Raw genomic sequence first — 144179 nt, forward strand, 5'->3', positions numbered from 1 at the left:
TCTATAATTTGGAGAATTTGTTCAAACAATCCAATAGTGCTAAGGATTAATAGATTATTTTAATAATTGGGAAAAATAGGTAACACTACATTTTTCTAATTCTGATCAACCTTGTTTAATTTTTCATTTTCTTCTAAGTTACCGATTCGGATGCGGATTCCGAAGCGGATTCCGGAAGCGGATATGGGATGCGGGGATTTTTTTTTTTTTTGGATGCGGATGCGGGAGGAAACGTATATATATATATATAATATTATAATATTAACATATGCAACGAAATGGAATAAAGATACAAAAACAAATCATTTGATAAAGCATAATATGACTATGAATCTATGATACTTAACAGTTAATTGAACCCTTAAACAAAATTCAAGATATTTCAAAATTCATATGATATTCATATATCAATATCAATATGTGTTTGTCCAACATTAGCGTTTAGTCTTGACTCTTAAACAATAAGTTCAAATAGGTCATGTTCAAGATTCCAACAAAATAAAATTTAAAAACATGGTAAATGATTGAAGTCTGAAGATTCAATCAATCAGAGTCTGGCTCTGAATCATAGGGATTTGCAAGAAAATCCACATTCTCATTGTCATCTCCAACTGCTGAAAGATCATTTGAACCAAGCATGGTTCCACTTATGCTAGATGCACCACGTGCCACACTAACATCATCACCGTCTCCAACTGTAACAAGATCATGAAGTGTTGCATCCAAATCTGCACACTCAGGGGCTACATCCCAAAGCTTTGTTGCCCCTTCCTTGTAATGATCATTCTTACGTGACAAAAGACGCAAGTTGGTGTGGACAAAGACCAAGTCCTCAGCTTTCTTGGAGCCTAACCGGTTGCGCTTCACCGAATGGATAAAGGAGTATGTACTCCAATTCCTTTCAGCAACAGAAGAACTAGCAACCTATATAGTTGTCACAAAACATACAAATGAAAAGCAAATTAATTTTATAGAATGTGTGAAACACTAAATTCTACAATGCAAGTGTAAACATAAAATTTTAAAACAAATTTACAAAACAAAATAAAAAACTTACTTGTGATAGGACTTTGATTGCAAGAGGTTGAAGATGCTTGAAAGGTTGACCATACATGTACCACCATGTGATAGCTCCCATTCTATTTTGGTCCTTTAGTGCAAATGGAGAATGCTTTAACCCCGAAGCAAACAACCCAAATTCTTCCCTCACTTTTTCATGCATTTCTTCTAGTGGGAAGAGTCTTGAAAGGGCTTTGTGGCACCCCTCAGCAACCTCCTCATCCGCAAATGGTGCAACTCTATTCGGCATACCAGCTATCTCCTCACTATAGTACCTAGGAGATAAGGCATATGCAAGGAGGTGCAATGGGGTAGTCATCTTATTCCAACGATGGTTGATAATTGCTTGCACTTGTTTGCATAAGGCTTCACATTGTGTGGGGTCACTCTCATGTGCTTGTATAGAATGTTTTACCTTCTCAACCATGGTGTCCATGCCATCATACACATCCCCTAAGCAAAGTGTATCTGTATCAGCAAAACGGAGCATAGTCATGATGGGCTCGGTGAAATCCAATACATATGCCACACGAGCCCACCAACTCTCATTCAAGATCAAATTCCTGATCCTTTGTCCTCTTTCTGAATTTGAGATCTTCCATACACCCCATTGATGACCGATGACCATTTGACTTAATTCATCTTTTACCTTGAGGAGTCGTCTCATAACGATTGTATGAGATGCAAAACGAGTCTCAGCAACCTAAGCAAGTTAACAATATGTCAATTGACAATATAATTATAAATTTTAATTTCTAACTAAATTACAAAACCATGAAACTTAGTAATTTAAAAAAATTAATTTACCTTCAGCAACTCCAATTTGGAGTATGTTCTAAAAATGGATTGTGACATGTGGTGGTTGGTCACAAACATCTGTATGTCCTCCCCCTCTTCATATATTTTCTTCACCCAATCTACTTCAGTGCCAATCCTCTGCATGATCAAGTTAAGGGAGTGAACAGTGCATGGAGTCCAAAAAATATGGTCATACCGACTCTCAACTAAAGCACCTGCACCCCTGCAATTTTTGGCATTGTCAGTGACCACCTGTACCACATTCTCACTACCCACCATCTCAATGGCCTCAATGAGAATTCTAGAAATGAATTCCGAATCCTTCACTTGCCCTTCACAATCAATGGCCTTCAAAAACATTGCCCCTTTGGGGGAAATTGCAATCACATTAATCAGTGGCCGGTTTCTTGTATCCTTCCAACCATCTGACACAATAGTTAGACTCGAAGTTTTCCAAGATTTTTTGATTGGTTGAAGGTCTCTCTCTATATGTGCCCTCTCTTGTTGCAATAAAGTTGTACGCACCTTTTCATAGCCTGGGCTTGTGTAGTCAGCTGGTGATTCTTTGATTGCTGCCACCATTTCCTTCCAATATGGTGATCTCACCAAGTTGAAAGAAAGCCCATTCGCATAGAGGCAACGTGCAATAGCTTCATCAGCGCGGTCTCTTGCCCCCATTTTAAATGCGGTGTCCAATGGGCCTCTTTTACGGGTTGAAATTTCCACTTCTTCCTCATCCTCTTCTGGCACAGGTACCTGCAAGAATGGGTGTTGGGAGGATGCCATTGGTTCAGTGGGTGTCTTTGGCTTGCTCTTTGAGGAAGGACCTTGATAGTAGCTTTTTTTTGATCTATTGATCAATGCATCAGCAGCTTCTTGTTCTCTTACAAATGAAAGTATTTCCGCGCTAGTCATCCCAGTACCATTTTTGCCTTTGCACATTCCAAATCCTTTGCCAGCAGGGCCCATAAAATGAAGCTTCACTCGAGAATATGAGCTATTGAAAGGTTTTCCTTTGTTACTTTGACAATAATTGCACTTCCAATAGTATGAGCCACCTCCTGAAACCTATGATATCCGTGTTGTATGTCTCCACAAAGGAGAACCTACATCAATTTTGAAATTATCAGTCCCTTCCCCTCCTTGGCCCCCCACTGAACTTTGACTAGCACTACCACCGGTATCCATTCTTGTCTAGTTTTTTGCAACCTATTTTATAAGAAAATAAAGAAATTTTAATTAGTTCCTAACAACAATGAACATCAATGATCATGCATACAAGTGGAAAGAAGTGAGAAAAACTACTAAAATAGATACCCGAAGTTGCTTCTACATATCTTTCAAAAAAAAAAATTTGAAAAAAAACTTTAAAAAAATCTTCAAGAACTTAAAAAAATCATCAAAAACTCAAAAAAATTCATCTAAATACTCAAGAAAAGGATTGATCACTTACCTTGAATGGTTTAAACTTCTTTGAGAAAGCTATCTCTCCCTCTTCGATCAATCCTCTTCGAAAATGCTGAACTTAGCTTCACAATGAAGGAGTGGCTGTAGGTGCAAACAAAACTCTAAAATGACTCTTGTGAATGCTTCTATGTTGTCTTCTAGGGTCGTTTTAGGGTTTTATTGTGAAAAAATGCTTTTAGTCACATGTTTTTTCATTGTTTTAAGTTAAAATATACTTTATTTAATTAGTTTTCCGCCTAACTCCCGCGGATGCGTCCGGATGCTCCCGGATTCCCTGCGGATGCTGCCCGGAAGCCACCCGCAGGCATCCGGATGCGGGTGGAAGCTAAGTATCAGCTTCCACCCGCATCAGGATGCCTGCGGGTGGCTTCCGGGCAGCACCCACAGCGCATCCGGAGGCTTCCCGCATCCGTTCGTATCAGATGCGGAAGCCAGGGAGCAGGGCCACGAATCGGTATCAGAGATTTTCTTTGGTGAAAGACTAAATAAAAAATTGCATCCAAGGATGTGCGAGTAAAATACCTCTAGCTGGAACCAATAAAGTGAAAAACATGAAGTCAATCAAAGAAGCTAACGGAAACAATAGACTTCCCAAGCTAAATCCTTTCATGTTTGTGTTTGTGTTTATATATAACATGGACTGTTTAGATGACATAGTCCAGGTCATCTGTGCATTACATAAAAAGTTGAGAAATGAAGGAAGACTCAAGAATCTCGATAAGGAAAACAAAACATCCAAATACTAGTGTAGAGATAAGATTTGGGTATTCGGTAATGGTAGTATAAAATTAAAATATCTGACTAAACAAATGAATAAGCAAGAGTCCACTGTCTACTGCAGTCACTCCTATCCTAGACTTCCAAAGATATGCCTATTCTAGTTAGAGGGTATTATGAATCACTAAAATGTTTTAGAACTTTGTTCAAGTGCTGCAAATACATTTCAATGCAAGTGCTACATTCATATTCCATCTTATTGCTCGAGTCAGCCCAAACAGATTGCTAGTAACATGAAGTACATGTTAAAAGTTCTTTTAGCCTAAATGTAGTGTCAAGAGAAGCTTCAATACAGACGTATACAGTAAGAAACTCTGAGCTTTCAATGCAAAAAAAAACCACGAAATCATCAGAAAATGCATTAAAGCTAGCAACCAACAATGTTAAAACTACATAAAACCAACAGCTACACCACAGGACTAACAACACACAGGCAACGTATAAAGTGGGGCAGGAACAAATGGTATAGGATAGACTGCCCAATCAAAGTGTCAGACAGCTTGAAACCACAGAGCTCTCTAACACTAACAGCAGTCCTTCCCATTGAATAGCTGAATCAGATTTTCTTTATGAAGTAAAGATTTCATAGGGCTTCCTTAAAAGTTTAAAACCCTCCGCCAGAATGATACCTTGAGCATCACCTTGTTCCTCCACCACAATGGGAGTCGTCCATTCAACCAAATTCCTCTCAACCAGTATATCAAGCATCTTAGAACCTATTTGATTTACCATGCCAACTTATGACAGGTCCTCGCATGGTGTCACACTCTATGGCAGTTATGGCAGACAAAAGACATGTTCATATTCAATTGGCTCAGGCCGGTTTCCAAAACCTGGCTCTTGAAAGCAGAACAAAATGTGTGCTATCATCAGAACTCCACATTACAGCAGAGGGGTTAGTAAGAATCATGATTAACCATTTAATCTTATAAGGAGCAACAAAATATGTCCTAATGTACAATGTACATCAAAGGGGTTACAAGTACTGCATGATACAACAGAAGTACCAAAGAAAGGAACTCTATAGATTCTCTTCAGAATGAAGCTGTATAAATTGCAATTTGACATTTTCAACATCTACAAACATTTTTCCTACTCTATGCATCTGAAGCAATGCCATTTCTAATGTGTATAAGTAAAGAACTAACATTCCAATTGAGACTGATAATCCTACCAAATATTTCATGTCAAAACTATTCTATGACAGGACTCAATTAGTATGTTTACAAAGTGATAAATAGCTATGAGTTAACTGGTCGACCATTTAATTTTGGAAAAGGGTCTTGCTTGCTGAGAACCACTACTTTACTCTTGTGAGAGAAATAGCCTTTCATCAAATTCTTGTGAATCAGTATAGCCATTATACATTCAACCTGCAAAGTAAAATGTATGAATTATAATAAATACAGAAGGGTCAACAGTACATAAAAAAATGAAGTTCAAGAGAAAACCTCTTCAACATCCATGTCGATTTCTAGCCATTTTAAGGCTTTAACAATGATATCCATTTTCACTTGGTGCGCCTTGCTTGGATCTTTCTGCTTTTGAATGATGTATCTGTGAACTTTTATGCTTGTTAGACACCACTTTCCAGAGCATAATGAATAAGAAACATTATAATGCCTTTTGAAATTAGTGACAAAAACTCACATTTTTTTAATCAACCTCTGATAGACTTGCAATTCCAACTTCTCTAGAACAAGATATACTCCTGAACGCAAGAACCTACAAAAATCATACTTGTCTTACAGTTATATAGGCATTACTAAAAGCTTATGGCTAACCATTCTCAGATCATTGTTTATGGAGACATAAAACTAACACGAAATCCAGATAAAGGCATCAATCACTGAACTATCTGTAGGGATATAAATATGATTACTGAATGCTTACTGGTCCTCATGATCCTGAAGTGCATGTCGAAGCAGTCTTAGATCGCCTGTGTGCAAAGCTTGCACAACATCGATATACTACATTCAAAGAACACAAATAAGATAAAGAAAGTCATTTTAAGAAGATAAGTTCCAATTGAGCCGCAAGTCAGATATTGCAATGCCTATTACAACCAAATATAATATCCATTTCACTTTGTCCATGTATAATGCACTCACTTCAAAAGTTAGTTATTAGAAGGAAATAAATTCTAAGTACTACATAAACTCGAAAAAGCATTTACAGAGAGAACACCAAGCTACCACAATCACACCTCAATATAAGCTGAGGGAAGAAAACAGTTTCCATTTGTCAGTGAAGAAAAATAAAGAAATAAGAACATTATAAGGTGACTGGTAATATCCAAGGTAACAGGCATACACCAAGTCTTTAGCCATACACTTGACACTTTGCATTGCTTTCATGAGGTGTTGATGGCCATGGCCATCTCTTTGGTAGTCAAACAGTATGTCTCAGCATTTGAAGTTCATTATTTCTAATTTATCCGGAACTACACATCTTTTGAAGGCTCTTTTGTTTAAAGCCCTTTGTTCATCAGATTTGATTTGAGTTCAATCGTTATAATTTTCTGCAGTAGATACCAATATCCTTGATTCCTTCCAGGATCAGGTATAAGGTTATTATACATATTCCTTTTTATTTAATGGGCTCTTTTGATCTTTTATCCTGATTTAAACATCTTGTAACTATCTTAAGACTCAATAGATCTGTAAATCGTACACCAGAATCAGTTATATCATGTGCCACAGTTCCCTCAAACTATTTATTCTCACATAATTATTACTAATTTTTGCAGTACATCAACTGATTTTGATCAACTCTGAAGTTCCTTGATTTCATTCTTCACATGCTGTTGTTCTAAAATTAACTTTTCATTTATGATTGAACAATTAACATTTTTATATAATATATACTTCCTAACAGATACACAATTATAATCCTAAGTTACTGGTACAGGACAGGTATGGAACCCTTTTTGCCCCTGGGTACATTAGCTTGGGTGTGTCCGTAGACACATGCACACAAACACACACACACAATATGCAAAAAATTTAAACAAATATACAGAATTGTAAAACTAAATACATATGATAGTATGATACTTCATCATTGATCAATATCAATTGCCAATTGAGAGTTCAAATTTTCAATATTATTTCATATGCCATACTATATATTGTATATAATATATATGTTTGGGGTCATGATTCAAATTAAAATCAATTAAAAATTGACAATAAAAAATAATGATTTTCTTTTATTTTCATCAATCATCAAAAGGATCTATATTGAAATCATCATCATTTGCTTCAAGTTCAGCATGAATTGATCCCAAAGCAATGCCACTTCCACTACATGGATTGCGTATAAGTTTCTCATCACCACCACCCATGGTGACTCTAGAAAGATCCTCGATAGCGGCATCCAAATTGGTACACTCAGGAATCATCAAAAGCATCCAGATTGAAAGCATCATCATTTGCTTCAAGTTCAGCATGAATTGATCCCAAAGCAATGCCACTTCCATTACGTGGATTGCATATAATTTTCTCATCATCACCACCCATGGTGACTCTAGAAAGATCCTCGATAGCTGCATCCAAATTGGTACACTAAGGGATTACATCCCAATGCTTCGTCGACACATCCTTGTAGTGGTATTCCTTATGTGATAGAAGATACAAATTGGAATGAACATAAATGAAGACTTCTACTTTTTAGCAGCCAATTGGTTACACTTCACTAAGTAGATAAAGGAAGACGTACTCGAATTCCATTCAAAAGAACTTGCAACCTTTCAAAATTGGAGAGAAAACCACCAAAACTTAAACATAAAAAATAAAATTAAGAATATTTAGTATGAAAGTCTACAATACAAACTGTTAAAAGTAAAGAAACTTACTTGCAATAGAATCTAGATTAAAAGAGGTTGGAGGAAAAAAGAATCTTGACCATGGAGGTGCCACCATGTACGAACATCCATTTTGAATTGGTCTTTAATAGCACAAGGGCTGTGATCTTTTCCTAAGATGAAAATACCAAACTCTCTCCTAATTCTTCACCACTTCCAGATCAAAGAAGAGTCTAGCAAATGCCAACATGAACCTAGTAGCAATCTCACTATCTCTATATGGTGGAGTTCTCCTTGGAAAGGCAAGTATTGTAGAGTTATAGTACTTGGGAGCTAATGCATATGCAAGTATGTGCAATGGGATGTTCATCTAGATCTGGCGATGAAGAATGGTTTTTCCACCTTTATGAAAAATATTTCCTTGGCATTGAATTCTTTTTGTGCTATTAGGACTTCTATTTTGTCCTAGTGCCCATGCCATCATAGACTTCTCCCAAACATATTATATCCACATAAGAAAAATTGATCATACTCATGATATGCTCAGTAAAATTTAAGGCATTTCCACACAAGCTCACCAATCACTGTCTAGGATCAATGATTGAGCTCATTGTCATTTTTGGGCCCTCTCTAATTTGACTACTTCCAAATACTCCATTGCTTACTAATAATCATGATACCCCATGCTTCTCGCACCTTCAAAAGTTGTCTTAAACAATTGTATGTGATGTAAATCAGGTCCCAACAACCTAGGATCATATTTAAAAACACATTAAAAATATCATACGCATGTTAAACATGGAATAAATAAATTAAATAAATAAACTAAATTTATAGGTAGTCCTGAAAATGCCTTGTGATAGATGGTGGTTAGCCACAAACATTTGGATCTCCTCAACCTCTTGTTATATTTCTTTCACCTATTCTACTTGAGTGTCAACTGCATTTATTACCAAGTTAAGTGAATATTAATAAATTAAATTTAGCTTCAACAACTCCAACCTCAAGAAAGTCCTGAAAATGCCTTGTGACATATAGTGGGTTGTCACAAACATTTGGATCTCCTTACCCTCTTGGTATATTGGACAACATTTTTCTGATCCACCATCTCTATGAACTCAATGAGGATTTTGGAAATGAACTTTACATCTTTGATTTTCCCCTCACAATCAAGCACACTCAAAAACATTGCCCTTTGGGGGGGCAGCGCAATAACATTAGTTAATGGATGGTTTTTGCAATCTTTCCATCCATCAAAAACAATAGAAACTCACAATTCTACCCAAAAATCTCTAATTGGTTTGAGTGAATTCTCTACAAATTCTTCTCTTTTCTCAATAAGGTAGTTTGAACCTTTTCATTCATAGGACTTGGTTTACCAATAGCTACACTATTGATTGCCATTATTTCCCACAAATGTGGTGATCTCACTAAGTTAAAAGGAAGACCATTAGCATAGATGCAACATGCATTTTTTCCCTCTAAATATCTCTTGCTTCCATTTTAATTGTCTTGCCCAATAGGCCACTTTTGCATGAAAGATTAGGATTTCCTACTGCAACTTACATATAGGATATCTCCAAGAAAGAATGTTGGAAGGCCATTACTAGTTGACAATCTATAGGTAGAGTCATTGTTTTTTCTTTGCGGAAGGATGAGATCTTAGTCTTGCTCTTTCTGTTGAGAAGTTGTTGGAGATATTTTGGCATTCATCATTGATGTCAAAATCAATGATTTGATTGGGATGGTTGTGCTCTGGATGGATACAATATGTTATGGTGATGAAGTGGATGATTATCCTTGCCCTAGTAATGGCAATATATCGTTTTGAGACATCCACAGAGGATAGCTAGTGCAAAATAATAAAGATTATATGGTCGACAATGGTCGTTGTGTTTACTACTTACTTTGGGTATCTTTTCTATCCGAACATTCATGGACTATGATAGAAGTTTTTAGTATGTTACCCCTTTTTTAGATTTAGACAGATACTATTAGGTATTACCCTTCAGTTGGTGATGAATTTGATGGTGATAAAGATTTGGTCTTGGTTGTGGCATTCCCATCAGCTCCAAACTTATATCATATATTTCAAAGTTTTTTGTCTTTTGGTAATTGCACTATGGGGCGTGCTTATGTATGACCTATCTATGTGTCTCGTGGTACGAAGATTCTTATTGTTTAAGTCTTGTGCTAGAGTGTTGTATTGAACAGGCCAAATATCTAGTGGGGTAGGGGGAGGGGGAGGGGGGGGCATGAAATAGTTATTCCCACACAACTTCTCTCCTTAGGTTAACACTTAAACAATTGCAACGATGACTTAAGAGTTGTCAGTTCAGCCCATCAAACACCCATAGTAAATATAAGCATCAAAGGTACAAAAACATTAAAACAAATATCAAATTTACGTTGAAAAACCACGAAGAAGCTAATTCTCATGAAATGAAAAAAAAAACTTGTTAAGGTGACACCAAAAAGGTGATTTGTACAAAGGCTCACTATTGATATGTGTTACCCGTGTTTTGAACTTGGTTCACTTGATTTTTCATGGTCTTCGGAAAAGAGTTCTCTAGAAGGTCTTGAACCTTGAACTTGAACCAATTGGTTCAAGGTTCAAACGTTCAAAGTTGTCCTTGTCTCATGTCAGGAGGTTTTCTTACTTTTTATCTTATGTCGAACCCGAACCTTGAACTTCTGAACCAATTGGTTCAAGGTTCATCCTATGTACTAGTATATCCCCGCATGAAATGTTTTCTTTGCTAGCGGACTTCGATGCTTTTGCTTGAAGTTGAACTTCAAACTCCTTAACAGGTCAGTTCAAGTTCAAAGTTAATTTTAATGGGGTTGATCTAAGTCATTTTTGAGTTTGTTTCTAGCAAGCACTATGTCCCAATATTTTCTTGGTGGATCGAATTTGAATCTTGAACCGATTATATCATGGTTCGAGAATTCGAAGTTCATAAGCTAAAAAGTTGGCCGCCCATACACACGTGGTTGTACAGAGGTACTTAACCTTTCCAAAAAGAATGAAAAGATAGACATTAAATGGCAATTGGTAAAGATGACGGGGGGAAAATTTAGTACAGTGTGGAAGTAAAGCTACTTATTAATGAATGTGACACCCTGTCATATCTGTACTTTCACCTATCATTTAGTGAGGTTGTCCTCCAGGTCTGTGCTTTCATAAAATCCCTTTTCTGGTTATTCTACCATGATTACATGAGGTAATCACTCTATATTTTTCTAGAGCTAAGAGGAGGTGACGAGTTAGTGTTTTCATCAAGAGATATTTGTGCATTTCAATGTGGTGAATCTGATTTTCTTTCCAAAACTCCTATTTTTATTTTATTTTCTAGTAAAACAAGCTTGTCTGGTTTCTTTTATGAACTTTTCTTGATTGAATATGAGTTTGAAAATTTGCAATTATCCCATAGCCACTTCTCACCCCAAATTGCCAAAAGAAAAGTAACCCACACCCTTAACAAGTTTTCCACCAGAGTTAGGAAACACCACGCTTGTAGATTTGGAAATTGAAAGGTTTGTATCAAGATTTGAAAAAGCCAAACTAGGGTCTAGGGCTGAAAGGGTGTCTGTAAGTGGGTTGATACGAGCCGCAAGGTTCCTTGAAGTCATTCTTTGTCTCGAGTTGGTCCTTGAATGAAGGGTAAAGTTTGATGCCACAGAAAATCAGTCCTAGTATATGTGAGCCGGATCATAGTCATGGGTGCCCTGAGAATCCCATCTAAGAAAGTATATGAAGACCAGACCATTAGTTTGTCTTACTCCCAATTCACCACAAGTGCCAAGGACTTCAACAACATCATTGCCAAGAACCGGTTGTTAAACCCAGAAAAGGGTGGTTCTCGTTTGCCCCGGCCCTTGACCCAAGAGCATATGATTCCAAAAATTAGGGATGTCATCCTTTTACTGAACAGAATAAAGAGGAATCAGCATGCCTTCCTTTGAAAAAATTAGATGTATTTCTTTATTCAAACCATTCTAAATAAAGGTAAGCACATTGACTAGGCAGAAATAATAGCAAACAGATTATGAAGAACTTTCACAAGTGTCTGGAACTGCAGGTTTCTATGTCATATATTATGCCCTCCTCAGAAAAAGAGGAACCCTGAAGATTTCATAAGGGTGCACGATACTTTCCTAGTCAAATTGGTTTTCGAGCTACAAGGGAAAGAGAATAGAAGATTGTTGAAAGAAGCAGCTTAGTTGATCACAATCTATGGCAGTTTCTTTATCCAATTCCCTAAATTTACATATTTGAGGACTGGTGGGTACCGGGTTAAGCCTTTGAAACTACCAAGATACTGCCTAGACTGATATGTGCTAATTAAAGTATGTCGACAAGTCACGGATGTAGATAAAAATTGCAAAGCTAGGAGAGGCTCCGAATACATTTTCCTTATGGAGTTGGGTCATTATCATTGTAAAAGTATTCAAGATGCTTTCAAGTTGGAGTTTGAAATACAAACTATGAACTTGAAGCCCTATTTGGCTTGGCCCCACTATGATAGTAAGGGCTTTGCACAATCTCAGTTTGAATTGGTTCCCCCCTTCGCCTATGAACCTCAAATAAAAGATTATTGGGCTGAATGTGAAGATGACTTCGAGGTAAGGAAAAGGTGACAAATTGAGGAATTCAAGCTGCAGATGGACACTACAAGTGTTGAAGAAGAGCAGAAGGAGGAGGTGGTTGACCCAAAATTTACTGAAGAAGTCAACACTTTCCCTATACCTAAATTGGTCTAGGGCAAACAAGAAGAGGATGACCTTTACGCCAGAACCCTCCCTATTATTGACAGGATTGAAATGACTTGAAGAAAAGAGAAAGTCAAGATTGGGACAAGCAGAACAGGGCCCTCAGATACGTTTGACTAGTTCTAGCCCTGCATTACCTCCTCATATTAATAAAGTTGTCCCATGTCCTTCTACAGGTGAGCAAGAGCCTGAACCTCCTGTTCAAAAGCTAGTTCAAGTTCAACCTTTGCCTAGGGTTACCTATTCGCACAGCCAAAAAAGGAAGGCACAGGAATCCATCATAGTTGACTTAGACAAAGAGAAAGACAAGGGTGAACCAGTAGTAGAATCCACAACTGAAAGTATTCCAGAAGCCATGGACCAAGGGAACGGGTAGGCGATTGATGTTGCTAACACTTTGAGTTTGTTAGGCATTGGAAACCCTTCAGATTTGCAGACACCTCAGCCCAAAAGAAGTTCCTTTGCACCCAATTGGATTCATTTCTCCGCCAATAAAAAGAGAAGCATAGTTTTGATGACTGTCCCATTCCACGACATGGTAAGCAAGTGTTTAGGTAAAACACCCAGTAGAAAAAAGCCCAAGGTTGAAGCTAGCTTGGAGCTGGATGAGAAAACAAGGCATTGGGTTGCTGATGTTTACAAACCCATTGGTGAAAAAAGTCGTGATGAGATCATGCCGCAAGATTACATCGTTGAGAGGACCGAACTTGGACCTATGACCAGAGTTGCGAACATGAAGATTTGGTATACAAGCAATCAAAAGATTGCAAGCAGGATTTGGAAGGACTAGAAGGAAAAGAGAGAATTGAAACAATCCATGAAGTTGATGGCTAAGTACATTCATGTTCTCTAAAATCCCAATGCCCTAGTTCTGTCAGATGCCATCGTTGTAGTTGATGTCACATCCCCTGCAAATCAGAAATTCTTGGACTAGATGAAAAGAGACAGGTCAGTTGCTCGAGTATTTAACGATTGGGTAGATGCAATGATGTCTCATGGAGTTGATTAAATATCTAATGCCATAGAGACCAAAAAACAAGCAAACAACATAATGGCCAAATCGGAAGCAGAGCTCAATGCATGGGAAGAAGAGAGTGAAGTGGGAAGAATATATCATATACATTAGCGAAGACCAGACATACGGCGTGGTCAAGTTTATGGTGTAAATGCCTAATGCTAGTGTAGATGTTGATCTCCTGTTCGTGGCTAGAGCTAACCGAGTGGAGAAATGCAGTAATCGAGTAGATCCTAGAGGAATGCTTTGAGCTTTGGAAAAAGATAGTGTCTCAAAGAAATCCTAAACAATGACATCAAATGCATTGATGTCAGAATTATGGAGAACAAAGATCGGCCAAATAGAGAAACCCAAGTAGTAACTACCTTTTAGGATAAATGAAGATTATGAAGGAAATCAACAACATTTCATTAAAAGATTTCACTACTGTTGCACGACCGATTCCATGATGATTCTCTGTGAAGATGACCTAGAAGTGCAGGAAAGAAAGATGGACCATATTCACAGGGTGATGAATATTTGGAAGCTGAGGCTGGAGCATTTGGGCGTACCACAGCAGAAAGCGTTGATTGGGCACATGGTAGCACACAAAGAGTGGAAAGAAGTTGGTAGAGGACTTCCTAGGGCCTAGGATCAAAATGGTGGTCCATCTATCCCAACTGGAAATTAGATAGGACTTAGGGGCTATTAGCCAATGGCACGCTTCCTTTTTAGTTAGTTGCTTTAAAAATTATGTTTAAACATGTTGGTTTATCAGCTCCACTGGGAGTTAGGTTTAAAAACTGAATCTAGAAGCCTTATGTGGCTATATTACTATGTTTTTATGAATTTAAGAGGCTTGGCTCTTTTAACACTCATTATACAATTATCCCTGAAACTATTTTTGGTGATAACATCTTGCTATGTTGTCTGATGTTTAATGATAAATGTGACAAATCAGTTGGTTTCTCATTTTAGATTGTTATTCATCTGTGATCTTATGGTTATCAATGGTATTGGGATTTTGATTTGATAAGGAATGGAATTTTGCGCTATAAAATCTGTTTTTATTGTTGAATAGCAAATGGTATATGTTCTTTTTTATGTCCAGTTAGCCTGATCTCTTTTATATAAATGTTCTTGACAATAAGTCGTGTGGCTTATTTAAAGACAATCAATTCATTTTGCACATTGTTACATCTTTATGCAAGGAAGTTTTGAAATGCCTTAAGTTCTTTCTGGTTAAAAGAGCATGTTTAAAATCACTCTTTTAAAATAAAGATTGCTTGCCAAATCATTTTAGAAAGGAGTTGTTCCTTCAAACATAGAGAGTTCCCAGAGACAAGGGACTCAATTGTTTGCGATTCATTTTTCGTGTTGAAAAACACAGTCAAACTAGATATTTCATATCTAAAAAGAGGCTCACTAGTTTCACAGGGGCTTACTAGCGGAAGATATGAAAATTGCCACTAAGATCAATGACTGCTCTACAAGAACATAGATCCCCTTCGCACAAATTTGTAGTCACTGCGCATATAATCCACACAAGCCTCACATACAATAGACTTAAAATTGTCTAACGCACACAAACAATGAGCTACTAGTGCCCTACTTATACTGCATGATGAGATGCACCAGGTCAGCCAAAACATTTGAAATATGTTGCACTTGAACATTCCCACAGAGGTAAGGAATAAAATGAGGACCACCTCGACCAATACAAAACACCATGCTTCAGGCCAACACACAACACTTCCTCCAAAGCACTAAGTTCTAATGAATATATTAAGCATATTACAACTGCATAGCTGGGACCGAAACTATATGCACATCCACATTGGATCGAACTAAAACATAAAATCTACTACGATGTAGATTACACACCAAACCCAATCGATGAATGCACCAATTGATACAGAAACTATCGATACACAACAACTGATACAACAAGCTGATTACACAACTAATACACCCAATTGACAACCATTGATCACAACATTGGAATAGCATCAACCTCACATTCTAACATGTTGAACTTTATTGAATATCTCAAGATTGTTTTTTGTATTCTAAGTAAACTTGTTTTGCTAGGCCAACTTATTTGTATTATTCCATGGATATGTATATATGTAGAACATCTTTTTGGATCCAAATATGAGCATGTGTAGATGCGTGCATGGTGGCAAAGTATGCGAGCAAAATAAGAGGTGCCAAGGATGATACTCAAGGCAGAGGAAGGGTAGTGACAATATGTACAAGCTAACTATAGTTCAAATGAAGATCAAAAAACATTATAACAAACAGTGAAACTTCTTTCTTTTAAAAAAAAAAAATCAAATTTAAAGAAAAACTTGAAACCGTTTGTTAAAAGACTAGAGAAAAGGATCAAATGCGTTAGATGATTAAATATCGTTTGTGCAGGCTGTCTTCCCGCCTCTGGCACTTGATTGATCAAGTTCGAAAAACACTATCTGCCCTTCAAAATGCCAAATGAGAAAAGGAGGGAGTAAATAGACAAAATGAGTTTTGTCCTGAGTAAAATGATGCCTTTATGGTTGGATAAGAGTTTTAAGCAATATAAAGATAAAAATATTGTTTGTCATAGAGTGTTTTATCATTATGCTTTTTTTTAAATGTCTTGGGCATTTTTTACCCAGTTCCATCTCGGATTTGTCGAAGCGAAATGACAAACCCTGCAACGCAGTTGTAATTGGTTTAGTTTGTAATTATTGTAGACATACAATCATTTGTATAGATGTGTCAATTTCTAGCCTGATGTAAGTTATTTGACCTGTTAAGAGTGATTATAGAATCTTTGTCTCCCATGTTCTTGGATGTTGTAAATGCTCGATAAACTTAGTAGCAGACTGTTGTCTATTTCAGACTTCTGATATGTTTTTTCTTTGACAGGTATAGATCAGCAATCTCAAAGCTATGAAGATATTCAAACTTGAACTGTAATTTCTGGAAATTATATTTTACCGAATGCAGAGATAGTATGATTTATAGTTTTCAAATGTACTTTCTCTTGCATTCTCCAGCGGATATATATAGAACTAAGGGGGAATAGACATGCTAGTTCAATCACATTTGTTCCAAGAGGCTCATTAATAACTAGTTGTTAACTATAACACAAGTTCTATTTAGTGTTTAGTTTGGATTAATAAAATCAGATCGATTATGAGTATAATCAATACTAGATCGAATTGCCAGAGATAATCAACAGCCGCATAGTTGTGTAAGGGGTGATCAGTTAGGTCGCAGATGGAAGAACTGTCGGATTTGATCTTACTGTTTCCAGGCTGACCGACACTATCACCTTTAACACTCCCTCTTAGCTAGGGAAGACAACAAGGTATGAATAGTTTAGATATCACCTAGAGATATCAAGGAATATACAAAATATCAAGTCAGCACGACACTCGTATATCCTAGTTATGGTATGTGCACTGACACCACTTTGCATGATGTCTACCATAACATGTCATGGTATGTCCATGGACTATACGTCACATAGTGTCCACCATGATCATCTTATTAAGCCAGAATTGATCTACAAGGGATAGCAAGTCAGCATGATATCAAGCAATTTGCCTAAGAGATATAACTATCAAGTCAGCATGATAGTAGACATTGTAAAGTCATCACCTTACAATGTTAAATACAAGTGTACATTATCAGAAAGATTGTCACCTTTCAGTAATATACATAGGTGAGGTCCATAAAGTCATAAAGTCATACATATGACAAAAGAGTTTACACATTAAACATATTTTTTTTAAATATATTAGTAAAAAAGAACAATTTTGAAATTTAGTCTCAATTACTTTACATTTCAACCATGCCAAGTTTCTTCCTGAGGTGCTCCACCTTAACTCTAGAGAGAGGCTTGGTGAGGATATCCATTGCTTGATCATTTGTACAAATATATTCTAACTAAATTGCTTTCCTTTCAACCATATCCCTCAAGTAGTGATAAGCGATTTCTATATGCTTGGATCGATCACTGAAAACAAGATTAACTAAGAGCTTGATGCAACTATGATTGTCACAATGAATAGCAGTAGGTCTGAAACATCCCTGATGGATCTCTGCTGCAAATCTGCTGTAGATTTATTTTATTTTTGTTTTTTTACTGTTTATTAATGTTTTCTTGTAGAACTAGACGGAAATGCAGAAGAGTTTGTTTGTTTTTGTGTTTTTGATGATTATTCCACATAGAAATGAGAAGTAACAAATGGCAAGAAAAGAGTCTGAAAATAAATAACAATATGCAGTAAAGTTAGAGTTGATACAAATCGTACCAGGCAGATCTTTGAATTAAAGAGCCAAATAAAAAATCCAGTACATTTCCTCTAACAATGATGCCACAACTGGCTGATGAAAACGGGCTGATAAGATGCAAGATTCTGCTGCTGAATAACCGATTTTTCTATGTATCCAAGTGCTACAAATGACATAGTACGGCTGCAAGAAATGGCAGTGTACGGCTACTAGAATTCACCTTCCATACGCCAAAGAACATGCCCAACAAAACAAACTGTAGGCCCAAGCTGAAGTGGCATCTACCTTCCTCCTGAATATTGTTGAAACTACTGACAAACCAATACCCAATGCTGCTGAGGGTTACGTCCCAACCACCAATTACCCTGGGGTTTGCGTCCCAGAATGCAAATTGCTCAAGTAGAGCAAATCTGAAAAGAAGTGTTTGAAAAATATGCATAATCATGAGAAATGGCACCCATCTCCTTATAACCCCTTGCAAAGCAATTCGAACCCTAAAGTGACCCCCAATTGGCGTTGGCTATAAAAATGAATTAAATCTTATTTTAAACTGACCATGTCACTAGAAAATGACCTTTTCCACCATAGTAATAAATCCGCTCACCGAATTGCCCTAAGAACAAAGAGGAAGATTTAGAGAATTTCAAGACCTTTCCAACGAGCTATCATAACATGGGATACGCATCCAGATGAGGCCAAAATTCCCTTATTACTCCAAAATGGCTATTAACTTAGCCTTATTTAAATATTAAACGCTAACTTAGGAAATATTAAAAATATAACCCAAATAGCCATAAACTGCCCAACTGACATCACAAACCATAAAATCATCCTGTCACCTGTCTGTGACTGAAGTCGGAAATCAAGGATCCACTGGCAGTTTCATACCTAAAATCTAGGGATGCTCCTAAAATTTAGAAAACAAGCCCTATCCCTCTAAAACTGAACCCAAAGGGTCATCTCATGGAAACCCAGCCCTGGGCATGATCATACCTCCTAAAAAGTAGGAATGAACCCCATAAATGTAGGAACTGCCTCCTAAAAACAAGGAACGTCACCCAACTGATCAATACCCACCAGAAAACTAAGTCCCCAACACTGAATAACCATACTGGGTCTCTATCCAACCCTGTCAGCCTACAAGACCCCATAATAAGCTGACTCACATGTCTCTGTTAGACTGAGCTAGAGTGGAGACATGACAAGGTCTTAAGGACTTTCAAAACAGTCCCACAATCAATTTTTGAAGCCATACTGCTTCTCTAGCTCCCATGGCAGCTGCAATGTATCTGTCTTTAGTAGAACTTTGTGCTACACAAGACTGTATCCTACTTATCCAAGAGATCATGGCTGATCCCAAACTAAAACAGCATCCACACGTGCTCTTACGATCAATCACACTTCCGGCCCAATCTGAATTTGAGTATCCATGTAATTCTAGATCAACATTCTTATATTTGAGTGCATATCCAATAGTACCTTGTAGGTACCTCAAAATGCGTTTAGTAGCAACAAGGTGTATTTCACGTGGTTCACACATAAATTGACTCAAGACATTCACTACATAGCAAATGTCAGGTCGTGTATTAACCAAGTACATTAGGGATCTACTGATTTGTCTATATAGAGTAGAATCTGCAAAATTGGATTCAGCTGCTTCTTCGTTCAATTTACGTAGGTTTGTTTCCATGGGTGTGGACATAGGCCTACAATTCAGCATTCCAAACCTTTTCAAGATATCTATAGTATATTTTCCTTTATTTAGTAGGATACCATCAAGTTTTTGTCAAACTTCCAATCCCAAAAAGTAGTTAGTAGACCTAGATCCTCCATATCAAATTCTGAAGCCAAGTCCTTGCATTGAGCAATTAGGTGATCTTCTCCTGTGATCAGCAAGTCATCAACATATAGAATTAATATCAACATGTCACCTTTAACAGCTTTAAAGTAGAGATTTGGATCAATTTCATTCTCAAAGAAACCTATTCTTGTAAGGTATTTATCAATTCTCTCGTACAAGGCTCTAGGAGTTTGTTTAAGCCCATACAGGGCTTTCTTCAATTTGCATACATGGGATGCTACATCATAAATCACAAATCCATCGAGTTGTTCTAGGTAAAATTCCTCTTCGATAGTCCCATTGAGAAATGTTGTCTTTACATCCATTTGGTATACCGTCCAACCTTTTGCTACAGCAATGGTTAAAACTGCTCTAATAGATGTATATCTGGCAACTAGTGCAAATGTCTCCTCATAATCAATTCCCTCCTTTTGTGAGAAACCTCTTGCAACAAAATGCACCTTATATTTCTCTAACTATCGTCTGCAACATGTTTAATTTTGAAGAGCCATTTAGAGGAGACAATAGATTTCCCTTTTGGTCTAGGTACTATTTCCCACACATAATTTTTTAGAATGGACTCATACTCTTCTATCATTGTGTCTTTCCATACTTGTTATTTAAGAGCTTCAATTGCATTAGTAGGTTCTGAATTTATTATCCCATTCGTGCTACATAGTTTGACAAAATATTAGCCCTCTTACTCTCTCTAAAAGTGCCTTTAGGTGCATGAAATTTTTTTTCTTCCTCAACAACCTTTCTAGCCCCAAGTGGTTGATTCCTTTTGTTGACATTATGAATTTGCTCCCTCTAAATTTCAAGATTAGTATGGTTTTCAAGAGGGTTTTTCTTCGCGTTGCTCCCTCTAAGTCTCAGAAGTTGGTTCTTCCTCCATGTTCTCAGGTGAGTCCTGACCTTCTAACTGATCAAAGTATTTTGATCATTTGAAAGCAATGTCTTCTTTGAAGTTGACGTCTTTGCTTAACTCTACTTGGCCTTGAATAGGTAGATATATCCTATAGCATTTAGAAGTTTCATTTTAACCCACAAGAATCCCTTTTCTTCCAAAAGGTTCTAGTTTTGTCCTTTTCTCTTTAGGTACGTGTATGTATATTGCACACCCAAATATCCTAAGATGGCTTATATCAGGTTTTATGCCGGCAAAGGCCTCTTCTGGTGTTTTATATCAAGATGTGAGTGAGGACATCTATTTTGTACATAGACAACTGTTCTTGATGCTTCTACCCAAAACAAAGTATCAAGGTTTTGACCATACATCATTGACTTTGCAGCTTCCACAATGGTTTTGTTTTTCCTCTCAGCTACCCTATTTTCTTGAGGATTATAGGTTACAGTAAACTCCCTCTTAATCCCAAGATTAATACCAGATTCTTTAAAGATTTCTCAAGTGAATTCTTTCCCATTGTCAGTTCTCAAGGTTTAATTTTCTTTTCAAATGAGTTTTCGGTTAGGTCTTTGGATTATTTAAATTTCTTAAGGATCTCTTCTAACTCTTTGCATTTTAGGGAGTAGATCCAGGTCTTTCTAGAGAAATCCACAAAGATTAGATAGTATAGAGATCCTCCCATCAATGGGGTTGACATAGGTCAACATAAGTTTGAGAGGACTAATCCCAATGCATTTTCAGTTTTGCTTAAACTATTTTGGAAAGATCCTTTAGTGTTCTTCCCTAAAGCACACCCCTTACATGTTCCATTATGAGTTGCATTTAGTATGAGAATTCTTGTCACTAATTTTTTTTAGATGTTAGAGCTCGGAAATGTATATGCCCTACTCTTTTGTGCCAGATTTCATTGGAGTCATGGGTTTCATGAATGAGTGTTTTGACTCAGTGCAGAGTTTGTATAGGTATCCATGTCTTACATCTATTGTTTTAGCCTTCTTAAACGTCTAATTCTTTGGCCATGCCAAGAATTTTCCATTCATGAAAGTGACTTTATATCTATTATCTTCTAGGGCAAATATAGATACTAGGTTTCTTTTAATTCCTGGTACAAATAATGCATCTTGTAGTTGTATAGTGATGCCAAAATCTAATTTGATGTTACAAGTCTCTACTCCTTTTACAAGATGAGCAAAGTCATCTCCAATGGTTACTTCTTCCTCAATTTCTTCAACCATCGTATCTAGATCTTCTCGGAATCCAATTATGTGTCTAGAAGACCCACTATCAATCACCCAAGTATTGACTTTGTTTGATACATGATTTGATAGTGTTGAATAGAATAGGAACTTCTCAGAATCTTCTATATTTTCTTTCCCGACTTTAACATAGGATGCTTGTTTCTTAAGTTTGTCAAGGCATTTCGCAACATAATATCCATATGCATCACATCTAAAACATTGGACTTGTGAAGCATCTCTCCTTTCCTTGCCCTTTCCATGAAAATTTTTCTTCCTTTTGAAGTTCTTCTTCTTTCCTTTCTTTTGATGTTCAGCATTTAGAACATCAAGGTCGTCATTTATGGATTTTTGTTTGATTCCTTTTGGCAACTGCCTTGCTTCTTCTTGTAAACAGTCAGATTTTAGGCAATCTAACTTTAGAAGTTTTGACCTTGCACTTATGCCTTGCTTGAATGATTCCCATGAGTTTGGTAACCCACTTAGAGCTATAATAGATAATTCTTTGCTATCTACCTCATGCCCATTGTTTGATAATTGATCCCTCAATTCTATTATTCTGATTCAATAGGCAGTCACGAATTCTCCTTTATTCATACTTATGTGATTCAACTGTGTTTTGAGTGTAAGGGTTTTGCCTGTATTATTTATCTTGAAGGTGCTCTTTAGAGATTTCAACATACGGTATGCAATTGTCTATTTTGCCAAAACAGGTACTATGTGTCTCTCACGAAATCCACTATCGATTTCATACCTTTCTTATTATTTTCAATCCTTGGGATTTTCAAGCTCATCCGCAGGTTTTGACCTTTTATCTTTCACATATGAGTCTACTTTGCGCTCATCATTTTGCCTGTATTATTTATCTCGAAGGTGCTCTTTAGAGATTTCAACATAAGGTATGAGGTTGTCTATTTTGCCAAAATGGGTACTATGTGTCTCTCACAGAATCCACTACAAATTTCATAGCTTTCTTATTATTTTCAATCCATTGGGATTTTTCAGGCTCATCCCCAGGTTTTGACCTTTCTTTCACATATGAATCTACTTTGTGCTCATCCAATGTCATCATGATCAAAGTAACAAGAATCGGAATCGGATTGAAATCGGCAAGGCCGAATCAAATCGTGAATTGGCCATGAATCGGAATCGAATCGGCCATGAATCGGAAAATTTAAAAAACCCTTGAAATTTAGTGAGTAACTTATTTCATAAACCCTTTATCGCTGATTCGATTCACCGATTCACAAAAAATCGTTTGGCTTGAATCGAATCGCCGTGATTCTTGGAACTATGATCATGATTCTTAACTTCCATGCTATGAAGTTGTTGGCTCCCTCAAGGCAATCTTCCAACCTGATTGGATTTGTCATTTTGAATGAAAGAAGTGGAGCAGAACTCTATCAGCATAAGTATTCAGATTTCTTAAGTTTACCTCTGATCTTCTGACCTAGGCTCTGATACCGTGTAAATGTTCAGTAAACTTAGTAGCAGACTGTTGTTTATTTCAGACTTCTGATATGTTTCTTCTTTGACAGGTATAGATCAGCAATTTCAAAGCTATGAATATATTCGCACTTGAATGATAATCTGTGGAAATGGCATTTTACCTTCAATGGATATTGAATGCAGAGATAGTATGATTTGTAGTTTTTAATGGTACTTTCTCTTGAATTCTCCATCGGATATATATAGCACTAAGGGCAAATAAACATGCTGGTTCAATCACATTAGTTCCAAGAGGCACATTAATAACTAATTGTTAACTATAACACAAGTCCTATTTAGTTTTTAGTTTAAATTAATAAAAACAGATCGATCATGAGTATACTCAATACTAGATCGAATTGTAAGAGGTAATCAACAGCCACATACTTGTGTAAGGGGTGATCAGTCAGGTTGCAGATGGAAGAACTGTCAGATTTGATCATATTGTTTCCTGGCTGACCGGCGCTATCACCTTTAACACAAGTATGCGGCTGTTGATTATCTCTTGCAATTCGATCTAGTATTGATTATACTCATGATCGATCTAATTTTATTAATTCAAACTAAAAACTAAATAGGACTTATGTGTTATAGTTAACGGATGTCATTCTTATAGGTTTATATATTATTCTTGGCAGAAGTATTCGCACATTTTCACCAAATTTTCAATATCAAAACAAACCCAAGTTTATCCTACTCCCTAATAGCCCAATGTCTGCAAGATGAATGCATACAGAAACTAGATGTGGACAATAAACACTAATGCAACTCACTAGCAGCAAGCCATCCAATTTGCAATCAATGTCAAAATTAAGCTCTTCAGTTTTATAATATCTATTTTGTTTATTTAGCTTGTTTTAGAATGGTTACCAAACAAAACAATAAAGCATGTATCAACAAAGCATTTGATACCAATAGCACATGTACAAAAGTTTGGTGAGGGAAACCATATATTTAATTGATTACCAAAACAACAAGTACATCACTCATGTTCCAATGTTCTTAAATAGAAGACAGTTGTTTATGAAGACCAACCAACACATCCCCTCGCTACCTAACTACCCAACCCCAATACTAATTATCTTTAATTACATCAAAGTATTAAAGTATTATTGCATCCTATATTTATCTCCCCCCAAAAAAAAAATCGTCTTCTAGATGATTATCCAGCAAGAAACCCAAAAGAAAACTATACTTCAAGAAGTAGAGTGAAAGGACATCCCTAGATTGGATGCCAGTTCGTGAATACATCGTCTATCGCGCTCCGTAGCCATTTGCTTAGCTCAAATGAAAGTTTTGTCATTCCTGTTCCTAATCGGTCCAAGTACTCCTCTTGAGTTTCCATTCAATCTTCTATCTTCATCTCCAATTGGAGTTGGGGAAAGGGGGAGGTATCATTTCAAATTTTCCCACCAATTTGTCTAATTCTGCCAATACTATATCTTATCTTGTGCTACTTTCGCTCTTGTACTTGTTCCCTCCATGTGCTTCCCACCCTGCTCTTCCTTCTGGCTTGTAGATTGAACCAATAGGGAAATTGACTGAGTCACCTCTATGCCTTCAGGTGTCTCCAGTCTAATGCTATGTGCAACCTTCCTGTGGCATCGGAGATCTATCATCTTAGTGTGAGGCAACTAATTTAGAGCAACAAAGTTCACTGGAATTAAAATTTGTTTCGTGTCCCATTGAGGGGGTAGCTGTCCACTTGGTTCTTTTGTACCTGCCTCCTTGCATCCCCTCCTCTTTGTCCTTTAGCAGCACCTTCACTATATGGACTCTGTTCGCAACATCCATAATACCCTCTGTACCAAGATCCTCCGTACCAGCATTCTTTGTCCCAACATTCTTTGTACCAACATCCTTTGTACAGGTATTCTCTATACCAACATTATCTGTACCAACATCCTCCCTACAAACTTCTCCAATATGGCCAACCGTACACAGCTGCCCTATCATCTGTACGGATACGTGTACTGTTGCACAAAGTCCTAGTCTTTGACCCATCTTCCCTCTGTTATATGAGAATTCTCCCTGTGATACTCGTATGCCAAGTTGCCCTCCTATTGTTGGTCGTATGACAGTCCTTTGTAGTCGAATGTGCCTTCGTACTACAATTCCCTTGTGTACTCCTAATCTTCGTATTCGTACTCCAAAGTTGCATACAATGTTCCTTGGTGTGTGATTTTACGTTGCCTGTACCATTGTTTTATTCCTCCATCTATATAAGGGGCCAAAGTTAGGGTTGCATTTTGATTTTATTAATTTCTCTTTAGTCCTTCCTTTTATCTTCCCCTGCTTTACCTTCTCTATTATTTTCTCTTTTATTTGTCTTTTTTCTTTTATGTCTATGGAATAAATAGTAAAAGACTTGTCCCCTTCCAATTCCTCCAGCTTAGCCTCCTCATACTCTATTCTTTTATCCTTATGCAATGTATGTGCTAGGGTATCATTAATTGAGGGCGAGCCTTCTATGTGCTCCTTGTAACACCTTGGATAACCTTCGTCAGGTTCCATCTCTTGAATTTGCAACATATTGCACTCTAGTTGCAACACTTTATAATCCCCCATTTGCCAGTGAATCAAGCCATTGAGGGAACATGTCTTATCTTCTAAACATTCTTCTAGTCAAAGAATGTCTTCTTCATCTCCCTCAATTCCATTTCCATCCGCTCCCTCGACTTCTAAATTGGATGCGAGTTCTTGATTTACAAATTGAATCCTTAAGTCAATTGTGTATTTCTAACTATGCACTTCAATAGAAAGGGTATCTTTCTTCTAGTTGTGATTTGCCTTTGCTGAGACTAACCATCCTCTTCCCAGTACAGTGTCGTACCCCTTCTCCATGACAATCACTAGAAAATCCAAGAAGAACTATTGTGTCCCAATCACCACATTTGTCCCACTAAGGTCCCAATGGGCTTGATCCCATGTTAATTTGCTCCTACCAACTAGAAAGTGGGTGGCGAAAGGGTTGGCATTCTAAGAGCCTTCCAAGTTTCTTCAGGGAGGACATCAACACCCAAGCCTCCATCTATAATAGTATTGGTCAATTTGCACCCCATAATCTCCATCTCTACCATCGTGTGTGTCCTTCTCATCCGTATGGTAAATACACAGTCACTGTCCGTCCCTGCTTTTAGTTCCTCCTTCAACAGTTCCTCCTTGGTACTGTTTCTATGTGCTATTGCCACCCTAAACTGCGATAGGGTCTCCAATAGATCTCTGACCTTTACTTGTACAGTGGTCTCCAGGAACTTGCTTCACGATGTTAGTTTCCAGGATGGACTTGTTGGAGGAAGATTTAGTACTTACCTTCCTTATTCATGAGATCTTGGATCTCCCTCCTGGCGTCATCCAACCTCTCCTTTTTTGTACCTACATTTGGATATGTGAACCTTCTAGCTTGCATCCAGCTGATGGCCAATACTTCCTCCCTTGGTTTTGCCACCTCCAACATGTTCACACTTTTCTGTTTGGAACAATTGGCATCCTCATGATTACCCGATCCGCACCATTTGCATAGCATTCCTCCACTCTGACAGTCACAGGCAAAGTATCCACATTCATTACATCGCCTACATTGTATCATGGGTTGTCCCCTAGAGTTGTACTAGATTCAGCCCCTATGTGTGTTGGGCGTGTTGTTATTATTGTTGTTATTACTTCCCCTGATGTTATTCCATTATTCCCTAGGTGATGCTTCCATGTTTGTATTTTGTGGAGAAGGTGGTGTGAATTGTTCCCCTTGTGTAAAAAATACCTGAGCATTTCATGCCTTCAAATTATAGAGGTAGTCTTTAAACAAATGCCCCAATACCTAACAAATGTCACAGAATGCCTTCCTACAGCATGCGTTTTTTGTGTCCTTCCTTTTCATAGTTCGTGCACCATAAGTCTTTTCCTTCTCTTTTCTTCTCCTTGCTCCCTATTATTTCTTTCATCATCCTCGTTTTTTTTCTCAGTGCTTGGATCGTTTGACTCGTCTCCACTTTCTTCTGAACTTTCGCTTCTACTTCCATACCTCCTCGCTTTAGAGGTTTTGTTTTTGCTTTCTACATCCATCGCTCAAGTGCATGCATCAGCAAATGATGATGGTGGTACTATTTTCATTTTTCTTCGTAGGGATGGGGTTAACCCTTCAATAAATCATCTTTAATCTGTCTGCTGGCTTATTGTCTAGTTTCCCGATCAATTCCTTCATCCTACTATTCGCTCATACAAATTCATTTTTTGGTTGTCTTGTATTGTAGATTTTTGTTACTATCTCATCATCATCGCATAAGAGTTTGAATTCTTCCTCAAAGGATGTACAAAGATCCTTCCATCTCACTTTCTTCCTGGCCTCCAAATCTATGTACTAGCTAATGGCGATGCCCCTTAGGGTGGCGAAAAATGCCTTTAACCATTCATCTGCATCGTTCTCTCCATTTGCCTACCATATGGTTAGGCATGTTTCACAATGTCATGTTGGATCCTCTGAGCCTTCTCCTATGAATCTAGGAAGTTTTGACTTATCCATGGCCATCCTGGTTCTCCCACTCTTCCCTTTGTTGTTTCCTCTTGTCGGGACAGTGTTCCTTCCTAACAAGATTATTCCTTGAGTACTAGTTCCTACTGGAATAGTGTTCCCACCTGCTAGGACAATTTTCCCTCCTGTCAAGACAATTTCTCTGACTGCCACGACAATTTTCCCTGCTACTGGGATAGTTTCCCCTCCTAACATAACAGTTTCCCCCATTGATGGGACAGTTTCCCTCCTGACGAAACAGTTTTACCTCCAGTCGAGGCAATTTCCCATCCTTACGAGACAATGTTCCCTCCTATCGGGACAGTGCTCCCTACTGTTCGGACAATTTCCCCTCTTGACTAGATAGTTTCCCCTCCTAACAGGACAGTTTCCCTCCTATCGAGACAATGTTCCCTCCAGTTAGGATTGCTTCTTGTGTGCCTACTTCTCCTTCTCCTTGTAGTTCTTCCTCTGTCACCAAGCTACCACTAGGTCTCGTGTCACTTGATCTCCCCTTGTTATTTCTTCCTCTTCCCCGTCACTGTTTGTTACTTGAACTTCAAGAAGGAATGGTCTGCCGATTACTCCATCTCGTTTGTCATATGACCACCAGGCTTGAACTTAGGTATCGACACCAAAATGTAGAATGGTTACCAAACAGAACAATAAAGCATGTATCACAAAGCATTTGATACCAATAGCACACATACCAAAGTTGGCAAGGGAAATTATATAATTTATTGATTACCAAAACAAGTACATCATTCATGTTCCAATGTTCTTAAATAGAAGAGAGTTGGTTAGGAAGACGAACCAATACATCCCCTCGCTATCTAACTACCCAGCCTCAATACTAATTATCTTTAATTACATCGAAGTATTAAAGTATTATTACGCCCTACACTTGTTTGAAGTCTCCTTAATGGCAAAATATGGTGGATGTCATTACTATTTGTGGGGAAGGATTGAAAACCTCTAATAATTATGTAATAAACGGCTCCAAGTTGACTCAACATGTGGCGGCCCTTTAAGGCCAAACTTGAGATGCAATGTGAGTTGCAAAAGGGGAAGGGATGCTCCATCATCACTGAGGGCCCGTTTGTTTGCTGGAATACAAGCAGAATAGTCATTGAAAATTAGAATATCGAGTTGTGTTCTTCATTTGGTGCGCATAATGGGAATGGGGAAAAGGAATACGTATTCCCATTTTAGCCCCAAAATGAGCATAGATTCATTCCCAAAAATACTTGTTATTGGAATGGAGAATAGGAATGTGAAGGGTTCCATGCACAAATCACTCTCTTTGGCCTTCAATGAGGCCATGACAGACATGCATTGCAAAAGAGATATTATCCAAAACACTCTCGCTCTTTGAACTCATGACCACAATCTTCCTAATTAAAGCCCTTTGAAGCATTATTAGCACAGAAGAGATTAGACCCGTGACGTATCAGACAAAACTAATGGAAACACTATGCCTCTATTGCCCAGGGTCGATTCTCACCCATAAAAACCCTCCCAATAGGTATACAAATCCACACACAGCCAATTCTCACGCACAAATTTCCCTCACAAACACCTTTACCTCAAAGATCTATGTCTCCAATGCAAAATTTTGCCAAAATTCCTTCATCACCCGAAATGTTTCCCCTATCGGAGTTTTTCTCTCAAAATCACGATCAAAAATCCAGCGAGCAATTGTTGTAAAGGCCAACCTCATAGGCAAGAACCCTAAATGATTCAAATCCGATTACATTGCAGTCGGTCTCGCTCACTAGTTCACCGCAATCAACAAAAGCTCCACGATTTTTGCGTGGTCAACTCTAATGTCAAACACTCTTGCACTTCTGCAGAATTGGTGATAGACAAAGCAAGTTTGGCACTGCACCAGAGGGGAAATCAGCAGGGGGAGTCCCATGTCGTTGATGGCAGAGGCGTGAGTGTCCGACCACATTATCTACCTCACCTTTGCTTGCTCAAATTTGAACTTAGCATCCATTGCTTGTGATTGTTGGCATGAAAGTTTGAGTCGGGGAATTTGATGCCCTGTTTTTGTTGCAGCTCTTTCAGCTTTCCCAATTAAATTTTAGCTGAACCAAATAGGATTAGGATTGCCATTTTTCATTCCCATTCCCATTCTCATTTTCCATTCTAATTTTCTATTCCTATGCTTGTAACCAAACGAGCCATATGGTTGGATGGATAAGAGATACAAGACATTGCTGAATTTCCTTATTTCTTCCTCACGAGGTTGACCTTGAGATTCATTGATTTGGTGACTAGGATCTCTAACAACTACTTTACAAAATAACATTGGTATTACAAACAAAAATATGTTGAATTCCTCTAGAAGGATTTTGACAAATAAAATGTCCAAGATGCGTTTGTAGAATGTTGCAACAAACTATGTTACCGCATATAGACTAATCACAGCTAGAACTAGAAGCCATTCCTAACTTTAGAGTCTTAGACTCTTTGTGTTGCACATTGCTTTGACCTCATATTGGAGGATATTGGCGAAATTCCAAAAGATTAGAGCATGTGTGGAGCATAATAAAATCTTTTATGAACACATACAAGTTGAGACTAAAACCCCTGCATTCATATATCAAGGTATTTGGACATAAACCTCAATATCTTTCCTTTGAGCAAATCCACATCAGAGTTTGTAATTGAGCTAACATTCTTCAACATTTGTCAATTTCCAGCTAGGCAATTTTTTGCAAGTAAATCCTAAGAATGCCATTGCTAGTTTCTGAGTCCGGTGGACATCTTAACATCCATATTGATCAAAATCATCCTCTAGAAGTGTGCACAGCTACGATATGGAGTATTTCCACAACTTCTTCGCTAGAATAGGCATAGATCGTAAACATCGGTTATTTGTGGCAGATCTACATACTCCAGATCCCAAATGGAGTCCCAACGTCACCTGTAACAGCCACATGGCCACCCAGAATAAATTGTGGACAGACTGTAGACAACAAATAAGGTCACAACAGTCATAGAAGGAGGTTTATACCTTGAACATAAGCTTTCAAAGTTTCAGGAGCAGAATTACAGTTCAGTAAAGTTGATTGAAGCATACAGATGACCTGGCATTTGTTGTATATCCAGATCTGATCACAGGGAGCATTCAATCAGGGAATGGGTGACAAGTTGAAGCTGATCACAAGCCTACCAGCATCCTAAGTTGAACGATAACTTTCAATCCAAGGCACTTCCCCTTATCTGCAGATAGAACTGAGCATTACCACATGCAATCATCACTTAAGAGGGTTTGATGATTGATACTTTGATACACTCATCACAGTAGCCCTCCACAAGTGGCCAATACTTATTCAATTATTTGGTGTAATAATAATTAATTTTATCAAATTAATTGTACAATATTTGTCTACAGTTTATTATTAATAATTATACTTTATCATTCATTTATTGATTAATCTTGTCTTTTTTTATTGTACTATTATCAACTTTATTCCAGGGAAGGGGTCTTCACATGAAAATAGATGTATATGATATGGCTTATTAGTTATTGCATTTTAAATATTTGTGAACTATCAGATATCTTGATCAATGGTGAAGTATCCTACTATTAAATGATTTAATTTTGTAAATTTCTTGCATTTCTAAGTTGCTTCACACATACACAGAGATATATATCCAAATGCATCAGCATCCCCCAAAAAAAATTCACGCATCCACGCACCTGATTCTCACATCCACATCCATATTCGTACCTGAATTGGGAAATTAGGTTTAAATTGGTAGATATCTCCCAAAGTATACTGTAGGTCTCATGCATTATAGTGCTACATTAGATTGAGCATGCTTAAGTATTGAGCTTTTACTAGCTTTTCTGACAAATCTAAGTAGAAGTGCATGTGGACTTAAGTTGTGTTTAGTCTATCCAGCACTAATAATAGGATAAGACATGAGTTAGAAGGATTTGCTTTACCATTGAGTACTCTGTGGAGAAACTCCAAAAATGATTCCACCTTATTTGGTTAAGCAATATAGAGAACGTCCATTGTTGGAGTGCTTGTGAGTATAACATGATTTGTGAATGAAATTCATCAACTGACACTATTTTTTGGGAATTCAAGTCCAATATTCAACATGTTTTGCATTTTTTTTCAGTGAATAGTGTAAGAATACACAACTAAGTCCTTTCAAATTCTGTTATGTTTGAAGCAACATGCATCAAAATAAAGCCTAGTTCGGAGTTGCATGAGGTATTAAAATGAATTTCCAACATAGATATATAGCTTTATTTTATTTTTTAACTTGTCTAGATGGGTAGATTCTGTTAATGTTTTGAACCAGAACATTATAACTGCAATATTCAGAACCTTTAATATCAAAGCACAAGAAAATCAGACACAAATTTACCCTGGGAAAACCCTACTACTCAAGGGAAAAACCCAGCCACACCCAAAATATACCCTTTACTGAGTTTTTCAAAACAATATAATAATCTCTTGGTTATGCTGAAGACTTTTACCAATCAGTCGATAAGCTTTATGATGAATTCACAATAAGACAATTTCTATATGAGTATCTCTCTGATACATCTACAACATTAAGACTTACAAATGCAACATCATTATGTCAATCAAAAACAAATTGCACATACAATGGAAATCTTCTACACTCCATACACTCAGTGAGAATACATCAAAATACAATTGCCAGCAAAACTGGAAATTCTGTTCAGGTATAATGAATGAATCTTGTTCCAGAACTAAAACAACACCAAAACCTAAAGCTCACGTGTCTTACACGGCAAACCTGATAATAAGAGCAGATACTCCTTGGTGCTCAAAAGAGTAATAATAATTATTCTTATTTTTTTACTGATTCTCCAATCAACAACACAGCCAAGTGACAAAAATGCCACACGCAGAAGGCCAAGAGTCTACCATTACATGACCACTGGCAGTATCCACATCATACTGAATGGACAATACAACTGACAGCATCTCCACGGTAAGGAATGGACAATAGAAACGCCAAGAGATCACAATGATGTCTCATTGTGTATTCATCAGTTACAAAACAGACAATAGGAATGTAATAAATATGAGAACCGTTGCCAGTCAGACAGAATCCCAACAGCCATAGCTGTAGACACCGCACGATGCCAATACAGACTACGTTTGATGCCATAAAGCCAGTCCAGCAAATACAAGGAGGAAACCCGGAGGCATATGAGAGTCCAGCATAGCAGATACACTCCAAAATGAATGTTGATCAGTACAGATATGAAGGAGCTCTCTCACAGCTACCATAAACATTAACAGATTCTTCTCAAACTAAAGGATCATAGTGTCAATCACAAAAAGCAGTAGTCTTTTTGGCAAGAGTGCTACATTTCTTATCCACTATATGAAGAATTAAAAGCAATCTACCCCATGGATGTCCTGGTGATCGTTGGATGGACATGAAATTTCCTCTTGCCATCCTTGGCATTTGGGCCCCAACAAGGACATAACCACAAAAAGGGATGGTATTTGTGGAGACCACATCCTTAAGAGAACTAGAGAAACATCCAAGCATCCCTTAACGGTCCTCGTGCTACTTTTCCATCCACTATATGAAGAATTAAAAAAAAAATAAAGCCCATTGATGTCCTAGTGATTGTTGGATGGAAATGAAATGTCCTCTGGCCATCCTTGGCATTTGGGCAATAACAAGGACTTAGCCTCACAAAGAGATGAGCTGTCTCTTTTGTGGGGACACCATCCTTGGAGAGCTAGGGAACATCCAGGTGTTCCTTAAAAGTCCTAAAGAAATTAGGGCATCCCAATGCTTTAAGGAAATTACTTGAATTTCATTTTTTTTAAATAAACAAAATTACTTACTCTTTGATATTCATTTTGTGAAGAAATGCTAAAATGCAGGCAAGGGTATTGCAGGTTAGAAGCAAGCAATAAATTACCATTAAAAAGTCATTAATGAAAATTGTGGACATGCTAAATGGAAAGAAATTTGCAATCTCATCTTATTGGTGGTCAAAGATTTAGAGACTTGTTCTAGGTAGAGGTTATTTCAACATTAAACTACTATAATGCAATGCTGCCCACAAGTGTCAATAACACAATTCTTATGGAGGTTAATTCAAAGTCAAAATACTCTATCATATGAGGCTTCGCAAAGTGTCAATATGACATTCCTATCCTATGCTTTTCAGATTAAATACATTGAACAAATGAAACTTTTTTTGTTAAGCATTGTATTCGATGTGTCTACAAGATAAACTACACCAAGCAAGATAAAGTCAGTAACATGATCATAATTAAATCTGTTTCAAACAGACATTGTGGGCACCTGTTTAGGAAATATTTTTAAATGTTCAAATTTTTCATGTTCTTTTCTGTCTGTCTAAGTTGTTTTTGAGTGCTTATTAATTTCTATCTTAAAAATTCAAATACTGATTGTCTACTACTTTAATAGCCACATTTCCAGTCCCAAAGGGCCAAAATAGAAAGGGATTCACATCCCTGAAACTCGAGGAAATGCTTTTAAAATGTCTTAAGTCCTTAACCAATTAAAGATATTCACAAAATTCATTAACAAATTCTTGAACAATCTCCTCCAAATAACAAGACAAAAACTCTAGCAATCCACAAATATTAAGAAACTAGTCATTTATAAATGTGAAAGCTCCATCATAACTAGATCATTTTTTTGCAAAAGTAAAAAAAATATTATAAATCAAGGTGACCAAGGTTGTGTTGTTCAAAAAAATGCTGCTCCCTATTGGTTTCCAAAACCGCAGATTCGAAATCCAAGAGCCTGCCACTTCTCCAATAGGATTTCCGCAATCAATTCTGGCAACAAACAAGAATCACCTTGATTCCCCTACACTTCAGGCTCCACTACACCTTGGCGGGTAGACCTTCTACTCGAACCTAATCACTGGGTTCAGAGCTCTTCTATAGTGAATTTAAGTTTTGGAGTTCTCTGGTTAGCACAATCCTCGAACTCAATCAATATGAATTTGAATGCTGAGCACTTAAATTGAATGTTTTGTGTAAGGTTGTCAATAATGGATTTGATGCTTGTAAGAAGGAAGATATAGATTTTTTGACTTCAATAATAAAAAGACTAGTGCCTCTGCTCATTCGGTGAAGATTTTCACGTACAACTTTAGTGAAGATTTTCACATACAACTTTATAATGTTCTACACACTTATACTGCCCACAATTAAATAATCCAGATGCGACAGATCAAATATATATGCAATCTTAAATTAGTCTAGATTGAACTTTAAATCCTCTTGTAGGGAGACAAATTGGACATAGATACGAAAACAATTAAATATTTCACAATATTTGTGATGATCGAGTTTAAGATGCTAAATGACCATGTCCATTTATCTGACATTTAAATTGTATACAGAATTCAAAAAATGATTATAAAGGACGAATCGACTACAATTTAAATCTCCATGCCATTTGAATAAAAACAAAAGACCTTTTATTTTATTATTAAAATAAAATAATTGAACTCATTTTATAAAGCCATATTAAAGCTCCTTATTCCTCCTTACAATATAAATATATTACATTGGTATCTCTCCTTTAAATGTCTTTGGAATATGAATGTTTGGATATATATTCTTCTTTTTTGTAATTGCCTACATATGTGGATGAAGGATTAAAAGAATAGCCTCTCAACTGATGTGTCCCTTTACAATAGAAAATAATTATCTAATTCTAATATTTGGAATCGATTAAAATGTAAACTAAACACAAATATTATTTGACTATCGTATTAACATAGTATCATCAGGGAGGCTCGGGAATAGTCTTCCTCATCATCGTCTTTGAACATATTTTGCAAGGTAATCTTTAAGAAAGCCCTTCCAAAAAAAGATATAAAATATTGGCGAATTTTCATAATTTTGAAAAAAAAAAAATTCTATTCACGAATCTTTCAAATTTTTTATTTTAAATATTATTTACATTGGCGATTATTTTGGAATCATAATTTCCGTATAGAAAATATTGGTGAATCTCAATAATATAGAAATTTCATTAATCACCATAGAATATTACAAAGTAAAATTGATTACTTTTTAACGGATCATTACATTATATTTTAAATAAATAGTGGAAACTAAATATTGGTGATATATCCCTTAAGTAACTAATAATTATGATGATTATTGGTGAATTAATTTTAATTTCTCCAATAATATATAATATTTAGGTGAATCAAATCTAATCATATATCAAAAATTATAGTGAATCCCATCGGCCTGCTCAGGGTGATGAACAGGTTTGTCTGCAAGTGAACTGCTCTCAAAAAGGAGTGCTCGGTGATCTGCCACAGGTAGGGAAGAATGCTGTGCAACTTCCACAAAATGGACAAGGAGTCACTGTGTTGGCAAGTTGGCTGAGTTAAGTTGGTAGATGTTGTCATTAATGGCAACATTATGACAAGGTAAGGCCGCTGAAGGTAAATGTTAAGATTGATATTCAATAATGAAGAAAATTGTTTGAGTACGACTCAGGAAAACTATGGCATCACTATGTTGGCAAGTTGGCTGGGGTAAATTGGTAGATGTTGTCATTAATGGCAACATTATGACAAGGTAAGGCCGCTGAAAGTAAATGTTAAGTTTGATATTCAATAATGAAGAAAATTGTCTAAGTACCAATCAGGAAAACTATGTTCAGGAGGATAGTTTGTTTCGGCAAGCTTCACAAGAAGTAGGTACAGAGCTACAATTTTGAAGGATGATATTATGGATAGTACAAATGGTGTGTCTAAGGCCGCTGAAGTTAGTTTTATCATTTGCATAAGTTTTGGAAAGAAATCCTAAGGACAATTTGACATCACAGAAACAAAGCATATCATGTAGAGTGGTCAAATTGATCAAGGAATCGATTTGACTTGTCAAATCAAGAGCTTGAAAAGGTAGGAACAACATCTTCAATGTTAACCCTCAGCTAGTAGAATGTAATATTTAATTTTGAAACGTGTGATAAAATACAAGGCTGACTGAAAAAAGAAAACAGTATAAAGGGAGATATATTTGTTTAGCAAAGTTGCCAGTCGTAATGGTATGTTTTGATTGTGATATGTGCACTTCATTTATGTTGGTTACATGTTTTGATGGTCAGAGCAGAGCAGAGATTTATATGCATGATTGGATGCAAGGAACAACACAGGACTAATTAGATATTTGGGATATCAGTTGTTAGTTAACAAGATATGGTGTTGTTAGTTTCTTTATGGTTTACTTATTATTGCTTTTCAGTTTAATCATTTATGCAAGTTTAAGGTTAAAATCTGATATCCATAGTTGGGCAAAAAGGTGTGGAATACTGATTCACCCCCAAGTATTCCCTATTTCTAACAATTGGTGTCAAAGCTTAGTTGCTCAGAAGGAGTCTAACAGCTTGAGGGAAATCACTATGAATACAACTCACTTGCAAAAGAACCTTGAAGTAGCTCTTGAAGAATTGGATCAGGCCAATGATGAAAGGAACAAATTAAAGTACAAATTGAAGGTCAAGCTAGAGATGCGCAAGATTTCATTCAAAATATGGGAGATCAGATTGAGAACTTAAGGAAGAAACTATTCGATTAGATCAAGGGTTGTGAATCAGCTACCAAGATTAAGAAAAAGAATGAGATGCGGAGGCATGAACTTGAGATCACAGTACTAAAGATGAGTTCGATGTCAGATGAACAAAATGCAGAGACAGACTTAAGAACTGAGAATGCAGATCTGAGATCACAACTTACCAAGGTAACATCTGAACTTGAGAGTACTAAATTAAAGTTTGCTTAACTTGATAAGTAAAATTGTATAGTAAAAGGAGAACTTGTACAAACCAAACAACATCTTGAGAAGTTGTATAGAAGCACAAAGAAACTTGGTGAGCAAATTATGGCACAAAAGCCTAAATGAGATATGACATGGATTGGGTACATTAAAGGAGAATCATCAAAAGAATCGGAGATCACAAAGGAGCATGGAATTGAGCAAGAACCTAATCAACCATCAGATCAGATCAACCAAACAACAAATCAGTTTGAACAACCTAGAAACTAGAGAAGACGATTTGATGGAAGATGCCTTGCATGCAACAAATTTGGACACGTGGAAAGATATTGCAGATGTAACCTAAATGCTAAACCCTTTACTAGTTACTGCTACAATTGCTTTCTTTATGGACATAAATCACATGAATGCAAAGATAATGCAGATGTAACCTAAATGCTAAACCCTTTACTAGTTATTGTTACAATTGCTTTCTTTATGGACATAAATCACATGAATGCAAGAAGCCTAATTAGAGATCAAATATGAGAATGAATGAAAGGATTAAAATAATAACCAGTAGACCTTTGGGAATGAACACTGTTATCAACAATGGGATTATGTGCTATAAATGCAACAATTTTGGACATACTGCAAGGGATTGCAGATTACAAATCAATAAGCTTGGACCAAGGTGTAGGAATGGGTTATTTCATTGCAAAAACTTAGGTCATACAGCAAAGCTTTGCATATTTAATGGATTCAATAACATGAGGACACCTAATGTAAGAAGGAACGTGAATAATAGAAGAGAAATGAGAATATGAACAGAACACAGGTAGCATTGATAAGACATTTGTGAAGGAAGGTTCTTCAACGAAGATGCAAGTATGGAAGGAAAAGTCAAAGGAAGTCACAGAGAGTAAGGTGGAAGTGGTGCCTAGCACTAAACCTTCTACATCATCATGAATTGACCTCTTTTGGTCTAATAAGGGAACTCTTACTAGTAAATATCCAGACCCCTGAATGATCAAATTATATGACTTATAGAAGCTAAATCTAAGTTTGCAGAAGCTATTACGGAGATATGGAAGGTCGCTAGAGATTTCATGAAATCTGTAAGTAGTATCAGCTTTTTCGTTACTTCACTAAATGCATTTAATGAAGATTCGTTTTGGAAGAGATTTAAGGAAAGAAATCAATTGTTCTACTCACCATTAGAGCAAAGAGAGAGTGCAAGGAGGCAGCAGAGAGATTTACAGGAGAATTGGAGCATTTGGAAGCAAATTGATTGATGCCCTAAACGTGTAACAATTGAAGGTATTTACTGTTTCCACGAGATAGTTTTAAGCTTTGAATTTGAGTTGTTTGGAAGATCAATTGTCATGGCAACCCCACAAGTATGGAGTGTGAATGAAAGACCTAGGTACCAGTTTAAGAAACATCCGTTTATTTAAATGGGAGATGATCTTGCGGATGCTTTCTTACAAACCCCTGAAGGCATTGTGCACATAGAGGACATTAGAGCATACATACATTGCAAAGTTGAGTCAAGCGGATAGGGACATCTATTTAGACCTAGACAAACTGTATCATCAAGAAAAATCATTCAAACCAAGATTTGAACACCTAGAAGAGTTTAATATTCTGCAATTCATATTTTATGAAGAATTTGATGATTAGTATAGTGTTTAGTAGAATACATGATGACATGTTCTGGGTGGGAGATCAACCAGTTGTGATCACTAATGAGTTAATTCATAAGGTAACTGGACTAGGCAACACTAGATCTATTCTTATAGCTGGAAAACTTGTAAAGAAAGAAGTAGAAAAGAACACAGAAGCTAAATGGGATGGGAGAGGAATGAAATATTCAGACATTAGGCAAACTGATCTAAGCCTTATCAGTAAAATTCTTGGATATAAAATGAACTACAGTTCAAGAAGTAATTCAGTATCAGCAGGATTCATTAACACAACCTATAAGATGGTTAATGAGAGAGAGAAAATCAATGTCTGTGAGATCTTAAGACAACAATTACTTGAGAAAATCAAGAGGATCAAGCATGATAAATTCTAGCCCTTTAGATTTGGATCATTGGTTAAGTACTCATTCTTCCACATTTTGCATAAATTTCCGAATATGCCACATTCAGCGTGGATTACTGGCAAGTGCACAAAGGAACTGATAACTGATTACTACAACATCCAAACCAAGTCAATATTACATCAGATATCTTTGGAAGGATTAAGGGATTTCAAAATGAGATGAAACAGAGGGTTAGAAAACCAAGATCAGTTGTTGATAGTATAAGGAAACTATTTGCTTCATGGTAGAATCTGAATACATTTGTATGGAGGTAGTGGAACCTAGAAAGATATTTATCCACCAGTTAAATCAACAAGTGAAGTTACAATAACCAAAAAGGACAAGAAGGCAGAAAGCTAAGGCACATGGCCCAAGTTTTAAGAAGACCAAGTTTACAGTCAAGAGGAAGAGCACAAAGGATCAGAGAAAAGAAGAAGAGGCCGCAGAACCAGAAGTCAAAGAACAAATTGAAGAACAATCAAATGTGCAAGAGATGGACTTGTCAACAGAGAAAAAGAAATGGAAGCCAGACCTAGAGAATATCATAGAGAGGATTGAGCATGATGGAAATCTTGATCACGTACAGAAATTTTATTTAAGGTACAATGAAGATCAACAAAGGTTAATTGTGAATTCCATTATTACTTACTTATTGAAGTTCAAGAAGAATGTAGTAGAATTACAAGGTAGCATTCCTAATCATCTAATTGCTAAGTTGGAAGAAAGAAGACTAAGAGCAATTGAAGAGGATAAGAAACTGAGAGAGGACTCAGTTGGAAAAATGCGTACATTAATAAGTTATGAAGCTATGAACAATATTTTAGAGAATGTGAGACAATTGTTAAGAACCAAAATGAGGACAATCAAACTAATGATGGGACATTATGAAGAAGTTCAAGCAAAGACAAAAAGTGCATTGCACGAAGTATGAAAGGACCCTAATGCATTGAAGTCAAAGAAGAAATCAATGGGATTCACTATTAATGAACCTAAGGTACTAAGAAGCAATGATAAAGAAGTTGAACAGTTTGTAAGCACTGTTAAGCAGTTTGTAAGCAGTGTTAAGCAACCTGATATCTATATTGATGGTGTACCAGTAACCTTCGATGCTACTCCAGAAGATGATCAGATTTTGGACCAAGGTAACATGGACGATGTTGGCAATTTAGGAGAAATTGGCAACATTATGTCAGAAGAAGTGTGGCAGAAGCAATTAATGACAGTGAGCAAGATAAGGGCAAAGTAGATGAAGATATTAATCAGACAATAGAGCAAGAGGATAAAGATGAAGATGATCAGGTAGAACACCAAGCAAAGCAACAAGAGGACACTGGGCAAGATGATTAGATAATGGAACCAGATCAGAATGAGCAGATAGAACAGAACATTCAATCAGAGAAGGATGCAGCTATGGACACAATGTCATCTATGGAAAATGAAGAGGGATCTTCACTTCCCACAGTAGTTGACTCTACTATGAGAGTAGGGAAGGACACCTTGACTGAACAGAGGACAAAGATAGCAATTCAAGAAACAATTCAGATTCCTGCAGTTGTACAGACCCCTACAGTGGATCAAAGGATAGTTGATAAATGGAAGAATATTGCCACTACATCTACACCCACAGTACATTGTTGGCAAGTTCCAATCTAACAGAAGATATCACCAAGCTGATAAAAGAAGACAAGGATGTGGATAATTTTATGCAACTTTTACTATTTGCTCATGCTAAAGCAAAAGAGAAATCGGGACAACAGACAGCAAAGCACAAATTACTACTTCAAAAGGCACTGGAAAGATTAAAAAAAGTTTTACCACCGCCTATTCAGTTACAAGGAACAAACATGGCAGAGAACTTGGAGAGAGTCGTTACAGAATTTGATGATCAGTTTGCTACACTTGAAGAAGCAACAATGTTGAAAGCTCAAACAGATATAAAGCAAAGCTATTTCATCAGGTATGTGACAATATAAGGAATGATATACAAGTTATAGACATTGGTATTAAAGATATCAGAGGATGTATAGTAGAAGCAAAAATGACATATATTGCTTGCACAAGAGCACATCAATTTACTAAGGATGTCACAGATTGTATTAAGGATGATTAGGCAAAACTTGAGCAGATTGCAGGTTTTTACATCCCAAATTTTGCCTAATTTTAAAAATGTTCTTATAGCGCTTGAGATTTCATGTGACATCAGTTGACTGGTAAAATTAGTTGAATAATATGATCCTGTGAAATGGAAATATGGTAATTCATTATAATTTCATGTGAAGATGACATGTTAGTTAATCGTTATGATATTATTATGATCATTTGTTATCTTGAAATTATGAAAAAATTGGTTACGTGTTATAAATTCATGGAAAGTGAAATGGTATTTTACTTTTATATATTTTTCATTTCTGCAGTTAATCCAGTTATTTCCTTTCCCTTAAATTGTTAATTTAGTTATTTTCTTTCCACTTAGATAAAAGCAGTCAATTTTGTTATAGCCATTGAACTCTTTTAGTTGATTGTGTAGTAATTATATCTATTTCGTTTCAAATGTAAGTGAAAAATAAGGTAAATTGTTGTAATTTATCAATGTTTCTAGTAGTTAGGAAAATGGTATGTTACAGCAGGAGAGCTTGGGCAAAATGATCCGAGTATCATTGATATGGATAAGAGAGTGAGCAAAACCTTTGACAATCTAAGACATTTTGGAGAGAGATAGGAGCAGAATACTAGCAAGATTTAATTTGTTTAGAAACAACTTGACACCCGAGATTGACTTGCTACAAAAACAGTTGATTACTCTATTGGATGCTAAGAAATCATATGAAAATTTTACGCCAATGGACTTTAATGGAACAGAAGTAGCTGCATATGGAATATGTACAGTCATACATGTTGGAGAATTTGTGAAGAAGACTTGGGATGTGGAGTTTGAGACTCTAAAGAGGGACTTTGAAGATTGCATCAGACTTCTACCTTGAACAGCAAAGTTTGGAAATAAAATTTTGACTTGTATCTACAATTTTGCCTCGCCTTTGTCCTTGATGTCAAAGTGGGAGAGAAGACAATGAAAAATAAAATGTTCTTGGGAGTAAAGGCAATTGAAAGATACAAGGTAAATATATAGAATAGCAATAATATACTAAGGGGGCGCACACGTACAGTATATAATTAAAGTCAAAGAGGGAGTATAGACTCAGAGCGTGGTATGTACAGATATAAGGATCCACATATTTTATTTGGCCAAATTTATAAAGTTTTAGAATTTTAAAGAATAACTCTTATACTTAGCCACTTTTTCACAATGTTTTCATCAACGCTAAAGGGGTAGATTGTTGGCAAGTTGGTAGAGGTAAGTTGGTAGATGTCATTAATGGCAACATTATGACAAGGTAAGGCCGCTTAAGGTAAATGTTAATTTTGATATTCAATAATGAAGAAAATTGTCTAAGTACCAATCAGGAAAACTATGTACAAGATGACAATTTGTATTTGTGACTTCATTAGAAGTAGGTTTACAGCTACAATTTTGAAGGATGATATTATGGACAATATAGATGGTGTGTCTAAGGTTGTTGAAGTTAGTCGTATCATTTGCATAAGTTTTAGAAAGAAGTCTTAAGGACAATTTGAAATAGCATATGGTACAGAATGGTCAAATTGGTCAAGAAATTGATTTGATTTGTCAAATCAAGAACTTGACAAGGTAGGGATGACATCCCAGATGTTAACCCTCAGCTAGCAAAACCTAATATCAATTTTGGAAATGTGTGATAAACTACAAGGTTGACTGAACAAAGAAAATGGTATAAAGAGAGATCTTTTTGTTGAGCGAAGTTGCCAATTGTAATGTTATGCTATGATTGTGGTATGTGCACTTCATTTATGTTGGTTAGATGCTATTTTGATGGTTAGAGAAGAGTAGAGACTTATATGCATTATTGGATGCAAGGAACAACAAAGGATTGATCATATATTTGGGATATCAGCAAAGTCAAGTTTTGGTATTTCTCTATGTTGATGTTTCTTGGATCTGCTGCAAATGTAATAGCATTGCCTGTAATAAGGTATATGTTTTCCATATGCAACATCCTCTCATTTATATTGAGCATGGGCGAATGAATAGACATGTCTATTCAATAAATAGATAATTAATAATACAAACTTATATATATATATATATATATATATATATATATATATATATATATATATATATATATATATATATCTCAAATAATAAGCTTATATCTCACATAATATTATATCTCATATATAATTATATGAATAACCATAGAGTTATCCGACAGAAGCTACCAAACATTAACACTCTCTCTTAGCAAGGGAGGATAAACACAAAACAAATATTACACCATTGGTAATATAAGGATATCTCAAAAGTTTTCCACAATTTAATATCGCATACGCTATTAAGAGTATTGATGTCTAGAATATCAACATATGATATTCATCAATTACTCAAACTTAGGGTAAGATATCACATTTGATATCAAGAGTATTGGTCTCCCAAAATATCAACATTCAATATTCACCAAGTACTCAAATAAGGTTTGATATCACATTTGATATCAAGAGTATTGGCCTCCCAAAATATCAATGATATTCACCACTTACTCAAAACATTTAGATATCACATTTGATATCAAGAGTATTGGCCTCCCAGAATATCAATGATATTCACCACGTACTCAAAATGTTTAGATATCACATTTGATATCAAGAGTATTGGCCTCCCAGAATATCAATGATATTCACCAAGTACTCTAAGAGTAATGGCCTCCCAGAATGTTGAGATACAAGACATTCACCATTTACTCAATTTATTTTATCTCATAATACAAGTTTATTGTAAGATCGTCACCTTACAACAACTTGTCCAAATACAAGTGATGATCATTTGGAAGTTATCACTTCCTCGTGATGTACATAGGGGATAGGCCCATATAAAAGTCACATGGTCATAGTCCTCTTGACCATGACAACTTATAGATCATTATAGAAACCATCTCAGCATGGTTTACTCCCTCTTAAGCAATAAAATCGGGTTCACTGAAGGTTAACCAAATAGCATCCTCAATCTTCTCCCTCTGATTCTTAATCTCCCTCTTTTTCCTACAATACCATTCTCAGAAGAAAAGATCAAAGCACATAGTTTTTATAGCATGTATGAAATAAAAAAATAAGAGAGAATACAAGGATAAATAATGATAATGATATTAACATATAATATCATCTTTATTCTCAAAACAATATTATTATCCTATCCTTATTATTTAAAATAGCATTCTTATTTATATTCAGTATTACTAAGAAATTTATTCTATTTTACATTCCTAATAATCATATTAGGAATTTTTCCCATAATAATATTGTCATGAATATTAGTATAACTTTATAAACATGTCAGCATACTTACCTTTTATGTACATATAGTTGGGTCCCACAATTTTGTTTTATACCAATTATTTCGAATAGCTTCATCATGTAGTATATCTATGGACACTTATCCTTATTTTGCTATTTTCACATTTGCTAAGGTATCGTAATAATGTTTTCAACAAATTTGGTCGCAAATGCCCCTTTCTAAGTAGATCAAATTTATTTTGACACTACGGTTCTCATAACATACTGTGGATATGTTGTAACATGAGCCGCATTGCATGAGACCACAATTCTCCCCGCACAATGATTTCTTGGTGAGAAATAGTGAGTCTTTGAATCAAGGGTCATCCAACAACATTCGCTCACTTCAATGAGTCGCTCAGCACATTCAATACCCTTGTGAGCATGGCTTTTCCAAACAATCAATGCATTAAATACTCCCAGCCGTCCTTCTCCACAATACTCGCCTCCCTCTAATACTAACTTATTTGTCTTTTCTTTTCGCTGCAAGAGAAAATTGATGCCACTTTCGGCACACGTCCCATGCCAACAAAGTTCTGACATCAGAGTTGGTATACCATACGTGTATTTTGTTGCATGTACAGTTCGCATTCATTAAGTCCTTTCTTTGTGCTGATGGCAATATGATTTGGCTGACATTTTTCACACAAGTTGGAACAACCGAATGCTATATTGACCTAAACAGTGGATTTAGCGAATCACTGATATCATCAAATATGGATTTATATTTGATTAATAGGCACGTCAACTGCACAAATATCAACTCCCACTTTTAATGCTTGACGGTGGCCCAGACATCAAGAGCATCTTACTATTATCTTCATACACAATTTATGCGCTTCGTTCCTATTTCAATGTTAGCTTCAATTTGCACTACACACAACTGTGCAGAACTAATGAGAGCTTACAGTTTTGATAGAAAATGCACAGGTGCTGAGAGAAACGCACATCACAACCCTTCCTTGTTTTCACAATTAAATCTCTCAGAAAAATCCCTAAGACCAATCTGCTCTGATACCGTGTTGATGTTTCTTGGATCTGCTGCAAATGTAATGGCATTGCCTGTAATAAGGTATATGTTTTCCATATGCAACATCCTCTCATTTATATTGAACATGGGTGAATGAATAAACATGTCTATTCAATAAATAGATAATTAATAATACAAACTTAATTATGTTATATATATATATATCAAATAATAAGCTTATATCTCACATAATATTATATCTCATATATAATTATATGAATAACCATAGAGTTATCCAACAGAAGCTACCAAACATTAACACTCTATACTACCTGTAAAGTTGTATATTGTTGTGAAAGCAGTGAGCTCCCCATTTTATAATACAACTTCTAATATGGTTGAGAACTCTAACAAGGACAAATATATTATATGTATGTAATAGACTCCTAACAGGGTCAACACCTTTCACAAGGTACTTTTGATTAGTGGATAATTTTGTGAGTACCATCCCCACCAAGGTTTTCCCTTGGCCAGAATTCCCCTAGTTAACAAAATATGGTGTTGTGAGTTTCTTTATGGTTTACTTGCTATTGCTTTTCAGTTTAATCATTTACGCAAGTTTAAGTTAATATCTGATATCCAGATTTGGGCAAAAAGTTGTGGAATATTGATTCACCCTCCCTCCCCCCTCTTAGTATTCCCTGTTCTAACACACTATTGGTGCTAGAGCATGCCTAGAGCCTCATTCCTCCACTCAGTATGCACAGAGGCTTCTGAAAGCCATCAAAAGTGGTTGTTTTAAGATGACCATTGATGTTGAGCGGGGTAAGACGTCTTTGTCCACAAAGGGGGAGCAGAATGCCTTGGTGGATTGTGGTTCTACTTATCTTGGGCAGGGGATGTCACCATTCACAGTCGTGAAGAATGGGGATGCTGCCCTTGGAAATGGGTGTGGGAAAGGACACGTGCATGCTGAAACTGGTATGGATCTTCAGCCACAAGGATGTGGTTTGGTAGGTGGCATGAAGGCTGTTGGTTCAGAGCTAATTGGAGTGGGATGTGCCCGTGGGGGTGATGGGGTTTCAAATTTGAACGGACAATGCATGTAGAGGGAAGGAATGGTAGAGTTAAGCACACCCCAAATGCACATTGCAATGGACTTGGTGGATGATGTGGCGGAGGAAGTGAAACATAATGCTGAAGTTTTTTCTGGACTGGATCTGATTGAACACTTTAGGTTTTTGGCGGAGGAAGTGAAACATAATGCTGAAGTTTTTTCTGGACTGGATCTGATTGAACACTTTAGGTTTTTGTAGTCAAGTCTGTAAGAGCTCCATAAATGGATTTCAGAGAACTGGGAGAAATGGGAGCCTGTTCTGGAGGGATATGTTGAGATTTATCTATGTATTTGGGGTTTCTTCATTGTGGTCTTTGAAAATAGTCAGGACAGAACGAAGATTTTAGGTGATAGCATCTGGATTGGGAGAATAAGTATCTGCCAATGTTGAAGCCATGGCACCCTGATTTCTGTCCAGCAAGTCAAACTTTTGACATGATTCCAAGATGGGTAAGACTTATGAAATTGCCTTTATATTACTGGTTTGATTCAAGATTTCAAGTTATAGGAAACTTTTGCATGGTTGATGAAGGGTCCTCAACCCTCTTGCACTCTACCTATGCAAGAGAAATATCTTGGTGGAAATGGATATTTCTAAAGGTCTCCCTGCAGAAATATCACTTAACACTTTGAATGGATGTTAGACACAGCCTTTGGACTATGAAGGGGTTCCTTTCAAATGCAGGAAGTGTTTTCAAATGGGGAATTCAGCGGCCAAGTGTTCTAAACAAAGAATGGCTAAGGCAGGTTCATGGTGGAAGGATCCCTCAATACATCGTTATATGGTGGAAAAGAAAAGGAATGGCATTAAAGTTATTCACAAGTTGTGAATGGTGAGGCATCGCAACAAAAATGCAGGATAGGTGTCAGGATGTTACTCTTGTTATGACTAGTGTTGAGACTGGCAAGGCAAATTCAGATAAGATGCAGACTTTTAAGGAGGTTGCTTCCATGCCAGAAGGAAGAGAAAAGAAAAGCCCTATAGGGTCCTAATATAAGGAGAATGAACCTTCAGTTGAAAATCGAAATCGACAGGACAATAGCAGTTTGGAAGCTGGGAATAAATATGAGGAAAATCGAATGGCAAGGCAAGATGAGGTAGCTAAGGTGGAAGATGGCTGGGAAACTATGAAAAAGCAAAAAGAAAATACCTCCTCTGCTCTCCCAAGAAGGGAGGAGATCGGAACAAATCTTGACGGTTATTATCGCATTCGTGTATTTCGATGCTTCCTAGTATGGACCTGTTAATGGGTCTCTTGGAGTTTGCCTTTCTTTGGGGGAGGTAGCTCTCCTGGATGCAGCCATCCCTGGATCAGGTCAGGTTCTAATCTGATCAAATTAATAGAAGATAAACTTCTACCAAGGGAAAAAAAAACCAAAAGTATATCCATACAACAGAACGCATAAAACATATAGAACATTGCCTTGTTAGTGAGAATAATAATGTAGATTGGTGTAGTAAATTCAAGAACAATAACATCAACATTGACACATGTATTTAGAAGAAAAAAACACAATTTCCTATTGAAATTCATATTAAGAATGACTGACCTCATGGAGCTTATATTTCTGGAGAAGCCATTCTTTAGGTAATATACCAAGTGAAAGCTTAACAGGAACAAGGTACTTAAGAATCATCCTGTTTACAACAAATGGATATGAATTAGTAACAACAGTTTCATAAAATAGTATAATGTGTAAATTGAAGATATTTTATAGCTTGTTACATGCAAATAAAGCAATCAGGAAATTTCCTGAGAGTAAGAATTTTTAGTATGGATAAAGAGTTCTACTCAATGTTTTTCTACACATTTTCTCCAAGCAATATTCATTTTGTTTAGAATGGCACTTGCAGACTATATCCTATTCTAAATTGGAACAACCTACATGAGCTGGCACACCTGAATCAAACCTTATGTTTGCTTTTTTCTGAGGATCGCAATGCACTAGTGCATAAACAAGTTTTTGATCTGCCTGTTAGGCAAGGAAAACAATACAACACAATTATTAAACATTTGAGTAAATTATACATTTGAAATACTGATGGTAGAAAGGAAGAAAAGATCTTACAAGGGAAAAGCATCCAATTATTCTAATTGACAATGACAAAAGCACTAAATTAGAAAAAACTCATATCTCATCCATACAATTATGCTAATTGTAACCTTGATTTGGAAAAGATTTGTGGAGTCTACAAATGATATATTTATTTCTATGTTGAGTTCATCTTTATAAAGGACTAGCATTTCAACCTTGATAAAATTTATATATGATTAGATCCACCCTGGGTTTTAGAAACCTTGAAGCAATACAAAATGAACAGTATTATATGCATGTACCATCTTAAAATGGACGTGCTCATCTTTTAAAACCTTTTAGCACCCGTTTCATAGTGCCTTCTTGGACCATGGATGGACCTGTGCTCGAAAGCCTCTTTCTCCTGTTTTCTTCAACCTTTTTTATGAATCTTTTTGCATTCCTCCTAAACTTTTTGAGGCCTTCGCCTTCCCTTCTCTAGGAACAGGTCAACCTCTTCCCCAGTGATTGCAGGCCTCAAGGCCTAAAAGGTCTCGGTAGTCCAAATTGTTAACTCACACTTTCCAGTCGGCTTGTATTATTTTGTCGCCCGAAAACTAGTATATGAGGAGACTTGGAGACTTCATTTTGCAACCATAAGTGATCCTACATTTTCATGATAGCTACACTCAAGCTTTGTATTCAAGCATCTCAAGGAAAGCTTTTGAGTTTTCATCAAGCATTGAAGAATTCTTTGTGAGCATTTCCTCTTCAAGATCTAGAGTATCATTGGTCATCAACGAAGGGGATCTACATTAAGGCATTCATCATCTTCTTCATTAATGCACATTTACATCCATGCCTCCATGATGTGGTTATGGTAGATCCATTGCAACTTGTGGAGATATACTACATTTACATACCGAATTCAACATCTACAACATACAAGGCAAAATCCTTGTCGATAAGGGTTTTTACAAGCAATGTGAATACTTACATTTATCTTGTTTCAGTTACAGACATTTACATTTCTCAATTTAAGGTTGATTCCTCGATCTAGCGATTGACCAACGCAAGCCCTCATCCACCCAACAACAAAAACCTTTGTTTTATGTGTGCAAGAGCAAGATAGCAAAATTGTGATTATAGATCTGGAAATAACTCTCTGATAGCTTTCTGATGAATCTAGGTCGACCTTGTTACAGTGCCCCAAGAACACGACATTGTTCCGAAACAATTACCACCAAGTCGACCTGTTCCTTTCTCCTTAACCAAAAATTCAGTTTCTGGGTTTTCTTGAAAATTTCATTTTGTTCAAGGATCTATAGTCAGATTTTTAGTTACAAATCTGTATCGACACTTTTTAAAGCTAAAACACAACTTCCTATATGCATTTCAAGGTGAGTCTCATGTCTTTCATTTCCATTCATAAATTGTGCATAATTTGTATTTTAATTGGGTTGTATACACTTTACATCTAGATCTACATTTTTTAATCAATTAATTCAATTTTGCATACACATTATCACACACAGACCAAAGAGAGCATTTCCCTATATTGCATTCCTCTTCACAATTCAAATTCAATATTGGCATCCCTTTCCTTTTCGACCTTGCTAATCTAATTTGGATTCAAAAGGGCATCATTTTTTAAAAGTCTCCCTTTCCCTACACATACATTTTGGAGGCCTAGATCACATTAAAGCGTCTCCATTTCACCACCAAACATTTTGGTGTACCCGGCCTGTCCACCTTTCTTTTTGGAGTTAGATTGTTTGTTTTAGGTGTTTACCTTCTTTTGGTGAATCTTTGCATTCTTTTCTTTTTGATCTTAAGAGTTAGATTTAGCTTTATTTTGTGTGTGGTTCGATCTCTCTTTTTTGATATTTCTTATTTTTGTGTGGTTTGATCTCGTTAGAGTTTCCTTTTGTGATCTCCGGTTTTATGAGCTTAATTATACTAAGTCCAACCTTGCATTCCTGTTAGAAGAAGTCGTAGATTCATGGGCTCCTTTGATCATGATTCCTCTTTTCCCACTAGGACTCGTGATGACACTAATATCTTTCTTCAAGATCTCAATTCTTTAATGGAGCATAACTCTTCTCACTCATCCCATGATGAAGATGAAGCCTTAAGAGTTCCTCCTTCGAAAGTAGATAAGCTCTCATGAGTTTGATAAATTGGAATCTTGGTTTGTGCAAGAACATCAAAATCCCTAGTGTTGTTGCTATTGAGGCTATTAAAAAGCTTGCTAATTTGGATGATAATATCATTTTTATCTTGCTTGGTATATCTCACATTATAAATACTCATACTAAGCCTTTGACAGAATGTGATCGAGAGTTAGGATACACTCCTTCCACAACCGATGAACCTTCTATTCTGATTTCCACTACTCTTTCTAGCATTCCTACCTATCCTCCACTGCTTATGATGACTTCTACACAAGTCTCCACCCCCCTAAGTGTTGGTCTTCCTAACCGTTCACTTCTCGTGAGTGTTCCTCCTACTTCCATACCTTCTTCTTTACCTTCATATAATGTGGTTCCTTTTACATACTCTAGTCCTTTACCCATTCCTTCTAATCCTCCATCGACATCTTTGCATCTTCCTTCTGCTTCCTACAATTTTCCTTGGATATCCTTTGTGTTGTTATACAACAACATGTTGAGGTACCTTGTCTTGAGACTTAAAATGGTATGGGCAAGACCGTAATTCATGTTAAGGCTTTCCAAACTTTATGTAGTGATTTTTCTTACGACTATAGGCTTATGACTAAGTTGTTCTCGCACACTTTTAGGGATAGAGCCTTGCAATGGTATTGCTATCTACCTCCTCATTCTATTGATTCTTTTCAAATGCTTGCTAATGCTTTTATTCAACAATTTCAAAATAACATTGGTCCACAAGTTTCTTTGACTAATTTAATGCATTGCAAACAAACTGTTAAAGAGAAAGTTGCTGATTTTATTGGTAGATTTAAACACTTATATGCTCAAATATATTATCCTATGCCTAATGATGGTATTCAACATATCTTTATTTCTAATTTACCAGAAAGATATTAGAGATAAGATTCTCCTTACTAAGTATACCTCCTTTTCTCATCTTTGCACAATGCTCCACCATTACTAGTTACAAGTGAGTCAACTTGAGAGCTCTACTCCAGCGGCTCCTGTTTCTAGTGATAGGAGTGATATCATTAGTCATTCAAACAAGTTTTCTAAACGTAACAACTTCATCAAAATCAAGTCAACCAACACAGTTGTTGATCAAAAGGCTACTACATCTAAAGGTGCAACTACTTTTTCCTCTGTGTATCATCCTTAATGTAAGTACACTCAATTATCTGAGCCTTTACCCGAGGTGATGACCAAATTGATTCATGTTGGAATTCTTAAGCTTCTTCCTATATGTCGTATTGACACTAGCAAACCAATGCCTAAGTCATTTAATTCAAATATGTTTTGCCAACACCATCATCAATCAGGTCATGATACTCAAAGGTGTTATGCTTTGAAGAATGTTATTCAAGACCATATTGATTCTATTGCTATATCTATTGATGTTGAGGTTAATAATACAAATATATATGTTGCACCTCCTAACCAAAATTTGTAAATTTACACTAATCCTTTCCCTTCACATTCAACAAATGTAATTGATCAAGCTTATTCTTCTAACATTAGTTATGATGATAAGATAGAAGAAGCTAATCATGTGGTTAATCATGCTGAGTCTCAACCTCAACCTCCAATTTCTTCTTCACCTAATCCTAAACAAGCACTACCTATTACCTTTAGTCAGCTTGATATGTTTAAGGCACCTAATGGTCCTCTTTACATTACTGCTAGGGTCACTCATATTCCTTCTCATGGTGTTTAAGTGATCCTTCTTCCAACGCGAATGTGATCACTGAAGAGCACCTTTATAATGAATAATTGCAAGAAGATACCTACGATACATCTCCTGTGTGGATTCAAACTTACAATGGTTTCCTTTATTGTCCTCAAGGTTCTATCACTCTTCTTGTCACTCTTTCCAATAAGGCTGTTTATACTAACATTGTTGTCATTCCTACTTCGATCAGTTTCAAGTTAAGCTCGGTATTCCATGGCTTTCTTCCATGCAAATTGTAGCTTCTCCCATTCATAAGTGCATTAAATTCCACAATAATGGAGAAATTGTCATTGTTAACCATTCCGTTTATAAACCTTTTTGCCCTCGAGATTGTGCTGAGATTGATTTTTATTGGTCATCTCTTCCTGAAAAACCACATACTTGTCCTAATCATCTTTATTGCTCCTATCAATGATATAAGGTAGACAAGATTCTTGAGCTTAGCCTTCCTAAGGGTGATCCTCCTGTACCTATCTTACCTACCTTGTCTATCCCTTCAACCACTTCTGAATCTATTTTACCTTCTCCATCTATTCTTTCAACTACTATTCTTGAACCAATAGTCGTTCCCTCTTCGGAACCTACGGTAGGATCCTAATACCTCTAGTTTATCTCGCAAAACCATTCGTAACCAACATGCTCGTCAGCGTCACAAGAATCGTCAAGCTAAAGCTAAGGCTAAAATTCGTTCTCTTGTTTCTCAACCCATGTCTTCCTCTCAACCTTTGCTTTCCTTTGACCAAACTATGCGTGAGTCGTTGGAAGAAGCTAATCAAGGTAACAACATGCAAATGGATAAACATGATTATTTTGTTTGTATTTTTAGATTCTAATTATCTTGGTATAAAGAGACCCCTGATGATGAAAATGCTAGTTGTCATGATGAATATATTGATATGGATTATGATTTGCCTAACATGCTTTCTACATTGCTTACAATCACTTCTAGTGATGAGCCTAGTGAATCCCACAAGATTCCTTTCTTGGATCTGGCTGTGATTCCTACCATGTTGGATGTCATTCCTCTCGCGAGTCGCCATCCTTCCCCTAGCATTTCAAACTGAGATGGTGGGGTGGGGGCATGCAGAATGCTTGAAGTGGACTTCCTTTAGCATGGTAGTCTTTGTGTTTTCATGTTGTGCTTTTTGTTGTACATTTTTTTTAGATTGCTTTAGACGATCCTTGTTGCTTTGTTAGTGCAAGAGGAAAAAGTAATTGAACCTAGCATATATATTCTTCTATTTGCATCTCTCTTCTTCTATATGTTGTCATATGATGTGTTGTACACATTTATTGTTTGTAACATTGATCTTGTATGGTCTTCTTTGTTTCTTATGATATGGTAGCATCGATTCTTTTGGTCTCCATGTTATTGGCCCAAAAAGACTCTTCTTTGTAACTCTTACATGTCTTTGCCTCCATTGTGTTGTAGTTCTACTTCCTTTAGGGAGTAATGGTATTTCATATAATATAATATTACATATTATCATACTGACCCCAAAGTTGGTAGATCCCTTCATGTTCTCTCTTTTTGTTATGTGCTCATTTTCCTTGATATGTTCTTCCTCTTGGGGGCATCTCATAGTGGAAACATTCTTACTGGATGCATGCATGCTTCCGTTAAAGCCATTAGTCTCATTAAGGTGTTTGTAGTAACTTTAACATGGGGGCATGCACTCCGGTCATCTTTTGATCATGGGGTAGCATATACGGATTATGAGTGTGGCTTGGAGTACTTTAGCCATGTACGCTTGGTATGATTTTTGGGTTATCCTCAAATATATTCATTGTTGCTTCATCTCTTCTCTCTCTCCTTTTGAGCACTATCATTTTCCTTGAACTATTGACAGTTCCTAGGGGCTTGGTTTCTTTGGATCTCTCTAAACTATAAATAGTTTGGGAGGCCCAATACATGTTTTCAATCCTTCTTTGGATTACTAATAGTTTGGGAAGCCTAATCTTGTTTTGATCCCTTAAGGACACATACATACTTATGCCTCGGTCATTTTTCGATTCTTCTTTTTGGAATATGGAGTTCCCTTAAAGTTGGATCCTTCGATGGATGTAGATGACCAAAAAAAGATTTAACTCCAGTTTTCTTGCTGGTAGGTTGAGTTGCTGGATAGCTTTGACTCGTTCAAGATCAATCTTAATGCCTTCTTGAGACACACTGTGACCTAGCAACTTGCCCTCTGTAACATAGAAGACAGACTTCTTGGGTTAAGGGAAATGCCATGTTCCCTACATCTCTTCAACACTTTCTCCAAGTCCTTCAAATGATCTCTTCTCTTGGAGAATATTGTCAAAACATCCAAGTATATAACAATGATTTTGTCCTTTAAATCTGCAAAGGATGTATTCATGGCTCTTTGAAAAGTAGCTCTAGCATAATTAGGCCGAAGGGCATTCTGTTGTAAGAAATATTCCCCATGAAGTGGTGAACGTTGTCGTAAACTGATAATTTGGATCTACTTCAATCTGGTTCAAGCTTAAGAAACAATCCAACATAGACATCATTTTAGATACTGCCACTGTCTACAGTAAGTGATCCATGTTGGGGAGAGCATAGTTGTCTTTGAGAGATGCTTGATTTAGATTTCCAAAATCCACACAAATTCTAATCTCCCCACTCTTCTTCCTAACAGGGACAACATTAGCTATCCATGTTGAATGATGTATAAGATAAGTGATCCTAGCTTCTAACATTTTATGAATTTCTCTGAAGATGGCGTCTGAGATTATTGGTTTGTAGTTGCGTTGCTTTTGGCTAAAAGGAACCCCATTAGGCTTAAGGGTAATCTTGTGCTTAAACTCATCATTCCTAAAAGTTTTCAGATCTTCATAACCCCATGCCAAAACATCTTGATATTCAGAAAGCAACACTTTAGCTCTAGTTCTTTCTTTAGTTGAACAACTACTACCAATGTTGATCATTTTAGGCTTAAGTTCAGTGCCTACATTCATTCCCTCATAATCATCTGAGGTTCCATCTTTCTAACCTCTTTATCTTCTGATATAAACACTGTGTCTATTAAACAATTTTTTCTAAAGATATTGGGTGTTTAGGCATTTTGTTACCTTTTATTTGCTCTACACCTAGCTCCAAATCTTTCTTGTTATCAAGAGTGAAATCTTGGTAGGGGCTTTCAATTCCCTCAAAATAATGGTCAGTGAAAGGCTTGACTCTTTCAAGAAAGCACTGGATCTGCTTATCATCATTAAAGACTTGCCATGATTCAACATTATCAGGAACATTAGGTCTAAAGAGGACTTGAACTTTGTATTCTTTGTCTTTTAATTTTGGATGATGTAACGAAAGGGATGAAGAGGCGGCTAACATATCATCCCTTACATTTTGCTCCCTTGGAACAACTTGTATAGAGAAGGCATCAAGGTCTTCTATCTCATCCTAGACTTTGTTCCTATAATTCCAAAGCCTTGGGGTTTTTCACCGTATATTGATTCGGACTTGCTTCATTATGAGTTCTGCACCACCTAGGACTATTAGAATTTTCACTCCTCTTTGCTTTGCAGCAGTGATGCCTAAAAGCAAAGCTTCATATTCAACAGTGTTGTTTGTGTTCTTGAACAACAGCTTGTAGGTTGCACCACACCTGCTCCTAATTCGGCAGTTGCACAGTTGCCATCAAACTCTAATGTCCAAATTCTTTGATCATCGAGAGGGTCTAACTCTTCTTCTAAAGTACCGAAATTAGCAAACATCATGTAGTTCCCACACTCCATGTCTTGATATAAGATCTGAACTTTAGGATCATCAAATTTCATTACAGTAAATTTAGTTCAAGTTTGATTTTTTTTTTGCCAATAGGGATAATAGCATGAGACCAATCTAGTTTAATTTCACCTCCCATATCCCTACAAAAACTCCTACTTAGTAGCATGCCATAACTGGCAGGGATGTCAGCCACAAGGATGGTCAATTTCATTCCTTTTGTTGGGTGTGCAGCTAAGGCTACTTGGGCATCCTTTACTTGACCTATTAAGGGAACTTGTTTTGCATCAATAAAATAACAATGCCCAAAGGTCTTAGTTAAGGGCAAGCCTAAAGCACGAGCAACAGTAGAGAGCATGACATTGTCTGATGCACTTGAGTCAATTATGCAATTGCTCAGTTTATGACCATTATTATACAAGGACACATAGAAGGGATCAAGTTTTTGGCCAAGGGAGGTAGCTAGGACTGAAGATTCTTCTTCATTGAATAGCAAAGGCAAGACTGGTTCTTCATCAGGAGGGGGACATGTACTGATACTAGGCTTATTATTACTAATAGCGGCATTGACATTTGAATGAGCCCTATTACTAGTTTCTACTTTGCAACAGTCGACTAGCTTTTGCAACTCAACAGGATTAGATTTTAAGTACTCTAGAGGAGAAACTTGAATACGAGCATCTTTACAATATTGAATACTATCGAATGAGGGATCAAGCTTACCACTTGGTTCTATTATTTATTGTTCTCTCATTGAAGTAGAGGGGGTAGAGGCACTAGCCATGACTAGTGAAGTAGGAGGAGCGTTGTTTCGAACAAGGACTGAGCTTGTCGGAGCTTTGTTCTTTTGGCTTCTTTTGTTACTGTCATTTGTACTACATCCAAGGTGGCGAAACAACCACCTCCTTTTTCCGAATCTAATACACACTACAAGTGAAATGTTCCAGAGTCGCCAAGGGGAATAGAATCATCTTCACTTTTGAGATATTCCACTGTTAACTCATTACTTGCATTCATCTACTTATATCTATTCATTTCAGGGCAAGAGTCACCATCATGATTTGCTCTCAAGTGGAATATGTGCATGCTCTGCTTCTTAGGAGTTGCCTCAATGGTAAACTTTTGTTGAGCAGGTTTTAATTGTAAGGACTTTCCTTCATGTTGACTTCTGGATATATCTTGATAAGATTGCTGAAATGGAGGAACTGGCTTACCCATTTGCCTTTTCATGGCAATCATCTCATTTGACAATTTTTGAAGTATTGCTTCTGTATTGTTGGTAGTGCTAGTAGTAGTGTCTGTGGAAGTTCCATTCTGAATCTCTCTTCCATTTCCTGACTTCTATTAAATCATCTTCTAATTCTACAGCCAAAGTCTAGGCAGCTTGGAGATTTGCCACATGCGCTCTTCTGATTTGAAAAATAATATCTGGAGGCATAGAACTAATGAAGAACATCTTTTGATTATTTGCAATTGGTCTACTTGTAGCAGGAATTCTATTAAGTAATTTGTTGAACTTTGCAACAAAATCCCTCATGGGAATACTTGGTTCCTTCTTGATCTGAGTGAGTTGGGACAGCAATGTATTCTCATCTTCTGTGCTTTTGTAGCAGGCTTCCAATCAATTCCGCATATCATCCCAAGTCATGATGCATCCAACAAGAAGATGTTGGAACCAATCGGCCGCATTTTCAACTAGTGTTTCAACACACATTCTTACAGCTATAGGGAAAACAACACTACAGGCTGCAAAGAAAGCAGCAATATGTTCCTCTACAAAAACCTTCCCATCGCCATAAAACTCGGGGGAATTCTTCTGGGAGGCTCTTGGTAGATCATTGTTAGCGGCAAGGCGCAAAGGACCAATAGCATTACCCCAAGGTACTGCCATTGATGCAGGTAGAATAACTGGGATTGGTTGGAAAGTGACATGAGCTGGAGCTACAACTCTATGTAAGGTGAGAGTGTTACACAATAACGAAGTTTGTGTTTGAAAAATAGGTGGGGAAGAGGACTTACTACATCTCTAGGAAGCAGGACAGGGTGGTGGAAACAAAGCCCCATGGATACCTTCTAGCACTAGGTCTCTTGAGCAAGCTCTCCCTCTTCTCAGGGGGTCTTCTAATATGGTAAAATCAGCTTTCCTGAGCTCTTTGAACACTAGATAGACTTGACCATGATCACGAACACTCCTGCTTTACTTGGGATCTAGGATGAACTAACTTATCCATGGATAGGTGCTTTTAGGATTGCCTCAACCTTCTCTGATGAAGTGTGCCTCCCCAATACTCAACATTGGCTTCTTCTCATTCTAGTACAAAACTGACTCTTCAGTACTCCTTTATGGATTTTCTGTTTTTCCAAGCAAGTGTATTCAATTGGTTGATTATGTCTTCTTGTTCGTCTTGGAATCCAAGGTTGGGCTAAATAACCGAAATTTGGCCTTCATGAGGAAGCAGCATTTTTCCACATGGGTCAAAAGATATGACTGAAACAAATGCATGAGTGCCAAGTTCAGAGTTATCAATGAAGTCACAACAGACTTACTAAGAATACCTATGCAACGAATGACAGGCACTAAAAATTGTTATCTCTCTTGTAACTTCAAATACTGGGGAAGATAACAAGAGAGACCCCTTTGGATTATAAATTAGAGATATTTTTTACATTTGTTTCCCCAGTGCAGTTGCCAAAAATTGTTGATTAATAGTTTATCTTCCTTGGATTTTGGTTTATACCCTAACTCTTAATGTGCCCAATGTAGTGAAAGACAAAGTTGTTAGCAACAAAATGGGACAATGTAGGTGTTCTATCAAGGTCCCCTGAATTGAAAGGTACAGTTTCCTTATATGCAAAGATTTGCAACGAATATTATTACGAGTAGATCAGCAAGTTTAGGGGTATGCTCTTGACCAAAGAGCAAAAGAGGTATAACCAAATTGCCCAACACTTCAAACAATCCAGGCGGATTTCAATTCACAACTTCCATAGCTATGGATGCATATGAGTCATTTTTTAAGTTCCTCCAACATCTAAAATGCAAGTCTATTCTATCTATTGAATGCAAGATGCAAAAATATAAGACTACCTACTAATGCATACTACATAAGAAGAGAAAATATGATTAACTAAACAATACCCAGATTGCCCAAGCTACTGAGATTTCACAACCATTTGCTTCCTACTCAAAACTTTACATTAACCAAATCTCAACCTTCTCACACAACAATGAAAATGCACATGAAACTAGCTTGCATAGAACAAAGAAAATGAGGGAATATTGTGAATAATGGTAATAAGTCATACAACCACTGAAAAGAAAGCAACAAAACCTAGTTTATCTTCAATCCCGTAGCTTTAATTAACAACACATTTCATTCCCAAGACCGTGCAAGAATCAAAATTTAGACGCAAAGTCTCACACAGTAGTCCCAGCTACAAGGGTTTGCCCACATAATAATTTGTCAATCTTATTTACTTCTCAAAAAGTTACATTTATAGGCCCTTTAGAATTGGCCAGTTACATTTCACGATTACCATAGAGCATCTTTGAACAAATGTATTCTAAAAATAGGATTGACTGGTCAGTCATCCATTACAAAGTCTCAGCCTATGAGGAGAATGCCAAATATGGCTACAATATAAGAAAGTGAGAGAGAGAGAGAGAGAGAGAGAGAGAGAGGTGACACTTGTCACATCTTGCAGGGAGAATGTAACACTTTTGGCAGAGCATCAATTTTTCTTTGGAGTTATGGATTTAGCTCTGTAGGCCTTCATTGCATCAGTTACGACCTTCAGCTCCATGACACTTGGAATGAGGATATTGTCAACTATGATCATCCAATAGTCATGCATTTCTGTCAGTTTTCAACTATGGAGATCCTTAATTGGAGCTTCTCCGCTACATGCTTCAGAACACAATCCACTATTGTGAGTTCTAGAATCTTTGCCACTTGGAAGTTTTCCTAGTCAGTAGCTTCTTCAATGAATGCCAGAAACTTAGTTTCATTCGTTCAAATATCTACCAACTACCCATTGTTGGTGATATAAGATTCAGTGTGCAAAACCTTTAAGTATTCAAATATCTTATCCATTACTTTCTTCACTAAATCATACACACATTTTAGTTCATGCTCAGACTTCACTGAGCTCTCAATTTTGAATTCCAACGATTGCTTCCAATGAAGCAATGGCTCTTGGCCTGATTTAAGTATTCCATGGGTCACAGCAACATTTTTCGTCATGTCAATCACCTCTTGTAATAGGGCCAATGCTCTGTTAGGCTCTCTGATACTTTCTTCATTGAAGTCTGGTGATTTGACACTGCTTCTCTCAATTTATCTGTGTCTAGCACCAGATTTCTAAGGTTCTCAATGAGAGGGGGACCTTAGGCCTTTAATTCATCTATCCAAGCACGACCAACTTGACCAAATTGCCTCTCTTACTGTAGCTTGAGCAATAAATTCTTGTTCTCCTCTGCAGTTGGGTCAAATGTTCTTGTAGAGGTGTTTCCAAGTGTAGCTCTGATGTAATCCATTAATTCTCTATTTGAGGCTTTCAGTACCTCTTTCTCTAACCTTAGCTCCTCCAATTTATCTTTAGTCTTTACATTTGTTAATTTCCAAATGTTGAACATAGAATCATGCACTGGAATGCCCATGTCAACCATTCTGATCTGAAAATCATTAGGAGTCAACTCATGAAATTTTCCCTCCTTTTGAGGTTTTGCAATCTCCACTAGCATGTGACCAGTAGAAAAATCTGTTACCAGTGCTACTAGAGTCTTCTGCTTCTTCGCCTTCTTTGACACTGGTTGAGATTGAGTTGCCTGTACAATGAGGTCTTTAGATGGAGCACCTTCCTCACATCTCCTCTCCTTTCTATCAATGGTCTCTTCCAACCAAGACATCGTTGAAAGGACATTGAGTGTTGATTGCAGGGCTGTTGGATCAAAGAGCTTCCTTGCAATGGGGTGTGTCACCTTGCTCTAGCAAGCAAATCGAAAGGCAGTTGCTTTAGTAACAGAGAGGGCTAGAGTATCACCTTGTTGAGATGTTTCCTACTCTTGACCATCCAAAGGGTTATTATCACCATCAAGGTTGATGACTAGCACAAGGGAGGTGTCCTTGACTATTGATTTCTCCTTCTCCTTTTCTTTATCTTTCTCTGCCTCTTTATCTCCAACTTTTCCAATATCGAGCAGAGATCCTCCACAAGTTGGATTGACTTGTACATTCTTCTTAGGAGGTTGGTCTCCCCCTCCACCAACAGATTGTGTTGGTCCAACTGATGTTGATGTAGCAGTAGTGGAAGTAGCAATTGATGATTGAGTTGTTTTGGATGCTACTCCACTAGCAGAACTTGCAGCTCAAGTTCTCTTTCTTCTCGCTCTAGTCCACTCTACCCATTTGTCTATCCTCTTGATGATATCACTCATGAGGACCTCCATTGTATCAATATAATAGGACCATCAAGCGGAATTGACACTATAGGAGTCTCTTTGATTTGCTCATAAGTTGAGAGCCTCATATAAGATCCATCATCCATGAGATCACTAACATCAACAGGGTCATTTTAAAACTTTATCTCATCAAGTGTCAACCTAGACCAATACCTCTCTCTAGTTTGGTACTCATTATGACATCCGGCCCAATAATCTTGAATATCTGGAACATGCCTATAAGCATAACCAAGCTTAAGATGATCTTTGACAAAGCTAACACGATCATATTGGGGTCTTATAGCTTTGTAATCAATCAACTTAATTCTGTTCTCAAAAGTTTTGACCAAATTTCGGGCATCAGACTTTGAGGCACGAGAATAAGGTTCTACCACAATTGGAAATGGAATCTCAGCTATCTTCTTCAGAATAGAACATAAGGTGTTTGTTGTCACAAATGTTTGCACCCTAGTCCAAAGTTTTTACCTAAGGACAACCTTGTGAAACATGGAAACAACCTCCAAGTTGTGGGACTTGAACAATGAGGCTGAGTCTCCGGAGAAGGTCGGCTTCCTTTACTATCAAGATGCACCTATACTACACTTGAAGAGAACGAAAGGGGAATGCATAAAAGCAAACTACCTAATCTATTCTAAGTAGGTGATGCACCAAAATAGGGTGTTCAAACCAATCTCTGTCCATACATGCACAGTACAATTATCATAACATCCCAAAGATATACGGATTTAGACTTGTTTTGATCCAATAGCCACATGCGGAGCAGACAACCATATGAGTGACACAAGGGAGAAAAGATTCACTTCTTATTATTCATAGGCCAAAAGAGATACAGAGATTTAGGTTGTAGAGGAAAATAAAGCTTGCACAGTAATCGATGGCTGGAAGAGATAAGACAAGTGTCATATAATTTAGAGGCAAGAAAGGGAATTTACAATAGTATGCCAAAGCAATACCAGAGAAACAGAGAACTGACCCTAAGAAAGATTACAAAATCTGCTTTTATAGTGCAAGGATAACTTAGATAGCTTCCACTCCAAGATAAAACTCAACAACTGCATTCAAATTTGCAGAGAATAATTACTACAAAAATTGGAAAAGATCTGATCACAACGCAAATCCAGACGCAAGAAGATCACTTATCCACCAAATAATCTTTGAGAGGATAGGAATGGCGGCCATTAATCTTCTAAGTAGATGTATCAACAGATGGCGATGGAGTGTTCTTTTGCATTTATCAAACCTGGGGAACGATGAAAGTGGTTGCAAGAGATTGAAAAGATCAGATCTATCATCAATGAGTTGCTTCCTTTATCATCAATTTGCCAAATCAGATAAAGGTCAACCATATTCAATTGTCACTCTATACCCTTCCTGCTACCTAATTGGTTGGGAACTCCTCTTTTCCCAACTTGGCGGGTGAAGCTCCTTATATATTTTTGGTCAACACTGAAACTCACGATCCTACGCTCGTCAACGGTGTTCAAAACCCTTCATGTCACCTTTTGTTCATAGCCCTAACTTCTACGATCTTATGATCGCCTATACCTCGTACATCAAGCTCATCCTTCATTCTCTTTACGATCCTTCAACAAGACCTACAATCTCACGACAGCACAATAACACCCCTAGCGTAAGGTTGCAGTACCATTATTCTCCCCTTGCGATGTCACGAGCACGACTGACTTGACATTCGCGATCTTACGATCATTGTCCATCATAACATCGGCATTCATAGCAATAACCCTTACAATCCTACTATCGCAGTTTAACTATCTTTTGTCGTGACCTCGAGGGGCATCCTTTCTTGTACTTGCGACTTTATGATAGAGGAATATCGTAAGATCAAAACGCCCGACATCCATCCGAAACTGGCATTCACCCCATTTTTACCCTATGATCTTACGATTCTAAGATCATATGACCAACCTTCCCCTTCAAAGCATTGGCAACTCAAGAAGTCAACCTCGCAATCCTTCGACTGTTGACTTTTGTGGCGTCGAAACACATATCCCCTTGGCTTGCAATCCTACAAGATCTCCGATATCACAACCCGACCACTTGACCAACATGGGCCTCGTAGCATCTTATCACTGCTTGATTCGCCTGACGATCCTCTAATACATGAGTTATCGTAAGATCGGGACCATACCATTCTATCGCAGCTCCAGGACTTGAAATATAACATGAACTTGAATCTTGTGACCGTTGGGTGGGTTTAAATATTTCAAATCAATCCTTGGAGGGAGGGCACCCTTGGCCAACAATGTTCACTTCCAATATTTGTCTACATAACTCAACAAGGACTACCTTATCTTTGGGATATCTGGGGAGTCTCTTCGGGAAGCCATCGAATGCACCAATCCTCAAGTAGGAGACAGATGGAAATTGAATGAAGCAGCATCCCAACTGGCTGACTGTTGATATAGCTTCTGGTGAAAACCTCCGCTAAGGGCACCCTTGCAATTCCCAGCATAGCCTCATTGTGAAGGCATCATTGACCCTTACATATTCTTCAAAACTCTTCTGCAATTGTAGGTGAGGGTAGAATTCATATACCTTGGTGTTCATATACAGGGCACACCAGACCATAGATGATGCGTCACTAAGGCATACATTAAATATAATGAAATAAAGAACTGTTTAAACGCCCTCGCTGAATTTAGCCAAGAGGCGAGCTCTTCACATATAATTTGAGCCCAATCAACTTATAATCCTTCAACACAGATGGCCTTAACCAAGTAGAAGTGGTGCTCGATGAAATCCAGGATCTCTTCTTTACCCTTTAGTCTCAGCAATAGAGCCAAGATATCCATGATTTCCTTCTTTAGATTGGTTCCAAAGAGAGTCCTCGGCATTTTGCTCTTTTTCCCTTGAGGAGTCCAAAACCAATTTTTTTGCATATCTTCTTCCCTCAGAGTTTTTTTCTCATTAAACATTGATACAAATGATGAAAAAACAATGTCACAATACTCTTCCTTCACTGGAATCCGGAAGCCAAACTGCATCAACTCCTTGTTCACAGAATGCAAAATAGATTGATCGGGCAACAAAATCTACTTCGTCTCTGGATTATATCTATCAATGCATTACTTCACCAACTCTGGTGCTTGCACAGCCATGGGGAAACTAGCAACTTCAACCAATCCGCTTTCCTTCAATTTTTGTGTGATTGGATGGATGGATCGGGTGTTTAGTCTTCTATGCAGATCACCTAGGTCGAAAAACTTGAAAGAAGTATCAAAAAGGTTCTTTAACTCTCCAATCCAAGCAGCTAATCATACCCAGCAATTTTGATTGTCATTCGCTTATAATTTCACACAAAGAAGGAAATTACTTAAATTAAATAGTCGTTGTGAAATAAGGAACTTCGTTTGGCAGAAATTCGATCATATAGATTCGGAAATTCAAACGTTGAGGCCACACGAACGAAATTACTCATTACCAACAGTTATAACAATCAAATTTGCAGTAAATTAGGCAGATTAACGGCTCTTTAAATCATTTTACTTCTACCCATATGATAGCCCATAATTCCAACTAACACAAAGCTTACTTTAATCTCCTACAGTAACGAGATCATTTCCTTTCCGAAACCTTTTAACTTAGGCTTACTGAAAGCTACCCTTTTAACTTCGAAATCCGGCACAAGGGCTTGCGCTATAATTCTTTAAGTGCAGGGAAGGAGGCATTATCTTGTTTTTTTGTAAGCTTGACCTTACCTTTTATTTCCTTTGAATCAGGAGCGCATCATGAGAACTACTTCTTCAGTGCCTTGAGTACTTTATCGCTTCCTTTTCCACATAAGGCTTTTCTTCTTTGTTTTATCACTCAACTTGAAGAAGCCTCAAAATGAACTTTCTGCCTCAAGCAATTGGACGATCATTTCCTTGTATCGGGTTCGCACTCAACAAATTACTCCATCAAAAGCATCTTTCTCGCATTTCCACAGAATCTCTTCACATCCGGCTTCAGCTTTCTTCATCTTTTATATCCACAGGGATAGAAGCTTCATGCTTTCCTTTTAAACAGAAAGCGCCATCAAAACATATTTTTCGAGGAAATAAACAACTAGAAATATCTCCCATTGATTTGGTCGCTTTTCCTCTATATTTCTCAACTTTACTTCGGAAATATACTTGAAGACCTTCACTTCCAAAGGGGAAGCATACAAATAGATGGAACTTTGCTTCTTTGCACAGAATCGGATCCTGACTTCGGATTTTTACTCTGAGAGTTCCATAGCTTTAGATCTTTGTTCTTCTAATCTTCTCATCATGAATCAACTTCAACTACACCTGGAGATGTCGGAATTGCTTTGTTCCTCGGGATCTTACCTGACGAAGCCCGCCAACGACGGAAATCCAACAGCAAGGGCCGGAATCCGGAAGAAATGCCTTGCTAGAGATAGGAACATATTGCAGAACCAAAGAAGACTTTCTTCTCATCAGGAAGATGCTCAGACAAAAACCCACCCAAACCAGATCACTTAAGACCTTGATGCAAAGAAAAAGTGAGAATCCCACATAGAGGTGTAGGGGAAGCGGAGCAAGGAAAATCCGGAAAGAACACATAAGGCTAGTGTAGTAAACTCTGCTGGAATTGGAAATAAAAAGTTGTCTAGGGGCCAATCAAAATTTCGTCAAACAATCGTTACGCATACATGTCTTCAAGCAATATTATTGTTGGATCATCAAATAACTCTTTATTTTTCAAATAACACCAATATATATCGACTAAAGTTTCAGAATTCAGTTCTAAACTTTCATTTGAATTTTAAACACCAATCCAAATAACCATTGTTTCAGACTTATCACTACCTATAGATATTTTCAGTATTGAATAAATCATTGGCATACAAGAGCCTGGCCGCAAATAAGTTTCAGTCACATTAAATATTTAAACACCAAAAATGCAATGGCAGATCAAAAACCTGATACTCTGCAGATGGTCGGATTTATTGAATCTCAGTGAACACTGTTGTAGGAACTCGCACACCAGTTGAGGACGATTGTAGTCACACTGATCTCCACGTACTGTCACGACCCGTCAAGAAGACTGACCACGGCTGTTAAACAGTTTGTTTGCTGCTGAGGACGTTATTACTGACGTCTGACTTTAGGGGATCATCGTGCCACTAAAGGAGTCGCCCGTGCATCATCTTCGTTTCAGTGTAAGCACCAGATACTGGTCTATGGCAGTGGCATTATCTTCTCCTTCATACCCGTAGGATCTCTGAAAATATGTAACCCGCAAACTCTCTGTAATTACTGATGTGTATTCTTTCCATCTACGACAGCTAAGACACCACGTCCTGCACTCATTCTTCATTCACACATCTGAGGGTAAGTTCAACTTCACAGTCAGCTAGTAGGAAACCAACTTGCCTGTCCAGAGTTTATCTCCCTTTTTCAAGGTCGATTCTATGAGTTGTTGGGGGCTACATCCCACCACGCTACTGCCTTAGAGATTTCATCCTTTGGCAAATCTAGTCACAAGTACCATTCAGGATTAATATTGTCAAATATTCATTGTCTTTTTCCCAAGACTGAGCCTCCTTTGTATAACCTTGAAGTGAGGGAAAGAGTGTTGGAATAAGAGGTGTGGGATAAAACTCCAAATTTGTCCTCTAGTCACTTAAGTCACTTTATAAAGTAAATGAATTTTAAAACATAAAGTAACTTTATTAAAGCACCTTTAATACATTAAGTGACGACTTAAGATAAATCTCCCTTGTGACTAGCAAGCATCCTGACAGGTGACGCCGTTAATCTATCCAGATGTGGAGATAGATTAACCTAGCCCCATAGAACTAGCGCGGGGGAGGGGACATGACAGCAAGCCTTAGGGATGTTTAATGAGAAGAGAGCCACCTAGGGGCTATCTAGACAAGGACACAAACATTAATACCTTGAAAACACACCAAGCTAGAAGCTTAAGAGGGATGGACTGAAAGTCTAGCAACAAGACGGAAATAGAAGCTACCTAATAAACTAAACTAACTAAGATGATCATTAAAGTAACATTGGAATATTCTAATATGTATTGTGTATGCTTTGCGTCTTCATAAATTCATGTGTATACTTTGCATATGCTTTGTGCCTTTATATGTCTATGCTTCATATTTACAAATGTACACTCCATTTTTGGTTCTGCTTTTGGTTGATAAAAGAATGACTAGAGTAAACCCAAAAGATATATTAGCAAATGTTGGTCAAACTAAACCAATTGTGATGTCATTACAAAGATGGCATTAATCCTTTGCTCTAAAAGATGAGAGAAAACTAGTTTTAAAATTACAAACCTTTCAAATTCTCAAAGTATTTATTAATATTAGAGTTGTGCAGCAAAAGCCACTCACATTGAAAGATTTATGTAAAAATTGGCTTTGCTTGAGGAAAAGCAATTTTGGGACGGGCGGACTAAAGCATCCCTTACTAATATAGTATTTAAAAATAAATAAGTAATAATATTATATTATATAATTACAAGTTAATACATAACGAAGGGTTGTGACTCCCTCAACATAAGATATAAAAGGGGCTAGGGTTAATTCGAAAGGTGGTATGGAAGAAATAAGGAAAAAGAGAGCACAAGAATAAAAGGATTAATGGAAGAAGAAAGGGATGTAAAGAAAATAAGGAAGTGACTCTTTCAAATGGCAGCAATGTTGAAAGGGTCGTAACTTTGCCAAGTCATGTAATTATAAAGAGTTGTGACTTTCAAATGGCAGCAATGTTGAAAGGGTTGTAACTTTGCCATGTCATGTAATTATAAAGAGTTGTGACTCTTTCAAAGGTGGACAATTCTGAATGGTTGTGCCTCTTTCACAAAGTAGACATGTGGAAGAGTTATGACTTTCAAATAGTGGCAATTGTGAAAAGTTGTCACCATTGCAAAGGAGCATACCTAATAAAAAGGTGTGACTCGCTCCCCCCACCCCACACACCAATATTGTAAGATAAAAAGGGGAAGGTTTCCTTTAAGGACATCCAAAAGAGATCAATTTGGGGAATAATACATTATTCTCAATGGAAATAATGAAAATGGCGACTCAATACTAATGAAAAGTGGTGACCTTTCCACCATTGAAGTATAAAAGAGATTCATTCCAAGGATTGAAAAATACAAATTGTGTTGTGAATCACGGGATAAACAATTTGTACTTAATTAGCAATCAGTACACATTAAAGGGTAAATCAAACTATAAAGTGTGAGCATATTATCCAATGATCTAAAAACATATAACAGTATATCGTGCCAAGATTCAATCATACAAGCATCAAATATCATCAAAGGAACTCAATACACTCATAATATTATATCAATCACGCAATTGCACCCCTCAGCAAATCATTGTATCTACAAACACTATCTTCAAAATAAAAAAGCAAGTCAACCAAGCACCAAGCTATTCACATGATTGTTCATATGCAAATTCATAGATCAAGATCACATCATATAACTAATCATAGATAATAGAGAATGTTGATATATTCCCAATAGAATATGAGAAGTCTCAAATGACTGCAAATCATCTTGCAATAGAGAAGCTTGTGTTGATTTATCAAGATTGCTGCAAATATATTAACATTGCCTCCTCAATATATATTTTCCAAGGGTGGCAATCTCTATTTTATATTGTGAATGAGACGTGGAGAGACATGTCCAACATGTCTATTCATTATTATTATTAAATTAATATAACAATTGATTACTTAACTATATATATATATATATATATATATATATATCTTCAGTTTGGTCTCATGGGTTTATCGAACTGAAGCTACTAAACATTAACACTCCCTCTTAGCTAGGGAGGATAAACACTAGATAAATATACACCATTGGAAATATTAGGAACGGCAAATTTTTAGGATAAGTATTGGCCTCCATAATATCAACATATGATATTTACCAAATACTTTGAGTAATGGCCTGCAAAATATCAACACATGATATTCACCAAATACCTATCATATATCTATACAAACAACTCGTGGACCATCAAGTGAATGACATCTACCACTTAGTCGTTCATTTAGAAGATATAATTGATCATGATTTGTTTCAACATTTACATAAAATGTATATCATGATTTAAGTTATTGTAAGATCATCACCTTCCAATAACTTATGCAAATACAAGTGATAGTCATTTGGAAGTTGTCACTTCCTCGTGATGTACACAGGGGGCAAGCCCATACATGCATGAAATCAAAAGTTCACATGAAGTCGCCACATGTGGTGTTGTCATGACATCCATCATGAATTGTATCAGAGAATAAGGTTTTCATCTCAAAATTATCTCTCATAAAGAAGAATGTATTACAAGGGATTACACTTGAAACTTTTTCTTCACAAAGAAACACTAACCTTTTGATCTGTATGTCAAGGTTACTTCTAATAAAAATGTCCAAACTCCCTCTGAATATCAATCTTCTCAACTCATCATCCAAAGTTTCTTTTAATGAAGTGTCAGACTCCCTCTGAATATCAATCTTCTCAACTTCTCAACCAATGTTTCCTTTAATGAAGTGTCAGACTCCCTCCAAATCTGATATCAATCTCCCTTTTCCTACAAGAACATATTCGAAGGAAAAGAAAAGATCACAGTAAATAGCTCTTATAATACATATAGAACCACAAATTGGTGGCATCTATGGGATACCATTTTTACTTAATCCGCAATTCTCATGAGACATGGCTAGAACTGTATTTTATACATTTGATTCATCCAACATTTACAAAGGTCTTGTTTGTTCATCGACAATGCTTGAATCATTTTAAAAATTTAGTTTGTATTACAAAGAGATGTCTTTTCTCTCCTTATAAACTCTTGCTCATCTTCATCCGACGATAATTGTCAGACCATGTGATATGCTCCTTTCACCCTACGTTCTTGTCCAAGCCGAGTTGCTATCATCCCCTCGATCCTTCAAGTCACACTAAAATTGCAAACAATACAATTTCTACCATGATACAAAGACTTCCTCGTTCACTTGCCAATGGTCTTTCGGCTAAACACAAAAATCGTAAATCCTTGCTTGAAACACTCTGACACATATCATTTGAAAGAAGTATTACAAAAATATTTGAAACTCGATGCAGAAAACATGGTTCTTCCGCAAACAAAGATAATTGTTTGATTACATCGTTGTTTTTGTCTACATTTGATTTTGTAAATACTATGATATACAAAGGCATATGTGTCTATCAATCAAACCGGCATAATATTGATGATCTCCTTAGTGGTCAACTTGTCTTTGCATGTGTCCAAATCAAAATGAATAACTAAAGAGATTTTATGACGCCTAATAATAGATAATAGAAAATGACTATATTGGTAGGGACGCCCATTGGTTATCTACTTTTCAAATAATTAATTCACTTGTTTGGTTAATCTATTCTAATAATATTGCTTAGTGAGTCTATTGTAAATAACAATGAAATATCATAATATTGGAAGACAACATGCATGCTCTAGAATATATTATAGAAAAATATAGTTATCAATCATATGATGTAGTATATAATATTATGACTTATGATATACAATTAATATTAAATACATTATTACCAATCATGCTAAGAAAAAATATCAAAACTATTATAAACCTACCACTATACAAAATAAAGAAATATGGATTAATGACTCCTAAACACATTAAGCTGACAAATCAGCTTGAACTAAGGGAAGCGTTACTTGACATAGTCAACACCACATATAAATGTGGAGAAAACGGGTAGGAAAAAGCATGGGGAGATAAGGAGAATAACACTAATGGCTTGAAGGTGACCACGAGAGGCATAAGAAAGTTAAAATGAATGAAACGGATTTAATGCTAAGATCTCATGTGTCACCGCATGATGACAGGAACCCACGTGGCGCAGTCAAACTATTTCTAACTGTTGACGAAATAATTTACAAAAGGGAAATTGGGATGGGGGAATCCCTTTTGTCTGACCCACAGTGAGCATATACTCAGAATGCACAGAGGTAGAAATAAACCCTCCTAAACTTGCCTTTAAGGGCCTCACATGGCATTGGGTAAATATTGAAAACAAAAGGAGTATGCCTTTAGCATATACTCTTGAAACAATAAGTCATGTACCTAACAAGAACATTGTGCACTATATTTATAATTGAATATCACCATCACTTTATAAAATAGGGTTTATATATCCTTGATTATATAGAAGGGTCTAAACATTAGCGGCAGTAGAGTACGGATTGGTGGCAGTCAAACCACATATATATAAGTATATTTGCTAATAACACCAAGGACTTATTATAAGAGGGACCCGCCAAAACTTAAGGTGTGTAATATATCCACCTACGAAACTTTAACTCTTTCCATTATATGTAGGAATGTAATTATATGTTTATTATATTTCCCTCCATGACATGTAATTAGAAATGTAAATTAACTATATGTTTATATTAAATAGAGATGCAAAATTGTAAATTTAATAATATTAAGAACTCATGGTTGAATTCCATATGACTATGGTGTTGGTCGCATGGTGGATAGGGAGTGTGCATTGGGGGATGAGTAAATCGGTCACATTGGGGCAAGGAATCCCAATACGGATAAATATCTGAGGGAGCCCCAAGTTGAGCGTGTCCAAACTCGAGCAACAGTAAATCTATTGTCCCTCATAGATTCTAATACATAGAGAATATGGATAAAACCTAGAATTGTTAATAGTATTAAATGTTATTACTTATAAGATGATTAATATAATTAAGAATTTCACTCTAAGATTTTTAGAATTATTCTAGGTTCATTATTTTAAACCCACTTAATAGGAGGGATCATCACAAGAGAGTGAAGAGACATATGTGTCTTACTTAAATGCTTGTAGCCTAACTTCTGCACTTATGGACTCCTTCATGTTACTAGCTATAGGACTTTTGACGAATTTCTGCAGGGTATATCCAGCCCTCAAGAGAATCATCTCTTCAACATAATATATTTTCTATCTACTATGGACTTTATTTTGATTTGCTCTACTTATTCGAGTGTTTCGAAATCTAAGGTACTGATAGTATCAAAGTCCTTTTTTTATAATTGTATTCTCTATTTTATATGCAATGATATGTCTAATATGAAGTTTCTCCCAAATCTGATGGTGTAACACTCCAAACCTAGATTCATATCTTCATTACTATATTATCTTACATTTGCAGTCTAGCTCAGATACGGTGTTAATTATCAGGATTGCTGCAAATGTATTAACATTGCCTCTTCAGTATATATTTTCCAAGAGCAACGATCTCTATTTTATGTTGTGAATGAGACATGGAGCGACATGTCCCTTCATGGGACATGTCTATTCATTATTAATATTTAATTAATATAAATATTGATTATTTAACTATATATATACCACATATATATTATAATATACTAATATAGATATCTTCAGTTTAGCCTCATGGATTTATCCAATTGAAGCTACCTAACATTAACAACTTCAAGTGTGAGAGAAGGGTGGAGAGAAGGTTCATAAGTAGGTTGACCTAGAAGGACAATTGCGGCCTAGGAAAAAGAGGGCAGCTAAAAGAGTCAACCCCTTACAACCTTCACCCAAGTTGACAAGATGGCAATAGAGAATCAATACAGATACTACCTAAAAACCCAACTTGCAAGCAAAAGGACATACAGTAACAGACTCAAGCCCTCAGGGGATAGTGAGGAGGTCCTCCTAGTAGGACCGTTCTAGCCTCAAACAAGACTAGCTAATTCAAATCCCCCTCTCACATACTTTGGCTGATTCCACAATGTGGTAACTATTTCTAGGGAGATGAGAAATGACTGAGGAAAGCAGATAAAAGCTGCCAAGAAGGGGGTTGTGGTCTACATCCTTATTAGGTTTGGTTTTAAAGTGGCTTCATGTAGATCCATCATATCTCTATCCCAATATGTTTTCTAATATAGTTTGAATAAATGATTAAATATATGGATGTATATGTTTTTCTTTGTGTTTTTTTCCTAGATCTAAATCCAAAATCATAATATTGAGGAAAGCTTTGTATAGTGAGCCAAAACCCTTACCCTAATCTGTTACAATTGTGATTCTAGGAAAATTCTAGACCAAATTAGAAAGGGACACCACAAATAGTATTAGAGCAAGCTCCTGCCATCCTGCAAGGTAAAAGATGAACAAAGGAATCACTCTAGTCAATAAAAAGGAATCTAACAATCTGTGTATGCTTTGTGGTGTATACTTTGTGTATGCTTTGTGTCTTCATACATTTGTGTTTATCATATTGTAGTGATTTTAATAAAAATATTGTAAGCTTACTTACAGGTTTAGAAAATATTAATTTGTTAAAAAATAGATTATATAAATATATATATATATATGTAAACTTTTTTGATAATTTTTATTATTATTTTATAATAAAAACATCAAATATCATTATTAACATTAATTGTTGGATTGAGTTGACTTTTCTATAGCTAGTGGACTTATAGAAGCATTAATAATCATTTGTATATATATCTCCAATATAATTTTAAATTTATCATATAAAGTGCAGATACATTTTTTGTATTTTCCTATCATAATCTTTATGATAGGAAAATATCATAAAAAAATCAAATATCATTATTAACATTAATTGTTGGATTGAGTTGACTTTTCTATAGCTAGTGGACTTATAGAAGCATTAATAATCATTTGTATATATATCTCCAATATAATTTTAAATATCATTATTAATATTAATTGTTGGATTGAGTTGACTTTTCTATAGCTAGTGGACTTATAGAAGCATTAATAATCATTTGTATATATATCTCCGATATAATTTTAAATTTATCATGTGAAGTGCAGATACATTTTTTGTATTTTCCTATTATAATATCTATTTGTGTTGTTTGATGTACATTAGAGTGAAACTAATCAATTTTCTAAGTTTCCTAAGAGATATAATAGACGGACTATTAGTTAAGCTAGAAAAACATAGGCAATTAAGTCGTTGGAAGAAAATCCAAAACTCGGAGTTTATTTTTGTTATTAAAAAGTGTTTAAAGGCATATCAAATTTATGATATATATAATTGTTCAGTTGAATATTGGAAGTCTTCAAGACTTTGTGTATGCTTTGTGTCTTTAACATTAATGTGTATCCCTCATATTCTTAAGTCTACACTCCATGTACGGTTCTACTTTTGGTTGATGTAAAATAAGAGAATAACTAGAGTGAGCCCAAATGATATATTGGCAAACATTGGCAATCCAAATCAGTTATGATACCATATCAAAGATGGCATTGCTCCTTTTCTTTAGAATAGGAGAGAAAACATGTTTTAAAATTACAAACCTTTCAAATTCTCAATGCATTGGTTAATATAAGCATTGTGCAATCAAAGCGGATCACTTTGAAAGATTTATATAAATATTGACATCACTTGACGACTAGCAATTTTGGGAAGGGTCGACTGTAATGTCCCCTTTCTAACGAATAAGCTAATTACAAATAAAGAGATAAATAATAAATAATATTATATTATATAATTACAAATTAATAAGCTAATTAAAGGTCAAGAGATACATAATGAAGAGTTGTAACTCCCTCAGCATAAGCCATAAGAGGGAGAAGAGTTCATCCGAAAGGGGTCATGGAGGAAGGAAGAAAGATGAGAGCATGGGAATTTAAGAAGAAAGGAACGTCAAAAAAATAAGGAAGTGACTCTTGCAAAAGGCAGAAATGATGAAGGGTTGTAACTCTATCAAATGATTGTAATTGTGAAGGGTTGTGACTCTTTCAAAGGGCAGAAAAAGTTGAGGGGTTGTGACTAATTCGAAGGGTGGTAATTGTGAAAGGTTGCCACCATTGAAAGGGCGAGAAGAGGTGAGACTCCCCCCACATTGGAAGGTATAAAGGGGAAAAGATTTCATTAGAGGACATACAAGAGAGATCAATTTGGGGAAGAATATATTACTCTCAAAGGGAACAATGAAATGGTGACTCGGTCCTTATGAAAGGTGTTGACTTTGCCACAAATAAAGTATAAAAGAGGATTCATTCCAAAGATAGGAAGGGATACATTGTGTTTATAATCAAGCACTCAATCGGCAATCATTAGTCATTGAAGGGTTGACCAGAGTATAAGTATTAGCAAATAATCCAACAATTTAGAAACATATAAAAGTACATCGCATTAGCATACAACACAATGTAGATTATCCTATAAGCGTCAAATATCAATGAAGGAACTAATAGATTCAGTAGATTATGTCAATCAAGCAATCACACCACTCAATAGATCATTGTATCTACATACACTATCTTCAGAAATACAAAAACAAGTCAACCAAGCAATAAGTGATTCAAAAGATTGTTCATATACAGATTGGTAGGTAGTGATTACATCATATAAGTATTCATAAATAATAGAGAATACGAAGATACTCATAATATATTATGAGAAATCTCAATTGACTACAAACCACCTTACAAGAAATAGGGTTGAGGTACAAGAGAATATTGGTGAGTAGGCTCGTAAGTAGGTCATCCTAGAAACCATCATTGCAGCCTAGGATAAAGAGGGCACTTACAAGGTCAGGTAACCCCTTACAACCTCTACACGACTCCACAAAATGGCAATAGAGAATAAATGTACATACTATCTGAAGCCCACCTTGCAAGGGAAAGGGCTTGAGGCGTAAGACTAAGGTCGTGAGGGGCTAGTGAGGAGGTTATCCTAATAGGACCCTTTCAACCTCTGACTTATTCCAAAAGGTGGCAAGTGCTTGTAGGGAGATGACATATGATTGGGGAAAGTAGATACAAGCCACCAAGCAAGGGGGTTGTATAAATCCCTCTTGCGTTTGGTTTAGAAATGGCTTTGGGTGGACCCATCATGTCTCAATCCCAATATGTTTTTTCATACAGTTTGACTATATATATATATATATGGATTTACAAGATTGTATATGTTTTTCTTCATGTTTTTTTTGCAGGATCTGGATCCAAGATCATAATATTGAGGAAAGCTTTATTTGGTGAGCCAAAACCCTAACCTTGATTCTTTGCAATTGTGATTTTACGAAAAATACTAGGGCAAGTTGGGAAGGGGACCACACTTGTCTACTCAACTTTTCATTTTCAATAAGAGTCATCATATTGGGTTTCTTGTTAGGCAAACTAGCTCCTAGTATCAAGTCCATCTGATAAGTTATGCTTCTTTATAGTGGCAAACCTTTAGGTACATTGCCAAACTATGTATTGGAATTCACCAACAAATTTGATATCTCTATAGGTACACCTTCTCCTTTGCTGATCTTAGAAATCAAAGCAAACCCCATATCGATAGTGCTTCATTCAATCAAAATATAATAAAAAATCTCTCAGTAGCAAACAAAGTCTAGCATCACTACATACTCGTTTCTCTACTACTCTCATAGGTTTCAGCTTATGCCTCACCCATTGCCAACGAGTAAAGTTAGCATGCTAAACATAGATAACATACCTATTACATTACTATGGCCTTTCCAATAACAAGTAGCAATATCCACAAGAATATGTCACACAACAATTCATCATAGTTATCTCGTATCTTAAACTTTGATAAGTAGGAGATAATTTCCACAGCAAGTCAAATTGTGATATTGCTACCAGGATTTAACTATGTGATTTTGAGTCAAACTCATTGACCCATGTTTCATGAGTAGTAATTCAACATGAATCCATCTCTCATGAGAATAAATGGAACACTTAGCACTCATTGGATCTAGGTCATGCTAACAGGGGTAAAACACTGAGAGGTCACCCATCCCAGTACTACTCCAGCCTGAGCGCGCTTAACTACGGAGTTTCCTCCATGGTTAAACCCAAAGCTTGCGACCCCATTTGCAAAACCTTCACCAAGTGTTGTGCCTTATGAACCATTTATTGGGAAGCCCTTTAAGCTCATCAATTGATAAGTAGGAGATAATTTCCACAGCAAGTCAAATTGTGAAAGGGGCTTTCTAATGAATGGTTCATCACAACTCAACTTGTTGTGAAAATTATCTCCTACATATCAATTGATGAGCTTAAGGGGCTTTCTAATGAATGGTTCATGCACAACAATTGGTGAAGGTTTTGCAAATGGGGTCGCAAGCTTTGGGTTTAACCATGGAGGAAACTCTGTAGTTAAGCGCGCTCACGTTGGAGTAGTACTAGGATGGGTGACTTCCTAGGAAGTCTCGGTGCTTCACCCCTGTGAGCATCACCTAGATCCAATAAGTGCTAAGTGTTCCATTTATTCTCATGAGATATGGATTCATGTTGAATCACTACTCATGAAACATGGGTCAATGAGTTTGACTCAAAATCACACAGTTAAATCCTGATAGCAATATCACAATCTGACTTGCTGTGGAAATTATCTCCTATTTATCAATTGATGAGCTTAAGGGGCTTTCTAATGAACGGTTCATAAGGCACAACACTTGGTGAAGGTTTTGCAAATGGGGTTGCAAGCTTTGGGTTTAACCATGGAGGAAACTCCATAGTTAAGCACACTCAAGCTGGAGTAGTACTGGGATGGGTGACCTCCCGATAAGTCCCAGTGCTTCACCCATGTGAGCATCACCTAGATCCAATGAGTGCTAAGTGTTCCATTTATTCTTATGAGAGATGGATTCATGTTGAATCACTACTCATGAAACATGGGTCAATGAGTTTGACTCAAAATCACACAGTTAAATCCTGATAATAATATCACAATCTTAAACTTTATCAAACATTGTTATTAACCAAAGATTTATGATCTTGTTGTGACCAAGCAATCATACATGTAAATGTCATATTATTTTTAAAATCAACTTTGTTGCCATTTATTATCAATATTTCCAGTACCAATAATAGCATTACAACACTTACCATCTAATTTACAATCTGTTCTGAGTAAACTCTTCATTTACCTCCTGACTTCCACTATATAATTTAATTCACATGAGCATACTTGTCTTGAGAATAAAGAGATTGCCTTTACATAGGAACCAAGCAATTTATAATCAGTCATTTCTAAGTTCTAGCACTATAAGCACCAATGCAAGAAATCACAATCTGAAAGTTTAAAGATCACACTATCAACCAAGAGAATGGGTGAAAGATTTACAATATTGACTCAATCATTCAGCTCAGCTGTGTATGATTAATAAGAACAATTTGAAATAGAAATTGGAGTTCAAAAAGGTTACACTGATTCATTGATACTTCAGTAGTTCATAATTATTACTAATTGTACTCTTAAAGCATGATTTCCAAAAAATAGTAAACTTCTATGAAATTCAAGCACTTGACTTACTCATATATCCATTTGTACACAACATGATTATCAAGGATTCTAAAGCAAAAGATAATCTCAGCAAAATGCAGAAAAGAAAATTCTGATAAAACTTTTAAAACTTCATACTACATACAACAGAAAAATTGTCGTTGAACACCTCTAAGCGGCCCGTGTAGTACATATATGTAACCTGAAACAAAGTAAAATGCAACATCAGTAAAACACAAACTTACATTCTTGTTTTATGGTTGTATGGTTCGCAAATCCCAAATGTATTATGTATATAAGTTCTGTGCACAAACTCTGGATAAAAATATATCATCCCCCAACTAAAGAAATAAGATATTTGCTTATGTCCACTAATAACCGATGAAAATTTAGTGGATTGTAATTATTGCCATGAAAAAAGAAAACAACAGATCAATACAATATGAATGAATGATAACCAGATCAATAAATGCAGTGGCTAATGGAGATTAAAATGTTTAAATGATTTTTGAAACTATTCCAATATAGCCAATATGAATGAGGGTGGTCACTGCAGTAAAGTCATAAATGATATAATAGCTATCATTGGCACATAAGACAATGGAATTGACAAAGAAAGCACCTTAATACCCACGAAGAGAGACAAGGAATGGCTTAGTACAATCCAAATGAACACAGCCATTAAATAAATACAGCAGCTAAGGCAACCAATGAAGTTTAAAGTTTTTTAATTATGACCAATTAGAGAGAAAGCGTTGACTACACTGAAGTCACTAATAATAATAACATATCAGTTACCAAAGCATGAAACAACTGAATCAGAAGAAAAAATTGTACCTTTTCTATAAAGATGAACTTTCTTAAATGATCTTCACTGCTGAAACACTAGATAGGCTCTTGGTGGCAGAGCATCTTTTAGAACAGGTCTTCTAAAGGAAGAAAGAAAATTGAAGGCAACAAATTCAGCTCATTTACTGAGAGCTTCAACCCAAGGAATACTTCTTTTTAGTTTGACAATAAATGATTTAAATACAGCCCCTGTTAGCTCTAGTTATTGACAATAAAGTTGAAAAAAAATTGTTTGCATTTCCAAAGAAAAATCACATAAGTAGATCAATGGGATTTGAGATACTTGTAGTTTCATAAAAAATCTGGCATGATAAAAATATCACTAGGTTTTAAAAAATTAATAAAACAGTAAAACATTGAAAATTTTGATACATTGCCAGAGGATTTACACCCACAGAGGGTACTGCTATAAATAGCAATGTAAGGTAAGACCTCTCAAGGAAGCAAGAAGTTAACAAAGACTCAAAGCTAGATACCAGGCTATAAACAGTGTTGTCGTGCATATAACATCAGCATGAGGTCAACCCAAATTGTATATGCAAACTGTTAATATGTTGAAATTTCTGTACCCTGAATTGCAAGCAAAGCAAATTAGATAGCTCTCTCACTATTTATCATAAAAGAACCTTTGTTGCCTTAATGAGTGTGAGAGAACTTAGGTGTGAGAGAAACTTTGATGCAGCACACAAGACACACAGATAAGAGGAAAATATCAGCCCCATAGCTGGGGTTCTAGATGAAAAATATTGTGCCCTTGTCCATGAACAGAAAACAGGTGTTACCTTCGAGTTTGTTTATCTTGCATATTGAAAGCTATCTGTTTAGAGATCTAAGGTTTACCTATTCTCACAAGTGAGCTTCCTCTTCCAATATGAAGAAAGGTTTTACCTTACATGCTATTTCATTTAATGTCGGTGTAACCTGGGTGTGCACACCCAGATCAAAAACCCTAAGCACCCGGTGCACATATGCACAAGAGTAGCCCCGCTGGCCAAAAAATGCACCACCACACCTCGGCCGCACCGGTCGAGCACCCGAGTGGTTCGCGGGTGTGGGGCTGCTCCCAGGGTGCTCACAGGGTGCGGCCGGCTGAATGGCCCAAAAAGTTTTTAAAAATGATATTTTTTTCTTTTCTTTTTTAATTTGTTTTTTATGCATGCTTAGAGAGCACTTGGGATGATTCCATTCTCATTATTTTGTCATTTTGTTGATTGTACTCACTTTGATATGGCTACGATACATTATTTCAGTTCACTATTCCATGCTACTCAACTCATTGTCATCATGAGCATCTTTATAATATATCATATATATGATATTCATATTTGAACAATGAATTTTGAATCTTGCATCTTGAACTAAGTTAATTTGTTAAATGGTCATTGGTAATGGTTATGAAGTTTCAAATTTCAAGTTTTGTGAATCGCATTTCAATTTTCTCTATTCAACTATATTTGGTATGTTATTTAATATATTGAAGTATCATTTCATAATTAGCATTTTCAGTCATATATATTATATATAAACTATGGAACCACCTTCCCCCCCGCCCCCCCCCCCCGCCATCCCCAAATTGAGGCCCTCTTTTTCCTGCACCCAAAACTCATCCAAACATCCCCTCGCGCCCTCGCTCCGGGGTAACATTGTTTTACGTTGTCCTAAAAGGGACAAATAATAACGCTAACAATATCAATGCAGAAGCAAATTGGTCTCATAATACCAACACCGTCAACATTGAAAAGGACAAGGAGGCAACCCTCTTGAAGGGTTGAAATGCTAAACATGGGTATCTCTCAACAAGAAGTTGAATCATTGAAGGACTTGAGTCTGTGAGAACATAAAAAAGAGCATGGAAATGTTCAAGACAAAATAATAGGGTGCAACAAAGTTGAATTGGACAATTGAACAAGCAATATCCATTCGAAATGGATCATATAGTGAAACATAATACAGCAAGTACTCTCAATGCATCTCGATCAAGACAACCTAAACCTAGGCCATTTGACTCAAAAAGCATTATGGGTTCATCAATTGTCTTGACTATGTGCATCTTTGGAGATACATGCTAAAATTATATCTAAAAGAACCTGTTGTACATCATAAAAATGAAATATATCCTTTGCAAACACTGAAATAAGAAGAAACTTTAGATTGAGAGATCGGCAAAAAGTTAAAACTAGTGTATGTTAAGTACCATTATTGGGAATCAATTGCATAGAGGCATATTCCTCATTTGACTAAGTGGAAGCTTTAGGTAGAAAGGCATACCAAGAAGCTATACCACCAGTATATATGTCATTCTTCAGAATTGCAATGCGATGTCCCTCGCAAAGATTGGACTAAGAGGAAGAAGTTTTGGATTCAAAGATGAATGCTGAACTTCTAAAAGTGTCAAATAACATTATTGGGAATTGACTGCTTGTTCAACCAAGTAAAACAGAATCACCTTTTTAGAGGAACTAAATCATAGAAAACACAACCCTAGAGATATTGCAGATCACAACCTAACATTTACAAATATTCTATGAAAGAGAAACATCAATGGAACTTCCTTGCATTGCATAGATAATAAGAAAAAAGCTAATTAGCTGAACGGTTTCCATGATAAATACTGCCTGCCAATGGTATCCTTTGAGCCTAATATTTTTAGGCATTTAGCACATAATGTTTAGAGATGAATATATGTAGATTTAGGAGTGTTAAACTTGCCAAAAATTTGTGAGGATGCCAAAAATTGGTACCCTTTATCACACCTCTAAAAAACATGTCATTTAAACATGCTTTTGCTTGACTTTCAAGTCTTCATGATGCAGACACCAGGCTCAAATCAACACAACATAGGCAAATTTCACAGAAATGGGCTCAAAACCTCCTCATAACCGAACAACAACCACAGTAGACAATCTCCCTTCTGACACTTCAATACTTCAGCTATACACGAAGAACTCCTGATTTAATCACCAACCAACACTCCATCTCTACAAGTTCAAAGTTTCTTCACCATGATTGAATGCCTCTATAAGGCCACGGGACAACTTCAATGACAAAGTGACTAGGGATAACTTTAGGAAACCCCTTTTTGTAAAAAACTAAAGAAACTTTGGCAAATCCAACATTATTTCATGGGGGGGGAATTTATTTTCTATTGGCAAATTTATTTTCCAAAGTAGGAAAAAATTTAAACGTATTGCAGATTTTTTTCCAATCCTATTGAATTTCTATAAAATGTTGGCAAATCTTTCATTATTGATAAAAATCAAAGCTAATAAGCCATAGGTGCATAAGTACACATACCTAGAAACTATTATTCTATTATTATTATATGTAGCCTAATTAATTATCGGACTTGAAGGTTAAATGAGCCAAAGGTAATATTATATCATATAACATATAAATACCCTATTCTTATAACCATTGGATGATCCTTAATCAATAGCCCAAATTCCATTTCGGGCAAATTTTTTGAAGCACACCAAGTTTTAGAGAAAGCTCCCAAAATAAAGACATGTGTCTACAATATCTATTTCAGGACAAAGTGAGAAAGGATATAAAGTTCCAAGGAAACTCTCCAGAATAGACACATGTCATATATATGCACTTAAACTCTAACCTAACTTAAATTTATACCACATAATGGCAAATATGACTATCAATAAAGGCAGGCCTTGGAAATTGTAGGCAAAAATATTTAATGTACCGTGTGAAAAGATTAAATTCTATTGGCGAAAACATCAGTAAAATTAAAATAATTTTGTTTCATTATTGGCAATTGGTCGAATCATGGGACCCAATTTTCATAAAGTGTGGGTGATACGACCAACTCAAAAGTGCAATTTTTTTTTGCCAAATCCGAGGTCCCTGGTGAGTGAGATTCGCCAATTGGCAAATATTTGCCACTAAAATTATCCCTGAAAGTGACCTTGCAGTATTGAACTTCTGACTCATCACAAAGATGAAAGCAAGAGAGTTCATGCTAAATCAGATCATTACCCGATCCCATATTCAATTTGTATAAAAACAAGTTCTTGTCACAATAGGCACTATGCCCAAGTAGGCTACAAACACCTATTTTGCTTCAGTACTTCAAAAGCTGAAACAAATCATTTAGACATCTCAGGCCAAGACAATATAACATGAATGGACAAACAAAACCCTCCAATACTTCTGGTCATTCCAACAGCTATGCTGACCATTCCATTAGGCCTAGAATCTAGTTGCCCTGCAAAGAGACAAATTTGAATATACATCCAAGACAGATCTCCACAATGAGACTAGATTTCCAGATACCTTTTGGAAGATTGACAACATATCAAATTTATGACTAGGGTTGTTTTGGAGCAAAGTCGCTTGCTCTTACATTGCTTGCTCTTATTCCTCGTTGATCTACCCTCAATATGTTCTACAGCATAAAGATCACTAATGGTCTTGGCCCACCGCTTAGACTTGAGACTAGAAAAAAAAAAGCATCCATTGTAGGAGGAACAACATCTACTGGGATCGCTAAATGTGGATCCTGAATGTCCTGAAGAAATGCAAGTGGGGTGAACCGTCTGGAAGTCGAACATCTAATTATGTGGCCTTTAGAGTGTGATCCTCTTTACTCGAAACAAAATTAGAACATTCCTCATTTTTCATCAAACACCACATCTCGACTAAGTATGAGACAATCAATTGCAACATCAACCAACCAAAAAGCCTTATGTGTATCATTGTACCTTGAGAATAATTTCAAAGTCTTGGAATCCAATTTGGTGCACCTGGCATCTAGAATCCAAACATAATTCGTAGAGCCCAAAACCTTCAAATGACTGATTTTGGGCTTTCATCCATACTAAGTTTCCTCTATGATCATCTTCTTAATGGTTTGCGTGGGAAACCGATTCAAAAGATAAACTACAATATAGATTGGTTCCACCCAAAACTTCTTTGGAACGTTTTTATATCCCAACATAGATCGAGCCATCTCAATGATTGGACGGTTCCCACAATCAACAACACCATTCTACTGAGGAATGTAAGGTGTGGTAAGTTGATGCTTAATGCTTAATGAAGTATATATTTTAACATGAGATGATTATTCTAATGAAAAGTTATTGTGATAAGATGGGCATGAAGGCCAAGGTTACATAAATGGAAAAACATGGATTCACTAACCTTTGTTTTTTAGGTGATCTGTGAAGGATGAGTTACTCATTAATGAGTACCATATGCCAGACACATAGATATGAGTGATTTAAATTATATGATCAAGTTATGATCTAGAACATGCTAGTTGAGGAATTGCAAACTTTGAATACTTATCTTACTCTTAATTATTGAACACTGAAAATTCTCTTATGAAGATATCAATATGAGAATTGAACAAACAATATGCTGAATGTCTACATGAGTAAGACAGGAATATGAAAGAAAATATCCTAAAACATGATCAACTCAAGTGATGCTGATATGACCACAAGTACGGTAAACTAAACTCAGGAGAGTGTGTGTTTCATTTTTTATTTTATGATATCATGTAGGCGTTTTTCTAGAAGCATTGAGGTAAAGGAATAATAGACCTTGAATTTTGATCATGACTTAGATTTGATTCAATTTTGAAAAGAAATGATATCATGATGCTATATATACATCTTGTGTTTGGAATATTCTTTGTGTCTAAAAATTGCAAGGATCATCGAGGATGATGAAACACAAAGGGGAATGGTATGTTACATTTCAATTTTTGGCCCAATTTTAAATGCTCCTTTATAATGTTCATTACAATTTCAAGTTCATCGAGGACAATGAAACACAAGGGCAATGATATGTTACATCCAAAATTTTGACCCAATTTAAAATGTTCATATAGCCGTTGTGGTATCATGTGAAGTCAGCTGACAGTTGAAATTTGTTATAATCATGCGAAATGGTAAGATGGTTAACCGTTATAATTTCATATGAAGATGACATGCTAGTTAATTGTTATGATGCTATTATATTGTTATCTTGAAATCTTAGAAAATAGGTTATTAATCATGGGAAGTGGGATGGTGGTTTGGCATTATAGTGGTTTATGAATAATAAATTGTTATGGTAAATTATTATTATATTGAGGAATATAATATAATCATGGAGATTTCCCTTACAGGAGCACGTCGAAGGGGGGAAGCATTACCAGAAAGGAATTGGGCATGGAGGGGTACCACCATCACTGAACAAATAGGTACAAGCCCTAAACCACCAAGGCTAAGGATAACGACTAGGCAAGCAAGAGTGTACGTTGGATGACCATGAGCTAACTTGTTAAATCACATAACTTTTAATACTAAAAGAGATTATTGAGCATAAATTGGAAATTGAACGAGTTTGTACCTTTGTAATTGTGTGGTTGGTTGAAGCCTTCTAATGTATAATCATGTCTTATCATATCGACATCATGATACCTACATATCTATACATGTGTATGTATGCATACATAAACCAACTTTATATATGTAAGGACATATATGCATACTTGATATTTGGCATATACGTAAAAAATTTATGGTTGGGGTTTACACATGTAGACATATATGCATACATACATATATAGGTATCTATAGATACCATGATACTAAATACTAAGACAACATTATTTCTTTCACCTTGGTTGTCGCCTAATATTATTTCATGCGTGACAACCTTTCATAGTCTATTTTATTTTCCATCGAGCTTTACAATTTGAGATGGCCATTTTAAAATATTGGTGTTAATGACTTATTGTTTACATTTGTAACTCTCACCGCCACCCTCTTCTTGTAATTAACATACATATAACTTTTCTTTATTATTCTCCTCGCTGCCTAGGAAGGAGGCCTCTTCCTCTCGAAATTGTGTAGGCACAAACTGTCGGCAACATGGATTACCTTCTATTTTTGCACTGCTATTTCTCAGAACTATAGCCGAAGTTCTTACATCTGCTAGATATGAATTCTCACTACATTCTGAGTTCGTATAGACATGAGTAGAGTCATTGGAAGGTGATGCTTGTCGTGCACTTTGGATTGACAAAACACGCCAGCAAGTTGTATGAACCAACTCCAGGCGGAACACAGTCCAAGTCATGTTTTGCATTTCATGTTTAAATCTTTATGTGGACTTGAATTATGTGCATATAAATTTGAAGCCATTTCATGGCTCGAGCATTACAAGCAGCCACCCGATGGGTGAGTAAGTGAATAAGGCTTCTTTTCTTAAAGCTTTGATATTGAATCAGAATGCCAATTTGATGGCAAGCATTAATTCATATCCGACTGATATCCACAGGAGGGTACATTCATCAATTTGAATAATAAATTACAATTGTTTGTTGGTGATTTCCACTTAGAAATTAATCGCATAATGATATATGTTTTTGCTTAGTCAAATCTGTGAAATAAACTTTATATAAGGACATCTACTCTTTAGTCCATGAATTAAGGACAATAAGCATAAGAAGATGCAAGTAAAGTATACTTCATAATTCTGTGATGAGTCTGAAAGGGACATAAGAAATTGACTATGACTATAATTCCGAAAGAACACTTATTAAGCATACACCCAAGAAATTCATCCAGGAGGGCCGTCTTGGTTGAGATGAAGGGTGAGTTGAAAATCTTTGAACCATAGAATTATTTCCTACATGAAAAGAAATGAACCATTATTAATAATAATTGTAAACTCAAAAGAAAAGAGATATTAATCAACAAGAGTCAGCTCATGGTAGTCCAATATTCAAATCCTTTTGCTTATTCGAGCAATGGGAATGATACCCTAGTACCAGGATGCTCAGTGGCTGGTTAAGTTTTTTCATGTCTACTTCCGAGTAGGGAGGGCCTTTCTCATTAGAGATTGTGTGGGGATAAGTTATAGTTCAAGGTTGGGTGGTTAAGCCCCTAACAATATTTCCCCTCTCCACAAGATGTCAAAACATGCATCAGACAAAGACAAGTTAAGCATGCAAACATTTATTGGTAATAGAAAATTTACTATTGTGATGTTTATTCAAGTAAGAAGATATGATGGATTAATTTATATCGTTGAATTCAGTTATTTCCTTTAATGAAAGCAATCTTTCTCATCAATGTAATTGGTAAACAGTTAGATTGGTTGATCTTCCAACTGAACATGGAATATATTTATTTGCAAGAGATAGGTTTATTTGATGGATTGTTGTTTCAGTCTTTTATTTATAAGAATATTGATTATAGCATATCTTCTAATCTTATGTTATTGCCACAGCTAGCAATAGAAAGAAAAGGAAACATACAATGGTATTTGACACCCTAAATGATACAGTGGTATCTAATGCCCTAAAAGATACAGTGGTAATTGATGCCCTAAATGATACAGTAGTATCTAATGCCCTAAAAGATACAGTGGTAATTGATGTCCTAAATGATCCAATGGTAGTTGATGCCCTAAACGATACAGTAGTATTTGATGCCCTAAATGATACAATGGTATTTGAAGCCCTAGATGATCCAATGGCAATTGATGCCCTAATTGATATAGTGATATTTGACGATCCTAAGTGGTATTTGAGGACTAACCTGGGTTTTGCAGAAGTAACCCTAGATTGATTTCGGTTTCGAATTCCAAGGTATGTAGATTTTAAATTCCTTGGTAAATTCAATTGTTAGTTATGAAATTTTTGTTTAACTGATTATAACCGTTAATCTCATTCGCATGAATGTAACTGATATATTTGTCTTTCTATGAAAATGAAGTAATAATTGTATTTGTTTGATATGTTAGTTGTTAGTTAAGACCTAGGAAAAGTGGTTGTTACATTGGAGAAATCAAATAAACAAAATTTTCAACCATTCTTTAACTGAAGAGTGACTGCCTACCAACCTGACTCTTTTTCCACTAAGACCTTAAACTTTTGAATCATGTTGAACACCTCTAATCAATATTGAAGGAAATACACCCACAATTTCCTACTAAAATCATCTATGAATAACAAAAAATACCTAAATCCAGTAGCTAATGGAGTATTCATGGGTCCATTAATATCAGTATGAACCAACTACATGACCAACTACAAGACCTTGCATGCCCCCCAAGCATCACCATCTAAAAACGAAGTTCAATGTTGCTTCCCAACTTGACAAGCTCCCCGTACTCCGTGATTTTGCGTCTAAATCTCAAGTAATCCAACAACCAAACTCTCTCAAGCCAACTAAGAAAGATAGTGAATATACAGGTGTCCATACCACTAATGCCAAAGATTGTTAATGGAAGTACTTCTGGCTGCCATGGCCTGCTCTTGAGAATCACCTATATCAATGAGTCTATAAAGACCATGATATTCAAGACTTACTGCAATTGTAGTGTGAGTCTCCCCATCAACAATGTTACACTTGTACGAACTAACACTGACATTTAGCTCTAGAGAATGAAGCATAATCTAATATAATGATAGTCGATAAAGCTTCATAATGGGATAGGGTAGACATTGAAAAAGATCAAGTCTCTCTCACCAAGTGAAATCTGAACGTTGATTTCTCGCCTCCAAAGATTACTAAATCTACGAAAGGGGTGAACTCTATGAACCAATCTTGATGATGTGTGAAATTTCAAGAAGTGATAGAATCAATGTACCAGGGCAGATTATTTCTCGTGATTGGATGGGCAGCCATGAATGCATAGGAGGCAAACTCTTGATCAGTATGCATAGCTGCTTGGGCCTTTTGCTGAGACCCTCCCTATGTACATTGCATAGTTGTCGTTTCTTGCAATCTATCTTCGTATGACCAAACTTATGACAATAATTGCATTGAACAATCTTTTTATATGAAGATGTTGAGGTTTTCATGGTGCTTTTTATAAGGAGGACTAAGGTTTGCCTTTATTCTTGTCTAAGGCTTGGGCTGTGAAGGCCACCTATTTAGAATGAACTAACACTGCTTCTATTTATAATACTGCAAAAGCTTGTTGCAGAGATCAGGAAACCTCAGATCAACACTAGTAGAAGTGATATTGAGCATCTTTATGAAATGCTTGTAAGATCGAGGCAAGCTTTTCAACATGATCACTACTATATCTTCTTCCATCTTGCGGCCAATAGCCTCCAATTGGTCACGGATATCCTTGATTTTCATAAGATGTGCCTGCAGAGACATCTTCTCAGCCATCATGAAAGAAGATAGGATTTTCTTGAGAAAGAAAGCTCGTCTCTTGTTAGAAGTCTCATGAAGATCCTTGAAGAGTTCCTAGATCTCTTAAGCTATTTTACCAAAAGGCACTTGAGGGAGTTAATCATCAATAAAGAAAAGTTTCAAAAGCATCAAGGCTTCCGGACTACACTCATCAAATTTGTCTTGATCTGCTCCAGCTTGTGTAGGACATGTTTTTATATCCAAAACAATCTTCTCAACGCACCAATATTCATATTTCACCCATCATCCACTACTTCTAGATGTTGTAGTTGCAGTCATTGAACCTTCGATCACCCTCCACAATAATGTTGGTCAAAGATGCCATCATAGGCACCAATATTCTTCAGAAAGAAAGCTTAGCTCTTGTCAAAAGTCTCATGAAGATCCTTCAAGAGTTCCCAGATCTCTTTAGCTATTTTACCAAAAGGCACCTGAGGGAGCTGATCATTAATAACAAGCATCAACACTTCCTGATTATGCTCATCAAATTTGTCTTGATCTGCTCTAGCTTGTGTAGTATGTGTTCCTATACATAGAACTATTTTCTCAAGGCACCAATATTCAAATATTATCATCATCCACTACTTCCAAGTGTTTTAGTTGCAGCCATTGAACCTCCGATTGCCCTGCAACATAATGCTGGTCAAAGGCATCATCATAGATACTAAGGTTGCTAGTCAACCCTATTAAGGCAAGAAAACAAGGCAAAAGCCTCATTTGGCCTGCACAAATCCCAAAAATCAAGATGCAAAAGCAACTGTATGAAACGAAACCCTAGGGCACTATTTATTGAAAATCAATCAAAGCCTAGATACTAAAGCTTGAAGATGCCCCAAAAAAAGCTACACAAACCCTAAGCGAGTTTAAACAAAACTCAAGTCAGCAGAAACCCTAGGTCAAGCAGAGGTGGGTGACGAAGCATGAATGTCTGCTAAATACAGAGTCGTCACAGTTTTCTGCATGCCAAGACTAAACAGACAAAAAATGCAAGCAGCATAAAACCCTTCCGCACAAATTGTAGAAAAAACAGGCACAAGAGCTGAAACTGCAGAAAACAAAAAAACATGAAATAAATTGCGTCAGATGCAAAAAATGGGCTGTAGGTAAAAGCTTGGCCGTGAAATATAAAAACTGTGAAAAAAAATCAGTTGATGAGTTGTCATGCATTGGAAAAATGTGAAGATAGAACAGATCATGCAAGCTTAAACAACGCAAAATGGTAGAAATCGCATGGACAGAAATCAATGAAGAAAATGCCACTCATACGCGAATCTAACCCCAGGAATTTCTTATAACCAGACGCAGAATCTTCATGGAACAAGATCAATGATTTTCACTACAAAAAAAGCATCTAGAAGAAAATATGCTTTGATACTATAGAACAGAGATTGCTTACTTGAATTAATGAAATCAACAGGTACATAGCAATTTACAAGAGCTCCAAACTGATGGTAAAGTCTTCTAAAAATGGAAGACTCAAACAAAATAATAAATAGAACACCTAAATGACAATTAATGAAAGATTCTACAGAGCTAATTAAATATAGCAAAAAGATACTAAATATTAAAAGAATATAAAATATTCTAATTATAATGGTGCGCAATGGGCTGCATTACTCATTCCAATGTCATGTCAGTCGTTCTTTCACAATCAACACTCAATAGCAAGATACACTAGTTCGATGCTACTGTAATATGCACCCTACTTTTTTGTCATTTTTTAATAAACAATATTCTACTACAGCCAAATGCGGGTTAACAAACTCACACACTTACTGACCAAACTGCCTTTCAGAGGGTTATGCAATAGCAAATATGATTAAAACATCAAAATAAGCAATATAATCCAATACCCAGATGAGTTAGTCACAATATTTTCACTGAACTATTAAACTCATAGGGTACAAAACAAGTGTCAGGTGTGATCCAATTTATGACACATGTATATAGGCTGTTTTGCACCCAGAATTACTTAAACGGCAGGAATATTTGAAATAAATACATTCAAGCAAGCTTTCCTATCATTCATTAAATAAATAAACACTTTACCCACATAGCAGGAAGCTGATTTTTGCTACAGGTCTGAAAATTGCTGTGGAGCAGCAAACTCGAGACTATTAAATATGATCACAATTCCTCAAAGACTCACTTCTCCACCCCGAAAACCCTAGCCACATGCTTGACCAACCTGAACACCTCATAACTCTAAGTACTTGGCCTCCTAGGCTCCCACATCCCTTCTAGTTTGTATGGCCAGCTAAGGGAAGTGTACAGCCAGCAAAAGAGGTGAAGGAAACTGATTTAAATGCTCTCAAATCTAGTAACTCTGACCTTGCAAATCTACACCAGAAGAAATCCTTCAATGCCCTCCAAACACACCAAACAAAAAGGAATTTCTTATCAAATAAGCTTCTGTGTAGTTCCTAAATGAACCAGGAACCACCAGCAATCAGCTAGGAAAAATCTTTCACTTCTGCAGCTGATGCCCTCTATGAGGGTTTCCATCCTCAAAAAGCCCTTGGATGAACAAAGTTCAAACCATAACCTGGTATCAAATCTGAAGCCTACTTGCAAATGAGCTCCACAAAGGCCGTTATCTTTCCTCTCTAAAACCCCAGGCCCACCTTGGGGAAATAAAACATATACTCCATTTTTTTAAATCCCTTAGGTTCCAAGGGGGTTGAGTTTAATTGGTTAAAACACTAGGTTTTCATTTTGGAAGCCCAAATTCAATTCCGCATGGGGACATCTAAAGTGGAATTCTCAGTTTTGACTCCTAGTCTTCCTAAGTTGGCTTCTAATATGGAGGTGGTTTCTAAATAAGGCATATTTCTTAAGGTTGATCTTCCATAAGTTATTTCTATTGTGTTTTCTTGCAAGAAGCTTGCATTGCTCCAATAGTGATGCTCTTATGAGCAAGAAATGTGTAGTCAAAATTCAATTCCAAAAAGAAACCTCATGCCTCCTATTGTGGACTCCTCCTTTAAAGTACCACATTAACGTAAATTTATAACATCACCTTATGTCTCTTGGGTTTACCCCACAATGTAATAGTGAAAAAATGGCATTGTTAATTGTGTCACAAAGGTTGTTTACAGTCCCAAGATTATAAATACCCAAATTTTGCCCTACGTAATAATTTTTAATTGAAAAAAAATAGGGTAAGAGATACCTTTCTCTTTGATCGAGACCTTCCCAAAAAGTTAAGAGTTATTTATAGTCTTAATTCATAAAATAGATCTCTTTAATCAAAAAATAAATATACTAGAAGTATAGATCTAATTGTTATTTGTAATGTCCCCACTTTAGCAGTCGACCAAGTGTCTGTGTGTTAGCCTAGTTCTACATGGTCCTAAGGGCTAACAAAGGGTATAAAGGGATCTTAGAGTGTTTTGGCCTAGTCATCTCCAGTTTGGGCCAAAATGGAGTTGATTTACTTAGTCTCAAGCATACTTACTATTTTTAGTAAGTCAGCAGGACACAGGGGAGGCTAGTTTTGGTGATTGAATTTGATACTACTCGGCAAGAGCTTTCCAACGAGCTATCACTCGGGCTATTCGGAGTCCAATAGCTAATATATTTTTATGCCTTAAGTATTATTAACGTGACAGTTAATATCGATGAATCATGAAGAATAATAGCGATGACGAAAGAATAATAGCGATGACGAAGAAAGCCCTACTCTACCCTACCCTACCCTACTATTACAGGGAAGGGAAGGGAAGGGAAGGGAAGGGCCAAGAAAAGGATAGTTAGTGCCCCCCCACCTCTCTTTGTAAAATATTAAAGTGTTACTTCAATATTAAATTTTATGGGAATGTGTGCAAATCAAAAAGGGGCGCCTAAGGGAGACATAAGTGATTATTTTAATATGTTTTATATTGCACATCTTTTATCCCACATTGCTTATGTGAGTTGAATCGACCCTTGGAGAAAGAATAAGAGGGAGCATTAGTGGCTTCATTTGACAAATTGAATATGAGAAGAAAATCGATGTGAGTTGCAGATCCGTTCTTGGCATTAGAGGATATCTATCCTCTTTTGTTACATTCTAGATGTCATTCCCTTGGGGTTTGGCCTTTGGAATTCATTGCTATCAGCTTCATTAACAGGCAGATTGGGGGCATTTCCCGCTACAAGCGAATTAGGTGTTTGCTCATATCATTCCCGCTTCTTGTCCAATGCTTATGTCATTCTGAAGGGATGATTTTATGAGGGTCTTGGACTGATTAAAGGCAGATTTTACTGTAGCAACACTGTAGCACAGTACTATTCACATTACTATAGCATGACATTATTCACATTACTGTAGTGTGACACTATTCACGTCACTGTAGCACAACACTATTCATGTTATTGTAGTAGCAAGATGGGAAGTCATTACTGGAACATTATGTTATAATGCTGGAATAATTAGTGAGTGGAAAAGTTTGCTATGTATTTGATGTTATTAGTTTGAAAATTAATATTATTTCAGCAGTATTTCAATCTGCAGTTTGCATTGTTATAAATTCCTTCTTGTTCATGTTATGTGGTTCATATCTATGCAAAGAGATAAAAACAAACAAACATTTTATTTCTGGAGTTATAAAAAGTGTTTAACATTCAACATAAAAATTAGGAGTTGGATGCAAATTATTTGACTAAATTCCTATCAGCAGTTGGTTCAGTTTTTGGGCATTTCTAGGGTGCCCATTACATTATTTTTATGAGGATCGCTGCAAATATACTCAACACTACCTGATTGGTTATGTGTTTTCCAAATGCAACAATCACTTACATTTATATTGAGTAGAAGCCACAAATAGACATGTCCCTTCTTGGGACATGTCTATTCATTAATCAGATAATTAATATAATAATAAATTTAATCATATATATACACACACACACACACACACACACACATACATATATAAATATAACAATAACCTTGTATCTCAAATATAAAGAACACATATATAATAGGTTTATTTGACTGAAGCTATACGCTTCAACACTCCCTCTTAGCTTAGAACGATAACCACATAAGAATAAATATTACTTCAACGTAATATTACAAATAACAATTTTGAGGATATCTGATATGATATCTCAGAAGATTTCCACCATTTGATATTGCATTCAATATCAAGAGTATTGGTCTCCCAAAATACCAAATTCACCAAGTACTCAAAATAAGGTTTGATATCAAATCTAATATCAAGAGTATTGGCCTCCAAGAATATCAATGATATTCACCAAATACTTAAAATAAGGTTTGATATCAAGAGTATTGACCTCCCACAATATCAATAATATTCACCAAATACTCTTTGAGTAATGGCCTCCCAAAATGTTGAGATGCAAGACATTCACCATGTCTTCAAATTGTTTGATCTCATAATACAAGTTATTGTAAGATCGTCACCTTACAATAACTTCTGCAAATACAAGTGACATATTTGGAAGTCGTCACTTCCTAATGATGTACACAGGGGGTAGGCCCATTAAAATCACATAGTCACGAGGTATATTCATGAATCACATTCCTCTTGACTACTATAATTTATTTGATCACTAGAGAATCCATCTCAACATGGTTTACTCCTAAACCAATATCATCAAAAACACTAAAGGTTGACTTAATCATAGCCTATATTTGCTCCCCTCATTCAAGGTTGCCTTTAATAAAATGTTAGTCTCCCTCTTTTTCCTATAAGAATATTCTCAAAAATGATCAAGGCACAACATAGCTCTTATAGTACATATTGACATTAAAGAATAATAAGAGAGACTAACATTTCACTCAAGAATAATAAATAATTTTGCATAATGATATAAGATCATTCCAAACTAATATAGATAAATATCTATGCTTTGAATATATAAGCATATATTGCATCTTATATGTATTTACAATAATCTATGTATATTCGTTTATATTTACTTTTAATCAAAATATGATAATCATAATAACAAACTAACAATTACCTACCTTAGTACTCGGGTCCGTTTCATACTCATGACTTACTTACCTTTAATTGACTTGGTGCTTCGGTGGCACTCATGTCGCCCTCTTTGGAAGTGTATGTTTTGTAGCAAATAAGTTAGTCGATATGTGTTAACTTCAGATATACTTCTACCCATTATACACTAATTGCCAATATATTAACTACAAATACATGTGATCGCTGTCTCTACGTGGTCAATGTTTCCTTTTTGGTAGAGTGATAAGATTCAATGTATGAGGACATGTCTTTTCCATTTATTTTTCTTTACAAACATACATCTTCATTCCTTCATTGCATTCCAATGAACCACTGACATGAGTGACGTTTGCACAATTTCATTCTACACAATGTGGTGGCTTATTGCCCAAACTTGGTGTTTGTGCCTGATCCAGCATGTAATGGCTTTGTTGAAGATCACGGAAAGGTAGTGGATGAATAACTTTATATATTACTTATCTCGCTTACCACATACTCTTGATTTGTCCCTGTTGTCCTTGTCGATTCGTAGGTCAAGGGAAAGGCCCATTTTTCTTATAGTTTTGCATATTTCTAATTTGACCACCAAGGAATTTATCAATCCTACATGGCATTATTTTTCCACAACCAAGGCAAAGAAAGATTTTTGCCCATTTCATGCTGCCCTCTTTATGCAATAACCGTCAAGTTTCTTTGATGGTTGACCCTTTTTATTCCTTACCTGGTTTCTTTGCTTTGTGAACATGATCGGTCAACTCAAGATACCACATACATGTTCAGCCAAAACCAGCGCATAGTTCCACATCGTTTGTTAATGGGCCTTTGATTTTGTTTAGGCATCACACACAAGAAAAATGCATAGTCAAATTATCCATGTTCATGATGCATTGGTTTAAACTTTAATTTGAATAGGCCTGTGCCCACATATATCTCTTCAAATGCAAGACCACTTTTGGAAAGAAGGAAAGCATGATCACACAAATGGATGCCAGCCCATTGGACTCAATGGATGTGTTCGTTGATGACCATTGGTAATGCACAACACTAGATTTTATATCTGAATTGATGAATATCTAGACCAAAACTCAATTGGTGATTAGGTCTTTCTTGTTGTCGTTGAACCTCCTTTCACATATGTTGATATTGATAGTCATAGATTGATGCCACCATATTCTTATTGCCTCTACTTTAAAATCACTGCTCACTTCATTTCATTTCAGTTTGATTGCATATTTCTTGTTGAGTTTATATTTGGAGCCCAACTCTGATACCATGTTATTTTTATGAGGATCATTGCAAATGTACTCAACACTGCCTTATTGGGTATGTGTTTTCCAAATGCAACTATCACTTACATTTATATTGAGTAGAAGCCATGAATAGACATGTCCCTTCATGGGACATGTCTTTTCGTTAACCAGATAATTAATATAATAATAAATTTAATCATATATAACAATAACCTTATATCTCAAATATCAAGAACACATATATAATAGGTTTATCCAACTAAAGCTATAAGCTTCAACACTAATCACATGATTGCTTAAATCAGTTTAGGAAGGCTAAACCATAGAAGATTGCAGCTTGTTTCTTACATCAACTATTTAGGTCGGGTGGTTACCATTTATTGAGTTATACATAGCTCCTTGATACATTTCTACCTCATCATATCAACTGGTCATGACAACAAGGTGTGGGATCCAGGTGTTGACCGTATGTATCTATGGCATTATGAGGGTTTTGTTGTGGTTCTACACACTTTGAGACTGGATGCAATTATGATCATAACTATGCAGCCTACAGATGCAGCAATACTTCATATATTAACATGGGATCGAAGGATTTGGTTGATGGATGGGTTGCAATTTGAGACCTTGCTTCGCAGTGTGGCAAGATTTGTTTTCCGATTGGGGTACAAAGCTACATGTAGATTCGTATGGGATCCTAGTACTGATTGCTTGAGGACAAGCAATCTCGAGGGGGGAAGATTTGTAATGTCCTCTTTTTGAGACATTAGAAGATTTAAAGACATATTCATATAATATTATAATTGACTATGAGAGTGTGAATTAATATTAAAAAGGGCCAGTTTAATATTATAAGCAAGCTAAAGGTGACAAGGAGGGATAAGACGAAAAGACAGGAAAGGAGTCGAAGAGTCACAGCTTTGGGGATTAAAAAGGAGAGAAACTCATTCATTGGGATATGCTTGGTTTATGATTCAGATTACAATTTATCTCTTACGAAAGTTATTCGGAAAGCTTCAGGTTCCATCCAGCAAGAGGACGAAACTCTCGTGCCAGGAGGCAATGGATAAAAACCCATTGTGAGTGGAGACATCACTCAGGTGTCTCACATGTGCTTACAGGTTATTTTCTTAGCATTCCAATCCGATTGTAAAACTGTGTTTAAGATTGGACCTTTGAATGCAAGTTATTGTATTGCTGTTGTATAATGCAATAACCTATTTTAAAGTATTTTAAGAGGATCTACTCGTTATATTGTTGATTTTATAATGCATCTTCTTCTGTTTTAAGTTCTGAATTTTATTTTGAGGAAAACTCAGGTCTATATCCATTGGGGATATTTCAAGATCACAATTTAAATATTGGAGCACATGCATTAAGAAAAAGCACAGCATTGAGGAAATCACCATACAATAGAGATCCCAGCATTTAAGGTGCTGCCACACTAAAACAAGAAAAGATCACAGCAACCGAGTAATGTTCACATCCACCACCGGGTTTTCCCTAGTCTTTGAGTCACCAGTGATGTGTTTACAGCTGTTGGTTATTTAAAAGATCACTTTCGTATTATTGCAGATTTTGGTACTTACTGATCATAGCTCAGAGAATTCAGATCTATTATTATGTGTAATTAATAAACATTTGATGGTCTTATCCAAAGTATCCATTGGCTTGAGGAAGTTTATATTCACTATTTGAAGTGCTGTATCTGGTTGACAAAAGTTGCAAATTATCCTACATTGCTGATCAGCATTAATCTTGACATCTCTTGCTGCCCTAGGGTTTGATATCTATTGGTGTTCTAAGATTTCATACTGTTGTTCATTCAAAAATCAGGGATCATACTACCGTTCTAGGGTTTTGTAGTTCTTCATACAAAACCAGTAAGCACATTAGTGTAACTTGGTCATCTACATGCTATATTTGTTGTGTTGTAGTTTACCGTTTATATTGGCATTGTGAGGGCTTGAATTTGAAATTGCATATTTAATTTAGAAGGGTTTTGAAAAACTGTATTAATTTTGACAAGCTAAGGGTTTGGCGTCTACATGCAGCATTTGATTATTGTTTCAGCTTGTACATGTTTAAAAAAATCACCTATTTCCCAAAGTTGTCCAATTGGAATCATGACAGGTTCTCAGCAGAAGCTGAATCTGTCAGAACAGAAGAACTGCTGATTTTTTATACAGTGCATGACTTGGTAATGCAATTCTAAACAATTATCAAAAAAAAAATCAACTATAATTTTTGCATTCCAGATATTCATCACATACACTACAAATAATAAATCTACTCAGGATCCACAAAGCATTAGATGAATGTTTTTCCGTTGAACCTTATCTCTAGTGGGAAACTCCTCAAAGTCAAAAACACGTGCTGTTTCAATGCTCCTAATGACACTTCTGCAAAGATGGACAGTACCCAGCTGCACAAGTGAAGTCCAGACATCAAGACTTACATCACATTATGAGTATGTAAGGAGATTTAAGAAATAGGAAAACAACTTCATCATCATTCTGAAGGGAATGAATTGCTTAATTTTAATTCTTCTCTTTTTTAAGGAAACATGTATAAGTTAACCTCATAATATCAAAGCAAAACTAAGCCATGGAGTTACCTTAAAGTATACTTTAAAAAGTTGACAAGTTACATAAAGTGCTCCAAGTCTTTTAGGCCCTTTACCCTGTAATTCAAATATGTGAAAATTATCAAACGATCGCTCAAAACATTTCCCTAATGCAACCTCATACTATTAATTTATTCTAAGATATTGCGTCACGTTACTAATTCCTTTAAACAAGAAAGATAGTAATGATATCACCAACAGCATTAAGCTCCTTCTGATGCTATGGACAAACTCCTTACTAGAATTTCTCAGCATATTGAGTTCACATCAAGGTTAATTACATGACATTATAACAAAGATAGGTATGCCTAACCCCAATATGGATTGGAAAAGTTTGGTAAACTTCTGGGCTTGGTCATGAAGTCAAAACTTAGTGATTCAAAAAACTCTAAGAAAATAAACCCCTCCCCTTTGAAATTCAACAAAATGATCTTACACAGAAAATTGCTATCTAGCTTGACTGAGGCATAAACTTCAAAGATTTATTTCCACCTGGCCCAAAGGCACGGCATATTTAAATTTGATGGACCAAAGAATCACATGATCTAGCAGTAGGGTACATTGGAAATCTTTTAACAAAAAACCTAAGACTTGAGCTTGCCCACCACAGAGAAAGACACAAAATTTCAGCTCTAACCAATAACAGCTCCTCTGGATTAAAAAGCCTTACCTCCCTTTATCTGACAGAGAATTGTCCTTGCCAAAATTATCTCTAAACCTTGCTTTCCACAAGCAATGTAAAAGAACTTCAAAGTACGAATGTCTCCAAAAGGAGGTCCCCTTGAAAGAAGGGAAGCTTTGACTAGAAAGCTAAGCTCAACTTGGAACCAGGATCAATAAACCAAGGTCAAAGGCTTTGGCTGGTAAACATCTCCAAAAGTAATTTTTCATCTTTACTTAAGAGCAGACACATAGAATCTTTAATATCAACTTTTTCCAACCTTCCCTTGACAGACAGTCCTTGATGGCATTAAACATTCCCATTATTTGTTTCTCAACAAAGATCTCAATTTGTAACTATCCTGGGACCATTTGTACCACCACACTTATGGCTCCCGTGGAGCAGATAAAGCTTGCATCTAAGTCATAATGATGCCATGTACTTTATGTTGTGTAATCAACAAAGTACAGCTCTACTATAATGCTCAATATGTTGTACAAATTGTGTATTTCCATTATAAAAGATAACATATAACCTGAGGATTGAATAACCTTTAATGACTCCTGGCTAGTCAACAACTTAAATGTGAAAGCAGAGAATGGAAAATCAAATATTTAGAATCAAAATGACACTAGACATGATCCAGAAGGGATGAAGCAATCCAAATGTAATTAGTCCGGCCTTATCAAAATATCTGATACTGCTTACTATGCACCACAGGACTGCTATTTGTGTTTACATTTTCAATGTGAATTGTCTTTCACAGTCATTCTGTTCCCGTCATTACAAAGTTAAGCTTTTTATTTGTCTCTAAGTTTATGAATATCAGAATATGTGATAACTTGAGGGAGTTGCCCATGCTACCTGTTTCTTGTCGTGTATATATTTTTGTATATATCAATCACCCCTCCGCACAATATTATAATTCAAAATTCTAATCAGAACTCTATGGGAACAGGAATATCTGCCAACTAAACGTAATTTCAAGAAAATATCAATTGATCACTCCAACCAAATTCAAGATGTAATTGATGTATTTCAATTGCTGGAATGTCACTACATCACAATATATAACTACTCTAATTGTGCATTAGGACACAATCTAACACTTCAAACTGAAAAACTTGCAAACTGCCAAGACAACTGTTGAATAACTTATATTGTTAGAAAAGATGCACAACAGAATAGTCAATCCTAAGACATATAAGAACAATAAAGCATACCACAAGTGATCCAAAAACCTTCATCAAGAAAGACCCAGCTCCTTTTAGTTTGTCAGGGTTTTTTCCATTAGCTGACATTTCTCTGTCTGCCTGTAATAAGGGATATTTGTGGTATCAAACTAAGCAAAATATTTAGACATAAAGAAAAGCACTGGACTCTCACCATTTCTGCAAGTGTCCGCATTTCATATACAATTGTGTAGAGAGCATCCACTGCCCATGCAGTTTCCCAATTACGAAATTCCTGTAGAAATGCACTGCATTCTGTTGTTAAGGGTAAAAAAATTTACGTGTGATATCATGTATGAGGTATCAAAAGTTCAAAACAGATTTGACAATATCCAAACATTATAAAGGATACTTTGCAGACTTTTCTAAAGCATAATAAGCATCTATATAGTGCTTATACTGGAAACTTTGCATACACCTCATGTGCTGCTGAAGCATGTCACCAAGCTGTGCATATTTCTCAACTTGCTTAACCAGTCTGCTTGCATCCTGCACACAAAGAAATGACAAGATGTTGTTTCAACTCTGATATTATCACATAAGAAACTTCAAAAGGGCAGTTCTTATCTCATCAAAATATATATATATATATATATATATATTCATGGTTCCAAAAAGGGTGTAAAAAGAGTCCTTTTTTAACAGAAAAATAAAATTGTAAAAGATCCAGCTCAACAACCAAAAGGTTTTAACAGGGCCTAGAAGAGCATGATAGAGGCCACAGTTTTAGGTTGTTAGCTGTCCATGACAGGGCTGAATAGGTGGATAAAATATGTGATGTCCCCATCCAATCCAAACAAGCAAACAATGATTTGTATATACATATCTGCAAAGTTGCAATATGCCACAATCCATATTAAACATGGAAACACTGATCATAGGAAGCAATCACATCTAAGAGCCGTACTTCATGTAACATGGTGAAATAGCAGAGATTAATAGCAAAGTAAAGAACAGCAACCAAGTGAAGGCAATAATTGTAATTATTTGTAAAAGTGGCAATATCACATATGCTGTAACGTCCCCATCTTTTTAGCATCCCAATGGAGTTCTTAGCCTTTACACTCTTCGAAGGCTAAGTGCAGAAATAAGGAGAAATTAATTAAATTGATTTCTTATAAAGTCATTAAATAAATTAAAATTAAAAGGTGACTTCATATTAAATTAATTTAATTTTCTAGAAGCACAACTAATTATTGTATTGGAAAAGGGGGGAGCTTCTAGAGAGTGCATGTTCTAGAAGTACAACTAATTATTGCTTTGGAAAGGGGGAAGCTTCTAGAGAGTGCAATTAAATAATATTTTATTTCCTTCTAGAAGGGGGAAGGAAAAGAATAAATAGGGAGGGCAGCCTCATTGTTGAGCATCGAATGTGTTGCCATCTACTCTTCTGGATAGCTTGTGGAGCCAAGGGTTTCTACAATTGTTATATTGATCTTTGGGAACAAACACTACCATTGATTAGCATAACTGAGGTGGTGAAATATCTTCCGAAGGGTTGCGACTGTTGGAGAAGACAAACCAGTCTTTTCATTGTGCCAAATTTGTGGCCTAGGGCCAGCTTTGTGGAGTAAGGAATAAGTTGGAATTTGCTACAGTAATTTGCTATAGGAAAATTCATGTTTTTGGAGCAATTCCAAGTTTTTATCTACTACATTTTGCATTTGAGAGTAGATATTTAGGGCATTAGTAGGGTTTGTAAAATCTATTGTAATCTGATTTATATCAGAATTTGTTCCCTAATGCCTTATTCATGTAGATGCATATTTTCCTATTTGTAATTAGTGTTATTCAAAAACAATTGTATCTTCATTGTTAGTTGTTTGGTGTGTTCTTTGGAAGCTATTTATTAAAGTTTGGCATTTAGAAAGCAGTCAGAATTTACATATGCAATAAATCTCGTGCTCTCAAAGTGTTTGACAAAATGTCAAACAACTGAAGTATAAAAGAATTTGGTGTTTGAAGAAGTTATAACCAGTTGGGGTTATTACATATGCAGCATTGTGTATTCAGTAATGCAGCAAACTGTGATGTTTAGTATCAAAGTGAATGTCCATAATGCAGCAATCTGTTTTAGATAAACAAAACAATAATGGTGCAATTTTTGAGAACTACTTACTGTATGATAAAAGGGAGCAATTTGTTAACAACAAATAGCAGCAATTAGCAACAAGACGAGCTTATTAACAAAGGCTGCTATTTCCCAATAGGTGTGAGTTCATCTCATATGGAAAGGTGTGAATCTATTGCTCTGTGTTTATAAACAAACAAGCATTAAAATAAAAGCAGCAATATATGGAGGGGTGTGATTTGTTCGTTTGGAGTTCAGTTTTTGAAAACATCGAAAAGTGATGACCCTAAGGTAATCGCTTCTGTTGAAAGAGGCGTGTCTTTTAAAGAAATATATATTTTGGAAGATATAAAGGAAGATGGAGGGTAGGAGGGGTATATGTGGAAGATTTTATTCTAATAACTAGGTCCAACTTAGACGCTCGGGTTGAGCAGCAGACTTATTAGTCATGGACAATTTTGAGAAATTGTTAAACAAAGACAATAGTACAAAAACATCACTTAAGCAAAAAGCACTACATTTCGGAGACAAAGATACAGAATAGCCATTATTGGAGTCAAAATTAGATCATCGCATATATCAGATTAACTAGATAAAGAACTGCAATATATTATATCCATTGCAGATTGCTACAATAATAATAACACTAGTTTCAGTATTCCGATTGCAAAGGTAGCTTACCAAACTAAATTTTTTAACCGTTTCCGCCATATTCAATCTATCATTCACAATATAATTCCAAACAAAAAGGCGCCTAAATCGATGGGGTGATTTTCCACATATATGTAGCTCGAATTGCATTAAATGTATTTCGATAATAGTTTTTGCTGAAAAAGAACAGAAAAGATGACTTGCCAATTAAAAAGATAATAATAGTAATTCTTTGAAATGAAGGTCAAATATTCCTTACCTTGACAACTTGAAGTGCAGCGGCAACTGCGGCACAATAGGGTGAATTGGAAGAAACAGCGAGGAGTGGCTTCAATGCAGAAGCATTCTGAGAAGCGATGGCTTCAGTAAATTCATTCACGTAATCTGAAAGCGTTCTGTGAGCTTCCCCCATGGACATGTAAGCAGCCATTGCTACTCTTTTTTACAGCAATCTCCTCCTTTACAAACCAATTCACCTGTTTCCTCAACAGCAATCGATTTCCCTCTAACTAGGGCTGTGTTTTTGTTGTTTTGCGGACGAACCGAAATTGTGTGGGCGTTGCAGGTAACTACTATTTTCGTTTCTTCTATGTCTAATTAGCTTCTATGTAGTTTTAAAGTTTAGATACCTACTTATATTTTTATTCATATTGTTGTATTTGCCTTAGGTTCATATTATTAGTTCCTGCCAAGGCAGGATACTATAGCATTCATTGAAATGCAACTGTTCCATTTAATTGTCTAATGAGATTTGAGTATTTTTTGATAACTTTTTAGATCTTTAAAGTTTTAATATATATTGAAGTTTTTAGAATTATAGAAAAAACATTTATCTTGAATATGATTGGTTGCTTTTTGCTACAGTAGTGTTTTTGGCTCACTTTAGGAACTTTATACATTCCAATGTGGAAAAAAAGATAAGTAATAAATAAAGTTGAAAAAGCACCATAAATATCTTGTACTTGTTCTAAGGACAATAATAAATAAATTTTTAAAAGTATAATAAATATTTTGTACTCATTTGAGAACAATAACAATCTTGAAATTTATTTATTTATTTATTTTTCTACACACAATATTGTTGAAGTATTTTTATTTCAATTTAAAACAAAATTGGCACATGGTGACAAAAATTGTACCACAAGATAGATCAATGTAATTATCCAAACAAAATAAACCTACCTCTACATTATTTTTCAAAAACTATTATTTGTCTTGCTCATCATTAATTGCTTAATACAAAGTAGACATTCTCTTGGTCACATATGATTTAAATGTATTTCTATATTTTTCTTTTACCACAACAAATTCAATATACATTATGTATCAATGACATTTCATTTTTTTAATTTTGTATTAGCTTATTAGTCAATGTTGTATTTGCATATACAAGTATAATATAATTTTTTTTTTAACTCAAATTATTTTACGAACTAACTGTATGACTAATGCAATAACAAATTATACATTGGCAGGAACTAGACGCTATGCGTCCTTGTTGTCATCAAGTGATTAATTTTTAACATCTCAACCAATTAGATCTAATTATTTTTCTTTCTTTGATTTTTGAATTGTTTATATATGAATTTTTTAGTATCTAAATTTCTTTAAAATATTTTAATTGAACTCGATTGGCTCTTATATTGGGAGTCTTATAAGAACGATTTTTTGGAAGCACTAATCAGAATTTTAGCATTCACTTTAAAAAATAACATTGTATGGAAATAAATAGTTTTGGGTTTATAAATATTAATTTTTTCACCAGTCACTCTAGTGTTTGATTATATTAAATTTTAAATACTTTAATTTGTGAAAGATGACAATTAACTAATGTATATATTAAAATATAGTGTTTGTGAAAAAGGGTATAATAATAAATAAAAGGTCAAAAAAATATAAATAATATAAATAATTATATTTTTCTTAAAATATTTTGTTATTAGACTAAAATCTAGTACAATCTTATGATTATCTAGGGCCAAAATCTCTACATCTTAATACTATTTATTTTATAAATGTTTAGTTATCTATAGTCAAAAAAATATTAATGTATTAATATACCAATATACTAAAATACAATTCACTAGTTATAATAGTATATTACATTTATGTGAAATTTATATTTTTTATATTAAATTTTTATCTAAAATATATATCAAATATTAATCAATTAGTAATAAAATAATATTTAATATTATCATTTTTTTACTTCAATATTCTAATTAATTAAAACTATTATAATCTATGGCAAATACAAGCCACTACATGGTACTTGTTATTATTTATATTTATATTGTCAATTTTTCAATTTAAATGATACTCACTGAATTTTTCAAAAACTTTTTTTATTCTATATAGTTTTAATATATTTTGTAATTTTATCTTTAATTGATGGAAGTGTGCTTTTCTCCATTTTCTAAACTTTATATCTTCATATTTATTATTATGAATTTTGACATAAATATTTATTGTGATCTTACTTTGATATTATCTTTATTTCTAGATCTATGTAGACGACACAATTGTCAAATCATGGTTGCATCAATAATTGAAAGGATAATTTTTCATTATTTATGGTGATTTTGTAATCTATAGACAATCTACAATTTAGAACATTCATCATTGAAATTATTATTATTTTTTGTTCTATAGTATTTCAATAATTCTATAAATAAAGTTCAAAAAAAATATTTTATTTAACATATTAAGTGAATGTTCATAAAGATATGTTATTTTGTTGAATTTATTTTTTCAAATATTTTAAACTTCAAATTATACGTATAATTCATATTTCAATATATGAAGATTACCAATGAATTAAGAACAAAAACAATTTTCATTTCTTTTAATTTCTTTCAAATCTTTGATTTCTCTTAAGAAATTTACATCGTAGTTAGGCTCTTTTAATTTCTTTGATTTCTTTTAATTGACATTTGCTTTGACAATACTTTAACACTTTGACACTATGCATCCTTGTTTTTAAACTAGCATTTGCTCTAACAGGAAGTGTAATGGTTACGGTGATGTGTGTGTGTGTGTGTGTGTGTGTGTGTGTGTGTGTGTGTGTGTGTGTGTGTGTGTACATATATATGTATATATACATATATATGTACATATACATATCTATATTTACATATATATGTACATATACATATTTATATATGTATATATACATATATATGTATGTACATGTACATATCTATATATGTACATATGTACATATACATATATATACATATACATATGTACATATACATATACATATGTATATGTATATACATATATACATATTATATATGTATATACATATATACATATTATATATGTATATACATATATACATATTATATATGTATATATACATATACATATATGTAGATATGTATATATACATATACATATGTACATATACATATATGTATATATATGTACATGTACATATATATGTATATACATATACATATATGTAGATGTATATAATGTACATATAGATATATATACATATGTACATATGTATATATAGATATGTATATATGTATATAGATATGTATATGTATGTATATATGTATATATGTATGTATATACATATGTATGTGTATACGTATAAATATATATACATATACATATATGTATATATGTATAGATATATATATCTATACATATATACATATATGTATATGTATATATATATATATATATATATATATATATATATATATATATATATATATATATATATGTACATATGTATGTATATATATATATGTACATATGTATGTATATATATATATGTACATATGTATGTATATATATATATGTACATATGTATGTATATATATATATGTACATATGTATGTATATATATATATATGTATATGTATATGTATGTATATATGTATATGTATATGTATATGTATGTATATGTGTATATGTATATTTATATGTATGTATATATGTATCTGTATATCTATATATATGCATATGTATATATATGTGTATATGTGTATATATATATACATATATATATATATTACAATTTTTTATTTATCACAAAAAAAGTTGTTGCAAGTGGGCTTCTTATTCTTTTCCTTAAAATTATATATGGGTTGTTTTGCATTTTGTAGCATCTCTTGAAAGAAACCATTGTTTGAATGCTAAGATTTCTTAGTGACTTGACTCTTGACATGGACATGAATACCAAGCCTTGCTTCTTCATTCAACCAATGTCAATTATTGATTTCTATAGTGCTGGCCCTTAGGGTTTGTATATAAGTTATAGCTCATGACATTGTGAGTAGTATTTGCCATTAGTTACCTAGTGAAGCATGAATAATTGACACAACTTTGGGGTCATCTTCTCCCAAGGTGGCTCACAATAATTTTCATTTTTTGTTGTAACATACATTGAAACGTCAAGTGGGTTACTTTGCCAAGAGCACTATTCACAAGCCTTGATCTCATCCATATGTTTGTTGGTAGTGTGATACAATGACATCTACTATGTGGGACCTATTTCTCAAGTTGTGATTGTGCAATTTGAAATTTTGATCATCCTTTTGTCATGTAGCTTGATTGCATCATTGGTAGCAAGTAGGTGCATTGAGTTGTCAAAATCTTCCTTGTCATCTATTGTTATTTGTTTATATGCGCATGTCATCAAGAGTTGTCAATCTTCCTACCTTGGCTCCACTTCTTGGATGTTCTCTAATATTTGACGAAATTGTTTCCATGTCTTAATTAGGAAAAAAATTGACGATTATGATTTGATGAAACATTTATTCTTGAGAAAATTGCATGTTGACATCTTTGCTACCTAATGGGTGGTCTATTTTTATAATGTAGTCAAATCAAAAAGGATTTCAAACTATGCACAACCCAGTGTCCTTTCATAAACTTGCATTGAATCCATAACCTCAGGGCATGATCTCATGTCTTGTGCATAGCTCAATTGAAATCATTAGTAGTTAAAAGCATAATATTGAATCTTGTATTTACCATTCTATTCATTTCTATGGTAATACACTTATGTAACAAGGTTAAGTTTATCATTGATATCTCTCATTCTTTTAGAGCAATCATTTAGGAGTATTGTTTAAAGGTTGAGTTTAAACCAAGTGGATATATGTCAAGGTTCTATAGTGTCATTTTCAACTTTGGGGTAATTTATTACCTTGATATGTTTTTTCTTACTTCTCAGTTGAGATGTATACTTAGTTTTATTGAATCTAATATATTTTATCTACCTTTGTTAACTTTGTCTTATAGTTGTTTCTCATTTTTTTTCATTTTTTTTATTATTTCATGAATTTGTGTCTCATATAACCCTTATGTGTTGTTTATCATTTATTTAACTCATGTTTTGAACATTTATGCTTTGTTCTATGTTCTTTTTTTTTTTAGGTGTTTATTCAGAACACAACCTCTTATATTAAGTAAATTGAGCCAAGAATTATTAGTTTTTTTAGAACACAACCTTTTATATTAGGTAAGTTGACTCCAAAATTATTACTTTTAGTGATTCTTTTAGTTTCAGATTGATCATTTTTGCTAGTGTTCCACTGGTTTGCCAACTTTAAATGTTTTCATCTTTGTTACTTGAATATTTATCAACTTAATTTGACCTTCGAATCTTTCAAGTTGCTAAAATGAATAAATTTGTCCTCGAGATTTAAGAATCAAATCTAAATTTAAATACATTCATGTTGTGAACTAGATAAGTGCTACAAAACATTCATGAGTTTTGAAATTATATCTTATATTGTTCGAAATTGCAGAGGTCACATGCTTCATGTACTAAAATTTGACAAAACTTGGGATAGAAACCCTAAGATTCACAAGAAATCTACCTACTAGCGAGGACAAATACTAAGGCCAAGAAGAGAGAGACACCCTAGTGGAGTTGAATGCCAAAGAAAAGGAAAGGGGAAAAAACTACACATGCTTATAGATACACATCTCTAAGACCAAGCAAAATATCAAAAAATCACCATTAAGGAATACTATCCTATAACCTAAAAGGAAGGCCTTCTACCTCTAAATTCAAAGTACTCTTATGGATCATGGAAATCTACTTACTATTAATTTATGGTTTCCCAAAACAACTGATTATCATTGGAGTATCTATTACAAAGTCGTGAAGAATATTTGTGTTTACCTTCTAGATTCTACACTTCCATATTTTGAAGTGAACTTTGTCACATTGTACATCCATTATAAAAGTAAGTGAATTGTTGTACAATTTTTTTCAACTGTAATTGAGCATTCAAACTATGTAGTTTTACAACTTATTTTCCTTCTACATGAGTTGTGTGTGTGTGTGTGTGTGTGTGTGTGTTTAAAATTATTTCACTCCAATAAAATGTAAAATAATTATAATACATGAAAGTTTTTTTTTTGCTCGGTAGAAGGCCGAAGCCCTTGCATTGTATTAAAAGAAAAAAGAAAAAAGAAATTACAATGTCTTTGTTCAAAGGGCACTGGTAGAAATAATTACCAATCTTGCCCACAATCATGGTCATATCAAATGATTACATTTTATAAGGGTCATTCCCCAATTTACATCTTTCTCGTTTTGAATTGTTTTTAGATTGGTTAAATTATAGAACTTTTTAAGAGAGTTCCTTGCTTAATTGTTTGTCCCTTTTTTAGAATATAGCACTCCTTTCTTTATAATCACAAATTTATGAAGCCATATATAGCATTCGAATAAACATGTATCGTGCATAGCTCAATTGAAATCATTAGTAGTTAAAAGCATAATATTGAATCTTGTATTTACCATTCTGTTCATTTCTGTGGTAATACACTTATGCAACAAGGTTAAGTTTATCGTTGATATCTCTCATTCTTTTAGAGAAGTCATTTAGGAGTATTGTTTGAAGGTTGAGTTTAAACCAAGTGGATATATGTCAAGGTTCTATAGTTTCATTTTCAACTTTGGGGTAATTTATTACCTTGATATGTTTTTTCTTACTTCTCAGTTGAGATGTATACTTAGTTTTATTGAATCTAATATATGTTAGCTACCTTTGTTAGCTCTGTCTTATAGTTGTTTCTCTTTTTTTTTTAAATAAAAAAATTCTTTCCTTTATTATTTCATGAATTTGTATCTTGTATTACCCTTATGTGTTGTTTATCATTTATTTAACTCATGTTTTGAACATTTATGCTTTGTTCTATGTTCTATTTTTTGTTAGGTGTTTATTTAGAACACAACCTCTTATATTAGGTAAATTGAGCCCTGAATTGTTAGTTTATTCAAAACACAACCTCTTATATTAAGTAAATTGACCCCAAAATTGTTACTTTTTCATGATTCTTTTAGTTTTAGATTGATCATTTTTGCTAGTGTTACACTGGTTTCCCAACTTTAAATGTTTTCATCCTTGTTACTTGAATATTTATCAACCTAATTTGACCTTCGAATCTTTCAAGCTACTAAATTAATAAATCTGATCTTGAGATTTAAGAATCAATTTTGAATTTAAATACATTCATGATGTGAACTAGATAAGCGCTACAAAACATTCATGAGTTTTGAAATTATATCTTATATTTTTCAAAATTGCAGAGGTTACATGCTTCATGTATTAAAATTTGATAAAACTTAGGATAGAAACCCTAAGATTCACAAGAGAAATCTACCTACTAGTGAGGACAAATACTAAGGCAAGGAAGAGAGAGATGCCCTAGTGGAGTTGAATGCCAGAGAAAAGGAAAGGGCAAAAAACTACACATACTAATTGATACACATCTCTAAGACCAAGAAAAATATAAAAAAACCACCATTAAGGTATACTATCATGTAACCTAAAAGGAAGCATACCCAAGATCACAAATGGCCTTCTGCCTCTAAATACCAGTGAACACCCATTCAATCTTCACAAATGTGGGTGTTGGTAGTGGCTAAGAGGAGCATCCAATTCCTTACAATTTCCACCCTTCTCTTAGAAAACCTTTGATGGTTTTTTATTTCCAGAATAGGGAATATCTTAACCAGGTAGTTAAGAGCGCCATAGTCACTTCTTTTGGGAATACAAAGATTGTCATCGATATTCTCCAAGATAGAGTCTAGTTCCTTGATAATCAAGTTTTAGAAAACTTTTTTGTAGAAATCCCTGTTGGTCGCTTTATCCTCATCCACATGCATGATCGCAGCCACAAACATTGTGACTATATTCATGTTGTGTTTTTGCCTATCCATGACAACTGAGAATTCCTCTCCTACAATCCTATTAATAGCCTTACAAACCAAGTCATTTTTTAAAAACCATTTTATTGATCCTTAAATCGATCACCTCACCCCAAAATAACATTTCCCTTTTCCCAGGTGGCATACGGATAGGTCTATCCATGAAGCTTGGGACCTAAACCAGACTAAGTAATGACAAAATTAATGCCTAGTAAACTCTCTAACCAACTAATGGAAAAATTCTTGGTGGTATGGTTTATATAAATGAAGGTATAATAATGACCAGAAGAGGTTACATTTCATAATGCTTTAATGAATAATTGTGTGAAGATTTAGTAAAGAGGTTATGATTTTATGATTAGTTCTAAGTCCTTTGTATTCAGAGACACGTTTAGCCTTATTTATAAATATTTTTGAATTAGAATGGTATTTATTTTTGTGATGATGGATCTACCAAGATTTACTAAGTATATTAATTAAGGACAATACTTTCCTAAATTTATTACATCTAGTGATGTGTAATGTTGAGATTACATTGATCATACTTGAGTACGCAAAATGTAAAGGAAAAAAAAAATTATTTATTAGTATGTTTCATAAATCTATATTAATTATTGTACTTTAGATATATCTATTGATATGAGTGGTTTACAAATATAATATCAACATATGGAATCTATTTCATTTGATATTTCATCATCTAGAAAATCATCCTAGTTTACAACTTGATTCATATTTGTATCCCAATCCATGAAGTCAATTTAACCCTTAGCAATGAAGATGTCAATCCATTTCTAGCATGAAGGGGGACGAACATGAAGAAAATGAAAAAGGAAGTCCATATTACATCTAAGATTTGGGGTCCTTTCAATGAAGTTTTCAATATCTTCAACAACTAGAATAGGATAGGAAGGGGTGACTCTATTGCCAAAAATGTTCTGGTGGTAGAAACGAGATTTAGGGATGGTTAGACCCTCTTGAATATTAGCTAATACCATATTGATATTTTTAATGTGTGTGGCCTTGAAAATTCTTTTGCATGATATTGCTAAGGTTGCTTTATCTAGATCTACTTGTAAGGTAGAAGCAATGAACATAGTGGGATATAATGGGGATGTTAGTCTTGACCATGTATCTGTCTCGATTATTGATGAATCCCAGAACCAAAACTCTTTGAACCGCTTGAACAACTAAAAAATGGGTAGCTAGAAAAATACTCTTTAAACTCTGATCATCAACTGGGCTATCAAAGGCAATTTGAATCATCGACCCTTAATCTTGATAAGGGTCAACATTGTTGCTACCTAACTATGATGATCAAGATAAATCTAAACAGCCTAAGTTAAATAGAACTGATTCTGAAGATGTGAGTGGCAGTCGAAATGAAACCATTCAAATTTTAAAATGGAAATCTATTTTATTTTAATATTTTCATTACTTTAATTTGATTCTTTTTAACATATATATTCTCACCCTCGGCTCCTTTATTTGCTAAAGTATCTGCTAGTATGTTTCCTTCCCTATATATGTTTTGAATTTGTATCCTTTCTAATTGGTCTAATAATATTAGTGCATTTTCTAATCTCAAATTTAACTGCCAATTTGGAGTAGATATTTTCCTCAATACATTTAATATGTTTTGGGAATCACCTTCAATGATTAATTACTTGACTCCAAGATTTGAACTTAGGCTTAGGCCTTCTGTGAGAGCCTTCATTTCTATTATATTGTTAGTAGTCATTCCCAAGTATTTAGCATGTTTAGCTATCCACTCATTGTTTTCATTATGAATGATGCAACCAATACCTGTGTTCCCTAGAGTACCTCAAGATGCTCCATCAAAGTTAAGTTTACTCGAGCCTCTTGGAGGTATGCTCCATTTAGAATTGGCTCTAACAATTTTATTTTCTTTTGGGTACATCATTGGTGGGTTAATGAGATTTATCCATTTTTTCTTCATTTCAGCATCCCAAGCAACAAAGGAACCTTCTTCCTTGATAGTATTTTTTAGATCATTGTTAATAATCTCTATGATGCTTGCCTCAATTTTTTTTAGCAAAGATGGCATTGATAATTCTTGATTCATGAATATTCTATGGTTTCTTTCCTTTCATATTTCTCATAGTAAAATAGACAGGGAAATCTTCCAAAGATTATTGTAGATTTTGAGAATCATGTCAAAGGCTAGTTTTTGAGGTGGTTTGAAAGATTGTTATATAAATATTTTTGAATTAGAATGGTATTTATTTTTGTGATGATAGATCTGCCAAGATTTACTAAGGATATTAATTAAGGACAATACTTTCCTAAATTTATTACATCCAGTGATGTGTAATGTTGAGATTACATGGATCATACTTGAGTATGCAAAATGTGAAGGAAAAAAAACATTATTTATTAGTATGTTTCATAAATCTATATTAATTATTGTACTTTGGATATATCTATTGATATGAGTGGTTTACAAATATAATATCAACATATGGAATCTATTTCATTTGATATTTCATCACCTAGAAAATCATCTGAGTCTACAACTTGATTCATATTTGTATCCCAATCCATGAAGTCGATTTAAGCCTTAGCAATGAAGATGCCAATCCATTTCTAGCATGAAGGGGGACGAACATGAAGAAAATGAAAAAGGAAGTCCATATTACATCTAAGATTTGGGGTCCTTTCAATGAAGTTTTCAATATCTTCAACAACTAGAATAGGATAGGAAGGGGTGACTCTATTGCCAAAAATGTTCTGGTGGTAGAAACGAGGTTTAGGGATGGTTAGATCCTCTTGAATATTAGTTGATACCATATTGATATTTTTAATGTGTGTGGCCTTGAAAATTCTTCTGCATGATATTGCTAAGGTTGCTTTATCTAGATCTACTTGTAAGGCAGAAGCAATGGACATAGTGGGACATAATGGGAATGTTAGTCTTGACCATGTATCTGTCTTGATTATTGATGAATCCCAGACCCAAAACTCTTTGAACTTCTTGAACAACTAAAAAATGGGTAGCTAGAAAAATACTCTTTAACCTCCGATCATCAACTGGGCTATCAAAGGCAATTTGAATCGTCAACCCTTAATCTTGATAAGGGTCAACATTGCTCCTACCTAACTATGACGATCAAGATAAATCTAACCAGGCTAAGTTAAATAGAACTGATTCTGAAGATGTGAGTGGCAGTCGAAATGAAACCATTCAAATTTTAAAATGGAAATCTATTTTATTTTAATCTTTTTCATTACTTTAATTTGATTCTTTTTAACATATATATTCTCACCCTCAACTCCTTTATTTGTTAAAGTATCTGCTAGTATGTTTCCTTCCCTTTATATGTGTTGAATTTGTATCCTTTCTAATTGGTCTAATAATATTAGTGCATTTTCTAATCTCAAATTTAATTGCCAATTTGGAGTAGATCTTTTCCTCAATACATTTAATATTTTTTGGGAATCACCTTCAATGATTAATTAATTGACTCCAAGATCCGAACTCAGGCTTAGGCCTTCTGTGAGAGCCTTCATTTCTATTATATTGTTAGTAGTCATTCCCAGGTATTTAGCATGTTTAGCTATCCACTCATTTTTTTCATTATGAATGATGCAACCAATACCTGTGTTCCCTAGAGTACCTCAAGATGCTCCATCAAAGTTAAGTTTACTCGAGCCTTTTGGAGGTATGCTCCATTTACAATTGGCTCTAACAATTTTATTTTCTTTTAGGTACATCATTGGTGGGTTAATGAGATTTATCCAGTTTTTCTTCATTTCTACATCCCAAGCAATAAAGGAACCTTCTTCCTTGATAGTATTTTTTAGATCATTGTTAATAATCTCTATGATGCTCGCCTCAATTTTTTTTAGCAAAGATGGCATTGATAATTCTTGATTCATGAATATTCTACGGTTTCTTTCCTTCCATATTTCTCATAGTAAAATAGACAAGAAAATCTTCCAAAGATTGTTGTAGATTTTAAGAATCATGTCGAAGGCTAGCTTTTGAGGTGGTTTGAAATATTGTTATGAAGAGTTGATTGCTAGTTAAGTTTGTTGCATAACCAAGACCAAAAAAAATTCTAAAGGATAGTTGAATAAAATGTGATCAATAGTTTCTAAATCATTTTTGCAAAGTGAGCATCTAGAGTGTCCTTCATATCCCAATTTTTGAAATCTATCTGCAATAAGAATTCGGTTTTGAAATGTAGCCTAAAGAATAAAACCAACTTTTGGTAGGCAAGTTGAATCTCGACATAGTTCTAAGGGGATTTTAATATTCTCCCATTGTTGTGAGTTAGTAATAAGTTCATATCCTAATTTAAATTTGTATTTCCCATCTTTTGACACTCCCCAAATGAGCTTATCATTTCTGTTTAGTGGCTTGTTAGGCGTTGATTAATGAAATGGTTATATTGTGATTTTTTGATATCAGTTAAAATTGTTTGGTTAACCGATTTCCATTCATATTTGATTAAGTGTTTCATAGTGATGAGTGCTTGATAATCTAAAATTGATTTATCCCCATAGAGAAGGGAGAGTAGATTTGAAAGGTTAGCCTTGTTCGAGGTTGGGAGACCATCCCAAGTTTTAGTGAACATATAATAATAAAATATATTTTTTGTTTACTTCAATTTAAAATAAATACAGCAAAATTTAGACAAATATTAAAAATAAAATTATTTGATTTAATATATATATAATCAAGGCCTCATCCATTTACCAATCAAAATAAAAATAAAATGATAACTAAGTAGATTCAATTAAGGGTTGGTTCAAAGATAAATATTGATAAGCACAAAAACTAAGTTTTCACTTAATTTCTCCCAAATATTATTAGTACTTGTTAGTAGACAAGTACTATTGCAATCAATATTATTTAACTAGTTATTAGTTGAAATTTTATTGAACCAATTACTATAAAGTATTTTTATTATCATTAATATATGTCTTATTTTAGTAAAGTCTACATAAGTACTTTTTAAAAACTACTTTGATGACTATTCATTGGATAATACATTTGAGATCTTATAGACGATTTTCTCACATTAGACACACCATGCATTTATTTATGCCTACAAAAATAGGATAATGGACAATTGCCCACTTATTCAACTTTGTTATCTTGCACGTGTGTAACACACACGTGCGTGCGCACATGCACACACACATGTACACGCACATGCACACGTGCACGCACACACACACATACACACACACACCACACACACATGTGTGGGTGCACATGCACACACAAGTACTTTTTAAAACCATTTGAGATCTTATAGACGCTTTTCTCACAATAGACACACCATGCAATTATTTATGCCTATAAAAATAGGATAATGGATAGTTGCCCACTTATTCAACTTTGTTACCTTTCACATGTGTAATACACACATGCACGCACACACACAAGTTGGTTTCATAAATGTCTATTATTAGTAGCACAATATAAATATTATAGTATATATAAATAAAAATCATTGTCAATAGTCTTCATGCTAAGTTTTAAATCATAATATATCTTCTAAAACCTAAATATCAAGACTCTTTTTTCTCTGTCAAAATCTTAAACAACACACAATGATTGAGATTGTTCTCATTCCTAGACTCTTGTACTATTCATTCACAAATTAATGTGATTAATTTTCAATGATCCATTAAAATATTATTATACAGTAACTTCCAATTTAGATTGTGTGAGTTTTTAACATCACACTAATATAGGAAGTAATATTTAAACTAGTATATTATGTTTATCTATTGACATTGATAAAGTTGAATTTTAATTATGTAGTTCAAACAATAATTATTAATAAATAATCTTAAAATAAAAAATTTAATGATTTATCTTTTGGAATGCAATTTGTAGGATTGAAAATATTATTAAGATTGTATAATATTTCGATGGTTTGCAATATTCTAATGATGTATAAAAATAATGTCAACTATTGTTTTTGTTAATATTTTTTTGAGGTCTTCAAGAAATTTAGTTTTCTTAATTTTATTATTGTATCACTATCTCTCTCTGTTTTGGATCTCCCATTAGATTCAAACCCAAGACCTCCAAGATAAGAGGCTCACAATTTATCATTGTGTTGTAGGCTCTTACCTATTGTATCACTATCTTTATTAGAGCTAAATTGTTTTTTTTTAAAATAAGATATTATTTTTCAATAAATGTATTAAAAATGATAATATAAGTTTGAGTTCAATATCAATTTACCATTAAGTTTCTTAAATGTTTCATTTTAAATAATAGACAATAGGAGTTTTCATTATTATTTTCAAATCTTGCTTGAAATAATTGCATTTATTCAATATTTTAAAAATATACAAAAATAATTTATTAAATTGGCATAAGAACAAATAAAAATATTAGAAAGTTCTGGAAGAATATGTTTCCTTATGCTTGTTGTGGAAGTATTTATGAGATTTGTTTTTTGAGATATAAATCTCTATCTTCCATCCATGGAACACCTACAAAGAAACAAAAACAATCTCAACTTTAAATTTGACAACAGAAACTAAAATAAAATTATTTCACTACAATACTTTCATGTCTAATAGAAGAAATCCCCGAACATCTGTAAAAAATAGTGCTACACAAATTGTCTCAAATCCACATCTTTTTTAGCTCGGGAGATTTGGGGCTCTAAACCATGCCTAGTTGCAAGTTTTTCATGGTAGAAATTGATATCAGAGGCAAAAAGACAAAAATAGTGGTAGAACTATCCAAGTAATCTATGCTTCATGCCCACCAAATTGAATCATTTGAAGAATTAGAGCGCTTGAAAATTCCCTTTCCTTCCAAAATGCATCTATGCTTGTTGGTTGCGAGGAAAAAATCTACAACTATTGTGGTCCTGTTCTACATGAAGTTTCCACAAACTTTGCACCGACATAGAAATGACTAGAAGTTTCTACAAGAATTTTTTTGATATTTTTTGAATTTAAAATTTAATAAAACCCCAGCTAAATTGGAATCAACCAATAACAAAATTGGAATTTGTGCTAAGAAATTAGTTTTTAAATAAAATAAATTTAAAATTTAGCTTTAAGAATATTTTGATTCCCAAAAATAAATTGCACATGGAATCTGAGAACATTAGTTCCTAGCCTTACAGATAAGGCAGGGACTAATTAACAACATCATGGGAGAAGAGACAAAATTTATCAAACTACAAACAAATGAAGTTACATTCCAAATAATCGATTGCAAGGTCAAGCTTGCAGATAAGTCAATGTACCATGCTAATGGGCAAATGGAGGCCACATTGGTGGAGATAAGAGGAACAAAATGGTATAGAGGGATTTAGGAAAAAAACCAAAATATAACCACAAGCTCAAAATCCATGTCACAGAAAAATACAAAGCGAAATCGTAGACTTAGCAATTAAGGAAGAACATGCATCCTATGTGGAAAGTATGTGGAAAGTAGGAAAGTTAATAGAAACATTTGAAAAAAATCCAAAGTTGTAGGAAGTGGATTAGAGAAGGACTTAATAAGAAACTTTGCAAGTTATGTCAATGTACTTTATTCCCAATTCATTTATATATTGACTTAAATTATTTTGGACTATAATTTAACATTGGAAGAATTAGAGAATAAAGAATTAAGTAGGAAATATTACATGAAATTTTTGATAATAATTATGTTTAATGTTAAAGATTTATGAAATATATTATGTTTATGAATCTAAGGGTATAAGGTTGTGGTAGATATGAGACCCCTTCAAATGACAATTCATTATCGACTTGAATATAGATATAAGTGATTTTATTTTTATTTGAATAAAATGAACATATTTGTGATAATATAGTTCCTTATATGAGGAATATTAGAAATTGGATAATATTGTGTTAGCCTAAGGGGTAAACACCATGAAGATTAAGGGGATCCATAGCTTGGGGTATGAGAGTCATTGATGAAGAATGTCTCGTCCAAGAAGAATCTTGAGGGTTGTGCTTCAGGGAAGATGATGCAATAACTAAGGGTTAGGAAACCCAATATGGAGATGCCTTTAAGGTTGGGTTTAAGATAGAGGGTAGAATAGTGATTAGATTTATTACTGTTTAAGTTCTAACATTTATTTTGCAGGTATTAGTTGTCCCAAACTAACTCTAATAATGGGGACATTAAAACGTGGCTCCTTATTCAATGCTTTTTATTATTCATTTATGGTGTATTTCACCCCATTCATATTTCTAACTTATTTAGAATAACCATAATGTGTAACAAACATATTATTTTGTATCCTATGGATGTAAGAGCCATAAGATATCTCCTTTCGCTTTTGATGGCATGGAATGAGGATGTCTTCAAAGAATATCCCTAGGATTCAATTCCCCAAACTCAATGTATTATCAAGGTTTCTATCATCATAATTAAGATTTTCTAATTTGTGGCTAAATCTATGGCTGAGATTAGATCTTGCATTGAATTCATTTTGAATATTTTATCAAATAGTGGAGGAATCACAAGGATAATCTCCAACATTCTCAAAGGTTCAAATCCAATATTTGTCTCTCTCCATTTTTTTGTTAATATAACAACTTGTTTTCTATTTTAGATTTCCTCAAGTGTAAAATATGTTTAATATAGAATCTCTCTCTTGGAGTGGTTATAATCTTAAAATATCATTTTTTTTTCCTTCACTGTTATTTTTGAAGGATTGGTTTATTTAGGGTATCAAGTGATAAAAATGTTGGAAATCTAATTGAAAAATGAATACTGTCAAAGAGGGAGATTGTTGCAAAGAAGGAAGATGGTTGATAAAGAATGTTTTCAATCATTGTTTTGTCATTGATGTCAAACCTACTATTTATTGGAATGACAATTTCTTATAAGATCCAAGTACTATCACTTAGTTGATTGATAAAGAGGATTTAATCAACAAGATGTAACAAAAGCACCTAAGGGAAAGGTTGAGTTATGGATTTGTAATGAAGTGCAAGGATCAGTTAAGACAATGGTAAAATGATGTATCAATAACATACTTGAAGATACAAAGGTTGGCCACACTTAGAAATATTGGAAGAATAAGTTACAACAAGGTTGACTACAAAGCTTAACTAAGTTCATTAGTGAACGTTGAGCAAGCTAGTTCAAGCCGAGTAGATTTTTAGTTAGCACCAAGCAAATGAAAAATCTTGTGTGTGCTAAGTGATATAGAAGGAGCCGAGCGTGTTCAAGTGCTGAGTAAAGTAACAGATGTTAAGCATTAGTAAAAAATAGTTGATGCTGAGTAACACAGTATGTGTCAAGCACTAGAATTTCAATAGTGCCAAACTGCTACATTATTTGAAAAGTCAAAGATTTTCCAAATCTGAGCTAACAAATTTGTTACCTTGAATTTTGTGAACCAGTTGGAGGATAAGGATGATGAGCTGGTGGCACGAAATTTTATGTAAATCATTTTTGAGTGAATTCAAGAGGATTCTTCATGATGTTTCTAGAAGGAACAAGATTTGGGTTAGATTCAATGAATCCTACCTAAACCATTCGAATTGAAAATAAAGGAGGGAAGAATCAAGCGGGAAAAGCAATTATAGACTTCTATTTAAGGAGTCACAAGCCAAGAAGTAAGAGTTGTTGGTATGCCAAAATTGTGAAGTGGTTGAAAGGTGTCAAGAAGAAGGAAGAACGGAGCACAGAGACTCTACTTCGATAAGTGGTTAGAAAGGAGATTGCACTGGTATATCAAGTATGGAAACTCAAGAAGACAAAGCTTGAAAGGAGGTCAAGCTATTAGAGTTGCAGAAACTAAAAGCCACGCAATGTGAAGAGCTGAACAAAGATCTGAGATCTATAAGATAAGTTGTGAACTGTAATTAGGTCAAAAACCCTTATTGTTACTCTCTAGCAATTGTATCAATTAGGGTAAAAATCTTATGGACTTAAGTTGGTTTAACAACCATTTGTAAATCCTTTAATATGGTGGCATTCCAAGTGAATGTTCTAAAGTCCTCTAACCATTCCCACTTCTAACAGGGTGGTTAAATCCTTTAACCAAGTCACATTTAACAGTGTGTTGTAGCCTTTAACAAAGCAGGCCTTTCACAGGGCATCACTTCAAAAGAGTGAGAATTGAATAGCATGTTACTAGTGGTTTTTTCCAAATTGGATTTCCACGTAAATCATTGTGTTATGTGTTGATTTTTCATGTGTTATATTTGCATGATTGATTTATAGTAACTTGCTAAGTAGGAAAGTTTAAGCTTGGATGAATGAACAATTTTAAAGGCTCACTTTACTTGATGAAAAAGTTTTAATTGGACATTTGGACCTTGAATAACCGATTCGCACTCCCCCCCCCCCCTTAGTTATTCTAAAGCATTTCTAACAATTGGTATGAGAGCCATCTGTTGATTTAGTTTCAAGGTACTAGAAGTAGGAAGATCAAGATGTCCAAGAGAGGAGTTCCCAAGCTCAACAAAGACAACTTCGCTACATGGAAAAGCCTAATGAAACTACATCTTATATCAATAGGTGATTATGCAAAAACCTCAATTGGAGTGGAACATGTAGATCCAACTAGACCCCTTTCTACAGATGATTTGAACAAAAGGAAGGAGCACAATCAGGCAATGTTGGAGATTGCCTCTACACTCAACTATGCTGAATTTGATGACATCAAAGGATGTGACACTGCATTCAAGATGTGGAAAGCCCTATCAGATATCTATGGAGGAGATCAGAATGTTCAGAGAGCAAAAAGAGAAAGCCTCAGAGGGAAGTTTGATGATATGAAAATGGAGGAAGGTGACAATGCCACTCAATATGCTGCTAGAATGAAAGAAGTGGTAAGTGCAATAATAAGTTTGGGTGGTCATTTGGAAAATGATATTATTAATAGCAAATATTTAAGAACTTTTCTCCCCATCTATGCTATTAGAGTTTTTGCCATCCAAGAGTTAAGATGTGTACCAAGAAACATAGTAACCTTTGAAGGTCTAGTGAGAAGACTTACTGCATTTGAGTTGTCCAATTTTGATAACTATAGACCTAATAATCTTGAATCTGCTTTCCAAGCCAAGTTGACATTGAAAGATATTGAGAAGGTGAAATCAAGAAGAAGAGTAGAAAAGGAAAGCATGCATCCAGTGACAGTAGCACAGATGAAGAGGATGTGGAACAATTGGAAGCACTACTGGCTAGAAGATTCCACAGAGACAAAGGTAAATTTGAAGGTAAGCTCCCTATCATTTGTTTTAACTGCAATAAAGTAGGACATATTGCTACAAGGTGTACATAGAAGAAGAACTACAAAGAAGGAAACAAGTACAAGAACAAAAGAGAAGATGATAGTAGAGATTACAAGGAAAAAGGCAAAAGATGCTACATTGTTGAAGAAGATTATGATGAGAATGATGATGAAGTAGTTTATCTAGCCATGAAGGATGAATCAGATGAAGATGAGGCAACAACACTGGTAACTTGTGTGAACAAGAATGACAAATGGATCATAGACAGTGGATGCTCGCAACACATGATAGGAGACAAAAGTAAGTTTACTACCTTTACTCAGTATGATGGAAATAGTGTTAGATTTGAAAATGATGCTCCATGTCAAATCAAAGTAAAAGGTTCTATTAAACTTACAGAGAACATTTCATGTGATAATGCATGCTATGTCAAAGGATTGAACTACAATTTGTTGAGTGTATCATAGTTAGGCAATGTAGGTTGCAAAGTAGAATTTGGAAAAAAGACTGCCAAAATCTATGATACTGATGGAAATCTGATAGGAAAAGGTGAACAAACTAGGAGTAATCTATTTTACCTAGATATGGAAGATACAACCTATCTCATTGTTAGACTTGATGATGTTTGGTTATGGCATAAAAGGCTATCATGTTAACTTTGACAATCTGATTAGCATCAACAAAAAGAAGAAAGTCAGAGGTTTGCCTAAGTTGAAGAAACCTGAAAACACAATGTGCAAACAATGTCAACTAGGAAAGATGACTAAGTCTATTTTCAAAAGAAAAACCTACACTTCCAAAGAAGTATTAGAACTAGTCCATACAAACTTATGAGGCCCAATAGAAGTACAAAGCTACCAAGGAGATAGATACATAATGTTGTTTGTGGATGACTACTTTAGGATGATGACTGTCATGTTCTTAAAGAAAAAATCTGATGCATTTCAAATGTTCAAGTGGTACTTGGCTAGGTTTGAAAAAGAGACAAGAAAAAGTCTGAAGTGTCTGAGACCGAATAAAGGAGGAGAGTTTACATCAAAAGAATTTGAGATATTTTGCAATGACAAAGGAATCAAGAGACAAACATCAACACCAAGAGCTCCACCACATAATTGGATTGCAGAAAAAAGGAATAGATTAGTAATAGACTATGCCAAAATATTGATGATGGAGAAAAATGTTGCCTTGAAGTACTAGAGAGAAGTTGTAAGTACTGTTGTTTACACCCTGAATCGAGTACAAGTCAAGAAAGGAACAAATGCAACAACTTTTGAATTATGGTATGGTCACTCACCTAATGTAAAACATTTCGAATTATTTGGTTGCAAATGCTATATTCTTAAATATACTAGAAATGGCAAGTTTGATGCAAAGAGTGATGAAGGCATATTCCTTAGATACTCCACTATAAGCAAAGCATATAAGTGTTTGAATACTAACACTAACAAGATTGTGGAGAATGGAAATGTAAATTTTGATGAGCATGCAAAAGTCTAAGTTGATGAATCCAAGAAACTAGAAGATTATAGATCTTTTGTATACTTCTATGAAGGAATACCTATTGAAGATGAAGCTACCAATCAAGTTGGGAATCGATAACAAATTTCAGTATCAGTCGAGTCACAACCAGTGAATGTCGAGCTGCATTTAGAAGCTGAGTTGCAGAATGAAGAAAATGCACATTCTGATTCTGAAATCATTACACATGGAAGAGATAATGAAATACCAAATGGTGGTGTGCAAAGTGATTCTAAAACTGAAGAACCAGACATGGAAAGAAGGATAGAACCAAGACTATCTAGATATGTGAGAAGACATCATCCTGTAGAACAAATAATTGGTGACAAGGAAGTTGGACCAATGACAAGGAATAGAATAAGGAATGAATCATGTATGTTGAGTAAGTTTGAGCCCAAAGTAGTGAAAGATGCATGACAAGATGAAAATTGGCATAAAGCTATGGAAGAGGAGATAGATCAAATTGAGAAGAACAAAACCTAGACTCTAGTTCCTAGACCAGCTGATAAAAATGTAATTGGTACCAAATGGGTCTTTAGGAAAAAACTTGATGAGAATGGTGAGATAACAAGAAACAAGGCCAGACTAGTCTACAAAGGCTATGCATAAGAAGGATTGGACTATGGGGAAACATTTGCCCCTGTTGCAAGAATGGAAGGAGTAAGAACACTACTTGCATATGTTGCTTACAAAGGTTTCAAAGTCTACCAAATGGATGTAAAGTCTGCTTTTCTAAATGGTATACTAGAAGAGGAAGTCTACATAGAACAACCAAAGGGATTTGTTGATGACAACAACAAGGATATGGTTTGGAAATTGCATGCAAACACCTGTCACATAAAGACAGAAGAAAAAAACTATGGAGGCTGGAATTGCCAAATCCATTGAGACATTCCTGATGAGAAAAAAAGAGATTGATATTATCAAAAGTGAATGAATCAATTACAAGGAAATCAAAACCCTAACATGAAACTTACCTTGGTTGCATTATAATAATTAATAAAAGAATTAATTATTATATGCCCAAAGTTTAGCTTAAGTAAACTAGAGACAATAAGTTACTTAATAATTAAATCAATATGATTTAATTAATAAGAAAATACTTTATTACTCTAATAGTTTCTAGACATCAAACCCTAACCCTTGAGGCTGAACAACCCTAAAAATACATATAGAGTTATCTCAATACACTTTTGACATTTATTTTGAAAATTTTCATTGCCCTACTTTAGAAGACCATAACTTGTGAATTGTTGCTTTGATTGGCTATTATAACCCCATTCCAAAATCCTCAGCTTCTTATCTATAGGGCCTAGCCTACACATGCTCTTTTTGACCCCATTTTAGAGCCCATCCATGTCCTCTAAGGCCTTTAAAATAGAGTCTAAAGTTTTTCTACCAAAACTACACACCAAAAATCTACAATAACTTCACAAATACTTATGATATATTACTGAGCCTCATCTGGGATGCTAATATATCCAAGATGAAAATCCACCTTTGAAATTATAATATTTTGAGCTTGTATGACCAAATTACTAAGTAGCAAGCCTCCATAAACAACAACTATACACTAAGACAACCCTTTTTAAAGAAACATAGAGGAAATATTTTTGGGTGATGTAAGACTGCTCTTATACCCAAGATTCTTTTGCATCAAACAACCTCCTCCCTTGCTAGCCATGATGAATGCTCCACTTGTCTCCCTTTCTATTTGACCAAATACTCTTCATATGTTTTTTTTTTTGTGCTTCTTCCAATACAACTATCCAATATCTCCCCAATCTCCTTTGTAGATGGAGAAGATACAAAATGCTTTACTGTGCTTCTACAAATTCATCTCAGTCACCCCCTTCATAATATTCTATCAAATTTGAAATGTTAAATACTGGTGAAATATTTAGTTTAGAAGATAATTCTACTTCATAGGCATTTCAAGAATCATGCCTTTTCAATATTTTGCATAGTTCAAACTTCTTCATTTTCAACTTATTATATGTACCAACTAGAAATCTCTCCTTTCACAAATGAACCATGACTTCATCTCCAATATGTGTTAGAGTAAAGCATTATTTTAATTTCATTGATTAAATTACCTATACTCCCTTCTTAAGATCTCACTTTATGCACTTATGCATTCACATTTAATAATTAATTAGTATTTAATAAATGACATTTACCTTTTAGGTTACCCTTTTTTGAGTTTCGATCTCCTTCTATAAGGATAGATCTTTTGTAACTATCTCTCATCTTTTCAATTTATGAGAATATAGTTTGCATATTTTTCAAAGCAAACCCTTGCCTCTTCTTGTCTTTTTCTTCTCTATGACAGGTTTTTACATTTAGGTATTCTTCGAGCTTTGTGGATTTGTATTGCTCAAATCCTTCATGGTATCAAAGCCAGATCTATTGTAGCTTGTGTAGTATTTGGAGAAAAATAAGAACAAGGGTTTGACAGAATAGATCAGGTGTTTTTCAAGTTTTCTTTTTTGGTAAAATAGGGCTTCTCTAATTTTTGGAGTAGTTTGAGGCCAAACAGGCCTCACACTTGGATTCAGAAGGCGTCAAATCTCCCATTTTCATATAAAGTTTTAAATTTTGGACAACATTGATCTAGGAGACAATTTTATTTTTCCTAGTAGGGCTATAAGAACATTGCAAAAAAATGAAAAAGTGGGCTGACGTGGTTACCCAAACCTGCTAGCAGTCACTGAAATCGCTAGTGGTCATGATAATCGCCAGTAGTCCCACTAATCACCGCGACTCTCGATGATCGCCAATCACTTGCCTGGCCACTGTCACCAGTGGAATTGCCCACCCACCTCTGCTACTGGGGCTCCTTCACTCTTCTCCCACTCAGCCACCCCTATTGCTCTATCAACGATGGCATTTTATTTATTTTATCAAAAAATAAATTCTTTTTTATTGCTCCTAGAGGGCCTTACCATTTTTTTTGCAATATCTTGAACATATGGGGGTCTTTTCTCGATTTGAAAGAAGCGTCGCAAATCTGGTTCTGAGACAAAGATGATGGAGTGGGTATTTTTTGGTACTTATTTTTGTGCTTGAAGTTTTTTGATAAATTTTATCTTCTAGGGGTTCTCCATTATAGCTCCATTTTTCGGTCCAAAAAAGTGTTGGAAAGATCTTCTTGAGAAATTTCTATATTCTTTGTCATTTCACTAGTATTTTATACCAGGTATTTATGATTAATTTATGAAGTTTTTTTTTCTCTTCTCTCATTTACGCATTCCTTCTAGCAGTTGGGGTTTAATTTTTTGCATTGTGGGGGGTGTTTTGTCATATTGTTTCTATTATTTACTTATGTAAACTAGAACTTCATTAAAAAATAATTCAACACCTTCTAATACAATGGCTAAGACCTCTTCTTGTTTAGAACTTCTGACCACTCATAACTATCACACATGGAAGAATTTGTTGACACAACTTCTCTAGTCAAAGGGATTGTGGTCTTGTTTAGATGCAGTGCAACTAGTTTTATAGAGGCTTTTTGAGGTCATGCAACATATGAACAAGATGGATGAGGCAATAGGATTGATTTCTTTAAAGGTCTCTAACAATCTATAGTTTCATCTTGATGGGTGCAATACCCCTCTAGCTATATGGACCAAGCTTGAAGGTTTGTTTGGTATAGTGAATGAGTTCAAGCTACTTCAAATTGAGGCAAAGCTTACCTCTCTTATACCAAATTCTTTTCCTTCCATTGAGGACTTCTTGATGAAGTTCAATCAACAAAGATCTTTATTGTAGGGTTGTGGGAAGACCAAGACTTACACTAAGTGCATTTATCTTATTCTTTCTAAGCTTCATGGAAACTTTTAGATTTTTGCTTCTACCTTCTATTCTACCAAAGATGCTTTGGGTAATAGATTTACCATGCCATACTTTGAGGTTTTTTGTGATCATTTGACTCAAGAGTAAGCTAAGCTCTCTCAGTTGGATTCTCTCACAGCCTCACAAACTTATGCATTGGTAGCTCAACCTTCTTCAATGATGAAGGAGGAGACACATAAATCTCATTCTATAGAGTCTAAGATTGATTCTAACACTCACAATTCATTAGGGCCACCTCCTCCTAAGGGGGGTAAACTAGAGCTAGAAAGATTGAAGCGTGCTTATTGTAATAAGCCTGGTCATGATGAGTCACATTACTACAAGAAGAAGTTAGATGACTATGCCAAAAAAGTTTTAGATTTGAGAGCTCTCCTTCAGAAGAACAACATTGATATTCCTTCTACTTCTCATAGATCTTCTTCATCATCATTAGTTATGTTAGATGGTAAAGATATAGGAAAGGGTCATGCACTATGTGCAACTACTATTCCTCATTCTTCTATGGTTACTAGATTTAGGTACTTCACACCATATGACATCTTCTCAAGATTCGTTCTCTTCTTTTCAGGCTTCTCCTACTGCACACATTTTGATGGGGAACAACACTATTATGACTGTATGATGAAAAGGTTCTATTAATATTGATAATAGTACATTTCATGATGTACTTTGTGTTCCATCTTTGTCCTCTAACCTTCTCTCTATTTATCAGATTAGATAGAGTGGGACAGGGAAGATAGTTGAGTTTGCACAACATTCAGTGCACATCAGAGATAGTGAGACATGCAATATTATTGCTACAGGGATTGTTGATCATACTTCCCACCTATATTTCTTCTTATATTTTGGCCCACTATCTCCACTATCAGAGACTCACTCTCTTTTTTCATGAGAGTCTACTGGGGTAAAGTCGGGTCACTTGAACTTATGTGTTGTTCTTGAGACTAGTGTTGTGACTTCTACACCTCTACCTTCTATTCAAATTCCATCTCTTGTGTAGGATTACTCTTCAACATTGCCTACTATTGTAGCTCTAGTCATCGAGCCACCTACTATAATTTTTGAGGATATATCAGAGGATACATATCTCTTCTCAAATGATAGATTCAACACACTTGTTATCCCACCTCCATTGGAGATTATATTTTAGGATTCTCATGCCTTCTCCTTTGAACATCAACCAGGACTTCTAGCTACACCTTATATACATGGGTTTTATCATCCTTTTCCACTGTCTTTATTTCCTTTAGATTGGATCCACATTGGTATTTTCATCAATACAGGAGTTCTGCTATTCTCGAGGGCTATAGAATCCACTCAATTGAAGATAAATGTATTTATTCACAGGGATGCCTTTACTTGTTCCAACCAATTTAGATAAGATGTTTGATCTACAGTTTTAAAAAGTGACTAGAAAAGAGATATATTTTTGGTATTTTCTATTTTATGATGAATGCAATTTATCAATGCAACTATATGAATTCCTAATTTAACCAAGTGTTAGCAAAGCAAATAACAAATAAAAGGTAACAAGAGATTCAAGCAAATAAATTGAAAGGGAATTCCTAATGAACATAAACCATGACAACAACACGTCTTTAAGTTAAATCATTGAAAAGATTGGGTAGAAAACCAATGAAAATAGGAGCACACTTCCTCAATTCCACTAATGCAATCATCGATGGGAACTTAGTAATAACTAATAGATGTTTCACTTCTCATCAAATTGCAAGGCCATGAAAAGTGTGCTCATGCGAGACAAGAAGCTATGCAAGAATTCGTTAACATGAGGCAAACACTAGAACTAAAAGATCACACAATCAAATCAACACAACAAAACCATTGGCTCCTTTATTATTCATGAACATGCATTCACTAGAAAAACTTTTTTTTTTTTTTTTTTTAAGAATTTTTTTAAAACATTTGATCATTTTGGATGATTTGGATCCCTGGTCTTTGACCAAGAAGGATTGGGAAGTCAAAGAGAAGAAAAAAATCAAGGAATGGACTTCACAGTGCACAAAGATGTGCATAACATGAAGGTGCGCAAGTGCGCATAACACGCAAGTGCACAGATTATCATAGCATCTTTGTTATAAAAAACAATAGAGATCTCACCTAAGTTGGTAACCTTCACCTTCAAAGGAGTCACATGTAAGTTTTGATTCATTATTTTACACTGAAGATCAAAGATACAAAGGTTGGAAACATGAACCAAAACAAGTTCCTCATCTTATGAAACTATTAATGATAAGATTCAACACGCGTACTTTGGGAGTTTAGATAGAAGAAGCAGAAAGAGTTCAAGTCTATGGCAATGTTGGGCTATAAAGAGGGTATAAATCATCAAAAAGGGTAAAATAAGTACATAAGATCAAATTAAATATCAAAATATTATCTAGGTAAACAATGAAAAACTTACCTAGAAACTCCTTCAGTGCCTCATTCATGAGCCACATGAAAGTGCTTGGTGCATTGATTAGCCGAAATGACATGACTAACCACTCACATGGTCCTTCCCTTGTCTTGAAGATAGTCTTCCATTCATCTCCTTCTATGATCCAAATCTAATGGTACCCACTCTTCAGATCTATCTTTGTGAAATACACAACTCCACTCAAATAATCCATAAAATCATCCATCCATGGCAGTGGAAACTTGTAGTTGATTGTGATCTTGTTTATAGCTCAATAATCTATGCATACCCTTCATTCTCCTTTCTTCTTTGATGCCAATATGAATGGTATACCACATGGGCTTAAACTCTCTCGAATCAACCCCTTCTACAACAAATCATGCACTTGTCTATTCAATTCTTCACTTCCAGCTGGTGTCATTCTATCCTTTACCTTGTTTAGAAAACTATCTTCTAAAATCAAGTTCATCATAGGAATAATTTTCATTACTAGTGGAAATCCATCAGGTATATTATTAGATACAATATCTATAAACTCTTCCAACTAATCTACAACATTTGTAGGTACCTCTTCTACTTCTTCTTTTCAATCTTTTGGAATTATATTAAAATACATATGCTCACACCTCATACCCTCTAAGAACTTATTTCCATAAAAATAACATAATCTAGCAACACTATATACCTTTTCATCTATATCCTTCAATGGTTTAAGCTTATGTTTCACTCTATCCTTTGTCAAAGGGTAGTTATTTTCATGCCCATTATGTACATGTTTGCAAACTGGCATGAACTACCAAGTGATATATGACATATGTCCATAGGTATGATATTAGACATCACCTCATCCTAGTAGCTTCCAATCTTAAATTTTTCTAGAATTTGTTCATTGACCATGACCTTGTGGTCATTGTGCACGTAGGCAATATGATATGAACATGGTTGTTTCTTCCTCTTGAGCTTTAACTTCATAACCATATTTTTTGACACAAGATTGTTAGTACTTCTGTGATCAATTTGTTGGAAATATAAGAGGAGTAACTGAGAGAGGAGGGGTGAATTAGTTACCATTAAAATAAATCCTAGATCCCTTGGATGTCAATACATAGCATGAACTTCACTGAAATTACCAATGCTCGATTAATACATAGGCACTCGGTTTACACTAGTAAATGTTGTAACTTGATAGACACTGAAATAGCAACAGTAACTCGGCAAATTCTTAACATGTAAATCTTAAGATATTATGAGTGATTAACCTTACTTAACTTAGTTGCATACACATGAAAGAAATAACATGAACACAAGTGATGCCAATATTTAACATGGAAATCCAATTTGGGAAAAATCACCAATTGCAACTAGTTACTAATTTTTAGTATTTTGAAGTGAGCCTTGTTAGGAGTCAACCCTGTTAAAGGTTACAAAACATACTATTAGGTGTGACCCTGTCAGAGGATTTCATCACCCTGTTAGGAGTGGATTTGTTAGAGGACTTTAGATACTTCAATCTATAAATTTTACCTTATTAGAAGATTTACAAATAGCTATTAAGCCAACTCTATTAAGAGATTTAGATCACTACTACACTGTTTAAAGAGTAATAATGAGATGACCTGATTTTTGATGTTATACTTGATCCTTTCTGATCGAATTTATATTTTCATCTCAATAAGGATATTTTGTTTATCCTTCTAATTTACTTCCTCTAAGCATCTTCAAATCTTCTATTCCTTGCACACATTCTATCCAAAACTTGACCTTATATTTATATCTTACACATTGTCAAATTGTCTTGAATATAACTTAGAATACTTAATATTCATCTCCTTAGTTGGCTAGAACCAACAAACAAATCAATTGAACTCAATATGCCAAAACAAGAAAATCCTTCATTAGCCAACCCTGCTCAGTAGACACTAACTAAAAAATAAATTTCCTGTGTTAACTAAGTAAACTCAATTAACACTATATATTTACAAAGTTCCTTTGGTAACCGAGTGAGCTTGGTTAAAATTAGTTCCATCCAACTTTTCCTTCATTAACCAAGTGAGCTCGGTTGACACTCAACTTTTGTGATCTTCCCTTTGTTGCCCAAGTGAACTTGCTAAACATTGTCTTCTTAACTTGACAAACTTTGGAATGCTCGACAGACACAAGAAACTATCTTCAATGCCTGAGTGAGCTTGGCATACATTGAATGACAATGATATGTGTAATGCTCCGCAAAGGCATCCAAAAGAATTAACCTAAAGTTTGCCAAACATTTTTTTTTTTTTAACATGAAAGTAAAACCATTCATAACATCTGCGGAAGCAATAGTAACATCCAACTGAAAGTAAACATAACATAACAGATTACATTCTTTAAAGATCCTTTAACGTTGAATCAAATCTAAATTAACTATTCATCTAACATCACATCCTTATGAAATAACAATGACACATCCAACATTCTTAAACCTTATACAAGTGTCCTTTTTATAAGTACATTTCAGATTTCTCAATCATCCACTATACATGATACAAGGTATGAAAGGCTTAAAAGAATAAACATCTATGTAAATAAAGTACATCAACATCCAATATTAATCCATGATACAATTAAAGTAAATGAAACCACATGTCATACATGATACATCATCACAAAAGATATAAACATCCATCATAAAAGATAACCATTTATCACAAACATAAATAACTAAGTGCACGGTTCCTCCCAACCGTAAATAGCATCATTAGACCATCGTGGATCCTAGCCATCCCTCCGTGCGTAACATTCCAAAGCATGGAAGAGATCATCGGTATTAACATAGTAGGAATGTCACTCCTAACATATACTATATCATGTGCAGAAAGTAATCTAATATGCAAATATAAGCATAAGATAACAACATCTAACATATGTTAATCTTCAATGAAAGAAACATACCAGTAAATACATCCATCATAAGGTATATCATCTATCATAATGATCCAAGAATAGAATGAAGATAAATACCAACCAAGAATGCATCAGCCACGGTGTCTCAGATGGGTCTCAAATGGTAAGAGTGGAAAAACACTACCACCCGACTGTGTGGAACCTAAGTGGTCCACTCCCACCGTGCTGAGGAGATAATTTCAAGTCTCAAATAGGCTATCCAAAATCACATAGTACAAATTTTTATAAGTCCAGGAATCTTAAAAGTATACTAAGTCAAAGGTTCCAATCACAAAACCGACATCTAATCCCAGAGGCACAACAATAAGTACACCACCAAAGGTACATAAAATCTAGAGAGGAGACTCAGGCTACATACTAGGGAGTTTCATCACATGGTTGTTTGAGTTACCCTAGATTGGTCTCTCATTAGACCCCGAACCCTCAAGCATTGAGTTACCCTAGACTGGTTACTCTGAACCCTGGACCCTCAACGTGGCACATGTGGAAACCAAGAGCCCTCTCAAGAAGACGAGGCACTCATCCCATCTTTAGTCTATTCAAGCACTCAAGGAATGGGTGGATCAAATATCTCTAACTTATCTTTTAAGTGTGTTTCTCCCCATAAATTTTAATTACTAGATTATCACTTATTACATAACTTGCATTAGGTTACCCTGGTACTGACCACTTTGGGCCCCAGACCCCTATGCAAGCCACTCTCATAGTCATGTACCTAGACAACCTCTCCTAAGCACATAAATCCATAGTTGTGTCCCATACCACAACGCTCATAAAGATAAAACTCAGTTCCTTAACATGCAACCTGATAGTAAGATGGTTCTCCCATCCAAGAACACATAAAAGCTCCACAAAATAAACCTCATAAATATAATCTCCAATATGAATCACAATATCCATTGTTTCTTATCAAGCAACCAAGAATATCTCAAAATAATACTGGTCAAAGACTCCAAAATGGTTGAGTCAAACATGTCACAACATGACATCATCAAGAAATAAATCAACATCTCAGTCCCATCATGGCGACTAGAAAGTAATCCAAGGATAACTGATCGATGACTCAAAAATATGGTTAAGTCAAGTGTCTCAGATACATATACATTTCAGCTTCACACATGAAGACTGATGAACAATAACAATTAGAAAATACCAACATTTCATAGAGCATACGATCACATTACCATGGTTGGGTTCATAAAAATCGAGACCAAATAAGATCAACATGCCATCACATCTCATAACCCCCGAGCCTCTAGTCACAACCTAGGACTGGTCAACACTAGTCAACCCAAAAAACTCAAAATAAGAAGCATATAGAATACACAATGAAAACACATGTTTTGGTTTACTAAAATCACATAGTTGAATTAAGTGTAGAGGTTTCCAGTTTTCGTTTCAAATATAAATGTGTAAGGTTCTTCATTTGACCTACACGTCAGCCCATTTGTTTCCCCAATAACATTATCCTTCCATTATTAAGAATTACATTCTAAGAATAACTTAAGGATAAATATTAAATCATTTTCTTTATTTGCTAAGACCCATATTACTAATTGAATAACTCTTTCTTAATGTTACTTCCACATTTCAACATAATCAAAGGATCATTATTCGTTAAAATATAAGAAAGCCAATTATCAATCTTCGAATAAGAATATTATAACTTAATTAAAATGATCAATTAAATCAACCAATTAACATAGGTACATAATCCATGACCTACTAACATTCTAATAGTTAAAACTCAATTAAATATCTCTAACACTTAAGCCTCTTAATTAATCGTCACTAATAACCGTTAAGGTATCTAAGTCATTTTCAAGTCATTAGAATAAGACTTATCAACTTTGATATCAATATTTTTTACAATCTCGTTAAAAAAATTATATCAGTTAAATCTCTATTACATAACATAATTATTAATTAAATCCAATTAACTCTAGTTAATTGATTTAATTAATAATTGCACCACCATACCATCAACCCAATGAATATCAGTTGACCATTAACTAACTAGAATTCTGTAAGATAAAAGGAAACTATAATTCAGTACTCAAATGATCATATTAATAATTCAATAATAATAACTTGTTAATATTTAATAACAAGCTATATTGGGAATCTTATTAATAAATCTATAATGACCACATTCGTCACTCTGCAACAATGTTCCCATTTATATTTTAATAATAACAAGTTATAATAAATCCCCAATACCAAGTATTATTATCCCAAATATGTTTCCCTTATGTACGTTGATTCAGTTAATTGATACTCCTCCAAATTATTAACCAATTCAATTTGATTAATATCTTTTATAGTACTTCAATCATTAACTAATCTCCTCTAGATTAACTCTGATTGTATTAATTGATAACTATTTAAACTATTATTTATTAATAGTTTGTTAGACCCAACAAACATTAATAAATAATAAACTCATTAAAACTATTATTAATCAATCTAAAAAACTTTACATAAGCTTCATTAGTTAACTCTTAATACTATCAAGGTATATCAATAATTTAGTTAATAATATATAACGTATTAATAATACCATAGTAATTCAAATTATAACAATGTTATAATAGTGACTCCATGTCAATTAAATCTTAATCCATTATCATTAAAGTCTCCTCATTTAAAAACGTAATATAAAATTACCATCTCTAAATTATTTAATATATATTAAATAGTATTTAATATACATTATAAAAAATCCACTATATAAACTATATTAAAATCTCTTTTCTTTTAATTTTCTCTCATTTAAAAATCCATTTACTTAGATTGACTAATAATTAATTACACTTCTTCTACTATTAACTAATCTTACTTAAATTTGATTTAATTAGATTAGATAATAAACCATATAAAACTAATGCATATTAATAAAATTCTAATAAGGAAATATTACAATAATATCTTTAATTCATTCCATGCTTTGATATATTATTTTTGTGAAGTTTAAGCATAAAGAACTCTTGGTTATGGGAAATGGAAAAATATCTGTCCTTGAATAAAACAGTCCCAGTACGAGGGCCATATCTCCCTAATGAACTGTTGGATCGGACTGAAATTAAAATATGTTGGAGAGGGCCAAGTTGCGCTATTTCTGACCAGAGAAATTGAATAAATTTGATCACGATAAAAAGTTATGAATGACTAAGTTCGGGTCTATCCAAGGGGTAGCGATAGGACAATTTGTGATGAATTAAGAATTTCCTCTTAAAAGGTAATTGTTCTCTAAATTTACCCATAAAAGTATTTGTTCATACACATCTAAAAATATAATTGATAGAAAGATTACATCTAATCATTCAAATTTTCACCATAAGATTTCTATTTTAATTCCAAATCTTGTCTTTCTAATTTAATATAAATTCGAACTCAAATCCGATTCATATCTAATTATTTTTCCTTAATTGGATTTAGGATTTTTCTATTGTTTTCTTCTCAACTAATAAAATATCTAGATTTCAATTTAATTGTAGATTTAATCACAAAGAGTATTCAGACACATATAACAAACATGATGAAGACAGGAAGAGAAATAGTGCAAAGAGAATATACGAATATCACGAGTGCACCTGGACACTGATGCTAATTTTTCCATGCTTCAGAAGTCCATAGAAAATCCCTTCCTTCTCCATCATTCGCAATTCCTCCAAGGTCCAAGCCAACCGAATCCTCCAAGTGACTAGAAGTGCTAGAAGAAGCATAGAAGCAAGTAAAAAACATATGAGCATGTAGAAGCATATGAGCTTCTCAAATGCATGTAAGCCTTGAAGCTTCCACTTTAGCTTGAAGCTTGTAGCTTCCATTAAGCTTGTCGCTTGTAGCTTCCATTAAGCTTTCAATTAAGCTTGTTCAAACACACTAAGACAACCTCTATTTAAAGACCTCTAAGATGCATCTAGAGTGTGTCTAGAAACAACTAGAAGATAAGCATGACAACCAAGCATGAGTCTTCTCAAACCTTCTAGATGAGTCTTAAGGTTGTAGACACCATGTGCTCAAATAAAATGCTAACTCCTAAGTGTAGACAACTTATGCATTCTTAAAGTGCAAACCCATGTGTTGTCTACATGACAACTCTCAAGAATTTACCAACTTCTATGTGATCAAACATTAAAATAATGCACAATAATTAATTTAATATTTACTTTACTCTTCCCAATTTTATTTATTTATTTATTAAATCTCATGCACTAACTTTAATAATTCCATTTTTTTAGTCTTAATATATTTATATTTTAATCACATGAGATTTAGAATCTTTTAATAATTTTAAATATATTTTTCACTTTTAAATTTCATTTTCAAAACTTAATTTGTTAAAATATTTATTAGCTTTAATAATAATAGTAGTCATTTATTTAAAAATGAACTCCAAATATATTATTATTAAAATAAATATTGTCACATTCCAAATTTAATATTATAACTTTTATTTTCAAATTTAATTATTTTATTTAATTAATTTCTTAATTAATTAAATTAAATAAATATTAAATACCATATTAATTTATCATTTAATTAAACCATTAATTAAATCTTTTAATTAGACTTAATTAATAGAAAAATACTCCAAAGACTCACAAGGTAAAAATATGAAAACCCATTATAGCCAAAATACATACAAAATCAAGTCAAGGGTTAATATCACGAATTACATCATCCGACGTATTCGGAGGGTACTCAACTCAAATACTTGTCCTAATTTTCAATTAGAACAAATGGCTTAAAGGGTTGGGATTTGGACTTGAGAATTATCTCCCCTCTTATCATTGAGATAATGTGATAGGGTACGCTGATCCTGACAATTCAGGGAAGTCGATACCCGGTACCTGCAACCTTCATAAAAACCATGCATATACAAGCACAATATATCCTAAACTAAATAGGCAATGGTAGGAAGTGGTGCATCGTGTAGATCCCGACTAGCAGGTGACTACGACTCCCTTCCTTAACCACATCAGAAACGTCATACAAAAGCAAACACGCATACCATACACATGCAAGCATGGGGTAAGTATCCATAAGAAACACATATGATAATAAAAACCATCTAGCTAATAACCATCAATAACTGAAATCATTGAAAATAATCATCATGCATACATGAAATGTAAAATCTAAGTGATCTGATCACATAATAAACTGAATCTATAGCACAATATCTAATAGTCTCAAAACAATGTTGCTAACCATCAACATGAAACTAGCTCCACAAGAGTTCAGCAATGATAACAAAATGCGAGCCAGGGGCAGGCACTACAATATGACACTTTGTGTAACATCAAAGATAATACATAATTAATCAATTATTTTCAACAATCTCCCTCTTTGGCATTTATGGTAACACAACATGTCATAATACAATGAAATTTTTAGAGCAAGAATAAAGTAAGGAACATATCCTTAGTTTCATTCTAATTCTCATCCATGATAATTATCTCTATCAGTGTGAACTCCCTCCGCCTTCAATTTCTCCCTCTGTCAGTAAAACTTTGTCTTCAACATCTTCTTCTAATAGCAAACTCTCTCTTTTTGATATCAGACCAAGTTCATCTCCTTTTTCAGACATCTTTAAACATAATTTCTATGAAATGTATACTCTCCCTCTTTATAAAATTTTATGTTATATGAGATCAAACTCTCCCTCTTTGATATCTCATGCCAAAGACATTATTCAAGGAATATTAGTGTACCTTATGTACTGATTCATATGCAATGTGCCTTTTTCAATACTGAATCAACTAATTAATCTTCAACATGCTCTAGTTGATGCATCACCTAAACTTCATTTAGTGAGCTTTAGATAGGGGAATGACCCCTAACTTATCTCTTAGATACACAAATACATCCTTAAATAATGGCTTATTGAATATGTCTACAATTTGTTCTTTAGTATTCACATATTCCAATCTTGCCTCTTTATCTTGTACCAATTCTCTCAAAAAGTGATATTTTATAGAAATGTTCTTGGTTTTGGTATGCATCATAGGATTCTTTGATATATTAATTGCACTAGTGTTGTCACAGAATAATCACTGGATCCTTGATTCTATCTTCGTATGTGCCAATAGTTGCTTAAACCAAACAACATTAGAACAATTAACTGCTAGTGCCACATATTTTGCCTCTATCGTAGACTGAGAAATATAGTTTTGCTTCTTGCTTGTACAAGACGCTAGTCTTTTACCAAGAAAGAATGCTCCACCATTGGTGCTCTTTTTCTCATCAACAGTTCGTACCCAATCAACATCTATAAATGCTTTTAAATCCAAATTACCTCCTTTCTTATACCATAATCTATAGTCTTTAGTACCCTTCAAATACCTCATGATTCTCTTGATTGTCATCATGTGATGTTCTTTGGGATTTGTTGAGAATCTTTCTCCCATACCAAGTGCTAATACAACATCAAGCCTTGTGCACATTACATATTGTAATTTTCCAATCATTGATCTATATGTTGCTTGATCTGCCTCTTTTAAATCATCATTTTCGGAAAGCTTATGTCTAGTAGACATAGGTGTTCCAACTAGTCTTGAATCTTCCATTCCAAAAAAATTTAGTATCTCCTTGATATATTTGGATTGAGTAATGTACATACCATCTTTCTTTTGCTGGATCTACAATTCAACAAAGAATTTTATCTCTCCAAACATAGACATCTCAAATTATTTACTCATTTCTTCTGAAAATACCTTGCACAAGTCATCATTTCCTATAAATAAAGTGTCATCCACAAATATTTCAGCCAACACAATCTTCTTGTCTAGTCCTTCTTTGATATATAGGCTGTTGTTATCATTTGCTCTTTGAAAATCAATCTTTATCAAGTAGTTATGAAGTCTTTCATACCAAGCTCTAGGAGCTTGCTTGAGACCATACAATGCTTTGTGTAATTTATAAACTATATCCTTTTTGCTAGGATCCACAAAACCTTCAGGTTGTTCTATGTAAACTTCCTTTTCAAGAATTCCATTCAAGAATGCATATTTTACATCCATCTAATAAACTTTAAATCCTTTATGTGTAACATAAGCAAGTAAGGTTCTAACACCTTCTAATCTAGCAACAAGAGCAAAATTTTCACCATAATCAATACCTTCTTCTTGAGAATAACCTTTGCATACTAACCTTGCTTTGTTTCTAGAAACTTATCCATCTTCATTCAACTTATTTTTGAAAACTCACTTTATGCCAATTACATTTTTGTCCTTGGGTCTAGGAACAAGAGTCCAAATCTTATTGCTCTCTATTTTTTCTATTTCTTCATTCATAGCTTCAATCCAACTTTCATTATCCAAAATATCTTTCACTGATCTAGGTTCAAATTTAACAAGCAAACATGTACCTTTTAATTTGTTTTTTGTCATTGTTCCAGTAGGAGCCTTGTAAGCATTTTCCAAGTATTTCAAACTTGAATCGCTAAATACAACCTATCTATTTGGCTTGAATACAACTTAGAATACTTAATATTCATCTCCTCATTTAGCTAGAACCAACAAAGAAATCAATTGAACTTAATATGCCAAAACAAAAAAATCCTTTGTTAGACACTAACTCATAAATGATTTTTTTGTGTTAACCAAGTAAACTCAGTTAACACTACATATTCACAAAATTACTTTGGTAACCAAGTGATCTTGGTTAACATTGGTTCTATCCAACTTTTCCTTCATTAACTAAGTGATCTTGGTTAACACTCAACTTATGTGATCTTCCCTTTGTCACCCAAGTAAACTTGGTAGATGTTGTCTTCTGAACTTGGAAAACTATGGAATGCTCAGAAGACACATGAAACTATCTTCAATGCTTGAGTGAGATCGGCATACACTAACTAGAAATGATATGACATTTTGTGTAACATCAAAGACAATACACAATTAACCAATTATTTTCAACACAATTATCACATCACAACACTTATCATCACATTTTCATCTTGTGCGAAATAGGATCCTCCTTTGATCAGGTTCATTCTCACTACTCAGAAGGGCTTCTCCTCTTTCAACATCTTCAAAATGTTCAATGATTTTACATCTTCATCAACATGTGAAATTCTGTCTTGGCCTGCAGTTCTCCTCTCCATCCTTCATTGGCTCTGGGTACAATCAAATGACATATGCCCCTCTTCTCCATAGTAAAAACATGTTCCATGAAGACCTCCTCTATTAGATCCTTTCCCTCTTCCTCTTCCTCTCCAATCTCTATTATTTTGATCATGGAAATAATTAGAATTATTTCCCTTGTGGTTCTAACTACTACTACTATTGAAATTCTTTAGAATAACTAGGAGGAGGGGTGAATTAGTTATTCAAGGTCCAGATGTATAAATAAAACTTTTTCCTAACTTAATGAACCCATCAAACATTCATACTCATGCATGCATCCGTAGGATAATGAAGTTACTAAAACTTGTAGGATACTGTCAAATCAATTTGCAGAAATGTAAAGCATGAAATGTAATAGACTCATCAAAACACTTGACACAATAATTTACGTGGAAACCCAATTTGGAAAAAACCACCAGTAACATGCTACTCCTTTTCACTCTTTTGAAGTGATGCCCTATGAAAGGTCAACCCTGTTAAATGTTACAATACACACTATTAAATGTGACCCAGTTAAAGGATTTCAATCACCCTATTAGGAGTGAGCCTTGTTAGAGGACTTTAGGCCATTTACTTGGAATGCCACCTAGTTAAAGGATTTACAAATGACTATTAGGTCAACTTTAATCCAAAGGATTTACCCTAGATTGATACAATTTGTTAGAGAGTAACAGTAGAGCTTTGATCTGATACAACTTACAACTTTTCTTGCAGATTACAGATCTATGTTTAGT

At 34.9% G+C, this 144179-nt stretch overlaps 2 protein-coding genes across 2 annotated transcripts; both read right to left on the reverse strand.

Annotated features, from left to right (window-relative positions):
* Positions 1–380: 380 nt before the first annotated feature.
* Positions 381–3434, reverse strand: LOC149576566 (uncharacterized). Its single transcript, XM_089817870.1, has 3 exons — positions 1867–3434; positions 1058–1762; positions 381–924 (listed from the first exon to the last, which is right to left on the reverse strand). Exons 1-3 carry the CDS (start codon positions 2824–2826, stop codon positions 544–546), a joined length of 2046 nt encoding a protein of 681 aa, XP_089673996.1. The 5' UTR covers positions 2827–3434; the 3' UTR covers positions 381–543.
* Positions 3435–5105: 1671 nt separating this feature from the next.
* EER5 (proteasome family protein) lies at positions 5106–105845 on the reverse strand. Its single transcript, XM_089817877.1, has 13 exons — positions 105439–105845; positions 102810–102946; positions 102612–102705; positions 102449–102538; positions 100556–100621; positions 100274–100363; positions 79856–79912; positions 49232–49293; positions 48871–48958; positions 5995–6071; positions 5752–5826; positions 5553–5658; positions 5106–5474 (listed from the first exon to the last, which is right to left on the reverse strand). Exons 1-13 carry the CDS (start codon positions 105607–105609, stop codon positions 5343–5345), a joined length of 1245 nt encoding a protein of 414 aa, XP_089674003.1. The 5' UTR covers positions 105610–105845; the 3' UTR covers positions 5106–5342.
* Between the last annotated feature and the right edge of the window lie 38334 nt (positions 105846–144179).

Source organism: Cupressus sempervirens, chromosome 1 (genome assembly GCF_028749045.1).
Source record: "Cupressus sempervirens isolate cs-2001-9-10 chromosome 1, ASM2874904v1, whole genome shotgun sequence".
NCBI classification, from domain to species: Eukaryota; Viridiplantae; Streptophyta; class Pinopsida; order Cupressales; family Cupressaceae; genus Cupressus; species Cupressus sempervirens.

Coding starts and splice junctions, on each gene's coding strand:
- LOC149576566 (XM_089817870.1), bottom strand. CDS start 2,826: ATGGGCCCTGCTGGCAAAGGATTTGGAATGTGCAAAGGCAAAAATGGT. Junction 1,763..1,866: donor CCAAATTGGAGTTGCTGAAG/GTAAATTAATTT, acceptor TAACTTGCTTAG/GTTGCTGAGACTCGTTTTGC. Junction 925..1,057: donor CAATCAAAGTCCTATCACAA/GTAAGTTTTTTA, acceptor ACAACTATATAG/GTTGCTAGTTCTTCTGTTGC.
- EER5 (XM_089817877.1), bottom strand. CDS start 105,609: ATGGCTGCTTACATGTCCATGGGGGAAGCTCACAGAACGCTTTCAGAT. Junction 102,539..102,611: donor TGCGGACACTTGCAGAAATG/GTGAGAGTCCAG, acceptor CCCTTATTACAG/GCAGACAGAGAAATGTCAGC. Junction 48,959..49,231: donor CAGAAAAAAGCAAACATAAG/GTTTGATTCAGG, acceptor TGTTGTAAACAG/GATGATTCTTAAGTACCTTG.